At 35.2% G+C, this 144,179-nt stretch overlaps 1 protein-coding gene and 1 pseudogene across 2 annotated transcripts; both read right to left on the bottom strand.

Annotated features, from left to right (window-relative positions):
- Positions 1–34,833: 34,833 nt before the first annotated feature.
- On the bottom strand, positions 34,834–45,666 carry LOC110669439 (DNA replication licensing factor MCM5-like; annotated as a pseudogene).
- A 2,870-nt stretch (positions 45,667–48,536) lies between these two features.
- LOC110669436 (dicer-like protein 4) lies at positions 48,537–129,690 on the bottom strand. 2 transcript variants are annotated; one of them, XM_058139583.1, is made up of 25 exons: positions 129,262–129,683; positions 128,784–128,961; positions 122,382–122,492; positions 120,850–120,990; positions 120,652–120,724; positions 119,836–119,900; positions 117,720–117,863; positions 117,489–117,626; positions 115,286–115,424; positions 98,914–99,010; positions 93,312–93,504; positions 91,665–91,825; positions 91,344–91,550; positions 90,978–91,240; positions 90,615–90,889; positions 90,114–90,535; positions 89,811–89,911; positions 78,027–78,232; positions 77,668–77,877; positions 75,640–76,077; positions 75,223–75,495; positions 51,418–51,744; positions 49,842–50,130; positions 49,652–49,766; positions 48,537–49,113 (listed from the first exon to the last, which is right to left on the bottom strand). In XM_058139583.1, the coding sequence occupies exons 1-25, from the start codon at positions 129,417–129,419 to the stop codon at positions 48,966–48,968; spliced, it is 4,872 nt and encodes a 1,623-aa protein (XP_057995566.1). In that variant the 5' UTR covers positions 129,420–129,683; the 3' UTR covers positions 48,537–48,965. The 2 variants fall into 2 exon arrangements, with proteins under 2 accessions (XP_057995566.1, XP_057995567.1); XM_058139584.1 differs by lacking the exons at positions 48,537–49,113; positions 49,652–49,766; positions 49,842–50,130; positions 51,418–51,744 and adding an exon at positions 72,700–72,854 and having other exon boundaries at positions 129,262–129,690.
- Positions 129,691–144,179: the final 14,489 nt, after the last annotated feature.

Below are 144,179 nucleotides of genomic sequence, written 5' to 3'. Positions count from 1 at the left end.
TACTATATTTTAGGTTTTCGTCGGTTTAAGAATCATCTAAATTGGGGTTTTCTAGAAAAAGTTATGGCCATACAAAAATTACTATTTACGTTACTATTCATATTCTGGTAGATTTATCGACTCAACTTTACTTAGCAATTTGGTTAGGTTAAGTTAGTAATTAGGCTTCAAGTTATCCATAAGAAATGTTCTACTATGTTTTAGGTTTCTATCAGCTTAAGAATCACCTAAATCGGAGTTTTCTAGAGAGAGTTATAGCCTTGTAAAATTTACTATTCATATGGTCAATTTGCAGATTTCTAGATTTTGGCAGATTTGGTGACTCAATTTTCCTTAGCAATTTGATTGGGTTAAGTTCATAATTTGGCCTTAAGTTCTCCATATGAAATGTTCTACTATATTTTAAGTTTCCATTGGTTCAAGAATCACCTAAATTGGAGTTTTCTAGAGTGAGTTATGATAATTCAAAGTTTACTGTTCACGTGGTCTAACTCTGTCAGGTCCAGAATTTCACTTCCAGTTTCAAGGTTCATTTTGGGCAGTTTATGATCATTTTCTAGGTAGGGTATCTTCATGAAAATTCTAGCCTTATTTCTTAAGTTTCATTTCCAATTAGTTTCACAGCAATTGGAGTTGTGTAGCTCAAGTTATGAGCTGCCAAACACTGGACTTAGTGTGCACAATTTCTGCCCTATGGTTCAATTTTTACTTCCTTCAATTACTCCCACTAACCAACATCAATTCACATTTAACTCACCCCAAATGACCATAATTTAGCATTAATACATCCATAGCACTCATAGCACAAAAATCCCCAATTTTTCAAATCCATAGTTTGCACTTTTCCCTTAATCCATGCCATTCCATTAATTCCTTCCACCAACTAACATCAACCCACATTCAATTCATGCTAAGTAGTCATAATTTAACATTACGCACATCAATTTCATTCTCTAGCATCAAAGCCCTAATTTTCCCATGAACCCTAATCTTTCATAATTCAATTTATGCAAATTTCATGCAATCTCCTTACCCCAATCATGCATACTACTTCAACTAAGCTTGATTTCATCATCAATTACATTAAAATACATCAAACTCTAATTTTCCCCAAATTGGCCAAAACCTTAGTTTAGATTCCATGCATGATTCCTTTCAATTTCTGATGAAATTTCATCATAAGTTAACTTAATTCAAAGCTAGTATAACTAAATAAGCATGAAAGAACTCACCTCTTGATGATTTCTTTCCAACTCCCAATTTCTCCCAATTCTTGTTCTTCTTGTTTCAATCTTTCAATCAATGTTTACTTTGGTGTTTACTACAAGTTAGATGGGAAAACTCATGAAAGAAAAGTAAGGAATTGAGTTTGGAGAATGGGTGGCAATAGAGGAAGAAGGAAGAAGATGAAAGGAAGAGAGAGAGAGGGAGAGGGGAGGTGGGGCGGCACATAAGATGGGGGAGGAAGAGGGTTTTTTTTCTTTTTATACTTATCCGCAAATTTTGATTTTATTTAATTTATTTAATGCGTTGTCCAAAGTCCATTGGTCATAAAATTTTAATTGGGTCAAAATGGACTTAAAATTCTATGTTTTCGTTTCTTTTATTTTCTTTTCATTTTATACTTAAATTCTTTTCCTAAAAAAAATTATTCCATAATTCAATTCATTAATTTCATTTAATTAAATTAATATTTTAGTCAAAAGTCAACTCTTGAGGTGAATTGACCAAAATGCCCATCATCGAGTCATAATCCCTCTTTTTCAATATACCCGGCGAGTCCTTATATTTTTGGGTCAATTAAAATTTTATTGTGTCTATCTCAAGAAATTTTTATTCCTTTTTTGGTCCTCAAGGTATCTTTGAATAATACAAGTCACATACCAAAAATGGTACTATTCAGAGTTTGGAGGTTCGGGGTGTTACAATTCTCCCTTTCTTAAAAATAAAATTTCATCCTCGAAATTTACCTGATCTCAGTCTCTGAATAACTGTGGGTGTTGTCTCCTCATGTCCTCCTCACGTTCCCATGTAGCCTCCTGGCCTGAATGATGGTACCACAGTACTTTCACTAGAGGTATCTGCTTATTCCTCAGCTGCTTCACCTCATAAGCCAAGATCTTTATGGGCTCTTCGTCATATGTCAGGTCTAGATTCATCTCAATCTCCTCTACTGACAAAATGTGAGAGGGGTCTAATCTGTACCTCCTCAACATGGAGACATGGAAGACATTGTGAATCTTTTCCAACTCTGGAGGCAATGCAAGTCTATATCCCAATGGACCCACACTTTCCAGAACCTCATATGGCCCAATGAAGCGAGGACTCAGCTTCCTCTTCCTACCAAACCTCATGATCTTCTTCCAAGGAGAAACTTTAAGGAATACTTTTTCACCCACATTACACTGAATATCTCTTCTCTTCAAATCAATGTAGGACTTCTGTCTATCCGATGCAGCCTTGAGTCTGTCTCTAATGAGCTTAATCTTTTCTTCCGTCTGCTGCACTAGTTCTGGGCCAGTCAACTTCCTCTGGCCCACTTCATCCCAACACAAGGGAGTTCTACACTTTCTGCCATAAAGTGCTTCATGTGGATGCATTCCAATACTTGAATGATAACTGTTGTTGTAGGCAAATTCAATTAAAAGCAAGTGTGTGTCCCAACTTCCTTCAAACTCAATCACACAAGCCCAAAGCATATGCTCCAAAATCTGAATGATCCTTTTAGACTGGCCGTCTGTTTGTTGATGGAATGCTATACTGAAATTCAATCTAGTTCCTAGGGCTTTTTGGAGACTACCTAAGAATCTAAAAGTGAACCTAGGATCTCTGTCAGACACAATAGACACTGGCACTCCATGCAATCTCACCACATCATCAATGTACAGTTTGGCCAATCTTTCTAGGCTGTAATCCATCCTCACTGGCAAAAAGTGTGCAGACTTGGTTTATCTATCAACAATGACCCAAACTGCATCATGATTCTTTTGTGTACGGGGAAGTCCTATTACAAAATCCATAGTGATTCTTTCCCATTTCGAATGAGAAATCATACTTTACAAATCACCATTCACAAAGCATAATTGTTGTCAACATCAACACACAGTTTAGACCATGACACAACTTCATGATAAATATCGTGTTGTACATCATGACAAAGCAATCTCAACCTCACTAACCATTATTAATGAGGGAAGGGCTAGTTAGCTAATGACTACTCATATAGTCTCACCCTACTAACCGTTATTAATGGGGGACATAATCATATCAAATATCAAACCCCAAGTAGGCGTTACTGCTAGGGAGTTCCGAAGGGACTGTCATGCTAACTGTGGTTTCAAAACAATTTTCAAGATTTTCTAAATCAATAATCACATTTGCAAAATAATAAACATATTCAAATCATCATAAAACCCATAAAGGGGTGGCAACACACAAATTTCTCAACTGCAAGAGAAAATCCATGTCTCATTCAAAATCAAACTCATTCAAATCAAACTCATTCAAATAAACTCATTCAAATCAATTTACAAGGTTAAAACAAAGAAAAAAGGTTAGTTGTGCACAAACCTTTAATGAACTCCTTCATCTTTACTTACTTCTCCTTGTCCGTACCAACCTCTTTTTCTACTGAAAATATACAAGTAGAATGTTTCAATATTCATCTTAATTATTACCAAAAACTCATTTCATAAATGTCTAATGCCTTCCTAAGTTAGATTTGAAATTTCAAAGTGTTTTGAAATTTTGGACAGCTTGGTGCTCTACTTTTTGAACCCAATTTTTACCTAGTTTCAATCATAATTTGATAATGTGTTCTTCATAAAAAATGTTTGTCTAAATCTTAACTTTATTTTCCTTTTTTAATTGCCTAATTCAGAGTTGTGTAGTTCAAGTTATAACCAAAATAGTGATTACTGTTCATGTAGGTTAATTCTGAAAGATTTGGTTACTTATATTTGTCCAACAATTTGATTGAGTTGAGTTCATAATTTGGCCTTACATTCTTCATATGAAATGTTCTACTATATTTTAGGTTTCCGTCAGTTTAAGAATCATCTAAATTGGAGTTTTCTCGAGAAAGTTATAGCCATGCAAAATTACTGTTTACGTTACTATTCATGTTCTAGCAGATTTATCGACTCAACTTTGCTCAGCAATTTGGTTGGGTTAAGTTCGTAATTAGGCTTCAAGTTCTCCATACAAAATATTATACTATGTTTTAGGTTTCTATCAGTTTAAGAATCACCTAAATTGGAGTTTTCTAGATAGAGTTATAGCCTTGAAAAATTTACTGTTCATATGGTCAATTTGCAGATTTCTAGATTTTGGCAGATTTGGTGACTCAAATTTGCTTAGCAATTTGATTGGGTTAAGTTCATAATTTTGCCTTAAGTTCTGCATATGAAATGTTCTACTATGTTTTATGTTTCCATTGGTTCTAGAATCACCTAAATTGGAGTTTTTTAGAGTGAGTTATGACAATTCAAAGTTTACTGTTCACGTGGTCTAACTCTGTCAGGTCCAGAATTTCACTTCCAGTCTCAAGGTTCATTTAGGGAAGTTTATGATTATTTTTTGGGTAGGGTATCTTCATGAAAATTCTATCCCTATATCTTAAGTTTCATTTTCAATTGGTTTCACAGCAATTAGAATTGTATAGCTCAACTTATGAGTTGTCAAACACACTAGACTCAGTGTGCACAATTTCTGCCCTATTGTTCAATTTTTACTTCCTTCAATTACTCCCACTAACCAACATCAATTCACATTTAACTCACTCTAAATGACCATAATTTAGCATTAATACATCCATAGCACTCATAGCATGAAAATCCCCAATTTTTCAAATCCCTAGTTTGCACTTTTCCCTTAATCCATGCCATTTCATTAATTCCTTCCACCAACTAACATCAACCCACATTCAATTCATACTAAGTAGTCATAATTTAACATTATACACATCAATTTCATTTTCTAGCACTAAAGCCCTAATTCCTCATGAACCCTAATCTTTCATAATTCAATTTATGCAAATTTCATGCAATCTCCTTACCCCAATCATGCATACTACTTCAACTAAGCTTGATTTCATCATCAATTATATTAAAATACATCAAACCCTAATTTTCTCCAAATTGGCCAAAACCTTAGTTTAGATTCCATGCATAATTCCTTTCAATTTCTCATGAAATTTCATCATAAGTTAACTTAATTCAAAGCTAGTATAACTAATTAAGCATGAAAGAACTCACCTCTTGATGATTTCTTTCCAACTCCCAATTTCTCCCAATTCTTGTTCTTGTTTTTTCAATCTTTCAATCAATGTTTACTTTGGTGTTTACTACAAGTTAGATGGAAAAACTCATGAAAGAAAAGTAAGGAATTGAGTTTGGAGAATGGGTGGCAATAGAGGAAGAAGGAAGAAGATGAAAGGAAGAGAGAGAGAGGGAGAGGGGAGGTGGGGCGGCACATAAGATGGGGGAGGAAGAGGGTTTTTTTCTTTTTATACTTATCCACAAATTTTGATTTTATTTAATTCATTTAATGCGTTGTCCAAAGTCCATTGGTCATAAAATTTTAATTGGGTCAAAATGGAATTAAAATTCTAGATTTTTGTTTCTTTTATTTTCTTTTCACTTTATACTTGAATTCTTTTCCTAAAAAAAATTATTCCAAAATTCAATTCATTAATTTCATTTAATTAAATTAACATTTTAATCAAAAGTCAACTCTTGTGGTGAATTGACTAAAATGTCCCTCATCGGGTCATAATCCCTCTTTTTCAATATACCCAGTGAGTCCTTATATTTTTGAATCACTTGAATTTTTATTGTATCTATCTCAATAAATTTTCATTCCATTTTTGGTCCTCAAGGTGTCTTTGAATAGTACAAGTCACAAACCAAAAATGGTATTATTCAGAACTTGGAGGTTCGGGGTGTTACACAATTACTTGCCACTAGATAGATGATTTTTTTTTTCTAAGAGAGATTATTATTGTTTTAGAGTTTTGAATAAAAATATATTGCGCAAAATATTTTTAGGTTAATATAAAATATTCTAGACGAATATTCTATTGTGTTGCAAATTTATTTCTAATGGTTTTGATAATACGACATCTAATATATTGCTTCCACTTCTCAATTAAAACAAAATGCCAACCTGTTTTGTATGATAGATATTTTCATATTTAATGCTCATTTATGTGTTGAAGATGTACTTAGGAGTTTACAAACACTTCTTCAACCAATTAAAAATGATATGAATTTTTTATGGTTACATGCTAGTGTAATAAAGGGGCGTTTTTATTGAGAAAATAACATGTATCTTAAAAGATTTCCAAAAAGATGTCACCACGAGGTGAAATTCCTCTACAAAATGCTTAATCAAACATATAAATATAAATATTCACTTTGTGTGTTAGTTGAATCACGTTGTCTATCATTTTCATGTGATCCAAATAATAGAAATATTTGTTAAAAAAAAATGTGATGTTTTACAAGTTTTCAATAATGTAACTGAATTACTTTCACATGTTTATGATCACCAACTTAAATTAAATGTATTAATATTGTTGATTCTTTAAAGGATTATGTAAATGATTTTGATATGAAAGAATCTATGATAATTAAAAAAAAAAATAACTTAGCTATTTTAAAGATATTCTTTTAATTTACCTAGTTGCTAGGTTTCTTTTTATTAATCCTAACTACTAAAATAGATGATATTTGTGATTATCAGTTTAATATTATTAATGTATTGAAGTAAATGTTGATAATATAAAAAATCACAATTGAGGTAAGGCAAAATATTCTAATTATATATGAGTACTATTATGTAGCATGCTTAATCATTAGATCTACCTCAGTATAAATGTTCCAGCTCAAGCAATCAATCAAGCAAAAAGAGGGTCACTATGATTATGCAAAGGTATTAAAGAAAAGAGGTACAGATGGACTATTCGAAATTGATTTATATTTATCAATTAGCTTTAAATTTGATGACAACAATGATTATGAACAATGATTATGATGTTGCTATTTTAATTGGTGAAAACATCATCAATCAAAATCAAAGATGACTAAAGAATTATTAACATTTCTAATTCTTGAGTAAGTCTTTGGTGCTATGGGTGAATACTAAATGAATACCAATTTAGTATGAACCTTTGAATAACTAGAATTATAGGCTTAAATAGTCAATTGTATAAAAAAATAAAATTGATAGCACCAATGATAACTTAACAAGTCAAAAGACTTTAAGAATTAATGAAAAATAAATGTATTTAGGGCTTTTTTTTTTTGAGAGAAGAGAACAATAAGGTTTTTTTTTAAACCCAAAATGATAAGGAGACAATTTAATTATCACATAATTAAGTTCAAGTTCATTTTTTAAAAAACTTTTTCTTTTATGCAAAAAGTTAGTTGTATTTTTCTCTCTTTCTAATACTAACAAATGTTGTGTATTTTTTTTTTGTATTGTAATGATTTTTTTATATATATTATTTTTTTAACTTGTATATATATATATTTTCATTTTATAAGATAAGAAATGACATATTTTTTTGTGTTATAATATAATTTAACGACATACAATATTTAAGAATTAATAAAATTTATTGTTGAATTATTGTTTGTCCCTAATATTAAAGAGAAATTTTCCCTTTTTTTTTTTAAATGCTGGCAAGTTTAGCTAAAAGTGCCTCAAAGCAATACCATCACTGTCATGACTCAATTCCACGGGCTGGATCGGCATTAGGAATTGGGCTAGCATAAAGCCCTCGAGGCTCATAAAAGCCCTCGAGGCTCATAAAAGCCTCACTAATTTAAAACCTATAATCAAAACTAAAATCAAGGCCTAACATACAAACAAAATAAAATAAAATATTATAAATTTATTTGGGTTAATCAAACTCGATAACTATTAGAAATTCATTACTATGGGAGTCTAGCTCAATCCTGATACATAGTATGTACAAACCATTTAATATCATTAATAATACAATAATTTAATTAAAACAGTATCACAATGGAGTTCTAAGAATAAAACAAGTAATTAAATAAACTAATAAATAAATAAAGATTTCTATTTAATGCGACTGTGCCCTGCGGGAAAAGGAAAAGGTTATACTCTTAATAAAATTGCCTCTTCTGTAACTGGGGAAAAATTATTGAACAGGAGTAAGTGTTCAACTCAGAGAGTAAGATATTGATTTTAAATATAATTTCTATAACTATCTAAATTTAATGCATTCCTATGTATGAAATGCAATGCATTCTCATAGTTTAAACAATTCAACCAATATTTGCATAAAAGATAATTTAGAGCACGCACGCACCCATGTGTCACTTCAATACATATATGGGAGCTGATTGTCACACCTTACCCCTCTGTAAGGCATAACATGATCCCGTAGAATACCTAATGAACTACCGAACTTTACCTACCGATAACTCATTAAGTACCCTATAAGAGATTTTAAAACAATTTTCTTACTTTTTATAAGTGGTGAGCATTTTCTAATAGGTATCAAAACATTTAATTAGAGTTTGAAAACTAGTTAAAAATTTTATCCCATTTTATTTTTTCGCAAATTTTATAAAAATTTCGGCAGAGTGCCGTCTATATTTTGAGAAAACAGTTCTTCAAATACCTGTAAAAAGCACTTCCAAAGATTTATCTCAACAACTTCATCAATTTCAGAACCATCCCAACCAATTTCAACATCATTTCTCAATTTCCAAAATTCAACAATCATCAAAATACTACCAATTAATTTCATTCAAATTAAAATAAAATATTTCCATTCATATTTCATTAAAGATAAAATAATTTATATACATCATTCCAAAAATATACATTAGGAAAAATCCAAACTAAAATTTATTACAAGCTTTATACAATTGCTTATGACCATTTCCAACATTTACATACATTACATACATCAAAATAATATTTACAATCATGGTATAAAATATACCCGATAAACTTCAGGGAAGGTGGCTCCACAATCTTCAGCAGCTCACTCTGCTGCTCCTTTAGTCTCTATATCTCATGACAAAGAATAATACCATCATTGAGTATTAGGACTCAGTGGTGCACAACATACTAAAATAACATTTATGCAGCATTTGAATCATACTTATTTAAAAATTAAACTGAATATGAGAAATAAATACAAAACATGATTTATATGCATTTAATCCAAACAATTTTATTTCGAAAGTCTTAAAATAAATTTTATAAAAATACATAGTTATATCATGCCATTCGAAACAAATATCATCTCAATAGCCAGAGGTTAATGAGAAGTCACATCACAAGGCTAGCTAGCTCAAATATATGGGAACCCATTCTTTTTCTTCTTCTACTGGCACAAGCCTCAACACTTCAGCCAGAAAAGGAATCAAAATTCAAAATTGATTTCCCCCACTAGTCATGCTAGTGAGGTATTCAAATATATGGTCATGACACTGTGGTTTCAAAACTATCTTAATAATTTACTAAACATTTATTGCTATTTCAAATACAAACAAGTAACCTTTCAACAATTTAAATCAAAAGCATAATAAATATTTCTAGACAATGTTGTCACAATGTAATATTTCAATTTATTCAAAACAATGTGCAGAAGAAAATTTACAGAAATTCTATGATGTGCACAAACCTTATACGAGTCGCCTCTTGGCCTTGACTCGACACCTCGGGTTCTTTCTCGGTATTTCTTTCCACTGAAACACACAGTTTCACAGTGTTTCAGTATCACAATTTATCATAACTCCAAAAATAAATTTAAATCTACTTATACCTAGCTTTAATATGCTAAACTTGGCATTCTTTAAAATTTGTGTTTCGGGGTTACTATTCACTACATTATTCAAGTCAATTTGTTGACTTTCTAAGGCTTAATAGGTATGAAAATTCTAATTTCACTCACATACCATATTTTGGTTACCTAATTTGTTGGTTTTGGTTGTTTTCTCAAAACTTAAGTCTTTTAGGCAAAATTTCAAATTTTCAGTTTTGGTGTCTTATGTTGCAGTGTTCTATTGGTCATGTTGTTGTTAGAATTTGGCTAAATTTTCTTCACAGAAATTGTTCCTTATTGTCCTAAATTTATTCTCCTTTTTGAATCACTCCAATTGGAGTTTTGTAACTCAAGTTATAGCCATTTGAATCATGGCTGCCGGATTGGTCGAACCCAGATTTCTGGGCACCAAAACTGGTTCTGGCAGTTTTAAGTCACCAAATTTGGGTGGCTAAATGACTTGGTTAAGGGCATAATTTGGGTTTATGTTCTTCATGAAAGTTGTAGGGCTATATCTCAGATTTCTACTGGTAAAATTTCAGGTCATTTAGACCTGCCTAGCCCAAGTTATGGCTAAATGAACAAACACTGTTCATTTGGTCATTTTTGTACAGGTCAAATTGCCTAATCCGGATTTGGCCAATTTGTTCACTATGCTATGGTCACTTTCTGGGCATGATTCCTAAATTAAAAATGTGTCATTTTGTGTCTAGTTTCCTTTCCAATTGGCCTCACACCAATTGGGTTGGTAAATTTTTAGTTTTGGTCCCTGAAAGGGACCTTGGTCATGCTGCCTACAGCATGTCCCTAAGTAATCTGAATTTCCATTCAATTCCAACACTCCAACATACCACACTTGGTCACAAATGACTATTTTTCAGCTCAAACAAGGTCAAACACCTCATTTAACAAATTCTCACATTTTTCCCCCCAAAACCCTAGGTGTCAAACCCTAATTTTCATACACTTCAAATCTAATACATTCCAATCACCAATCCATAGCTTACATACATCATTCAACTTAAACAAACCTTCAAATACATCAAATTTACTCATTTTAAACCTTAACTTACTGCTGGCCTAATTTACATCTAGTCCTCCAACAATTATTTTTGTTTCATTTTAAGCATATTTCTAAGTTCATTAAGCTATATATACAATAATTAAACTAGAAATTTGAAATACTAACCTTATGCAGAATTTTCTTTCCCTTCAAACCTCTTCCTTTCTTCTTTCTTTCTTCTTGGACCTTCCTTTCTGGTTGCCCAAACAAATTTTAACCTTGGCAAAATAATTTTCTATGGTGAGATTTTGAAATTTGCAAGCTCAAAGATGAGCTTTAATGGTGGTTTTGTCGAGAGGGAGAGGTGAGAGACGGGAGACGGCAACTTTGTGAAGATGACACTTTTTGATTTTTTTTTTCTTTCTTTTATGTTTTTTTTTAACCTTATGGAAGACCAATAATTATCCAAAAATTAAATGTTTAATTATAATGTTTATTACATCATGCATGATGTCATTACTTTTCACTTTTCCTTTTTCTTTTTCTTTTTTTTTCTATTTATTTTTTCATTAGTTCTTTAATTTAATTTCTGACTCCAAAATTTTCTTTTCTTCGATTTTATTTGACAGTTAGGTCAGGAGTCAGCTTCAGGGGTCAATTGACCAAATTGCCCCTCGCTGGTTCGACCCAGTTTGCAAATAATTCAATATTTCTTCCGGATCCATGACCTAATTATTTGACCGGCTTAACATTTCTTTTTTGTGATTTTCTCTTTTCCACTGTGTTCGCAATAGTCCTAAGGACAGCGGCGTCACATTTTATGGTTTGAAATTTGAGTTTAAATCGACTTCGCAATCCTTCCCGAGAAGGTCACCCATCGCTGTGACTCTCGGCTCATTTAACTTCTTATGTTCTGCTTTCTTATTTATACTTAACTAATTGACAATTACTAATTATTTGTGTTTAGGGCTTATCTAGTTGTCTTAAGTGTGGTTCTAATCCCCTAAATTATCCGGACCGACACCGGTCACCGGAATAGTGAAATATACTAGGCTATACAAATAGGGGTGTTACAATTCTCCCCACCTTAAAATAAATTTCATCTCGAAATTTTACCTGGAATCAGTCTCTAAACAGCTGTGGGTGTTGTCTCCTTATGTCCTCCTCTAGTTTCCAAGTAGCTTCTTAGCCTGAATTTTGGTTCCACAGCACTTTTACTAACGGTATCTGCTTGTTCCATAGCTGCTTCACCTCATAAGCTAAAATCTCTATGGGCTCTTCTTCATATGTGAGGTCTGGATTCACTTCAATTTCTTCTACCGGTAGTACATGAGATGGGTTTGATCGATACCTCCTCAACATAGACACATGGAAGACATTATGTATCTTTTCTAACTCTGGACGTAGTGCCAAACGATATGCCAAAGGACCCACTCTTTCCAGAACCTCATATGGCCCAATGAAACGAGCACTCAGTTTTCCCTTTCTGCCGAATCTCATAATCCTCTTCCAAGGGGAAACTTTGAGGAATACTTTATCACCTACTGAACACTCGATATCCCTTCTTTTTAAATCAATGTACTTCTAACGGTCTGATGCAGTCTTAAGTCGATCTCTGATCAACCTGATCTTCTCCTCAGTTTGCTGAACAATTTCGGGGCCCAATCATCTTCCTTTCACCTACTTCATCCTAACACAGGGGAGTTCTGCACTTTCTGCCATACAAAGCTTCATATGGAGGCATCCCAATGCTTGATTGGTAGCTGTTGTTATAAGCAAACTCAATCAAAGGCAAGTGTGTGTCCCAACTGCCCTCAAACTCAATCACACAAGCCCGTAGCATGTCCTCCAAGATCTGAATTACCCTCTCAGACTAGCCATCTGTCTGTGGGTGGAATGCCGTACTAAAGTTCAATCTAATTTATAGGGCTCTTTGAAGACTACCCCAGAATCTAAAAGTGAACCTAAGATCTCTGTCTAATACAATGGATACTGGCACCCCATACAGTCTTACTATCTCATCTATGTACAACTTGGCCAATCTTTCTAAATTGTAGTCCATCCGAACTGGCAGAAAATGAGCAGACTTGGTTAGTCTGTCAACAATGACCCAAACTGCATCATGACTCTTCTGTATCCTCGGAAGTCCTATCACAAAATCCATCGTTCTTCTCTCCCATTTCCATTCTGGTACTGGTAGTTGATGTAACAAACTAGTGGATACTTGATGCTCTGCCTTCACTTGCTGACAAGTTAGGCATTTGGAAACAAATTCTGCCACATCTCTTTTCATACCCATCCACCAGTAATGCTCCTTTAGCCCTCTATACATTTTTGTGCCACCAGGGTGCATGGCAAAAGGAGACTCATGTGCTTCCTTCAAAATAATCTTCCTCAAATCAACATCATTAGGAATACACATTCTGCCCTAATGTAGTAATAGACCGTCATTTCTTATTGAGAATTCTGGTTTCTTTGTAACACCCTCCCGGTAGCAACTCCGTACATTCTACTGTTCCGGTGACCGGTGTCGGTCCGGACAGCTAGAACGTTCGGAAAAATATTTAAACTAAAGTGAGGGACCATAATTAACTCAAATATTAATAAGAAACATTTAGTAAAAATTTTAGAAATAAAATACAACCAAGTTAAACGAGCCGGTGCCCTAGCGAGGGGTAACCCAGAGGGAAGTTGCGGTTCTCGCAACTAGGAACACTAGACCCGGGTAAAAATTCATAAAATAATTTTTAGGACTCCAGAGAAGGGTCATTGAGGTTCCTATGGCATTAGAATGCCAAGAAAATATTTAGAAAAATTTTTCAATCGGTACAGACAATTTTGACCCGTTAAGCCAAACGGAGGGCATTTTGATCATTTCGCCTTCAGAGGTGATTTTTGGCCGACTTGTCCAGTTAAGTAAATAATTAATATGACATAAAATATGAAGAAACATTACCAAAAATTAAATTGAAATTGAGTAGTGATGAAAAGAAAAGAAAATGAGGAAAAAGGCTCATTTATGACATATGATGATGTCATTTAAAAAGCCACCACCAATCACATGTAAACAACCCTTTAATTAATCAATAAAAGAGACAAAGAAAGACCAAAAAATTCTGCTCTTCTTCTTCTTCATCCTAAAAAACGTGACCTCTCCCCATCTCCCTCCATTGATTTCCAATCCAAAGCTCCATTTCCCTCTCCATTTCACCCTAAAACCCTAGAGACCTTTCATAAAAATTTGTCCTTGCACCTTGCAAAACCTTTTGGCAGCCAAGAAAAAGAAAGAAAGTGAAGTTTGGGGCTTGAAAAAATCTGCCTACAAGAGGTTAGTGCACCTATCTACTTAAAACTCTTTAATTTCATGATTAGGGACTTGAATTTAGTAAGGAATTGTAACTAAAATGAATAAAAACTATGTGTATGTATGCCATAAATTTCGGCTGCCCTAAGGAAGGAACAAAGATGGAGTGTTTTTGATGGTTTTAATGGACTTAGAATGAATTAAAGATTATGCTTAAGGTGTCATATATAATGAATGAAAGTGTTTAACTAGGTGTATGGGTGAATTGAAATGGAAACTAGGGTTTTGAGAAGTGAAAATTTGACTTGGCTTAGGAAATTGTTAGAGAACATTTTAATGGTCAATTAGTGACCATTTTAGGTAAGTTGACTATAATTTGGACTGAAATATAGCATGGCAAAGTGAAGGAGTATGCTGCCTAGGGACAGCAGCAGGGTGACTGAAATTTCAGTCCACTTGGACTGCCATATCTTTGGCTGTGTTGGTCCAATTGGTGTTTGGCCAATTGGACATGAAACTAGGCTTATAATGGCACATTTTTTCTGAAGAAACCATGCCCAAAAGACCAAAGCAAGAGGACCAAAAGTTGGCCCCAATCCGGATACCCTGCAACAGCACCTGCAGAAATGACCAAATGAACAGTAACTGTTCATTTAGCCATAACTCACTGTAGATATGGTCAATTGACCTGAAATTTTTACAGCAACAAGATAAGACATAGACAAACAACTTTCATGAAGGAACCTACCCCAAATTATGGCCAGAACCCATCCAACAAAGTGATTCCAGTCACTGTTCATGTTACTGTAGATATGGTCAATTCTGCAGTTTGGCAATCCGGCCAGCTGTGGTTTTTGGACCATATCTAGAGCTAAAAAACTCCAAATGGAGTGATTCAAAAAAGGAAATTCAACTAGACAAAATAAGGAACAACTTTTATGTTTACCATTTCCTCAAATTCCCACTGGAACAGGGCTTAATGGAACAGTGAAGTTAGGCTTCAAAAACTGAAAATTCTGCCCTCTTGGTTTTAAGCATAGAAATGGTAATGGCAATCAATTCCAACAAGTTTTAAATACAAAATGTGGTATGTTTGGGGTGTTAAAACCAATACACCTATTTTCTATCCAAAAGTCAACATTTTTGTTGACCAATGAGGTGAATAGTGACACCAAAACTTGAAATTCAAAATTTGAATTAGAAATGCATCTAGGGGACTTTAAATTGCAATTGGCAATTGATACTAGCAAATGTAAAACTCAAAATGTGGGATCTTGGTGTAATTAGAATTAATATATCCATTAAGTATAAAAAAAGTCAACATTTTGGTTGACTAATAAGGTGAATAGTAATCAAAATGATTAGTGAATTAAGATGAAGACCTAGAACCAATTCTAAGCTTAAATGCTTAGGATTGTATGACAAATGTGGACTATGCATCCTAGTCAAAATTGTTAAAAAAGAAATTAAGGCCATAAATTTGAAATCCATGAAATATTCATGGATTACTTGAAACATGAACAATAAGTCACCTAATTGATATGAATAGATAGTTAGGGCTTATATGCCCATCACAAATGGAATTCATAAAATATTAGTAACTCAACTTGAAATATAAAATTTGTAATTACATAAGTAGATTCTTGAATGTATAAATGAGAAAGGAAAAATGTTTTGAATACAATGGTACATGTGAACCATTGTTTAGAATTGTGATCAATATGAATAACATAATGAATGAATAAATGAACCATATTAATGTATGAATGAGACATTAGTTCTCATTATTGTAGAGAGGAGAAATATTTTGAGTACAATGGTATAAAAGGATAATTGATGTGAATTGTGATCATATGAATGATCAAATGAATGTATGAATTATAATTGAAATTTATCATGAAATAATAATGTCATAAAATACAAAATATTAATATTTAATGATATTATGTGCCCTTGTATTGCCTAGACACGTGTGTCAGATTGGATAGATTGGCATGCCAATAGGGTATTGTTTTAGCAGTACTGCAAAAGGCTTTATGCCTGTATTCATGGCTTTATACCCGTATTCATGACTTTATGCCAACATTCATGGCTTTTACGCCCGTTTATGTGATATCATGGCTTTTTAGCCATTTTGACTTCATACATGGTTGACGTTTTGCGTCTCATGGTATGACGGCCCGAGGCACCGCGGTGTCCAGTGCCAACGACCCGTTATCCAGTCCAGTTGTCCAGTATAGGTTACTTGGGCAACCAAATGAATGAAAGTGGACAAAGTTAACGAAAAGAAAAAAAAAAGGGATATACAAATGCAAAACAAATAAGGCATATACATTAAATACACATTTATTTTCTACTATTTTCTTTTATTTTATTATTGCACCACTAAGCTTTATGCTTAGCGCGTCGCTTTTGCAACGCGTAGGTACTGAAGATTTGGACAGAGGGCCCAGTAAACCACAGATTGAGTAAGGCCGTTCACAGTTCTGCATAGTGTCCATGTCACCTCACAGGCTACAGTGCATTGGTAGGGCACTAGGTTTCATTTTGGTATTTTGTAACTAATGTTTATTTTCTTATATGTAATTGAACTTATGTAACATATTTTGATGTTTATGTAAATAATGAAAATTGTATTTTTGAATGGAAGAGTGAATGTCTATTTATGACTAGTACATGATTAACAAATGAGATGAATGATTGAGAAACGAATGGTTGAAAAATATTGAGATCTTGATATTGGAGTTTGAGAGTGATGGGATATGAATGTTAGAAGTGTTTTTCACAGGTTGCGAAGAACTATTTTCTCCATTTTTAGCCGGTACTTTGCCGGATTTTCTATAAAATTTTCGGAACCTCAAATAAATTATAATTTCGATAAAAGGCTTAAATAAATTATATTTCATAAATTATATTCATAAATATGACAAAAATTGATTAAGGTAAAATAGAGTGTGCCGATACACCGTGTGACATTGCTTACTCGGATGTACTGTACACGGGTAAAGGGTGTCACATTTAGTGGTATCAGAGCACGGTTTAGGCGTTTCTGGGCCTAGATTGAGTCCATACCATGCATTGCATTTGTAAGAGTCGAGGTGACACTAATGCAGATCTGTTTGTCTTTCTTATTTTGAATAGGATATGGACCCTACATCTCAGAGGGCAGTCGAGGAGGAAGTGGAGAGTCATGCTCCACCTGCAGCAGCTGAGACTGGGGGTAGGGGAGAACCTACTCCGCCAGCTCAAGCAGAGCAGCTCGTCACCTCCACAGGCCATGTTCCAAAGAAATGGCCGATTTCTTTAGACAAATGGCCTGGGTAATGCGATTACCACCACCACCACTCCACCAGTAAATCACATCCGGAAAGGCTAAGAAAGTTTGGAGCGGTGGACTTCTATGGTAAGAGAGAAGATGATTACATTGCGGTAGAGAATTTGTTGAATGCAGTGCAGAGTTCTAAAACAACTCCATTGCACCCCAGAGCAAAATTTAGAGGCTGCCATATCTCTGTTACAAGATGATGCATACGAGTGATGGGACACGGTGTCCAGTGAAGTACAGCAGGAAATAGTAACTTGGGATTTCTTCCTCTCTGAGTTCAAGAAGAAATATGTGGGTAGTGTATACCTGGAAGAGAGAAGAAGAGAATTCATTAACCTGAGGCAGAGACAGCTGTCAGTGGCTGAGTATGAGAAGGAATTTGTCCGACTGAGCCGCTATGGAAGGGAGATAGTCCCTAATGAGGCCGAGAGGTGTAAGAGATTTGAAGAGGGATTGAATGACAATATAAAGCTCATGATCACTGCCTTGGGAATCACTGACTTCACCAAGCTAGTGGAAGCTGCATTAAAAGTGGAGAAAGTGAGAATAAATGAACAAAATAGGAAAGATAGGCAGCGTAAGAGGGAATTTGGACCAGGACAGTCAAGTATACCAACTGATAGTAAGAAGTTTAAGGGTTCTAGTTTACAAGATCGCACACAGGCCACAGAGGCGATTGGAATCTCTATAGCTAGTTCCCTGCACAATAACAAGAGGATTAACCGTGCTCGAATGTATGCATTGTGGTAGAAGACACAGAGGGGAGTGTCGACTGTTAACTGGGGAGTGTTTCAAGTGTGGGGCTACGGATCATTTCATAAGAGATTGCCCTCAGAGGAGTGGTTCAATAGCTCCGGTACAAGTTGATAGAACTTTCCCTATAGTTCAAAGGGGTAAAAGATCGGCAGAGTAAAACGCATCGACATTTCACAGAAGATTGTTTCAGAGACAGCTTGAAAAGCCCAAGTCGTGGTGGTACCACAAATATATGCTATGGAAGCTCAGGAAGAGCCAAACCCAGACACTGATGAGGCGATACAAGGAAGTGAAGAAACAAGGAGGTAGCAACTCCCCGATTACTCAAGTCAAGTAAATTTCGAGGACGAAATTTAAATTAGAGGGGAAGAGTTGTAACACCCTCCCGGTAGCAACTCCGTACATTCTACTGTTCCGGTGACCGGTGTCGGTCCGGACAGCTAGAACATCCGGAAAAATATTTAAACTAAAGTGAGGGACCATAATTAACTCAAATATTAATAAGAAACATTTAGTAAAAATTTTAGAAATAAAATACAACCAAGTTAAACAAGCTGGTGCCCTAGCGAGGGGTAACCCAGAGGGAAGTTGCGGTTCTGGCAACTAGGAACCCTAGACCCGGGTAAAAATTCATAAAATAATTTTTGGGACTCCAGAGAAGGGTCATTGAGGTTCCTATGGCATTAGAATGCCAAGAAAATATTTAGAAAAATTTTTCAATCCAGATGCATAATTTTGACCCGTTAAGCCAAACAGAGGGCATTTTGGTCATTTCGCCTTCAGAGGTGATTTTTGGCCGACTTGTCCAGTTAAGTAAATAATTAATATGACATAAAATATGAAGAAACATTACCAAAAATTAAATTGAAATTGAGTAGTGATGAAAAGAAAAGAAAAGAAAATGAGGAAAAAGGCTCATTTATGACATATGATGATGTCATTTAAAAAGCCACCACCAATCACATGTAAACAACCCTTTAATTAATCAATAAAAGAGACAAAGAAAGACCAAAAAATTCTGCTCTTCTTCTTCTTCATCCTAAAAAACGTGACCTCTCCCCATCTCCCTCCATTGATTTCCAATCCAAAGCTCCATTTCCCTCTCCATTTCACCCTAAAACCCTAGAGACCTTTCATAAAAATTTGTCCTTGCACCTTGCAAAACCTTTTGGCAGCCAAGAAAAAGAAAGAAAGTGAAGTTTGGGGCTTGAAAAAAATCTGCCTACAAGAGGTTAGTGCACCTATCTACTTAAAACTCTTTAATTTCATGATTAGGGACTTGAATTTAGTAAGGAATTGTAACTAAAATGAATAAAAACTATGTGTATGTATGCCATAAATTTCGGCTGCCCTAAGGAAGGAACAAAGATGGAGTGTTTTTGATGGTTTTAATGGACTTAGAATGAATTAAAGATTATGCTTAAGGTGTCATATATAATGAATGAAAGTGTTTAACTAGGTGTATGGGTGAATTGAAATGGAAACTAGGGTTTTGAGAAGTGAAAATTTGACTTGGCTTAGGAAATTGTTAGAGAACATTTTAATGGTCAATTAGTGACCATTTTAGGTAAGTTGACCATAATTTGGACTGAAATATAGCATGGCAAAGTGAAGGAGTATGCTGCCTAGGGACAGCAGCAGGGTGACTGAAATTTCAGTCCACTTGGACTGCCATATCTTTGGCTGTGTTGGTCCAATTGGTGTTTGACCAATTGGACATGAAACTAGGCTTATAATGGCACATTTTTGCTGAAGAAACCATGCCCAAAAGACCAAAGCAAGAGGACCAAAAGTTGGCCCCAATCCGGATACCCTGCAACAGCACCTGCAGAAATGACCAAATGAACAGTAACTGTTCATTTAGCCATAACTCACTGTAGATATGGTCAATTGACCTGAAATTTTTACAGCAACAAGATAAGACATAGACAAACAACTTTCATGAAGGAACCTACCCCAAATTATGGCCAGAACCCATCCAACAAAGTGATTCCAGTCACTGTTCATGTTACTATAGATATGGTCAATTCTGCAGTTTGGCAATCCGGCCAGCTGTGGTTTTTGGACCATATCTGGAGCTACAAAACTCCAAATGGAGTGATTCAAAAAAGGAAATTCAACTAGACAAAATAAGGAACAACTTTTGTGTTTACCATTTCCTCAAATTCCCACTGCAACAGGGCTTAATGGAACAGTGAAGTTAGGCTTCAAAAACTGAAAATTCTGCCCTCTTGGTTTTAAGCATAGAAATGGTAATGGCAATCAATTCCAACAAGTTTTAAATACAAAATGTGGTATGTTTGGGGTGTTAAAACCAATACACCTATTTTCTATCCAAAAGTCAACATTTTTGTTGACCAATGAGGTGAATAGTGACACCAAAACTTGAAATTCAAAATTTGAATTAGAAATGCATCTAGGGGACTTTAAATTGCAATTGGCAATTGATACTAGCAAATGTAAAACTCAAAATGTGGGATCTTGGTGTAATTAGAATTAATATATCCATTAAGTATAAAAAAGTCAACATTTTGGTTGACTGGTAAGGTGAATAGTAATCAAAATGATTAGTGAATTAAGATGAAGACCTAGAACCAATTCTAAGCTTAAATGCTTAGGATTGTATGACAAATGTGGACTATGCATCCTAGTCAAAATTGTTAAAAAAGAAATTAAGGCCATAAATTTGAAATCCATGAAATATTCATGGATTACTTGAAACATGAATAATAAGTCACCTAATTGATGTGAATAGATAGTTGGGGCTTATATGCCCATCACAAATGGAATTCATAAAATATTAGTAACTCAACTTGAAATATAAAATTTGTAATTACATAAGTAGATTCTTGAATGTATAAATGAGAAAGGAAAAATGTTTTGAATACAATGGTACATGTGAACCATTGTTTAGAATTGTGATCAATATGAATAACATAATGAATGAATAAATGAACCATATTAATGTATGAATGAGACATTAGTTCTCATTATTGTAGAGAGGAGCAGTATTTTGAGTACAATGGTATAAAAGGATAATTGATGTGAATTGTGATCATATGAATGATCAAATGAATGTATGAATTATAATTGAAATTTATCATGAAATAATAATGTCATAAAACACAAAATATTAATATTTAATGATATTATGTGCCCTTGTATTGCCTAGACACGTGTGTCAGATTGGATAGATTGGCATGCCAATAGGGTATTATTTTAGCAGTACTGCGAAAGGCTTTATGCCTATATTCATGGCTTTATGCCAACATTCATGGCTTTTACGCCCGTTTATGTGATATCATGGCTTTTTAGCCATATTGACTGCATACATGGTTGACGTTTTGCGTCTCATGGTATGACGGCCCGAGGCACCGCGGTGTCCAGTGCCAACGACCCGTTATCCATCCGTTCAAAGATAGGTTACTTGGGCAACCAAATGAATGAAAGTGGACAAAGTTAACGAAAAGAAAAAAAAAAGGGATATACAAATGCAAAACAAACAAGGCATATACATTAAATACACATTTATTTTATGCTATTTTCTTTTATTTTATTATTGCACCACTAAGCTTTATGCTTAGCGCGTCGCAAACTGAAGATTTGGACAGAGGGCCCAGCAGACCACAGATTGAGTAAGGCCATTCACAGTTCTGCATAGTGTCCGTGTCACCTCACAGGCTACAGTGCATTGGTAGGACACTAGGTTTCATTTTGGTATTTTGTAACTAATGTTTATTTTCTTATATGTAATTGAACTTATGTAACATATTTTGATGTTCATGTAAATAATGAAAATTGTATTTGTGAATGGAAGAGTGAATGTCTATTTGTGACTTGTACATGATTAACAAATGAGATGAATGATTGAGAAACGAATGGTTGAAAAATATTGAGATCTTGATATTGGAGTTTGAGAGTGATGGGATATGAATGTTGGAAGTGTTTTTCACAGGTTCCGAAGAACTGTTTTCTCCATTTTTAGCCGGTACTTTGCCGGATTTTCTATAAAATTTTCGGAACCTCAAATAAATTATAATTTCGACAAAAGGCTTAAATAAATTATATTTCATAAATTATATTCATAAATATGACAAAAATTGATTAAGGTAAAATAGAGTGTGCCGATACACCGTGTGACATTGCTTACTCGGATGTACTGTACACAGGTAAAGGGTGTCACATTCTTGCCCTGTCTGACTTCTTCCAATAGCTTCTGATACCTTTCACCATTCTGAGCAGCCATTCTGATCTGATTAATCAACACTGGCTGTACATGCCATGGAACTGCTGTCTGCCCCTCATCATTAATCTCTAAGCTGGAATGTAATGATCTCAACTTAAGTACCATAGACAAAGAAGAAACTCTAAGACTTGCCATAGTCTTGCGACTTAAGGGGTCAGCCACCACATTAGCTTTCCCTGGCTGATAGTGTATTAGATAATTGTAGTCTTTTATCAACTCGAACCATCTCCTTTGTCTCAAATTCAACTCTTTCTGGGTGCCTAGATGCTTCAAACTCTTATGATCTGTATAGATGTAGCACTTCTCCCCATACAAATAGTGTCTCCAGATCTTAAGAGCAAATACAATAGCTACAAGCTCCAAATCATGTGTTGGATAATTCCTCTCATGCGGTTTCAGCTGGCGTGATGCATAGGCAATTAAATTTCGATCTTGCATCAATACACAACCTAACCCATTGTGAGAAGCATCACTATAAACTATATATTCTTTACCCGGAGTAGGTAAAGTCAGGACTGGAGCTTCAGTCAAACACCTCTTTAATTCATCAAAACTCTGCTGACATTTGTCCGTCCACTGAAATTTCACATCTTTTCAAAGTAGCTTAGTCAATGGAGATGCCAACGTAGAGAATCCCTTCAAAAATCGACGGTAGTATCCAGCTAAACCCAGAAAACTGCGAATCTCCGTGATATTTCTGGGTGGCCTCCAATTAAGGACAGCTTCAATCTTACTTGGATCTACCTTGATGCCCTCTACTGATACTACGTGCCCTAAGAAAGATATTTCTTTCAGCTGAAATTCACACTTCGATAATTTGGTATATAGTTGTTTCTCTCTCAAAGTCTGTAGTACAATCCACAGATGTCTATCATGGTCTTCTGCACTCCTCGAATAGACCAATATATCATCTATGAATACCACAATAAACTGATCGAGGTATGGTCTGAAGATAGTGTTCATCAGATCCATAAAAGCAGCCGGAGCATTAGTTAACCCGAATGGCATGACTAAGAACTCATAATGGCCATAACGGGTTCTGAAGGCAATTTTAGAAATACTCTGCTCTTGTACTTTCAGCTGATAATAACCTGATCTCAGGTCAATTTTGGAGAACATAACTGCACCCCTCAACTGATCAAACAAGTCATCAATGTGGGGCAATGGATATTTATTTTTTATTATCACCTTATTTAACGGGCGATAGTCAATGCATAACCGGATAGTGCCATATTTTTTCTTAACAAACAACACTGGTGCTCCACAAGGTGACACACTAGGGCGGATAAAGCCCTTGTTAAGCAACTCTTGCAACTGTACTTTCAACTCCTTCAATTCTGCAGGTGCCATTCGATATGGTGTTATGGAGATTGGGTCCACACTAGGCATAACATCAATCTCAAACTGCACCTCTCTTTCTGGAGGTAATCTTGGCTATTCATCAGGAAACACATCCGAAAAGTCACATACTGTAGAAATATCCCTTAGTGTTGGACTTCCCACTTGGGTGTCTATCACATGTGCCAAGTATGCTTCACACCCCTTTCTGATCATCCTTCTGGCTAGTGCAGCCGAAATGATGTTTGATGGCAGTAAATGCCTCTCCCCATGTATTACCACATCACCGTACAGAGGGAGACCAAAAGTGACTGTCTTTAGTCTACAGTCAATCATGGCGTGATGCCTAGCTAACCAATCCATGCCCAAGATGATATCATAATCTCTGAAGGGCATTTCAATCAAATTTGACAGAAAAACATGTCCTTGGATCACCAAAGGACAGTCTCTATAGATTCTGTTGACTTGAACCTATTGTCCTAATGGACTAGTTACTAGCACTTCAAAACTCTTTTGACACATGGAATAACAAGTGAACTGACTATGCTAGCACTAACATACGAGTGGGTTGAACCCGGATCAAACAACACAAATACTTCTTAATCAGAGATAGAGAATGTACCAACTACAACATCAGAAGTCTCAGCCTCTTCTCGCTGTCTCATCGTGTAAACCCGGGTTGAAGCACTTCTTTGTGCTGACTGACCAACAGTACCTTGACTGCCCGAAGCATTACCTCTACCTCTGCCTCTTCCTCTGCCAACCGGTTGTGAACCTCTGGGAGTAGGACTATGTATAGATCCTTTTGCAGTAGTAGGAGCTGGACCGAATCTAGGAGCACTAATACAGTCTTTAGCAAGATGGCCCTTGCCTCTACAGTTAAAACAGGCTCCTGTTGCCCAATAGCATTCTCCCCCATGAACCTTGCCACAAGTCTCACAAGGGCGGGGAGGTTGTGAACCCCTGCTCGACTGCTGACTAGACCTAGGGGGTCTCTATCCAGAGAATCTGCCCCATCCAAACCTTCCACCTCGACCTCGTCTAGGTCCACCAAATTTCTTCTTCTTTCCCGAGGTACCACTAGGACTTTGCTCTACTGACTTTTCCCCCTTGTCCTTCTCTCTAATTTTTCAGCTTTCTCTAATTTTTCTTTTGCTGGGGTCGCTTCTGATTCAATTCTTTCCAACTCAAGTGCTTCAGAAATGAGCTCTGAGAAATTACTGTGTCTGAATCCCACTACTTGCATCCAAAGGCTGGGGTTCAAACCCGTCTCAAATCTCTTGCACCTTTTCTTGCTGGTAGAAAGGAGACTCCCAGCATAGTGGCTTAAACGGGAGAACTCCCTCTCATATTCTGCCACAGTTTTGTTACCTTGCTTCAAACTCAGAAATTCTTGGAGTTTTTGATCCACATATGCATCTGGGACGTATTTCTATTTAAACTCTCTGATGAAGTCATCCCAAGTCAGTACTGGTGGTTCAGCCAAGCTGTGGGGGACAGTCTTCCACTAATCATACGCATCCCCTTGCAGTAGTGACACAGAGTATTCAAATTTCAACTCATCTGGGTAGTGCAGCTTCTTAAACACTCGGTCCATCCTCTCTAGCCACTGCTCTGCTTCAAAAGGGTCTACTGTACCCTTGAATTCCGTAGCCCCATACTTCAACAGCTTGTCATACTGTCTGGCTGGAGGCTGTGGTTGTATCACAGATGTCTGGGGTGGAGCTTGAGCAGGCATACCCCCAGCCATTTGTTAAAACATTACCGCCATCTGTTGTGCAAACTGTGCAGGAAACTGCGGTATTTGTGGCGTTGGTGCCACTGACCCACTAACATTCTGTAGAGCTGAGGCTTCCCCTTATGCCTCAGCTTCAACAGATTGCTCAACTAAGCGATCCCCTTCTTCCATCTGAAGCAGGATATCTCCTGAACAAATAACACAAGGAGATTTTCCTCCGTTAGTTCATATTTATGATGTAATGCACTATATGTAACAAATAAGGACATTGAGCAGTTGTACTTAGCAAAGAAAAGACACAAATTCATAAGTTAAAACATACTTTAAAAATTTGCTTTGATACCACTAAAACATGTTGCACCTTACCCCTCTGTAAGGCATAACATGATCCCGTAGAATACTTAATGAACCACCGAGCTTCACCTACCGATAACTCATTAAGTACCCTACAAGGGATTTTAAAACAATTTTCTTACTTTTTATAAGTGGTGAGCATTTTCTAATAGGTATCAAAACATTTAATTAGAGTTTGAAAAATAGTTAAGATTTTTATCCCATTTTATTTTTCTGCAAATTTTATAAAAATTTCGGCAGAGTGTCATCTGTATTTTGAGAAAACAGTTCTTCAAATACCTGTAATAAGTACTTCCAAAGATTTATCTCAACAACTTCATCAATTTCACAACCATCCCAACCAATTTCAACATCATTTCTTAATTTTCAAAATTCAACAATCATCAAAATACTACCAATTAATTTCATTTAAATTAAAATAAAATATTTTCATTCATATTTCATTAAAGATAAAACAATTTATATATATCATTCCAAAAATATACATTAGGAAAAATCCAAACTAAAATTTATTACAAGCTTTATACAATTGCTCATGACCATTTCCTACATTTACATACATTACATACATCAAAATAATTTTTACAATTAGGGTATAAAATATACCCGATAAACTTCAGGGAAGGTGGCTCCACAATCCTCAGCAGCTCACTCTGTTGCTCCTCTAGTCTCTATATCTGCGACAGCAATAACAGCCATCGCTGAGTACTAGGACTGAGTGGTGCATAATATACTAAAATAACATTTATGCAGCATTTAAATCATACTTATTTAAAAATTAAACTGAATATGAGAAATAAATACAAAACATGATTTATATGCATTCACTCCAAACAATTTTATTTCGAAAGTCTCAAAACAAATTTCATAAAAACACACAGTTATATCATGCCATTCGAAACAAATATCATCTCAATAGCCAGAAGCTAATGAGAAGTCACATCACAAGGCTAGCTAGCTCAAATATATGGGAACCCATTCTTTTTCTTCTTCTACTGGCACACACCTCAACACTTCAGCCAGAGAAGGAATCAAAACTCGAAACTAATTTCCCCCACTAGTCATGCTAGTGAGGTATTCAAATATATGGTCATGACACTGTGGTTTCAAAACTATCTTAACAATTTACTAAACATTTATTGCTATTTCAAACACAAACAAGTAACCTTTCAACAATTTAAATCAAAAGCATAATAAATATTTCTAGACAATGTTGTCAGAATGTAATATTTCAATTTATTCAAAACAATGTGCAGAAGAAAATTTACAGAAATTCTATGTTGTGCGCAAACCTTATACAAGTCGCCTCTTGGCCTTGACTCAACACTTCGGGTTCTTTCTCGGTATTCCTTTCCACTGAAACAAACAATTTCACAGTGTTTTAGTATCATAATTTATCATAACTCCAAAAATAAATTCAAATCTACTTATACCTAACTTTAATATGCTAAACTTGGCGTTTTTTAAAATTTGTGTTTCGGGGTTACTATTCACTACACTATTCAAGTCAATTTGTTGACTTTCTAAGGCTTAATAGGTATGGAAATTCTAATTTCACTCACATACCACATTTTGGTTACCTAATTTGTTGGTTTTGATTGCTTTCTCAAAACTTAAGTCTTTTAGGCAAAATTTCAAATTTTTAGTTTTGGTGTCTTATGTTGCACTGTTCCATTGGTCATGTTGCTGTTAGAATTTGGCTAAGTTTTCTTCATAGAATTTGTTCCTTATTGTCTTAAATTTATTCTCCTTTCTGAATCACTCCAATTGGAGTTTTGTAGCTCAAGTTATAGCCATTTGAATCATGGCTGCTGGATTGGTCTAACCCAGATTTCTGGGCACCAAAACTGGTTCTGGCAATTTTAAGTAACCAAATTTGGGTGGCTAAATGACTTGGTTAAGGGCATAATTTGGGTTTATATTCTTCATAAAAGTTGTAGGGCTATGTCTCAAATTTCTACTGGTGACATTTCAGGTCATTTAGACCTGCCTAGCCCATGTTATGGCCAAATGAACAAACACTGTTCATTTAGTCATTTTGTACAGGTCAGTTTGCCTAATCCGGATTTGGCCAATTTGTTCACTATGCTATGGTCACTTTCTGGGCATGATTCCAAATGAAAAATGTGCCATTTTGTGTCTAGTTTCCTTCCCAATTGGCCTTGCACCAATTGGGTTGGTAAATTTTTAGTTTTGGTCCCTGAAAGGGACCTTGGTCATGCTGCCTGCATCATGTCCCTAAGCAATCCGAATTTCTATTCAATTCCAACACTTCCAACATACCACACTTGGTCACAAATGACCATTTTTCAGCTGAAACAAGGTTAAACACCTCATTTAACAAATTCTTACATTTTTCCTCCCAAAACCCTAGGTGCCAAACCCTAATTTTCATACACTTTAAATCTAATATATTCCAATCACCAATCCATAGCTTACATACATCATTCAACTTAAACAAACCTTTAAATACATCAAATTTACTCATTTTAAACCTTAACTTACTGCTAGCCTAATTTACATCTAGTCCTCCAATAATTATTTTTGTTTTATTTTAAGCATATTTCTAAGTTCATTAAGCTATATATACAATAATTAAACTAAAAATTTGAAGTTTGAATTACTAACTTTATGCAGAATTTTCTTTCCCTTCAAACCTCTTTCTTTCTTCTTTCTTTCTTTTTGGACCTTCCTTTCTGGTTGCCCAAACAAATTTTAACCGTGGCAAAACAATTTTCTATGGTGAGATTTTGAAATTTGCAAGCTCAAAGATAAGCTTTAATGGTGGTTTTGTGGAGAGGGAGAGGTAAGAGATGGGAGACGGCAACTTTGTGAAGATGACACTTTTTGATATTTTTTTTCTTTCTTTTATGTTTTTTTTAACCTTATGGAAGACCAATAATTATCAAAAAATTAAATGTTTAATTATAATGTTTATTGCATCATGCATGATGTCATGCATGATGTCATCACTTTTCACTTTTCCTTTTTCTTTTTTTTTTCTATTTATTTTTCCATTAGTTCTTTAATTTAATTCTCAACTCCAAAATTTTCTTTTCTTCGATTTTTTTAACAGTTAGGTCGGGAGTCAGCTCCAGGGGTCAATTGACCAAATTGCCCCTCGCCAGTTCGACCTGGTTTGCAAATAATTCAATATTTCTTCTGGATCCATGACCTAATTATTTGATCGGCTTAACATTTCTTTTTTGTGATTTTCTCTTTTCCACTGTGTTCACAATAGTCCTAAAGATCACGGCATCACATTTTATTGTTCAAAATTTGAGTTTAGATCGACTTCGCAATCCTTCCCGAGAAGGTCACCCATCGCTGTGACTCTCGGCTCATTTAACTTCTTATGTTCTGTTTTTCTTATTTATACTTAACTAATTGACAATTACTAATTATTTGTGTTTAGGGCTTATCTAGTTGTCTTAAGTGTGGTTCTAATCCCCTAAAATATTCGGACCGACATCGATCAACGGAATAGTGAAATATACCAGGCTATACAAATAGGGGTGTTACATTGATCCCTTATACAGCTCTCTTAATCTAATACTTGCCAATGAGGTCAACTCAAGCCAGACTTTCGCTTAATAATCCAAGTGTAGGGGCCAGCGAGATTAACTCAAAGTCGTGCTCACTTCGACTTATCCATATATAAGGATCGAATCCCAATGAGTTAAGTTTTAGCCGCAACTATCCATCCTACCCATATCCATATCCACACCATACTCATGTCAACACACACACACAGAGCTCTAAGTTATCTTAAGGCAACCTTCACAAACAAATTCAATAACATATGCAACAAAGGAGCATGCCTAGCATTTAACTAATTTTGTAAATACATATAAGTAAATGCATGAGCATGCATTGAATATAAATTAATAATATTAAAATTACAAATAAAATTAATATCAAACTCATAGACTAATCGATTTGACTGTAACTGGTTCGGCAGAAAGGAGAAGAAAAGCTAGCCAGCACCGATTACCTAGGCAAACACATTGACCTCTATCAAAATTACTGATATAATTAATTAATTAATTAATTTAATCAAAGAAGCAAGAATAATTCCTAAGGTCTTGCCAAAATTTCAGTAGAGTATCTCCTATAACTGGACCTAAGCCCCCTGTAAGAAAAAATGAATTAACAATAACACACAGAGCCTCAGGCCCATAACAATAATTATAATGCCCATCTAAGGCCTACAAGAAACCTAATCTAAGTCCAAACATTCAAACTTTAGCTTGGGTCCCTAACTCCTCTCAGTCTAAACAAATATTTTCAGCACTTCAAAAATTATAAAAAAATTCTTAGAGGTCCTCCACATTGTCCTTGTATTGATTAAATTTATTTCACTTAATTTTAAAAAGTCAAGAATATTTTATAGATTTATCAGCTAGCGTAGCCAAGGTAAAAATTATACAACTTGAGTTCGAGACCACCTTTTATCGCAAGGGTTTTTGCGGTCGCCGAACGATTCCCACTCAAGTGAGAAGTGAGGAGTCGCTACTTTAATTTTAAGGAAAATTAAAGAAAACCATTTATTGTTTAAAAACATAATTTTACCACTTCTTAGATAGAGATTCTGGGTTCGGGATCCGTATACGTGTGGGGAAGGTGTTAGGCACCCCACATCATCCCTCAATAAGAATAAATGGATTTAAAGATGTACTCTTTATAACTTAAACTGATAATTTTGGGGTTTAAATTATAATGTTAGTTCCCAATTTACTATAGGAACATTTGATGTTTCACCATTCCGGTTGTCCCAGGAATATAAGTAGATGGAATGACCCTAGGGTGAATTGTGACTTTGACTTTTATGATTAAATTCCTCCCTCTACAAAATTAGGACTCTAATTTCAGAGAGGCATTATTTGGTTCCTAAAGATTCATGATGAGTGAGGAGGACTCTTAGCTCACTCATCATTCATCTCATCATTGGTGTCCAAACAATTGAGAGTGTTGTGTGTGAAGTGAATTTTTATAATTTAACCAATATGGGTATAGATTTTCATTCCTTTTAATTAGGACTCCAATTCAAAAGGAATATGTCGATTAAAGCCTAGAGAGTTTTCTTCATCAAAGAGGACTCTTAGTTAATGAATCAAAGTCCCATCATCGGCAATATCAATTGTAAAATCTTTACCTATATTGATTGACAAATTTGCAATTTAGAGATTATGAGTCGGATCGTGCAAGCTTAGGTTATCAAATTTGAGGAAGAACTCTCCCTCAATAAGAATACAATCCAAGGAAGGACTCTCCGTTGTGCTTCAAAATCAAATATTTATTAACATGCTAAATGGAAAAATTTCCTCTGAAATTTAAATGACATAAAAATGCTTTTCATAAATAGAAAAGGGGCTCCAAGGAAAGTACTATCTCCCGAACTCTCAATATATATAAAGAGATTGTGGTTTTTTGCAAAAGGCATAAAAAATTTGCTTTTTACAAAGGAGGTTCAAGGAAAGGACTCTCTTTCGAACCCTCATATTTTATAAAGAGACTGTGCAGCATTTCTTTCGGACTCTTATTATTTTCTAATCTATAAAATGACATAAATGCTATAAAAATGCACCATTCCCTAACTCTATATTGTCTATGACAACTATACGTGTTATTTCTGATCTCTCAGATTCGCTAACCATGCAATACCCGAACTCATTCTAATGCACCTTGTTTTTATTATTGCCAATCTCTTACAGTCACATCCGAACTCTCTTCACTCTATTTATTACATCTGAACTCTAACTACTACCTATCATTTCATCCGAACTCAGACTATTATTTCTAAACTATTTTGAAATGAGAAACATGCCTTTAATATAAAATAAAATGATAAAAATTATATTTTATAGTACTGCAAGAACACAATAGTGACATTTACAAAACAAGCATAAATCAATTCTAACCTTATTTCCCTAAAAGCTCAGCATGACTAAATATTTATAGAGCTTAAGTTCTAGCTTACATAACATTGCAGATGCGACTTAAACTATCCCCTTTAAAAGAAACATGTAGATGTCAAAAGTTGTACCTGCAAAGGGGCTCTAGCAATGATAGGGTAAGTGAGTTCTGACACATGAAGCTCAGAAATGGAGGCAAAGCACTATCAAATTGATTTTTAGAAGTGACGGGTTAGGGTATCTTTGGAGAAAGTGAATTGTCTAATGCTGATACTATAATGAGGATTCTTTAGAAGAACTTACGTTTCTAAAGCCTCCTCTTTATATTCTCTCAGCTCTTTTCGGGAAAAGGACCCCCTCAACAGTGAAAATTTTGGGTATTTATGAGGAACAGGGGCCTTAAAATGGAGCCAGGATTCAAAATGAAAAAGAGAAAGGGTTTGGATTTAAAAGGACAACATTCGAGGGCCAAGAATTAAAGTGACCAAGGATTTAAGGGCAGCGATCAATCCAGGACTTCTCTATCCTTTTCTTCTTTGATCCAATGGTTGGGAGTTATGCCTTACAAATCAAATTAAGGGTTGGGATAGGAAGGTACCAAATTTGCATTTATTACTTCAATCCGAGGGCCTGAGATTTATCCTTACAAATAAAATCAATGGTGGAGACTGGAGCGTATTAAAATGCTTTAACTACCTAGAATCAATGGCCCAGATTCATCCTTACAAGTAAGATTAATAGTGAAGATTGAATCGTACCTCCATCGCTTTAATTAACTCAAATCTGATGGTGAAAATTCGATCTTGCAAACCAAGGGCTAGGATTCAAAGTGATGTCTTTGAAATCCTCACACAACCTTTCTACCTCGATCTTAGCTTGACATTCTTTCGATTTGGTGGTTTTCGATCTCTTTATCAGGTCCCTCCATCTGAACTGATCTTCAGTCATCTGAAACATCCTCATTCGATCCCTCTTGATCTGTCCTATGTCACCCTTTATGAAGTCACTTTCTCTGATCTCTTAAAAACCTGCAGCCTCTCTACATCACCCTTTATTCAAATTCTTTCAATCCAATCTCTAGGGTTGCTCAAAAGCCCTTTATCCTATCTCCTTTATCTGACCTATCCTTATCTGGTCTTTTCCAGTGTGCATTGAATATTGAGAAAACATTAAATGCTTTTATTAACTAGGATATCACTTTAGGTCTTACAAGTATTAAATGCCCAGGGCTATATATATAGGTGGGGAGGTTGTCACTATCACATTTTGCATTTACGCATTCTCTCTCTTCTCTCAAATCTCCGGTGATTTTCTCCTAGTTCTTGATCTTGGGTGACATTTTTCATCAAAGGTATAGTATTTGATCTTTTTCCGTCGTACATTTTCTTTCTTCAACTGAAAATGAGCAGCACCGATGGTCAGAGAGCGGGGAGCCCGCTATCATTACACGTTTCATAGACCTCCGATGAGGGTGAAGAGGTCGATCTAAGTAGGCAACTTGAGATTGAAATAGCAGTCCCTTTGATCTCTTACGAGCCTACCTGGTTGAGCCAGGTACAAGCTCCAATCCCAAGGAAAGAAGCTCTCCCGATGAATGAGGTGGCATTAATTCTTAATCACTTTGAGCTGGCACAGATCAGTCAGGAGTACAATCTCCTGACCAATGCTTTCAAGCTCATTAGATGTTACAAGGATCTCCGAGCTGATCACTTTTTCAAGGAGGGAGATCAGATTATGGTTTATGAATAGCAGTTCAAAGTCGGGTTGCGATTTCCCTTGGATTAGTTTTATAAGGATGTTTTGGGATACCATCAAGTTTGCGTGGCTCAACTGCACCTGAACTCATGGCAAACTCTAGTGGCCTTTTGAGATTTATGCCAAGCTAAAGGCCTGGAGCCCATAGTGAAAGTCTTTGCCAAACTACATCAGCTCGCCCGATGAAAGAATGATGAATATTGGTTCTTCCAGGTGAAGCCGAACTGGGGACACTTCACCAATCTTCTTAGCAATCTCAACCATCAAAATATGAGGCTTATTGATGAATTTAAAGTGGACCTCAAAGTGCATTCCCCTGGCTTTCACATAGATTGCTCTATCAAAATCCTTTTTTACTAATTTTGGCCTATTCCTTTGTTTGGCCTTTTGTTTATTCTTCTTATCCCTTGACTTGGGTTTGGAATGGATTTCACCTATGTTCTTTGAGTTGGGCTTAGAGGGCTTCCTATGTAGTGGACTTTCTGAGGAGGGAGATCTCTAAAGCAGTTTAGGAGGCCATGGCTTCTAAGAGTCAATTCTCAGCTGCGAATGCCCAGAATATAAAATTAGAGCAACAAATGAAGTCTTTTGAGGAGATAAAAGCTCAGCTATGGAAGGAATTCTAAGATGCCTAGGCGAGTCGAGCTACCGACTTGGCTAAGTTTGCTAAGGAGATAAAAGCAAAGGAGAACAAAGCCTTAAAGAGGGAAGCCATTGCTTATGTGCAGGCCCATGGCGATCTCCTAGCTGAGCTCATTAAGTGCTATCTTGAAGAGGACTTCACCTGGCTCGAGAAGCTCGCTCCGAGTGTTGAGGCTGAGAGCGAGAGCGAAAGAGAGAGAGAGAAGATGTGGATAATGTAACTGATGAGCAGGCTGGGGCAGACTCCCCCGCGGAGTGATGTAATATCAAATGTTTAATAAAATAAAAGATTTCTTTAAGATTGGTCTTTCTCATTTTCTTATCGAGATTGGATAATCAGATGACTGGCATTACATTACAGGTTCAATTATATGCAATAAGCTTTAGAGATCGGACTAACAACATAGAAATTGGAAATAAAACATAATACCGAACTTCAATCGAGAACAAATTTGAATTTTAGTTAAGTATAAAAAAATTGAACTTTATTGAGATCGGATGGTTTAAAGACCAGACTATAGAACAAAATAAGAACAATTATTGAGATCGAGTTATTTACAGACAAAAATTGGACTTAAATCAGAAAATTAAACTTCAATTAAAACTAAAACAAAAATGAGCTTAGAGATTGGATAATCAACACAGATTATAATTTCCGTACAATGACACGACACTCTTGCTTGTATTCAATCTCATCCCTTTGATGCATAATTATAAGAGCTCTTCTCACCTGCCACATTTAAAGATAATATCAATGAAAATGCATGGGATCTCAAGGAGAGTGTGATTGAGGATGGTTACTAGCTTTGATATAGTCTGCCTAAATAATGAGGACTCTGAAGTCTGAAAAAATATCACGTATGCAATGCAAGTTCATTATATTTTGCTTTGAAAGCAATTCTTGTTCAATAATGACATAATATACTGTTTCAATACACGATTCATCTTGTTAAGATGAACAAAATAATAAGTGTGGCAACAAAAATGAATTGACAAATTTCTGAATCAAACCATCACTGTCATGGTGTTATACTCCAAGAATTTGCAATATTGTGTGGGTACTGCTATTCTTAAGCAAGCCCAACACCATCTGACATCTCAAGAAAGATGCAAGGGCCTTGAAATTTTAAATAAACACTTACAATTGATTCATTCATCCCCATTCTAGCAAGTTCATCAATCAGCTTTCTTTCTGATTAAGTGGCAAAAAATTATTAAAACCAAATTTTACATTATGCAAGAAGTTTAGGAAAAGCAGAACAAATTGTTGAAGGGTCCATAAAAGAAAGAAAGAAACAAATTGTTGAAGTTTAGGAATGAAAGCCACATTGTCTCCAACAAACCTTTATCTCAGGAGTAAGAGTCACTTGTTGGTTTATGCCAGACTGCTGCTTCAATAGTTGAAACCTTAAAAAGATTTACTGCTTCAACTACATCTGCCTCAGTAGCAACATGGGACCTAAATCACAGTTAATGACAGATAGACAAATCAACCACATGAAGACACTGAATATAAGAAAGGAAAATTGTACACACATCAATTAACCCAAGCATACAAACGCATGTATGTACATATTATGAATGCGTGCAAAGAAACAAATTTAACTTTGGTAACATAGGTGAAGGATACAAGTTAGCCATGGAGGTTTCATGGTACATGAGATCAACTGCTCATCAGTTGTCCCTTTTACATTTTTCTTTCTTTATTCTTTTTGTTTGGTAGGACTTGAAACTAAGGAATATTCAAGTGTTAGAATGCCCATATTTAAAAGAGATGGGATGAGTGAGAGACAGTGGAAAAAACCCATAGACCCCTTACCTTAAGGTTTTGGGTTTGGATGTGATGTCAAACACATGGTATTGCCTAAGGCCCATAGAATTCTCCCTAGGCACTTTGGGCTCCCAGATTTCTAACAAGACCTAGTCAACCTTTTAATGTCAACCAAAGTCAACGGCAAATATGGTTTCAACACCAATATCATTCAGGTCTCTCTATGACTGGCTGCGTATCCAGAGTTCATGATTTTTACATCGTTAGTTTTTTAGTGCAGATATTAACAACCTATCAGGGAAAATTTTTTAAATCCAGAGAGGAAACAAAATGAAGTTTAGACAATCCCTAGGCACTGAAAGATCAAATTATTCGTCTTTAGAAGAAATGCTCTGGCGTGATGAAACATACAATAATTTTATGTGAATGGATTGATAGGCTTCACTTGCTCTAAATAGGATTTACAGATCCAGGTCAATCAGTCATGTCATGTTGCATGACAAGAACTTGGTAATCAATCAATATGATACCACCATTTCTGTGACATACAGAATCGATGTAATAAGTTTTACTAAACATATCATCAATTCAATTTTCATATAATGCCTCATGATCCTCCAGGGAATCCAAAATTAGAATTCTATTTCTTGATGAGATCACCATTAAATTACATTTGAGACAAGTTTCCGAAAAGACAACCACACACAAGTAATTACAAAAGAAATCTTGCGTACACTGCACAAATGGGCCCCTAACGAATTGATGTAGTCAAGTCAAATTATTTTTGCTTTCTGTAAATAGTCACATGAATCAACAAATTTTTTATTCATATTCTAATTCAAATGATATCTTGTACCACATTCTAAGCAATAATTCAATGCTTCATGTTTCACAATGTAGAAAGAGATGATTCTTCTTAATTTCAATTAATCTGTACATGAGTATATATATACAATTGATTCCTATAATTGTGTTCTACTAATTAGAAAGAAATCCTAAATAAGAAATCCTAAATAGGAATATAGAATACAAAATATACAGAGAAATAATATAGTGATTGACTTTCCATAACACTCCCCCTCAAGTTGGAGCATAGATGTTAATCATGCCCAACTTGTTACAAATATAGTTAATCCTAGCTCCATTCAGAGCTTTTGTAAAAATATCTCCTAACTGCTCTCCAGTTTTGATGTGTCCTGTTGAGATGATCTGTTATTGAATCTTTTCATGAACAAAGTGACAATCAATTTCAATATGTTTGGTCTGCTCATGAAACACCGGATTAGAAGCAATATGGAGAGCAGCTTGATTATCACACCACAATTTCGCAGGCAGGGAGGTCTTAAAACCTGTCTCATCTTGTAATTGAAATATCCACATTACCTCACATACTGATTGTGTCATGGCTCTGTATTCGGATTCAGCACTAGATCGAGAGACTACACTATGCTTCTTACTCCTCCAAGACACCAAATTTCCTCTAACAAAAACGCAATATCCAGTAGTTGACCTCCTGTCAACCTTAGATGTAGCCCAGTCAGCATCTGAAAAACATTCAACATTCAAATGTCCATGATTACCATATAACAAACATTTTCCTGGAGCGCCCTTCAGATAACACAAGATTTGTCCCAAGGCTTCCCAATGAGCAACAGTTGGGGAAGACATAAACTGACTTACCACACTAACGGCATAAGCAATGTCAGGACGAGTGACTGTAAGGTAGTTCAATTTTCCTACCAATCTCCTGTATCTCTCTGGATCTTCAAACAACTCACTATCCCCTGCTAACAGTTGTAAATTTGGAGTCATTGATGCACTACAAGGTTTAGCACCTAAGTTTCCTATCACTGTTAATAAATCAAGGATATATTTTCTTTAAGACAAGAAAATACCCTTCTTACTTCTCATAACTTCAATACCCAAAAAATACTTTAACAATCCCAAGTCTTTGGTCTGAAACTGGATTTGGAGGAAGGTTTGAAGAGATGAAATACTTGCAAAGTCACTCCCAGTGATGACAATGTCATCCACATAGACTACCAGGAGAATTAGACCAGCCTCAGATTGCCTATAAAATACTGATTGATCACACTTACTCTTTTGCATACCAAATTCTTATACTGTTTCACTGAATCTCCCAAACCAGGCCCTAAGACTTTGTTTCAAGCCGTAAAGAGACTTCTGAAGCCTACAAACTTTACTCAACTCCCCGTGAGCAACAAACCCAGGTGGTTGCTCCATATACAACACCTCCTGAAGATCACCATGAAGGAAAGCATTCTTGATATTCAATTGGTGCAAGGGCCAATCATATGTAGCTGCTAAAAAGATAAACAAGCGAACAGAAATAAGTTTAGCTACAGGAGAAAAAGTGTCAGAGTAATCAACCACATATGTCTGAGCATATTCTTTTGCTACAAGGCATGCTTTTAACCTAGCCACAGAACCATCAGGATTTACCTTTACTGTAAATACCTATTTGCAACCAATAGCTTTCTTACCAGTGGGCAAAGGCAACAGTTCCCATGTACCATTAGCATCTAAAGCCTCCATTTCCTCTTTCATAGCAGCACACCAGCCAAGATGAGACAGTGCCTCACCAACAATATTAGGGATAGGAACAGAGTCTAAAGAAGTAACAAAATACCGAGAACAAGAAGACAATTGATTATAAGAAACAAAAGAAAAGATAGGGTAAGTACATGAACGTTTACCTTTACGAAGAGCAATGGGTAAGTCTAGATCAGAATCATGATCAGTATGAGGTACAGGATCTCCAACGAAGTAGCTAGTGGAGGATCTGAGTCAGGAATCTCTAATCTCCTGGAATAAACATGAACAACGAGAGGTCGAGTACGTTTAGAGACAGAAGGAACAAACTATGGGAGAGGACTAGACATTGGTTGGACAGTATATATTAAGAGATCATTCTCCTCCCCCTTACTCTCATACACAAATGATTGAGGAAAAAATGGAGTAGACTCAAAAAATGTAACATCTGCAGAAACAAGATAATGATTAAGAGTAGGAGAGAAACAGCAGTACCCTTTTTGCAGTCGAGAGTACCCAAGAAAAACACATTTGAAAGACTTTGGATCCAATTTAGTAACCTGTGGACGAACATCATGCACAAAACAGGTACAACAAAAAATACGGGTTTCAACAGGGAATAAAGATTTTGTAGGAAACAAAGCAGTATAAGGAATATCCCCATTAAGGACAGAAGACGGCATACGATTAATAAAAAAATATGCCGTAGAAATTGCATCCGCCCAAAAGTATTTAGAAACTTTCATATGAAAAAGAAGAGCACGAGTTACCTCAAGAAGATGCCGATTTTTTCTTTCGGCCACGCCATTTTGAGATGGGGTATCCACACAGAAAGACTGATGAAGAATGTCATTTTGTGTCATATAATACTGAAATTGTGCTGAAAAGTATTCTTTAGCATTGTCACTTCTTAATATGCGCACAAAAATATTAAATTGAGTTTTGATTTCATTACAAAAGACACAAAAGATAGAAAACAACTCAGAACGATTCTTCATTAAATATAACCAGGTAACACGAGAGTAATCATCAACAAAAGTAATAAAATAACGAAATCCAGTTTTAGAAGTAACAGAACAAGGATCCCAAACATCAGAATGAACTAACTCAAAAGGGAATGAAGCCCGTTTATTGACTCTAGACATAAAGGCAAGCGATGATGTTTTGCAAACTGACACGACTCACATTCTAATACTGATAAAAACTAAAACTGAGGACATAACTTCTTCATGGTAGACAAAGAAGGATGACCCAATCTACAATGAGCTTCAAGAGGTGTTAAGGTACTGAAGCAAACAAGCGACCGCGATACATGATTTTCCAGAATGTAGAGACCACCTGACTCACGTCCTCTACTAATAATCTGCTTCGTCATAAGATCCTGAAACAAACATTGGTCGGGAAAAAAGGAAACAGAACAATTTAAAGTACGAGTAAGTTTACTAACAGAAAGTAAATTAAAAGAGAATTTTAGTAGACACAAAACAGATGACAAAGAAATTGACGAAGTCGGGTTCACAGTTCCAGAACTCATGACACAAGAAGTAGAACCATCAGCTAAAATAACAGTAGAGGAAGTGAGATTAGACTGAAAAGCAGATAGAAGACTAGAATTATCTGTCATGTGATTTGTCGCACCAGAATCAATAACCCATTTGGATGAGGAAGACACAAGGCAAGTAGTGGATTTACCTGACTCAGCGATTGTAGTGACAGGGGAACTGGTAGGCTTTAGAGATATCTGATACTGGAAAAACTGTGCAAAATCCTCTACAGATACCAAAATAGTTTTCTCAGAGGAAGATACTGTAGAATCCTCTGCTGCCATATTTACCATCTGTGATCGCTGATTTTTCCTTTGAAGTTACGGACAATTATATTTTGTATAGCCAGGCTCATGGCAATAATAACAAATGACTCCTCTTGAGTCCTTATTAGAAGTAGCCTCTCCATTACGCTGATTACTTCTGTTGCCTGTAATTCCTCCTCTACTTCCTCTTCTATTACCCTGTTGTCCATTTGAATTACGGCTAATAAGAGCACTACTGGCAGGCTGTGAAGATTGGGTACTCTCTGTACGAAGAACCCGTGTGAACGTTTCATGCAAAGAGGAAATCTCAGAACTGGAGAGAATATGAGATTTAACAGTCTCATACTCTGAAGGAAGGCCTGCAAGAAAACTCATAACAGTCAGTTGCTCCCGTTGGGCCTGCTGAACTTTCACATCAGGATTAAAAGACAACAATACATTAAGTTCCTCATATACCCATTTAAAATCCATAAAATAAACCGTGAGAGACTTATCCTCTTTCTCAACACGGTAGAATGCCTTACAAACATCATAAATACGAGAGATATTCCCTTTACCAGAATACAGAAAATTTAAGTAATCCATCAATTCCTTAATAAATTCACAGTAATTAATTAAACTAATTACCTCACTGTGAATCGAGTTCCGAAGCTGCAAAAACAACCAAGCATCCTCCCTTAGCCAAGTTTGTCGAGTATCATCCGTAGGTGGATCTTTAATAAGGTGATCATCCTTATCAATGCTGCGCAAATAGACCCTAACAGTCTTACTCCACTCCAGATAATTCGAACCATTAAGTTTGTGTTCCGTGATCTTAGTCATCACCGGAATCACATCAGAAATAACATTCTTATTGTCTGCCATTTGTTAAGACAAAGAAAATTAACCGAAATGCTAATCCAAAGTGCTTACAGCAGCAAAATAACCCAAAATCACAAATCAAGCAAATACCGAAATATAATCTGAGAGTCAAACCTCAGAAGTCCTTTAATGGTATATTGGATTAGGCAACAACACACAATGGTGGAATGAGGGGGTTGAGGCGACGCCGGCGATGTTGATCGAAGTCGAAACGGCCAGTCGGCGGCCAAAGTCTCTCCTGAGCTAGGTGGTGAGAACAAATAATCACCCTAGATAGATGACCTGCTCTGATACCATGTAGAAAGAGATATTCTCCTTAATTTCAATTAATCTGTACATGGGTATATATATATACAATTGATTCCTATAATTGTGTTCTACTGATTAGGAAGAAATCCTAAATAAGAAATCCTAAATAGGAATACAGAATATACAGAGAAATAATATAGTGATTGACTTTCCATAACACACAGCAATACTTACAGTTTCAATTTAGCAAAAGCCTCACTCAAACCTTATGATAGCTTCGAGTTGCCTCACAGTAATGGGTACTGCAGCAGCCTCCCCTGTTTCATTTGCCTGCTTCCTCATGTCCTAAGCAAATCAGGATTGATGGCTAGTATTAATTGATATATCATTAACAAACAATATTATCAAACACACATGATCATGTTAATATATGGTCTACAAAAGATTTCCAAAAGAATCCAACAAAATTTGCAATGTCAAGTTATACAGATAGATTTAAGACCATCGAAGGAGCAAACTGGGATTGCAATAACTAGATTAAGTAGGAATCCAATGTGTTGAGTTATACTTGTCTGAATCTGACATATTCATTTTGCAGTCTATTGGATGCAAATTCTGAGAGACGGGGATGCCATTCAGTTCGACAATATTGCATATACCTGCAACAGTGACAACCCATAGTATTTATTACCTCATAAATATTTGACAAAGAAGAATTGATGAAAGTGTAAGTTGAGTTCCTTCACAATGTACATACCTCTTTAGCCAATTCTCTTCTTTAGAAAGTCCACTGTCAGCTGACGCTGTATCTGCAGATGCATGAACCTTTATTATATAGCTAGCTATGATCTGCAACAGGAAAATTTTGATTCAAGCCATTGAACAGGCCAACGGGCATTTGCAAATAAACTAACGAATGAAATATGTATTGTTCTTTGGTTTATATGGAATAAAATTGAGGCTTTTTGATAATGTAAAAGCTTTTTTTTTTTTTTGAGTTTGCACAAAACGAAGCAGTAACAGTAACTCTTTAGATAAGCCAGATAATTGCAAATTACCTTATCACGACTGTAGTCTCTTCTGTCTTTCACAATGAAGTCAAATCGAGAAAGAATTGTTGTCTGTAAATCAATATTTTCCTGTGCAGTCTGAAAGATGAACAATTTTTGTTAGTTGCTTAGTAGGAATTATGATTATGCATTAAAAAAATGATATAAGCAGCAGAAGATATAGCTGCCAACCTTAAGATCATCATAGCGTCCTGATAGAGGGTTGGCAGCTGCAAGCACAGACGTCCTAGAGTTGAGAACAGTTGTTATTCCTGCTTTTGCAATGAATATTGTTTGCTGCCCCATAGCTTCATGAATAGCAATCCTGAGCCAAATAATTGCAAACTCTTATCAATGCATGAATATGAAATATGGAAAAGCGAGGCCTTACCTAATTCTAGTTCAATGACCTATCTTCTGGCCTCATTTTGTCAAACTCATCTATACAGACAACACCTCCATCTGCCAAAACCATAGCCCCTCCTTCAAGATAGAATTCACGCTGAATAACACAGATTTATGATTTGAAGTGAGACAAATTTCATGTGAAGGTGGATGATAAATATTATTACCAATTATTTTCCTCAAAAGCAATAGATGAAACTAAAACACTTGTTTACATGCCAGAGAATATCAAAACATTACCGAGCTGCTATCTCGTATCACAGAAGCTGTAAGACCAGCAGCTGATGACTCTTTTCCAGAGGTGTAAACAGCTATTGGAGCTGTCTTCTCAACAAACTTGAGAAACTTTACAAGCAATGTAATTATAAAATCAGCATCTACTCTGGTGTTCGGATAATAAAGAAATTAACATGAAATATCTTTTGAAGTTTTTTTTACCAAGCATAGACAAAATGCAAAATATATGTTGATTGTAAAGAAATCCTTCAAACAGAAAGATACATGTATGACAACCAAAAAAAAAAAAAAAAACACACCAAGCATTGCCCTTTAATTTCTAGACCTCTCAACCCATAAAAAAACCATAAATATGAAACTTACCTGTGATTTAGCAGTGGATGGATCGCCCAAAAGCAACACATTGACATCACCTCTTAGCTTCACTCCATCAGGTAAATTCTGTGCTTACAAAGAAAATTGGTAATGACATCAATAAGGTCCATAATTATTAAAGGATCAAATTTCAAGATTTACCTTTCTCGATCCCCCAAACAAAAGACAAGCCACTGCCTTCTTTACATTTTCTTCTCCAAATATAGATGGAGCAATTTTGGAGCATATGGCTTCATATGCATCTGCTCGTGATGCAAATTTTTTGAATTCTTCTATATGTGTAAAGTACCTTTCCATAAGTAACTTGTTCAAGAAAACAAATGAACAAAATTTACAAGGTAATTCAACTTCTTGTTTCACCCTTCAATAAGGGAGCAACCAAAGATATAAACTACTATATATTATAACCTCTGGCTGAACCGTAAAATTTCTATATATCTATTCATGAAGGCAACATGTAGCAATATTACAATAATGATTAAAAATGATTACTGATCAACTGCTGCAATTCATCCACTCACATTGACAAAGTAGATTCTATAATATGTCAAATGGATTTAATGTTTTCATCATGTTTCCATAATTTTACCTCTTCTTGTGTGAAAGCTGCATGCCCCTGAGAATTAGCCTCATTTACTTCTTCTATTCCCACAACTCTTATATAAGGCTGTCTAACTGCAACTGCTCCTCTATGGCTGCACAGAAGCAAGTACTTAAAGATAAATCCTACTAATCATGGAAGAATAGAATCAATAGACAAGAATCTGGAGATGCAGAACATTCAAGCAAAGGCACAATGACTCCTACGAGGTTGATGAATTGGCTCCTTGAAAGATGCTGTAAATTCCTTTGATGGTCAATCTTGTGCCAGGCACAATCCTTTGAACAAGATGGCGATCCACTGATAGAAGCATGTTTCTAGGAAGCTCTCTGGTAGGGACATCCTTAAAATAAATAAATAAATAGAGGCAAATATGTAAAGCTTTTAACTCAACAGCGCCATTCAGTCGAGAGTATAATCATTACCTCAGGATTTTCCTGGAGTTTTCAGGGTTTGTTGATCAACATACTTGCTCTTACCAGGAACCACCATCCAAGGATCAATGGGACATGGTTCTTCACCTGGCTACACAAGTTGCAATCAAAAAATCAAATTCAGGTTAAAAAAAGAAGGAAATTCCACATAATTACGGCAATAGAATATATATCCATATATCTTATCTATCTATATAAATATAAAAAAATAATAAATATTATAAAGTTGAGCTTTAAAAAGATCATTAATGCAATATTACCAAGTCGAAGCCCTTTTTTTTTGGCCAAGTGGCTCCTTATATGGAGAGAACAAGTTTTTTCATTCCCATTTTGGGCTCTCTCTCTCCATCATTTCTCTGCTACGGTTTCAATTGTGGCTTTTTCTTTTACATTTTGTTTTCCTTCAGTTTCAACCATTTATCTTCTCTTCCTTTAAGCATAAAATCTCTCAGCCCTCCAACTGTCACATGTTACAACTTGTGTTTTGATTTTAGGGACTTGTAAACTACTGTTTTAGTTTAAGGGGCCTATGAAATGAGAGATATTTATAGAGATTGAGTACTAAAAATTTCATATATGCCACTTGTTTGAAATAAACCTGAGGAACATGGTCACATGAACGAGGCACTATTGCTCCTCCAAGGCCTGGGCGGCAAGGAACTTCCTTAGTGCTTTGGCAGTTCTTACATACTAGACTCACATAAGTTGCCTTTGCCTTGACTCTTGAAGCTGCTATGGTGATCCCAGCTATCTTAACCAGCTTTGAGATATACTGAGCCCGCACATTAACTGAAATATAACCATATCCCACTACACCCAGAAGAACAAAACCAACATATATTAAAACGAAATCCCAAATTGGGACGCATTGAAACAGGATCCTCCTTTGAACTCAATAAGATCTGCACTTCCCGAATCCCCGGCTCCTTCATTTCCCCACTCTCTGCCTGCTTCTTCAGCGTCAAACTCTGCAGAAACTCCACCATTGCCGTCTCAAACTACACGCAGAAAACCAATAATAAGATGTGGCATATGCATACACATATAAATATCAAACATTTGTATCAACAGATCCCCCGATTATGCGTACCAAGGGAAGGTAGTCAACGGGGAGGAGATAGGGGAGCTCGACATAGAAGGCAAGGAGCGTTAGTAGTATGCCTAGAGAATATATATATATATATATATATACACAGCTTGTACATCTTTTGTTAATAAAAGATATTTTCACTTTAAATAAATATATATTTATATGTAATAAAAAAGTACTATTGATATTTTATTAGAAATTCTATTATTAAGTTATTAAGAATATAAATGATAGTATTTTTAGTATAAAGTATCATAAATAGGTTTACAATCGAAATACTTCATAATAAAAACATGACTTATCTAGAAAGATCGTATTCTTATTTATTCCCAAGTTATTTATATGAGATATAAATAAGATCGAATGGTGAGTCTCATGCTATATAATAAATATGATAGACACTTATACATGATAAGTAAACCGAACCAGTGGCACTTATGACAAGCACATGGAATTTACTCTTGTCAATATATTGTCATAAATCATATCAGTGCATATAATCTTTAGACCTGAGATAGCACAATTATCTTGTATATAAGTGGTTTGAGTCTAATACTACTTTCATACTTGTACTGTGTATGGATATATAGACATGTGTTGGCTCCTACTAGTTATATATGGAGGTAAGTGTTGATCAAGATGGAATCTGATCCTCTAAATGAATAGGGATAAAATCCTATATTCATTTAATTGTTATTGATGTTTCAAGTTCCTAACTAGGACAGATAGATTTAATCAGAAAATAGTTTCTGATGAAAAAATCTTTTTAATCAAGAATGAGAATTAAAAGAGAACATAATATTCATAGCAAATGGGATTTGACATAAGTCATGACTCTAGCTTAAGTTAGAATTTTGTAACAAAGAGATTCTAGTGCATGGTAACATATGATTATATGTTCATTTAAAGTAAACTTTATTACTAATTGGGTGACCATGGCATGCTATGCTAGGTGTTAATCATGGTCTATGAGGTGCATAAAATGATTTAGAGAAATCATTTATGGTAAAAAAGAGTTCTGATGATATTTAAGAGTTGATATTATGTCTCATTATCAATTAGTGATGAGTCTAGTAAGTCACACACATAAATAAGTAATCATCAAATTAAATATGATTTAATTAATTAATTAAAAAATTTAATTGATTAATTAAATAAATTTCCTGTGAAGGACTTGAAACCAAATCTCGACATTGTTTCTAGATTTTTTTTCCGCTCTTCTAAACTGTCTACTGTCCCTCACTCTCTCTGTGAAGGGGATGAGAGACGAGGAAGGATTTTGAGGCTTCACAAGGATTTGGGTGGAAATTTTGGCGGGAAGGAGTGCATGCCCTTGGCCTAGTGTGTATGATGAATTATTATTTAATTTTTATATTTTAATAAAATTAATTAATTATTTATATATTTTAAAAAATATGTTTTTGAGTAATTATACTTTACTTTAATTAAATCATTTAGTCCCTCTATGAATTTTTCTATCAGTCAATTATCAAACCACTTGAGTAATTTCTAAAAATATTAAAACTTGATAATAAGAAAAGGATTTAATTAGAAAAAGAGTTTTCAAAAAATTATTACTAAATAACAATGATATTCAAATTAATTATGCTTACTAGGCAATGGGTTTTTCTCTTTTTTAAACAAAGCAACATTATATTAATGAGTGACGAATTATTAAAAGAATAAAACTCAATTCACCCTTATACTTAGTGGAAAGATTTAACTTAGTTATTTTTAACTTTTAATCTAATTCAATTTTAAATTTTAATTTATGTCAAATTTAGTTCAAAATTAAAGAATATACAATTCCCCGCCACTTGATGCATAAGTTGTTTTTTTTTTAATATTTTTAATGTTAATTAGTTAGTTAATTATTTTTTAATTTTTTTAAACATAATAAATTATTTTTTAATGTTAATTCAGTAATTATAATTAGTTGATTTAATTATATTCTATTTTTTAATATTAATTAATAATATTGAAATATAAAAATAATATTTTAATTTAAATAATTAAATTTTATCAGCATCATAATTTTTAATCTTAATTAATTAAAAGAAAATAAAAACTATATATTTTTACTATTTTTCAATTTAATTAATTATAATTATTATAATTTTTATATATGAAAATATAAAAATAATTTTTTTCTCATTTTATTTAAATTAATAACATTTAATAATAAAATAATTTTTTTATATTTTTAAATTAATTAATTATAAAATATAAAAATAATATTTTAATTTTAAAAAATAAAAAAAATTATATATTTAATAAATAGTGCATATAACACAAAGAGATTAGGTTAAATTATATATAAATCAAAACTTCTAAATTAAATTAAATTAAAAGTTAAAAAATGAGCTAAATTAAATTTTCTTAAAAAGTATGAGATTCAAATTAAACTTCATTCCAATTATGAAATAATACATGTATTTGAAATAATAATATACTTCTAGGCATAAACGAATAAGCTCAAACTTAATTAACAAACATATTAATGAATCAAGCTTCATTTCGAACTCATTAATATATATAAAAGTATACTCATACTTCTTTATATTATAAATAAATTTAAAATAAATCAAGTTTAAATTTAATATATTTTAAACGAGTCAAACTCGGGGCATTAAATTAAAACTCAAATCTAGCTCTACGCTGATTACAACAATTAACAAAGTAAATTCTAAACCAGTATTTGTATTACTTTCTTTTAGTGGGATTCTTAAAATTATGCATATTTTTTATTTTAATATCTAATGATTTACAATTTGTTTTTTTTTTCCCAACAATTCAAACAAAATTATTCTTACAAGTAACGGAACCAAATCAAATCAACCCGTCCAATTCAATTTAACAATGAATAATCCTTGGAAGAACAAACTCCAACAAACTAGATGACTGAGAAGAGATCTTGAATTATAGAACTAGTGAAAGCTCTACTGCACATCCATAGCTGGTCACATCCTCAGTACAAGAATCATCTATGATCAAAGGGATAAATGCTCCCTCTTCATCAATATTACACATGCACATTTTTAGCTCCCTCTTCAGCACATTTTTTTTTCCTGATACACAAACAAACTCTCGAGTCATTCACAAGCATATTTTTTTTCCTGATACACATAAACAATCTCTCGAGTCATTGATCCTTCTCTATTGATCTCATGGACTATATGTAATAAAGGGTTTGCCCTAGATATGATAGTGGGTTTTACATCTACACGGTGGTGAACTTAGCTTCATGGAATGTATTAAACTAACAACAATCATATACCACTAGCATATAGTTTATCCTCTCAGATTTGCAGGGGAAAAAATCTCACATCAGAGCCATTTCGCTTTAAAGTATGTGCCTGTTATGTGTTAAGTACCAAAGTGCCCCTTCTGCAGCATGCTCAGCGGCAGCTTTCTTTTTCATCTGGGGAGCCCCATGACACTCTAGAATCGTATTTGGTGCTTCTGTTTTGACCACCACTTTGTAAGTGAAACTGCAAATTCAGCATTTGAGACATATCCTGATTAGTATAAGAGAGAGAGAGAGAGAGAGTTCATCAATGACAATTGCACACCCGTAAAGACAAGCAAGACTGAGGGCCTGCAGAACTGAATGAATTTACTAAATGGAGGATTCCACCACTTTTAATAGAAGGCTAATGGCATGTCGAAGTGTTTATGTATGTGAGAAAGGAAAGAGAGGAGCGAAACCTACATCCATTTTGAAGCTTCAAAATAGCGCATGCAATTGTTCAGATTTTAGCTACCACTTTCCATGAAATGAAGAGGAAGGATGGGTTATCAAACAGGTCTCATTTTACCTAATGTTATGTACATTCTTTGGTGACAATGTTGCAGCTCCAAACATAAAAAACAGATACACAAGCTATCTCATTAAACAGAACCATTTGAACATAAGAAGACTCAAGTCTCAAATCTAATTTAATTAATCAGTGCAAGTTAGAAGTTCATAATGAATACAGTCCTTAACATAAATAGGTCACCATTCACCAAAATAGATCAGAAACTTACTACTTCAAGTGGCTTGGTCCTTCCTCAAAGCAGCATTCAAACGAAGGTGGTTTCCAACAGTTAGCAGCACATATTTCATGCAAACGTGATTTTGCTGATCTGACATGTGATCCATCTGGAAAAATTAATCAAATGTGAGATTATCTTTCCACACAATTTCACACCCGCAAGTATTACAACCATGACAAACCTTTGGCCAGTGAATCCGTGTCAGATCTAGAATATGCAACGGTTTCACTAGGCTGCCCTCCAACAGCTAAGTGAGATGCAGGCTGTTTACTTGCACTCATGGAATAAATTTTGGGGTTAAAGTTGCTGCCAACAGGCTCTTGGACCTTCAAGTTTTCAAGCGTAGTGGTGGCACAAGAAGCAGCAATATCTATAGGGGTTTCATCATATCCAATCAATTTGGCTTCCATCTTTTGGCTAGACCTTAAAACTTCCTCCAAATAGTTAGACTTGCGACTGTATCCTCGATCCTGCATCAGAAGTCAATAAGATCAAAAAGGGTAAATTGGTATGTGCAAAGCCAAGTTAATGGTAAAAACAGCTATGGATGCATGTGCAGGTATATTAAGTGTAACTTTTCTTTTTCCATGTAATATTCTCCAAGGGTGTTTAGCATAACTCAGATATAGTTTCAAGCCTTCCAGACAAGCTAAATAATTAGTTGATATGGGCTTCACATCAGAATTCAAACACTCCGACAACCAAATGACCAATTAAACTGCTTCTAGAATAAAAGATCGTATCATTGGTTGAGACACACATATATATATATATATCATGGTTTTCAAACCTGACTCGATCATTGCACAATATTAAGGGTTTAAAATTCAACCGAGGTCGAACTAGGGTTTAACCATTATATTATTAAATAAATATTATGTAATTAATATTTTTTTAATAAATTAATAATAATGTATTAAGTTATATCTAAAATAATAATTTTATTAAATTTTATAAGTAAATTATCAAATAATATTAAAAATAAAAATAAATTAATTTTCATAATTACTTAAAACATTTTATTAAAATTAAAAACAAATTTTATTCATCATTAAAAAACAATAAAAATAATTTTGATGTATTATATATAGATATAATAATTCAATTTATGGAAAATAATTTTAAAAGGTATTATATAATAAAATAATTACCACACACACAGATATATATATATATATATATATATATATATATATATATATATATATATATATACACACACGCAAGCCAACCTTCTCAGCTCAAATGGTCATGAGCTGAGGATACAAGTTCTCGGGTGTAGGATTTGAACACTGTTTAGCCTTGAATTTCGTTTTCTTTTTTATGAAGATTGAACCGGTTTACCCCCTTTGAATCAGACCAGGTTACTGGCTACCCAGCTGGTTCAAAGAGGACCTCAGTTCTCTTCTGAAAAGGGTTTTCAACATAAACCGGACTGGCCACTAGTCTGGTTCCGGTTTTGATAACTATGATGTATACACATGCATGCAAATTTATCTAATCACCAAAACTTTAATCTTGAAGGATAATCAACTAACAGAATGAAAAAAAATGGCAAGCTATTTTCCATGAATATAAGAATAAATAACTGTGTTCATGGTTTTGAAATTATGCAGATTATGTTATGAGGTCCCAGAAAATGGGCACAAGACATTAAGCCCATTCATATATTAGAGTGCTGGACTAAAGTTAACAATTCACAAGACGCATGCAAGTTTCATAGAGGAAAAACATTTAATAGATCCACAAGTTTCTACCTTCAACTTCACAAAAATTTGCTCTGAAGCAATTCTAATAGCCTCTTTTTTGTTTGAGTTGGTTGCAGAAGTAGCAAGACGTACATCTTTCCCATCTATTTTTGCTTCAACCAAAAAACTTTTACCCTTCTTTGATGTTGGAAACTGCAAATCCCAATTATGAGATTGACAAAGTTCTTGTAGTTCTCTAAAAGGATTCAACCGCACATTGGAAGAATTCAAAACAGGAGCCAAGAATGATAGCATTAACTTCCAGATGGAGTTCAGATTGAACCCTGTGTCTACAAGAATGGCACCCAGACAAGACTCCACCAAGTCACCAAGCACCTGATTCAACAAATGTGACTAGATATAGTTCAAAACTCTCTTTGAATTACAACATCACATCGATAAAAGATGCATCATAAATTGCTCCAGTGTTTTGGCAAGCATGATGATTTCATACTAATAACTGTCCATATGTTTGTTCATGTGCACAAGTCACTATCTGAATGAAGCAAAGTGGAATCTGTATTTGCGACCAGCAATACAATCACAAAGAAATAGATAATATGGACAAGTAAACCTTCCATACACATCACATAATTTTATGACTATATTAAGGTTCACAAAACCTTAGGATTTCGGCGTTTAGAAGCTGGAATCAGACATGGATGAATATGAACTTATTAAAGAAGCAAAAAACGCATAGCATATTCATCTGGAGTCTCTTTTTTTTTTTTTCCCTTTAATGTGGAACTTGAAGAAGAAACTGCAGCTAAACCACAATATATACAATTTGACTTCAAATCTGGAGTCAAAGCACCCCACTACAAAAGAGAGTGATTGTGATTGAAATTATAGCCCCATTTTATCTCAATGCGCTAAAACTTTTGCAAATACCAACTACATTGAAGATAAGTTCATTACCTTGGCCTCTAACACAAGACAATTAGAAGATAAAATCTTTTTCCCTTTATGTAGCCAAGAATGAGAAAACCAAAGAAACAAAGGCCAGTTCACTTGTGGAAAATTGGAGTAGTTTTCTGTTTACTAAGAAAACTAGAAAAAAGAGTTTTGTGTTTACATGTGTTAGTTTTCCAAACGAAAAATTGGAAAACCAGTTTTCTAATTTTTCAAAATTTAACTAGGATTTGGAAAATTTTCACCGTTTTCCTTTATAACAAAAGTAAAACAATGAATTTTTTAAAACAAAAATTATACTATAACTTTTTTTATAACTAAAATTGAATAATTTTTAGAAAATTATTTATTTACAATGATAAAAAAATTAATCATATTATTATGAAATAAATGAATCACATTAAAAAATTTTAAAAATAAAAATGTTTTTAAAATATAAATGAATCACAGTAAAAAATTTTAAAAATAAAAATTTTTTAAATATATTTGATAATGATTTTTTTTAATTATGAAAGATATGAATAAATTCTTTATTTTTTTTGAATTAGAAAATTGTTTTATATTATTTGCAGGTGCACAAATTTTTCATGTTTTTCCTTATTTTCCACATAAAATGAAAAATGGAGTTTTCCTATAAAATGGAAAATGGGAAACCAAAAAATATTTTCCAAAAGTCAAAAAACCCAAAGTATCTTCATATTCACATCAATAAAATGAATATTAAGAACAATGTGAATGGTTTTTCACTTCTTTAAAAGTCATACTATATGTATTTCCTTGTAGTTCATTTTAGCCATCAAGACACGATATATTATTAGTTAAGCACGTCACACTACCTCTTTTGATGGGTGTACTTGAGCCCAATGTAGATCCCAATGGACCAGATTAAGTCTCCATCTTATTTAGAAACTAATTATTAAATTGTGCCTTTATGATGTGAGGCATATCAGGGTTTCCAAGGGAAGGAAAATAAACCCTAACCACTGCCCCAAACCCCTAAATTAAAAAGTTGTGGATTTGTAGTTCTTTGGCCTATAATAAATCAATCATTTGGATAAAGGACGCAAATACAAAATAATACTAGATATCTCCAAGATTCCTAAAGCATATGAATTTAATAAGCACGTACACATACCAAGTAGGGAAAACAAGTTTGTTTGCTAATTTATTCCTACAATTCTATGTTGCATAAGAGTTACAAATAGACATAAGTATCCTAGTTAATTAGGGGATAAGGTCTGTTAGAAACACGGATTTAATCGTGGTCATAGTTATGGCCAATCTCCAAATAATTACGAACAAGAATGCATCATATACATAGGCAAAACGCTCATCATATATCTCAACAAGAAAAGACTCAAAAGTTTTTATTGAGTACCCAAGCAACATAATTGTGTATTTTCCCAAGAAATTTCACAAGTCTCCTTAATTTGATAGTAATGCTTTCAAATTTATCTAGCATCCTTCTAGAATGTAACACAACATTCTAGAACACTATCTTCATTTACAAAACAATCCACGCATATATTGTCATTCCTTCACCAAGGACTTTAAAATTGCACAAAAAGACACTATTTCCTATCCAACCACTTCCTCCAAAAAAAGGAATGAGCAAATCCCCAAATCATAGGCCCAACAGCAAAGATCAATAAACAAGCAAACACACATACTGAACTAGGCTTGAAACTGAGCTCCCTGTCACCAAGATGGCTTAAACCATTTTTTTTGGTTTGCCAATGCTTATATGCCCTTTAATTTTTTCATACATTGCCGATGGGTGACTTATTCACACAAGCCATATATTCCGACACACCTTTCAAGTGCAATTAGGTTTGGCTTAGACTTCACAAGTCCAATTGTTACTTGGCATTGCATGGGGTGGCCTATCTAACTAGGGTTTGGTTCCTTTTGTCTCTACCCTCAAGGTCTAGCTCGTTGTGCTAGCCCATAGATCCACCTAGAGTCCAACGTGATTAGTTCAGCTTACGGGCCTAGCTCACAGGGGCTTAGCCCATCATACTTCAGAGTCCCAGATTTATGGTTATTAGGCCTCATTGCTCTAATACCATGTTCAAAATCATGGGCCTAAGTGTGTGGATCAATAAATAGGCAGGCATCTCAACAAGGGACAACAATAAGGGCCAACTTCAAGTTTATTATTGAAGGCAAAAAGATAAGGGACATCCTAACTAGATTGGTACAATTAGAAGGGTTGAGAATGATCAACAACAATCCCAATCAAGTAGTTAGAAGAGATAAGTTTCCTGTTATTTAAGGAGACTAAGAAGAGATAACTGCAACAACAGAGGCTATTTGTAGATAACAGCGGAACTGAGAGTCATCATAGGGTATTTAAGATTTTGTATTCTGGCATACTTGCCTAGGAGCAATGATTGTGGTCCTACTATTTTCATTTTCATTTCCTTTATTCAGTTTTATCTTTTTTTCTAGATTCTTATTTTCAATTCATGTGAACTTGTTTCTTATTGAAATAAAGGAATTTATTAACTCTTTTCCATCTATCTTTTCCATCTATTGTGTCTTGTAAGTTCCTAACTATATCAATTTGGTCTAACTTGATATTTCTCCATTTACTGTGGATACCAACAACCAAAATGAAGTCACGAGTAAACCAAATAGAGAGGAATTTAGCTAATGTCAAAGAAATTCTTCAACAATTAGAAGGAGATAGGGAGCATACAGATAAACGAATCAATGGTCTCCAAGAAGAATTCTCACAAACACGACAATGCCTAAATAAATTGGATACCATTAAAGGATTACTAACCTCAATGGTAAAGGGAAAATCAACTTTTGTCTGATATAGGCCTCGCCACCACACCACTTTTCACACTCCATGGTGGCTCTTCCACATCTAATCCACCACCACAAGCCCAACATCTTGAAACAAAACAATTACTTGCAAAGCAGATTGAGCTACCCAATTTCATTGGCCATGATCCAATCAATTGGCTAGCTCGTGCAGATCAATACTATGCCATTCACCAAACCCAAGAGTCCGCCAAACCCAAATGTCCTCGCAAAGCCCATTCAAATCGGAATTTGCACTCAAGACACCATTGATATCTTTCACACCATGACCATTGTTTGGGAGATAGAACGAGAATGGCAATTTTTATCAATACAACAAGGATGGTTAAAAACGACAAGGCAAGTTTCTAGCAAATGGTCTTTAGGACATGGATTGGGCCCATGTGCACATGCAACTTCTATTTGCAAACCACACTTTCAACAACCCAAACCATTGTTATCAATTACACGACTACCAGATATCCACCAAGCCCATGACAAACAACAAAATACTACCCAAAAACTTAATAACCCATCTTCTCTGTTGGAATCCTACCATATTGTAAATCCCAAAATTAAAGGGATTATATTATATTGTATTCCTTATTTCCTTCTTGTAGTTATTTTCTTCCTTTTTTATTAGTTTCCGAGAATATCTAGATTTCTTTTGTATCTAGGACTGTTGTATATAAATAAGAAGAGAGTACAAGGCAAATGCATACTGAAATAAAAAAATTCTTCTCCCCAAGAACCATTCACAACATGTTATTAGAGCACAATCACGTTTTAGTGGCGTAATTTTTTTAAAGGAACTAGGGTTTCTAAGTGGGTAAGCTTCTAGTATCATATAAAAGGAGATTGAGTTGTCACCACTTATCCTAGGAGGAAGCCCACTTTCCGATCGGTTGATCACCAAAGACTTGTCACCGTCCGGCGAAGCGTGTGGCCGCACGTGCCGATACAAGATCTCACTAGTTTCCACGCGCTAGTGCGTGAGCCCTCTTCTCGTGTTCACTCTTGACCATTGTTATGAAAAGTCAATCACTATATTATTTCTTTGTATATTCTGTATTCTGTATTCCTATTTAGGATTTCTTATTTAGGATTTCTTCCTAATTAGTAGAACACAATTATAGGAATCAATTGTATATATATACCCATGTACAGATTAATTGAAATTAAGAAAAATCATCTCTTTCTACATGGTATCAGAGCAAGTCATCTATCTAGGGTGACTATTTGTTCTCACCACCCAGCTCAGGAGAGACCTTGGCCGCAGACCGGCCGTTTCGACTCCGATCAACATCATCGGTGTCGCCTCAACCCTCTTATTCCACCACTGTGTGCTGTTGCCTGATCCAGTATACCATTAAAGGACTTCTGAGGTTTGGCTCTCAGATCCTATTTCGGTATTTGCTTGATTTGTGATTTTTGGGTTATTTTGCTGCTATAAGCACTTTGGATTAGCGTTTCGGTTGGTTTTCTTTGTCTCAACAAATGGCAAAGAATAAGAATATTATTTCTGATGTGATTCCGGTGACGACTAAGATCATGGAACACAAACTTAATGGTTCAAATTACCTGGAGTGGAGTAAGGCTGTTAGGGTCTATTTGCGTAGCATTGATAAGGATGATCACCTTACTAAAGATCTACCTACGGATGATACACGACAAACTTGGCTAAGGGAGGATGCTCGATTGTTTTTGCAGCTTCGGAACTCGATTCACAGTGAGGTAATTAGTTTAATTAATCACTGTGAATTTGTTAAGGAATTGATGGATTACTTAGATTTTCTGTATTCTGGTAAATGGCATATCTCCTGTATTTATGATGTTTGTAAGGCATTCTACCATGTTGAGAAAGAGGATAAGTCTCTCACGGCTTATTTTATGGATTTTAAACACATATATGAGGAACTTAATATATTGTTGCCTTTTAATCCTGATGTGAAAGTTCAGCAGGCCCAACGGGAGCAACTGGCTGTTATGAGTTTTCTTGCAGGCCTTCCTTCAGAGTATGAGACTGCTAAATCTCATATTTTCTCCAGTTCTGAGATTTCCTCTTTGCATGAAACGTTCACACGGGTCCTTCGTACAGAGAGTACCCAATCTTCACAGCCTGCCAATAGTGCCCTTATTAGCCGTAATCCAAATGGACAACAGAGTAATAGAAGAGGAAGTAGATGAGGAATTACAGGAAACAGAAGCAATCAGCGTAATGAAGAGACTAGTTCTAATCAGGACTCAAGATGAGTCATTTGTTATTATTGTCACGAGCCTGGCCATACAAAATATAATTGTCTGCAACTTAAGAGGAAAAATCAGCGATCATAGATGGCAAATATGGCAGCAGAGGATTCTACAGTATCTTCCTCTGAGAAAACTATTTTGGTATCTGCAGAGGATTTTGCACAGTTTTCCAGTATCAGGCATCTCTAAAGCCTACTAGTTCCCCTGTCACTGCGTTCGCTGAGTCAGGTAAATCCACTACATGCCTTGTGTCTTCCTCATCCAAATGGATTATTGATTCAGGTGCGACAGATCACATGAGAGGTAATTCTAGTCTTTTATCTGCTTTTCAGTCTAATCTCACTTCCTCTACTGTTACTTTAGCTGATGGTTCTACTTCTTGTGTCATGGGTTCTGGAACTGCGAACCCGACTTCATCAATTTCTTTATCATCTGTTTTGTGTCTACCAAAATTCTATTTTAATATACTTTCTGTTAGCAAACTTACTCGGACCTTAAATTGTTCTGTTTCCTTTTTTCCTTACCAGTGTTTGTTTCAGGATCTTACGACGAAGCAGATTATTGGTAGAGAATGTGAGTCAGGTGGTCTCTACATTCTGGAAAATCATGTACCGCGGTCACTTGTTTGCTCCAGTACCTTAACACCTCTTGAAGCTCATTGTAGATTGGGTCATCCTTCTTTGTTTACCATGAAAAAGCTATGTCCTCAGTTTCAGTCTTTATCAGTATTAAAATGTGAGTCGTGTCAGTTTGCAAAACATCATCGTTTGCCTTCTGTGTCTAGAGTCAATAAACGGGCTTCATCCCCTTTTGAGCTAGTTCATTCTGATGTTTGGGGTCCTTATTCTGTTACTTCTAAAACTGGATTTCGTTATTTTGTTACTTTTGTTGATGATTACTCTCGTGTTACCTAGTTATATTTAATGAAGAATCGTTCTGAGTTGTTTTCTATCTTTTGTGCCTTTTGTAATAAAATCAAAACTCAATTTAATATTTTTGTGCGCATATTAAGAAGTGACAATGCTAAAGAATATTTTTCAGCACAATTTCAGTCTTATATGACACAAAATGGCATTCTTTATCAATCTTCCTGTGTGGATACCCTATCCCAAAATGGCATGGCCAAAAGAAAAAAATCGACATCTTCTTGAGGTAACTCGTGCTCTTCTTTTTCAGATGAAAGTTCCTAAACACTTTTGGGCGGATGCAGTTTCTACGGCATGTTTTTTGATCAATCGTATGCCGTCTTTCGTCCTTAATGGGGATATTCCTTATACTGTTTTGTTTCCTACAAAATCTTTGTTCCCTATTGAACCCCGTATTTTTTATTGTACCTGTTTTGTGCGTGATGTTCGTCCACAGGTTACTAAATTGGATCCAAAGTCTCTCAAATGTGTCTTCCTTGGGTACTCCCGGCTGCAAAAAGGGTACCACTGTTTCTCTCCTACTCTTAATCGTTATCTTGTTTCTGTAGATGTCACATTTTTTTAGTCCACTCCATTTTTTACTCAATCATCTGTGTATGAAAGTCAGGGGAAGGAGGATAATCTCTTAATATATACTGTCCAACCAATGTCTAGTCCTATCCCACAGCCTGTTTCTTCTGTCTCTAGACCTACTCGACCTCCCGTTGTTCATGTTTATTCCAGGAGATTGGAGATTCCTGACTCAGATCCTCCACCAGCTACTTCGTTGGGAGATCCTGTACCTCATACTGATCATGATTCTGATTTAGACTTACCCATTGCTCTTCGTAAAGGTAAACGTTCATGTACTTACCCTATCTCTTCTTTTGTTTCTTATAATCAATTATCTTCTTGTTCTCGGTGTTTTGTTACTTCTTTAGACTCTGTTCCTATCCCTAATACTGTTGGTGAGGCACTATCTCATCCTGGCTGGTGTGCTGCTATGAAAGAGGAAATGGAGGCTTTAGATGCTAATGGTACATAGGAATTGTTGCCTTTGCCCACTGGTAAGAAAGCTATTGGTTGCAAATGGGTATTTACAGTAAAGGTAAATCCTGATGGTTCTGTGGCTAGGTTAAAAGCACACCTTGTAGCAAAAGGATATGCTCAGACATATGGGGTTGATTACTCTAACACTTTTTTTCCTGTAGCTAAACTTACTTCTGTTCGCTTGTTTATCTCTTTAGCAGCTACATATGATTGGCCCCTGCACCAATTGGATATCAAGAATGCTTTCCTTCATAGTGATCTTCAGGAGGAGGTGTATATGGAGCAACCACCTGGGTTTGTTACTCAGGGGGAATTGGGTAAAGTTTGTAGGCTTCGAAAGTCTCTTTATGGCTTAAAACAAAGTCCTAAGACCTGATTTGGGAGATTCAGTGAAGCAGTACAGGAATTTGGTATGCAAAAGTGTGTGTGATCACTCAGTATTTTATAGGCAATCTGAGGCTGGTCTAATTTTCCTGGTAGTCTATGTGGATGACATCACTGGGAGTGACTATGCAGGTATTTCATCTCTTAAAACCTTCCTCCAAACCCAGTTTCGGACCAAAGACTTAGAATTGTTAAAATATTTCTTGGATATTGAAGTTATGAGAAGTAAGAAGGGTATTTTCTTGTCTCAAAGAAAATATGTCCTCGATTTATTGACAGAGACAGGAAAATTAGATGCTAAGCCTTGTAGTGCACCAATGACTCCAAATTTACAACTATTAGCAGGGGAGAGTGAGTTGTTTGAAGATCCAGAGAGATACAGAAGATTGGTAGGAAAATTGAACTACCTTACAATCACTCGTCCTAACATTGCTTATGCCATTAGTGTAGTAAGTCAGTTTATGTCTTCCCCAACTGTTGCTCATTGGGAAGCCTTGGGACAAATCTTGTGTTATCTGAAGGGCGCTCCAGGAAGAGGTTTGTTATATGGTAATCATGGGCATTTGAATGTTGAATGTTTTTCAGATGCTGACTGGGCTGGATCTAAGGTTGACAAGAGGTCAACTACTGGATATTGCGTTTTTGTTGGAGGAAATTTGGTGTCTTGGAGAAGCAAGAAGCAGAGTGTAGTTTCTCGATCTAGTGCTGAATCCGAATACAGAGCCATGGCACAATCAGTATATGAGGTAATGTGGATACTTCAATTACTAGATGAGACAAGTTTTAAGACCTCCATGCCTGTGAAATTGTGGTGTGATAATCAAGCTGCTCTCCATATTGCTTCTAATCCGGTGTTTCATGAGCGGACCAAACATATTGAGATTGATTGTCACTTTGTTCGTGAAAAGATTCAACAACAGATCATCTCAAAAGGCCACTTCAAAACTGGAGAGCAGTTAGGAGATATTTTCACAAAAGCTCTAAATGGAGCTAGGATTGACTACATTTGTAATAAGTTGGGCATGATTAACATCTATGCTCCAACTTGAGGGTGAGTGTTATGGAAAGTCAATCACTATATTATTTTTTTGTATATTCTGTATTCCTATTTAGGATTTCTTATTTAGGATTTCTTCCTAATTAGTAGAACACAATTATAGGAATCAATTGTATATATATACCCATGTACAGATTAATTGAAATTAAGGAGAATCATCTCTTTCTACAACCATCGCGCCTCTGCCTAACCAATTCCTCTCGTCTGGTTTGCACCTTCATACCTGATCTTATTTGTTTAAGCCTATACTACTGCGTTCTTTCTTCTGGTATTGTTAGTCTACTGTTCCTTTTTTAAATGGTTTGAGGAAAAAAAAGGAAATTTCAAAAACTAAAATGGGTATTGTGACTGACAATCCTTCTTTACAAATCAGTCCTATAAAGCTTGACGGCACTATCTTGCATGGTCAAGATCTTGTTTGTTGTTCACACTGCAAGGATATGTCATCGAGGATAAATCAAAGCCAGAAGCTGAGAGTACCACTTACAGTCAATGGGAATCGGAGAATTCTCTTATGATGTCTTAGCTTGTAAATTCAATGCAACCTCAGATAGCCCGTGGATATTTTCTATTGAACAATGCAGCAGCTATTTGGAATGCAGCCCCCAAACTTATTTTTAGATGGGCTATGATGCATAGATCTATGAGCTTCGAAACAAAGTTCATAGTACAAAACAAGGAGAGATGACCATTGCTAAGTACTTTGCTAAACTAAGTAGTTTGTGGCAGGAACTAGACTATTACCAAGACTTTCAAGTCACCTGTACTGCTGATGCAGTTAAATTCCAAAAATTGATTGAGAAAGAACGGATTTATGACTTCCTTGTGTTATGACTAAGCAGTTAGTGAATGATATAAATAGCCCTTTGCATTGTAATTGATAAGCATTCATCAAATCAATAATCTAACAATTATTTTCTCTCTCTAATTCTTCTCTATCCCTATCTCTTCTTCTAATTCTAGTGTTATGATGTTCTAAGATTCTGCTATGCAACAAATTGGTATCAGAGCTATTAGATAAGTAGGCAACATTTATGGCAGATTACTCTTCCCAAACACCAGGTCCCTCCTGCTCTACTCGCTTCCTCTCTTTTCCCTCTAATTCTCCTTCTGCTATGAGATTTCTACCATCTCTTTATTCTTCTTCTTCTTCTCCTTCTTCCTTTCCCTAATTCTTCTTCTTTTTTCCATGAAAATTCTTCCCTTCTTCCTCTATTTCTTGTTCCTTCTTCTCTAAAATTCTTCTCATTTTTCCCTCTATTTCTTCTTCCTTCTTTCTTCTTCCCATCGCTTCTTTTCTTTAATGTACAAACCCTAGAATTAGGGTTTTGCTGGGAATTTGTATTTTTTTTTTTAATTTCTTGAAACCTTCTTTCTTCCTCAAAATTTTTGCTTTCCGAGAATCATCTCTATTCTTTCGTGATTTTCCTTGTTTCTTGAAGTTCTTAAACTCCATATTATACTAAAACCCTGTTCTTGAATTTCTTAGGTTTTATTGCATTACTGCCGCAATAAAGACTAGTCTATGGGGTCTGTGGTGGTTAGTTTCGAGTTGGTTAGGGCTATTGAATTGGAAGAATTAGGGTTATGCAGGAGAATGTGAATGGGAAATTTAATTCAATGGAGGAAAGATTTAATGTGCTGGAAGGGAAACTGGAATGATTCTCTGCTGACAACAATGCATTCACGGACGATTTGAGATCTTTAATGAGTACATTCGTAAAGGAGAAAGGGAAGAAGGTCTTTACTAAGGATAAATCGGATCGAGCCTCTATTGATAACAATGCATTGAGGGAGGATTTGAGATCTTTCATGAATAAATTTGTAAAGGAAAAAGGCAAGGAGGTCTCTACTGAGGATGTTGGAGTTAGGTGAGCTGAAAGTAATGGTTTGCTAATATTTCCAAAGGATACGGCTAATCCACAAATGAAAGATCAAAGCAATATTGATAATATTGCTACTATTGAAGAATTTCTGGGTACAAAATCCAAAACCCTTGGAGCTGATCCAGACATGATAGGGTCACCAAGGAAAATTTCAGCAAAAATAGTGGAAGAAACAGAAAATTTCATAAGGATTATTGTGGAATGTTTTCTCAAATCCAAGAAGCAATTGACATTGATTATGAGATTAAAGATGCTGATAAACAGTATTTTGAAGAAGAAATTCAGAATCTCTTGAGCATTGTGTTGTGAAAAAAGTCCAAAATTTATGTAATGGCCTTTAGCATATGTTAACTAGCCAAGATGAGGTTCTTGTTGCTGGAGTTCGAGAAATGAAGCAGGATGCTATTGAATTGCCTTTTTCAACACAGGAAAACCTTGTTGGAGAATGCAATTTCTTGGAGCAATGGAGATGAATTGATCTTACCAATTCAAGAGGATCATGATTATAAGTTTTTTTTTTCTTTTGTATTCCTAATTTCCAGGGAAGACAAATGAGAGAAATCAAGAAGGTTGAAGAAAAAATTAATTTTAAAGGGAGCTGCCTCCGTAATTCTTAAGGAATATGAATTTGAAAGATAGATTTGAATATTACAATTCATTACAGGACTTAGTAGTAGCAGCTCGTCTATAATTGCAATATGTTTTTGCTGATTGTTGTTCCTTTCTTCATTCTTGAGGACAAAAATGATTTCAAAAGGTGGAAAATGTTATGACTAAGCAGTTAATGAATGATATAAATAGCCCTTTGCATTGTAATTGATAGGCATTCATCAAATCAATAATGCAATAATTATTTTCTCTCTCTAATTCTTCTTTCTTTCTCTATCTCTACTTCTAATTCTGGTGTTAGGGTGTTATGAGATTTTCCTATGCAACACCTTGCTAGGATAGACATAGAGTATGACCACATTCGGGTCCAAGTGCTTGGTAAGAATCCCATGTCTTCCCTAAGGAAAACTTTTTCATATATACAGCAGGAGGAAAGCAGAAAAAGTGTCATGATCCACTCTTTACCTACTAATAAGGTAGGGCTAATAGTTGCTTTCTCCTAAGAACAGTCACATGTCCCTCTTAATAGTCCATCAGTCAAGAATCATTAACACTGTGATTACCATGGAAAATCAAGGCATACAAAGGAACATTGCTGGAAGCTACATGGTCACCCATCCAAAGGGCGTGGAGGAAAACAAATAAGCTCAGCAAGACCACAAGCAATTGTTTCTGAGACAGTGGATTTTTCTGAAACTAATGCTCCTACAGCCACCACTGGTATTCTCTCCAATGAAGAAGCACAGTCTCTGAGGCGTTTGCAGTCACAATTGGAATCTCAAACTGCCACAGTTGCCTCTTCTAATTTTGATAAATCAAATAATATTTTTCTTGCTAATCTTGAAAAATCTCTTTGGGTTAAAGATTCTGGAGCAAAAAAGCATATGACAAGCTCTTCAAATAAATTTACAACCTATTCCCCATGTTCAAGAAAAGAATAAGTCCACATAGCAGACAGATCCTAAGCCAATATCTTTGGAACAGATTTTGTTGAATGCACTCATACTATAAATCTTACTTCAATTTTATATGTGCCCAGTTTTTCTATTAACCTTTTATCTGTTAGCTCCATTATTAAAACTCTTAATTGCAAAATTGAATTTTTTTCCTACCTATTATGTTTCAGGAACTGAAAGCAAGGAGGATGATTGGCAGTGCTAGATTACAAGATGGCTGGTATTTACTAGATGACAGTAATGATTTCTCAAACCCCAAAGCTTTGGTAGGAAATTCAATAAGAGCTGATCAGGAGATCATTTAATGGCATAGGAGATTAGGACTCCTTTTTCAACCTTAGCAAGGTTATATCCCATTTTTTTTAGACAATGCAAATCAAAATTGTTAGTTTGTGATGCTTGTAATTTTGCCAAATATACAAGACGTTCTTATCTTTCAATAAATAATAAAGCTTTGGTTACTTTTATGACTATCAATTTTAATGTATGGGGTGCTGCTCAAACATTCTCTTTATCTGGTTAGAGATGATTTGTCACTTTTATTGACTATTCACTAGTTTGACTTGGGTTTACTTGATGATATCTAAACATGAAGTTTTTTCTTGTTTTCAGTAATTTCATAAAATAATTTGCACCCAGTTTAATGCACAAGTCAAAATTCTAAAAACTGACAATAGAACAGAGTATATGAATAAAGTTTTTCAGTCTTATTTAGAGTCTCATGGAATCCTACATCAAACTAGTTGTGTGAATACAAGTGCACAAAATAGAGTATCTGAAAGGAAAAATAGGCGTTTACTTAAAAGTGACTCGATTACTCATGTTCACGATGAACCTTCCCACATCATATTAGGGGATGTTCTTTCTGCAGCATATCTTATTAATTGAATGCCCCTTCACACATTAAACTTTAAAAGTCCTCTAAAAGTTTTTAAGGGTAAGAATTCATACACTATTCCTCCAAAGGTTTTTGGGTGTGTTTGCTTTGTTCATAAATCAAAGGTTAGGAAACTAGAACTTAGGGCCCAAAAATGTGTGTTTGTGGGTTATTCTAGCATTCAAAAAGGTTACAAATATTATCCTCCTCCCTCTACGAAATATTTTGCGAGTATGGATGTTACCTTTAGGGAATATGAACCTTACTTCCAGCCACCTGTTCAGGGAGAGCATAATAAGGAAGAGGCGTCTATTTTACCTTTCCAGAGAGAGATTTTTTTGAACCCAATCATAGCATTGAGGAGAAGGACCAACCTTCACCATTAGCTCCTCAACCCCAACCTCAAACCACAGGGAGGTTAAATAGATTGGATTTAAGAACCTACACTTATCGGAATAAGAGAGATACAGACATTGAGTATGATATGACTGATAAGTTAGAACTTCTGAATTCAACTCCTAAACATTTTGAGCTTTAAGAGGAAAAGCCTATAGATTGAACGAGGCACTATATGGCTTGAAGCAGCCACCAAAAGTATGGCTTGACAGATTTAGTAAGGCCATGATTTAATCTGCTCTATGTTTCACAGTGAACACCCACTTGCACCCAACTGATTTTTTTCCCAGTGGAAGAGTAACAAGTTCCCATGTCTCATTCTTTGCCAGAGCTTTCATCTCCTCCACCATGGTTGCCTTCCATTTTGGATCAAGACATGCTTTCTTCCAATCCTGTGAGATAGAAACAGACAATAGAAAGGTTCTATAGGATTGAGACAAAGAATCATAAGAAATGAAGTTATAGATGAGATATTTAGTACAGGTTCTAACACATTTTCTAAGAGCAATAGGAATATCAAGATCATTATCAGAAGAAGAAAAAGTAGATTGAGAATTAAAATTAGACTCTTCAGGAACCAAATGAGACTCATCACATACCTCAGGATGTTCAGGAATTAAATCCAGAGATTTCGATTGATCAGCAATCTCCTACTCAACGGCTATATTTGTCTTGTTCCGCTGAGTATAAATTCTCAAATCTGATCTATTTAGTCTCTCTCGAGATTTAGGTGACTCCCCCTGAGTATCATTATTAGGAATAGGCTTTAAACCCAGATTTTCCCTTTAAAGTTGAAAGTTGGGAGAAGACAAAGAAGAAGGGAAAGAAACCTCTTCTTCCTTCCTATGCTCCCCCTGAAGAGGTAGATGAAAATAAGATTCAGATTCCCTAAAGGTAACATCCATGCTCATAAATATTTCCGTGTAGGAGGGTGGTAACACCTATAACCCATCTGAGTACTGGAATAACCAACAAAAACACACTTGAGGGCCCGAGGTTCTAACTTCCCCCTATTAGGCTGATGAACAAAACAAACACAACCAAAGACCTTTGGAGGAACAATATATGAATTTTTACCTTGCAAAACCTCTAAAGGAATATTAAACTCTAAAGTCCGAAGTGGCATCTTGTTAATAAGATATACAGCAGAAAGAATAGCATCCCCCAGTAAGGTTTGGCAATATTCATTGTAAACATAAGAGATCTAGCAATCTCAAGTAAGTGTCTATTTTTTCTCTCAACACTCAATTTTGAGCACTAGTGTTAACACAACTAGTCTAATGCAAAATTCCATGTGACTTCAAATATTTCTGAAAAATTTCATTCATATACTCTGTGCCATCATCAGTTCTTAGTATTTTAATATGAGCATCAAACTGGGTGCTAATCATTTTTTGAAAATTGCTGAAAACATTTCATTTTTCCCTTTCATCAGATATACCCAAGTTAACCTACTGCAACAATCAATAAAGTTCACAAACCATCTATAACCCGATAAAGAAACATTTTGAGTAGGCTCTAACACATCAAAATGGATAGTCATAAAAGGAGTTGAAGCCTTATTATTTATTGCAGAATAAGATTGTCTAGTATGTTTGGCAAACTCACAAGCATCACATACTAACAATTCAGTTTTGCATTGCTTAAACAAAAGAGGATAAAGTTTCTCTAAAATAGTAAATGAAGGATGTCCAAGTCTCCTATGCCACTAGATAATTTCTTCCTCAGCACCCATAGACTATCACAACATGGCCTAATCAACACAATCATTCAATAAATATAGTCCATTTTGCAATCTACCACTGCCAATCGTTCTTCCTGTTATCAATTCCTGAAATACACAGTGAGTAGGAAAAAATTCAATTTTGCAATTGAGAGCTTTTGTGATAGAACTGACAGACAGAAGATTAATTGGAAAGTTAAGCACATATAAGATAGAATTAAGACTTATAGTAGGAGTGCATTTAATAGAACCTGTTTCAGAAATATTAGATAAGGATCCATTCGCAGTACGGACATTTTCTTTGCCTGAACATGGAGAATAAGATATGAATTTATTTGAAAAGCCTGTCATATATTTGTTTGCTCCAGAATCTATAACGCAAAATGAATTATTATGATTGGCAAGCAAAGCATTACCTGAGTTGACGAAGTTAGAAGAGGCAACTGTAGTGGATTGTGATTCAAGCTGTGACAGGAATCGCCTTAGAGTCTGTACCTCTTCATTGGAAAACATCCCAGTGATAGCAGTATCTTCAGAAACACTCACAGCCTCAGATACTTTTGTTTGTGGTCTAGCAGAGCCCATCATTTTTCCTCCACGCCCTTTAGTTGGGCGGCCATGCAACTTTCAACATTGTTCTTTGGTGTGCCGGGATTTCCCACAGTAGTCACAATGCAAGTGATCCTTATCTGATGGACCATGTGACTGTTCTCATAAGGAGTTAACAGTCAGCCCAGCCTTATCAATGGCTGTAAAATTGATCATGACACTCATTCTACTCTGCTCCTGCTGAACATAAGAATATGTCTGCCTTAAGGTGGACAAAGGATCCTTACCAAGTACTTGGACCCAAATCTGATCATACTCCACATTTAGCCTAGCAAGAAAATCATATATGTGCTCCTTCTCAATCAATTTCTGGAACTTAATTGAATCAGTCGGACATGAAGCCTGAAAGCCCTGATAGAAATCCAACTCTTACCATAGACCACTCAATTCCGCATAATACTGAGCAACAATCAACTCACCTTATTTCATTCCATGAACCTTGTCCCTAAGCTCATAAACTTGTGCATCATTCCCAACTTGAGAATAAGTCTAAGAAACAGTACTCCAAATGGTAGCTGCACTATCCAATAGTAAATACCCATGAGCTATATGAGGTTGCATAGAATTGATGAGCCATGACATAATAAGAGAGTTCTCCGACTCCCACTGATTGTAGGTAGAACTAGCACTTTCTGACTTTTTCTTATCTCCAGTGATATACCCCTGCAGTCCTCTAGCCTGAATGAACAGTAGACAGGATCTAGACCATGCCAAATAATTAGTTCTATCCAACTTTACAGGACTAATTTGTAAAGAGGAATTATCATCGATAAATCCAGCCTTTGTTTCAGAGACTTCCTTCTTTCTATTAGTCATTTTTTAATTAAAGGAATAGGTACCGAAGCAGAAAGCAAGAAAGTGGGCAATGGAAGGTACCAAAAAAATAAATGTGCAAACCAGGTGTGGAAACACGTTGGTCAGAGGCTGGCCAAACAGGGAAAGTCGTCAACAAGAGGCACGGCCAGAGAAATCACCAGAAAAAGGATGCCCACGCTAGCGCGTGAAGAATGACACGAGGCTTCTGGAGGCGCGTGAGCTCACACGCTTTACCGAACGACGGCAAGACTTCGGGCATAGGCCGATCGGCTGGTGTCCTTCCTCCTCAGGTGGGTGGTCACTGTCACCTCCCTTCCTAGAATGACATAGAAACTTAACCCACAAAAATACTACCCAGAACTACGCTGTTCACGTCCAAAAATTTTGGCACAGCTCTAATATCATGTATAAGACAGAGAATTTAAAGAATTTCTTTTATATTTCTTCATACAAAAATGATTTACAATAATTCTAATTTATATTCAAAGGCTATGACTAAATAGGAAACTAATAAATACAATGATTTCTAATTATATTCTAATTTATAGCTAATTTACACTAATTAAGAGATTTACACTAATTAATGGATTCTAACAATGGGTCTTTAAGTGTCTCTTATGTGACTTCCAAAGAACAAGTGGCTGATATGTTTACTAAAGGTTTAAACAGCAAGATATTTCACACTCTAGTTTGCAAGTTAAGCATGTATAACATACATGAACCAACTTGAGGAGGAGTGTTGGAATCCTACCAGATTGTAAATCCCTAAATTAAAGGGATTATATTGTATTGTATTTCTTCTTTCCTTCTTGTAGTTATTTTCTTCCTTTCTTATTAGTTTCTTAGAATATCTAGATTTCCTTTGTACCTAGGATTTTTATATATAAATAGGAAGACTGTACAAGGCGAATACATACTGAAATAAAAAATTCTTCTCTCCAAGAAGCATTCACAACATTTTCAATTAACTTCTTCCAAACCACAACAACCAAGCCTTTGCACCAGAGGAACTTGTCAATAGTCACATCAAGAATTTTTAGATCTAAGAGCCAAAAGGACTCTGTTACAAGTGCAAATTACCCTACAATCCACTTCATGAATGTCCAAACAAAACTTTACGTGCTTTGATGTTGGGAGATGATGAACCAGTTGACTGGGAGTATGGGATTCTAGAAACAAAGGATCCTGTTGTTGAAATCACTAATGAAGCCCATTTCACCAAGCTTGAACTTCCATTCTATTCCTTGAGGGGTATTTCCAACCCCAAAACCATGAAATTAAAGGGGAATATCCATGGTGTCTCTCTGTGATAATCATAATTAGCAGTGGTGCAAGTCATAATTTTGTTTCTGCTGACTTGGTTAATGAATTACAATTGCAGGTGGAGAACACAAAAACATTTTGGGTTTGCCTTGGAGATGGCAACTATGCATCCTCTACTGGGCGCTGCCGAAAAATCATATTAGAAATCAATACTGGGTATTTCCTCTAGGTGGCGTTGATATCATCTTAGCAATGGCCTAGCTAAAAACTTTGGGTGATGTCCGTGGTAATTGGGCTAAGTTGACCATGTCTTTTCAACAATACGGTGCTCCTGTTACATTTATGGGTTTTCCATCTTTGACTAAGGCCATGGTTTTGGTTTCCTCCTTGCAAAAAATACAAGATGTAATGTCCTATGCCTTATTGTGGGAGTATCGTCCATGGACACATTGATAGGAGAAGACATCCAATCTCATTGACATATATTTTGCTATTTTTGGGATGCCACTACACTTTTACCGAGCAGGTCCACTGACCATATGATTCCTCTCCATCTTGACACTTCACCTATTAGTGTGCATACATATAGATATGGCCATTCACAAAAAGATGAAACAGAACAGCTAGTTACAGAAATGTTGGCAATGAGAATCATACAACCTAGTGTTAGTCCCTTCTCAAGCCTAGTTCTGTTGGAAAGAAAAGAAGAAGAAAAAAAGGGACAATACTTCGAGGTTCTGTATTGATTACAGAGCACTCAATAAAGAAACAGTTCTTGATAAATACCCAATTCCAGTCATTCATGAAATGTTGGATGAGCTATGTGGTGCCATTTATTTTTCTAAACTTGACCTCAAGCCCAGATATCACCAAATTTGTGTTTCACCCGCCGACGTTCCAAAAACAACTTTCAAGACACTCAAGACCCTATGAGTTCTTGGTTACGTCGTTTGGTTTAACCAACGCACCGGCTACCTTTCAAGCCACGATGAATGATTTATTCTACCACATCTTCATCGTTTTATTCTTTTTTTTTTTTCTATCATATTTGGGTTTATAGCAAATCATGGGTGGAGCATTTACAATACTCGGAAATAATGTTGCATCTGTTATAAACTAATAGCTTCATGGTGCACAACAAGAAAAGCAGTTTGGGCTGCACCACAATTGAATATTTGGGGCACATAATCTCAGCCTATGGCATACAGATGGACCCAACAAAAAAAAGTGTAGTGCTTAAATTGCCTCAACAAGAGTAATTAAAGGTTATTCGTGGCTTTCTAGGACTAATGAGTTACTACCACAAATTTATCAAATATGTGGATCCATCACACACCTTCTCACAGAGTTACTCAAAAAACAAAATCAGGGGGAACCGGTGTGGACTCCATAGGCCCAACAAGCATTTGACAACCTAAAGGTTGCTCTCACTTCCTCCCCTGTCCTCACATTGCCAAATTTCAATAAACCTTTTGTTTTGGAGTGCAGCGCCTTTGGCTTTAGCGCTGGACAACACTAATGCAAGAACACCATCCCATTGCATACTTTAGCAAAGCATTATCCCCAAGGACACTCTAAATATGCATACAAGAAGGAGCTGATGGCATTGGTACTTACTATTCAACAATGGCAACCATATCTGATTGGTTGATCCTTTACTGTGTTAACAAACCATAGAAGTCTCCACTACCTATTACAACAAGTGATCACTCCAGTCCAACAACAGCGGATTGCTAAGTTCTCGACCCCAATGGCTTAAATTAGATGAATTAGACAGCCATTCAACAAGACATCCACATTGACAGAAGATTTACACTGACCTTCGCAACGATCCATCCTCTCATGGTCAATTCACATTGATTCAAAATCATCTATTTTATAAAGGTAAGTTGGTTATCCCTGAAACTTCTATTTAGATTTCTAAACTCATTGCTGAATTCCACTCAACACCATCGAGGAATCACTTTAGAGCATTTTGGACCTACAGGCATCTAGCAACAAATCATATTGGAGAGGGATGATGAAGTCCGTACAAAATTTTGTAGCAACCTACTTAATTTGTTAAAAAAACAAATACGAAGCCCTTTCACCCGCTGGATTATTACACTACCTATATTGGAGATGATCTAGAAGGACATCTCAATGGGCTTCATCACAAGGCTTCCAAAATTGCAGGGTATGAATTGTACTTTAGCCATCATTTATTGACTATCCAAATATGCACATTTTTGGGGCTTAAAGCACCCGTATACTACCAAAATGGTTGTTAAATTATTCATTCGTGATGTGAAATTGCACAGGAACCCTCGTTCAATCGTAAGTAACAAAGATTCTTTATTTCTTAGCAATTTTTAGGGAGAATTTTTTTGTTTGTAGGGCACAAAACTTAAGATGAGCACAACATACCACCATGAAACTGATGGACAAACAGCGATTTTTAACAAAACATTGGAAACATACCTACATTGCTTTGCTTCTGAACAACCTAAACAATGGCACAAATGGTTGCCTTGGGCAGAATTTTGGTACAATACAAGCCATCATACAACAACAAGTATGACCCCATTTCAGGCGGTATATGGCAGGCAACCACATGCTCTTCGCAAATTCTTACTTGGATAAATGAAGGTAGGCAAGGTGGCAAGAGCATTGGCGGACAGCGACAAAATATTAAAGCAATTAAAATTCAATTTGCAACGTGCTCAACAACAGATGACACATGTTGCTAACAAACATTGTTAATATGTGAATTGTGAAGTAGGTGACCTTGCATTTCTAAAGCTACACCTCATAGACAGCTTTCCTTCCGCTCCAAAGTCCATCCGAAACTTTTCACCCGCTATTATGGTCCTTACAAGGTAATTCATAGAGTTGAATATGTCGGCTACCGATTGCAGCTATCAGTGGACTGTCGCATTCACCCCATATTCCATGTTTCACTCCTGAAACGTTTAAAAGAGGATCAAGTCACTATTCATGACTTACAAATTAACTTGGATAGAGAAACAACTATGATTGAACCCGAAAACCTCTTTACAACGTTGTTGTGTCACCCTCAATGGACAGGAAAAAGAATAATTACTAGTACAATGGAAGGGTGGTCTTCATGAGGATGCCACATGGATAGATCATGTAGATTTTCAAAATCAATTTCCTCAGTACAACATTGAGAAGAAGGCTAATTTTCATCGGGCTGGCCATGCTATGCATAAAGAATTCAAGATGACAGCTCAACAAGGGACAACAATAAGGGTCAACTTCAGGTTTATTACAAAAGGCAGAAGGATAAGGGACATCCTAACCAGATTGGTACAAATATAAGGGCTGAGGATGATCAAGAACAGTCCCAATCAAGTAGTTAGAAGAGATAAGTTTCTTGTTGTTCAGGAGACTAAGAAGAGACAAGATAAGCGCAACAGCAAAGGTTACTTATAGATAACAGAGGAATTGAGTCATCATCGGGTATTTGGGATTTTGTATTCTAGCATACTTCCCTGGGAGCAATGACTGTGGTCTTGCTATTTTCATTTTCATTTCCTTTATTTAGTTTTATCTTTCTTTCAAGATTCTCAATTTCAATTCCTATGAACTTGTTTCTTATTGAAATAAAGGAACTTATTCAATCTTTACGATCTCGTCTTGTAAGATTCTAACTCTATCACATCAATATTGAACTGAACACTCAATCACCAAAATAGCCTACTCCATTTTTGGTTTAGTTCACAAACACTTGTATGCCCTTTAATTTTATTGTACACTGCCAATGTGTGACATGTTCCCACATGCCATATATTCCAACAATTGAGAAGACATGTTTCCAACATAGGATGATCTACTAACAAGTGATTATCTCTCGTCAAATCAATACAACATGAAAGCATGGTTTCAAATTATAGGTTTTTTGGGCTGCCATAACCGTTACACCCGTTAAATTACAGGTTTTAAAAATTGTAGCTGCCACGGTTGCTACGACCGTTACGTAACTGTTACCAACCATTACATAATGCCATTACTTGACCTACTTTGCATTTCCACCTCTGTTTCACATCTGCTTCACCTCCATGGCTGGCTCCATTCATGTGAAAGTGAAACTGATCTGCTCCACAGATTCTTTCTTTTTAACTTATTCAATTATTATATTAAATGGCATATATTCTCTCTTTTTCTCTCTTTATTTTCAGTTTTCACTAGGCATTCAATAGCCATTTGCTGTCACTCAAAGTCTTCAACTTTCTCTCAAATCTCAAGTCTCAGCCATTTTCTCTCAATTCTCAAACTCAACACTGTCTCTCCCTCTCTCTCTCTCTCTCTCCACATCCACAACCAAATCTACTGAAGTGAAGGCCTTCAACTTCAATCCTCTACAAAGTTTTGAGTTCAAGAGTATCAAAAGTGAATTATTATTTATTTTCTCTAATTCTTAAAACTTTTTCTAATCATTTTTAGGCAAATAAATAAATAATTAGAAAATAATATTAAAGAATTTAATAAATATATTTATGTGAAAATTAGTTCCTACTACATAAAAATAATGGATATATTAATAATATCAAAGAATTTAATGGATATATTAATGATGTATAAAAATAATGAACTTAATATCTTTATTTGATATATTTACACTTATTATGTAGTTGTATATTTTAGTTTTAACTATATCTTTGAATAGGTATGCATTTTATGAAATTTGCAAATTTTTTAAAAAAATGTGTACCAACAGGTCGTTACAGTTACGTTACGGCCATTACAGGCCCATTTCCATTACTCACAACCGCAACCGCGATTTTAAACCATGCACGAAACCATAAAATGAAAAAAAAAGGAAAAAAATCTCCACAATGATAAATTAAAAAAAAATAAAATATATATATATATATATATATATATATATATATATATATATATATATATATATATTATTGAAATGTGAACCTGCATTTTCTAGGAATAAGATCAACGTGTTTAGATAGATCCTATTTTCCAGGTATTATATGATGATGATTGATGGAAGTGAAGCAAAAGTCTAATTGTCATGATTTGATCAGCATGAACTTTCTTTCCTCAAGTTACAATTTTCCTCTATCAAGTTCATTGTTCCTATGATTTTAACAATTAGGTCTAAAAATTATGAATGGGAATAACATATATAAATTCCTTAGGAGGGTGAGGTAAAAACATGTTCTTTCATATCAACATTTAAAACCTTGTAAGAAGCAACTTAAGGCACCTAAACAAACCACTCAGAATAAACTAATACAGATTAATTCATCAAGAAAAACAAAAAGGATGATAAAATAATGTTTCCAATACCTTGGGACATTTTGGACCTTCAAGCAAACCCCTTCCTGATGCTGGTGTTTTAACACTATCCACATAATTTTTTATTGCCTCTGAAAGGTTGCTGGAATCACATAAAAGAAACTTGTGGAGAGATCGATCAATTGCAACATTGGCAAAGGCTCTGTTGTTCACCAATGCTGATCTCAGATCTGTCAAGTGACCAGGCTTCAACTTGGGATAAACAGAAAACAGATATGATGTGATTAAGTAATCCAAGACAGCATCCCCAAGAAACTCGAGTCTCTGTTTGAAACCGTCAAAGCATTAGAAAGGAACAGTATCAGAATAGAAATTGTCCCAAAGCTGGTTAGGTGATATATATATATATATAATGGAGAGAGGATCGCTTGCTGCTTAATGCCTAGCTAGAAAAGAATGAGCACCAACCTGATAGCAGCCTCCTCCATGCTTGTTGTAGGAAGGATGCACAAATGCTTGTAGAAGCAGACCTTTATGCAGAAATCGATGACCCAACAATTTTTCAAGGTCAACAATGTCTATGGAAGGAGCAAGTGGCATGAAGCTTCTACTTGCTAGGCAGACCTTGATAACTTCTGAAGCTTCAAAGTCGACTCTGATGCCCAGCCATTTAAGAAATGCAGTTGCTGCTTTGAAGCCACTATCAACAATAAATGCTCCAACAAGAGCCTCAACAACGTCAGCAATTGTTTTCCTATGTAACCAATGGTGACCTTTACTACATCTGACCCCATTAGCATTTTGAGAATGAATATTTCCTTCAGATTCCTTGGTACAAATTATATGGCAAGGACGACCCAAAGCAAAGAATTGGCAGGGGTCAAAAGGTTGATCACGTATATATACCTGAAAAGAAACAGGAACCACTTATGTAGTGAAATGAAATGGAAAACGTGGACGTAGGCACATTGCCAATTGCCAAACCATGAAAAATTTAGAGTCTTGTTTTTCTGAGTTTGCTATTCTAATCTCTATGTGCACGCATGTATCTTGTGGGTTATTCTAATCTCTGTATTACTGCTGAACTGATGCAGGAATTGTTTCCCACAGTGGGAATCCCAATTCCTACCTAGTATTCACTGATGATATCTCTTTCTTTTTTCCAAGGATAGAAAATTTTCAGAAACTATTTCACTCTTACTACAAACTTTTGATAGAGCTTTAGGCCCAAAGACAAATAAGCAACTTCATAGGCATCTGTTTAGATTCAAATGTTGTGTAGTTTCAATTCTTTAACAACACGTGTGGTTGAGGATTGATAACCCATAAAGTATTTAGGGTTCATCAAGGGTTATATGGGCCTATGGCTTCTTGTGATGTAGGTGGTTCCCATAATCAATAAGAGATAGATGGGCAAAACAGTGTATTGTTTTCTCTTGGGTGGGCTACACTTAACAAGCTTGCCTAGTTAACACCCTCTATAATATTTTTCATTGTTTAAATGAGAATTAGAGTTGATATTAAAATTGCAAAATTGAAGAATTTTCTTTTATACAGCTCTAAGGAAAATAGAAAAGGTTATCTAGTTCATTGGGAAATAACATGTAAGCCCAAGTCTCAAAGGGATTTAGGTTTCAAAGAACTGTAATCAAGAAAATTTGCTCTTATTAAGAAATGGTTATGGCATTTTCCTTGGGAACCTAGTTCACTTTGTCATATTGCAATAAAGAGTAAACATGGCTTGCAACAAAATGTGTAGGATGCTTGGATAAATGCTAACGTCACACATGAAAGTCCTTGGAAGTTCATGTCAGAAGTATCTAATTATTTTCCCTTTCATCAAAAATAAAATTGGAGATGGATCTTCTATTTACTTTTGGAAAGATGTCTCTAAAAGAGATGCTTCATTTTTAGCTTGTGTATATATATTTTATGCACTTCAAAATGTACCAATTCATAATTTCTTTACTTCTTATGGACACTTCATCCTTGAAATCACCCCTTTTCAAAAATCAAACAAAAAGAAAGTCGATTAATTTTTTTCTTGTTACAGGACCACCTTGCTTCTTTTCACCCTCTACCATTTTAGAATTTGAATAGTAGAATTCAGAATTTAGAAAGTTGATTGTAAATCTGTCTACACTCATTTATTGTCATTGCTTTTCCTTTGCAAACCGCACTTGGAAGGCTAAAGTTTCATTTGAATAAGGGTTTTATCAGTTTTATGCTATAGTCTAGCTCTATAGTTGGTGTGGGATAAAATAGTTTTGCACACTTCATCATGGATATCTTTATCTGAAACTCCAGAAGATTGGAGAGTGTCACTTCATCGGTTTTATGCTTTTATTATGGTTTCTTCAGCTTGTAATCTTCATTTTATAATTGTCTTCTTTATTAATATCTTATATCAATTATAAAAAGTGCAAAGTATAAAACCACATCATAGTTAAATAATTATTTGGAAAATACATATTATTTTAAAACATTTAATCATACCTGCAAATTTTTTCTTCTTGCCAGCTTTAACAAATTGGAATTATTTACAGCATTAGAACGCTTCCTAGTAAGCTCCCCTTCATCAAGGGTATCATGCAAAAGAAAAAGATGTCGACCAACTGCAAATTTGAGAAAAGCATCACCCAAAACTTCAAGTCTTTCAAGAGATAGACGCTCCTGACACTTCTCTGTAGTGAGTGCTTCTAATACCTGATATGAAGTACAGCTATTAGTGCCAAGAAAAAGTCTGTGCAAGAGAATCACCAGCACAATTTGACTAGTGCAATGGCCAATTTAATTTAATTCATTGCTTTTGAAAACAAATAGTTAAATTAACAGCTTCTGTAGTATGGCCTTACTCTAAAGGCAGTCACTTTAGCTCCCTCTGAGAATGAACCTGATAATAAGCTCTTCAATTCAATGGCTACAAGCAAGTTTTCCAGACGATGCATAATTGATGGTAATAGAGAAACTGAACTCCCAATATCTTTAGAGAAGCCTATTATCTTCAACTCACAAAGCTCAGCAGGCACATCAATGAAGTATTCATCGAGCTCTTGTGTTTCTGCTCTTAAAATAATTAAATTTATAAGCAAGGATCCAAAGGATGAGTGCAGTTCATTATTGTTAGGTCCAAGTAAATAACTGAAACAGACAGCCTAAATCCCAAGAATGAGAACTATATCATCTAGATGTTCCAATTCACATCATCCAGAACAATTATCTTTTCCTCACTTTTCCCAAGGCTGCTTAAGCATTTTTTATAATAATTATATATTTTTTTCTAGGTTGTTATGGAAAGTCAATCACTATGTTATGGAAAGTCAATCACTATATTATTTCTCTGTATATTCTGTATTCTGTATTCCTATTTAGGATTTCTTATTTATGATTTTTTCCTAATTAGTAGAACATAATTATAGGAATCAATTGTATATATATACCCATGTACAGATTAATTGAAATCAATGAGAATCATCTCTTTCTACATGGTATCAGAGCGTTTCGGTTAGTTTTCTTTGTCTCAACAAATGGCAGACAATAAGAATATTATTTCTGATGTGATTCTGGTGATGACTAAGATCACGGAACACAAACTTAATGGTTCGAATTATCTGGAGTGAAGTAAGATTGTTAGGGTCTATTTGCGTAGCATTGATAAGGATGATCACCTTACTAAAGATCCACCCACTGATGATACACGACAAACTTGGCTAAGGGAGGATGCTCGGTTGTTTTTGCAGCTTCGGAACTCGATTCATAGTGAGGTAATTAGTTTAATTAATCACTGTGAATTTGTTAAGGAATTGATGGATTACTTAGATTTTCTGTATTCTGGTAAAGGGAATATCTCCCGTATTTATGATGTTTGTAAGGCATTCTACCGTGCTGAGAAAGAGGATAAGTCTCTCACGGCTTATTTTATGGATTTTAAACGGGTATATGAGAAACTTAATGTATTGTTGCCTTTTAGTCCTGATGTAAAAGTTCAAGAGGCCCAGGAGCAAGCTGTTATGAGTTTTCTTGCGTGCCTTCCTTGAGTATGAGACTGCTAAATCTCAGATTCTCTCCAGTTCTGAGATTTCCTCTTTGCATGAAACGTTCACACGGGTCCTTCGTACAGAGAGTACTCAATCTTCACAGCCTGCCAGTAGTGCTCTTATTAGCCGTAATCCAAATGGACAACAGGGTAATAGAAGAGGAAGTAGAGGAGGAATTACAGGCAACAGAAGTAATCAGCGTAATGGAGAGGCTAGTTCTAATCAGGACTCAAGAGGAGTCATTTGTTATTATTGCCATGAGCCTGGCCATACAAAATATAATTGTCCGCAACTTCAGAGGAAAAATCAGCGATCACAGATGGTAAATATGACAGCAGAGAATTCTACAGTATCTTCCTCTGAGAAAACTATTTTGGTATCTGCAGAGGATTTTGCACAATTTTTCCAGTATCAGGCATCTCTAAAGCCTACCAGTTCCACATCGCGATCGCTGAGTCAGGTAAATCCACTACATGCCTTGTGTCTTCTTCATCCAATTGGGTTATTGATTCTGGTGCAACAGATCACATGACAGATAATTCTAGTCTTCTATCTGCTTTTCAGTCTAATCTCACTTCCTCTCTTACTTTAGGCGATGGTTCTACTTCTTGTGTCATGGGTTCAAGCTGCGAACCCAACCGTCACAATTTCTTTGTCTTCTGTTTTGTGTCTACCAAAATTCTCTTTTAATCTACTTTCTGTTAGTAAACTTACTCGTACCTTAAATTGTTCTGTTTCCTTTTTTCCTGATCAGTGTTTGTTTCAGGATCTTACGACGAAGCAGATTATTGGTAGAGGACGCGAGTCAGGCGGTCTCTACATTCTGGAAAATCATGTACTGCGGTCGCTCGTTTGCTCCAGTACCTTAACACCTCTTGAAGCTCATTGTAGATTGGGTCATCCTTCTTTGTCTACCATGAAGAAGCTGTGTCCTCAATTTCAGTCTTTATCAGTACTAGAATGTGAGTCGTGTCAGTTTGCAAAACATCATCGTTTGCCTTCTGTGACTAGAGTCAATAAACGGGCTTCATCCCCTTTTGAGTTAGTTCATTCTGATATTTGGGGTCCTTGTTCTATTACATCTAAAACTGGATTTCGTTATTCTGTTACTTTTGTTGATGATTACTCTCGTGTTACCTGGTTATATTTAATGAAGAATCGTTCTGAGTTGTTTTCTATCTTTTGTGCCTTTTGTAATGAAATCAAAACTCAATTTAATATTTTTGTGCGCATATTAAGAAGTGATAATGCTAAAGAATACTTTTCAGCACAATTTCAGTCTTATATGACACAAAATGGCATTCTTCATCAGTCTTCCTGTGCGGATACCCCATCCCAAAATAGCGTGGCCGAAAGGAAAAATCGTCATCTTCTTGAGGTAACTTGTGCTCTTCTTTTTCAGATGAAAGTACCTAAACACTTTTGGACGGATGCAGTTTCTACGGCATGTTTTTTGATCAATCGCATGCCGTCTTCTGTCCTTAATGGGGATATTCTTATACTACTTTATTTCCTACAAAATCTTTGTTCCCTATTGAACCCCGTATTTTTTGTTGTACCTGTTTTGTGCGTGATGTTCATCCACAGGTTACTAAATTGGATCCAAAATCTCTCAAATGTGTCTTCCTTGGGTACTCCCGGCTCCAAAAAGGGTACTGTTGTTTCTCTCCTACTCTTAATCGATATCTTGTTTCTGCAGATGTCATATTTTTTGAGTCCACTCCATTTTTTCCTCCATCATCTGTGTATGAGAGTCAGGGGGAGGAGGATGATCTCTTAATATATACTGTCCAACCAATGTCTAGTCCTCTCCCACAGCCTGTTCCTTCTGTCTCTAGACCTACTCGACCTCCCGTTGTTCATGTTTATTCCAGGAGATTGGAGATTCCTGACTCAGATCCTCCACCAGCTACTTCGTTGGGCGATCCTGTCCCTCATACTGATCATGATTCTGATCTAGACTTACCCATTGCTCTTCGTAAAGGTAAACGTTCATGTACTTACCCTATCTCTTCTTTTGTTTCTTATAATCAATTGTCTTCTTGTTCTCGGTGTTTTGTTACTTCTTTAGACTCTGTTCCTATCCCTAATACTGTTAATGAGGCACTGTCTCATCCTGGTTAGTGTGATGCTATGAAAGAGGAAATGGAGGCTTTAGATGCTAATGGTACATGGGAACTATTGCCTTTGCCCACTGGTAAGAAAGCTATTGGATGCAAATGGGTATTTACAGTAAAGGTAAATCCTGATGGTTCTGTGGCTAGGTTAAAAGCACGCCTTGTAGCAAAAGGATATGCTCAGACATATGGGGTTGATTACTCTGATACTTTTTCTCCTGTAGCTAAACTTACTTCTATTCGCTTGTTTATCTCTTTAGCAGCTACATATGATTGGCCCCTGCATCAATTGGATATCAAGAATGCTTTTCTTCATGGTGATCTTCAGGAGGAGGTGTATATGGAGCAACCACCTGGGTTTGTTGCTCAGGGGGAGTTGGGTAAAGTTTGTAGGCTTCGGAAGTCTCTTTATGGCTTAAAACAAAGTCCTAGGGCATGGTTTGGGAGATTCAGTGAAGAAGTACAGGAATTTGGTATGCAAAAGAGTAAGTGTGACCATTCAGTATTTTATAGGCAATCTGAGGCTGGCCTAATTCTCTTGGTAGTCTATGTGGATGACATTGTCATCACTGGGAGTGACTCTGCAGGTATTTCATCTCTTAAAACCTTCCTCCAAACTCAGTTTCAGACCAAAGACTTAGGATTGTTAAAGTATTTCTTGGGTATCGAAGTTATAAGAAGTAAGAAGGGTATTTTCTTGTCTCAAAGAAAATATGTCCTCGATCTATTGACAGAGACAGGAAAATTAGGTGCTAAGCCTTGTAGCGCACCAATGACTCCAACTTTACAACTATTAGCAGGGGATAGTGAGTTGTTTGAAGATCCAGAGAGATACAGGAGATTGGTAGGAAAATTGAACTACCTTACAGTCACTCGTCCTGACATTGCTTATGCCGTTAGTGTGGTAAGTCAGTTTATGTCTTCCCCAACTGTTGCTCATTGGGAAGCCTTGGAACAAATCTTGTGTTATCTGAAGGGCGCTCCAGGAAGAGGTTTGCTATGTGGCAATTATGGGCATTTGAATGTTGAATGTTTTTCAGATACCGACTGGGCTGGATCTAAGGTTGACAGGAGGTCAACTACTGGATATTGCGTTTTTATTGGAGGAAATTTGGTGTCTTGGAGAAGCAAGAAGCAGAGTGTAGTTTCTCGATCTAGTGCTGAATCCGAATACAGAGCCATGGCACAATCAGTATGTGAGGTAATGTGGATACTTCAATTACTAGATGAGACAGGTTTTAAGACCTCCACTGCGAAATTGTGGTGTGATAATCAAGCTGCTCTTCATATTGCTTCTAATCCGGTGTTTCATGAGCGGACCAAACATATTGAGATTGATTGTCACTTTATTCGTGAAAAGATTCAACAACAGATCATCTCAACAAGACACATCAAAACTGGAAAGCAGTTAGGAGATATTTTCACAAAAGCTCTGAATGGAGCTAGGATTGACTACATTTGTAACAAGTTGGGCATGATTAACATCTATGCTCCAACTTGAGGGGGAGTGTTATAGAAAGTCAATCACTATGTTATGAAAAGTCAATCACTATATTATTTCTCTGTATATTCTGTATTCTGTATTCCTATTTAGGATTTCTTATTTATGATTTTTTCCTAATTAGTAGAACACAATTATAGGAATCAATTGTATATATATACCCATGTACAGATTAATTGAAATCAATGAGAATCATCTCTTTCTACATAGGTCATCAGCAGTACAATCACTAGTAATGCATATTATACACTTGTGATTCTCCCCAAATACTTTCAGAATGTTTCCTGCTTTCCACCAATTTCAAAATCCCAAAGAAATCAATTAACTGCAAGTGCAAGTCCTCCCACTTCACAGATAGATGACTAATAACTCAATTAAAATCATGCAATTGAAGAACAAGGAGATCAGCACTACAAAATCAAGTTTACTGTGTTCTCTTTAATTGTGACTGCATAAAAACACAAGTGTCCGTTTGGTTTGCATTAAGTTCTAGACAAAAAAAAAAAAAAAAAGAATAAGAAGAAAGGAAGAAAGGAGGAAAGAACATAAAGGCTATAAGGGCTATATCTTTCATTCATATCACTTGTTTACATAATATATAAGTGTTGGAATCACGTTATTTATGTGTATATTCCTACATTTTAGAGCTGTATTACTGAATTATAGGGTTTTTTATTCTTTCCTATTTATATTAGTCTTCCTTTCTATATGGGATTCCCTTTCCTTGTATATTTAGGATACCTTCTTTAGGATAATTCTTCTGTATATAAATACAACCTATGTATACAGATTGAATATAGTGAAATAAATAATTTGTCTCCCAAAAATAATTATTTCAACATGGTAACAGAGCCCTGCCATTCATTTTTGGCGTGAGGTTACTTGCAAACAGAGTTAGGGTTGCTAGGGTTAAGCCTCTAGACAACAACTCAGAGGGAGTTAGTCTACAATGCCAGTCCCAGAGGGAAGAAAAGTTGCCGATCAGCCTCTCCCCAGAATTTTTTCTGCTGTCCGGCGCCATTGTGATCACACGCACCACTTCAAGCTTCGCCGCCAATCCCACGAGCCAATACGTGGAGCTGTTTTTGAGTGTTTTTTTTCTGACCGATCCTTCTTCCAGTAGTCTTCCCACAATGTTACGCTACTGCCCAACTGATCTTCCCATCTGCTTTGCACTTTTGGTTCCTGGACCTTTTTTTGTTTCTTCCGCAATCTGCTACTGCAAGTGCTACTGTTACTACACTTTTTTGCTTTTTTGTTCAAAGTTTTTTTTTTTCCTTGCAACCTTGCTGTTGGTTTGATATTAAAAATGGCTGAAGGAAAAGGGAAAATTTCAGAGACTAAGATACTATGACTGAAAATCCTTCTTTATAAATCAGTCCCATAAAGCCAGATGGTACTAATTATCTTGCATGGTTAAGATCTTGTTTGTTATTTATGCAGGCTAGAGGACTACAAGGATATGTCACTGAAGATGAAACAAAACCGGCAACTAAGAGTACCACTTATAGTCAATGGGAATCGGAGAATTCCCTTGTGATGTCTTAACTTATTAATTCGATGCAACCTCAGACAGCCCGTGAATATTTGCTGTTGAACAGTGCAACAATTATTTGGAAGGCAGTTTCCCAAACTTACTCTCAGATGGGCAATGATGCACAAATCTATGAGAAACAAGATGAATTGACTATTGCTCAGTACTTTGCCAAATTGAGTGGTTTATGGCAAGAGCTAGACTACTATCAAGATTTTCAGGCTACATGTACTGCTGATGCTATCAAGTTCCAGAAACTGATTGAAAATGAGATTATTTATGACTTTTTTGCTTGGTTGAAATAGAGAATGATCATATTCAAGTCCAAGTACTTGTTAAGGATCTCATGCCTTCCCTAAGGCAAACCTATTATTATGTAAAATAGGAAGAGAGTCGTAGAAGCGTCACGATACATTCTATATCTACTAACAAGGCTGAGTTAGTAGCTGCTTCTTCCTGAGAACAGTCACATAACTCCAATAATGGTCCATCAGACAAGGATCATTTACACTGTAACAAATGTGGGAAATCCAGGCATAAAAAGGAGTATTGCTGGAAACTCCATGGCCATCCAAATAAAAGACGTGGTGGTAAACGAATGGGATTAGCAAGACCTCAAGCAAATACATCTGAGACAGTGGATTGTTCTAAAGAAACAAATACCACTGGGATCCTCTCCAATGAAGAAGTGCAGTCCCTAAGGTGTTTGCTGTAATAGCTAGAATCTCAAACTACCACAGTTGCCTCTTCTAATTTTGTTAAATCAGGCAATGCTCTTCTAGCCAATCTTGAAAAATCTTTTTGGGTTATAGATTCTGGAGCAAATAGGCACATGACAGGCTCTTCAAATAAGTTTACAACCTATTCTCCATGTTCAGAAAAAGAAAAAGTCCGCATAGCGGATGGATCCTTAGCCAATATCTCTAGAACAGGTTCAATTGAATGCACTCCCACTATAAAACTAACTTCAGTTTTACATGTGCCTAACTTTCTTATTAACCTTTTATCTGTTAGTTCTATTACCAAAGCTCCTAATTGCAAAAATGAAATTTTCCCTATCCATTGCATATTTCATAAACTAAAAATAGGAAGAACGATTAGCAGTTGTAGAGTACAAGATGGCTTGTATCTACTGGATGACAATAACAATCTCTTCAATCCTAATACGAACCAAGCTTTGTTAGGACATTTTACGAGTGCTAAGCAAGAGCTCATTCATTGACATTGGAGATTAGAATATCCTTCTTTTTCTACTTCAGCGAGATTATATCCCATTTTGTTTAGACAATGCAAACCATATTTACTACTTTGTGATGCTTGTGAACTTGTCAAACACACAAGACATTCTTATCATTCAATAAATAATAAAATTTTGATTTCTTTTATGACTATTCACTCCAATGTGTAGGGATCCACTCAAACAGTCTCTTTATCTGGTTATAGAAAGTTTGTTATCTTCATTGATTATTGCACTAGGATAACTTGGGTTTATTTGATGAGAGCAAGAAGTGAAGTATTTTCTTGGTTTTAATAGTTTCACAAAATGATTTATACTTAGTTTGATGCTCAAGTGAGAATTCCAAGAATTGATAATGGTATAGAATATATAAATGGAATGTTTCAGTCTTACTTAAATTCATATGGGATTTTACATCAGACTAGTGTTAATACTAGTGCACAAAATTGGATGTCTGAGAGGAAAAATAAACATTTACTTAAAGTAGCTTAGTCTCTTATGTTCATTATGAATCTTCCTACATCTTACTAGGGGGATGTTGTTCTTTTTGCAGCATATCTTATCAATGGAATGCCTCTTCATACCATGAACTTTAAGAGTCCTTCAAAAGCTCTTTAAGGTAAGAATTCTTATACAGTTCCTCCAAAACTCTGTGGTTGTGTTTGGTTTGTTCATAAGTCTCACGTTGAGAAATTAGAATCCAAAGCTCTAAAATGTGTGTTTATGAGTTATTCTGGAACTCAAAAGAGATATAAGTGTTATCATCCTCCATCAAGGAAATACTTTGTGAGCATGGATGTCATCTTTATGGAATCTAAACCTTATTTCCAGCCACCTCTTCAGGGGAAGAATAAAAAGGAAGAGGTTATTTTCCCTACACCTTTTAGGGGGAGATTCCTAGACTTGAACCAAAATCTAAGTAGTGAGAAAAACCAACCAATTGCTCCTCAAATAGTTGCCTCTCAATCTAGAGAAAGATTGAATAGGGTAGATTTAAGAACCTACACTTATCGTGAAAAGACTAATACAATCATTGAGCATCAAAACCCCTGGATTCTACTCTTGAACATCCTAGCCCTAAGGAGTTATCCAGTGAGTCTTCTTCTAATTCTCAGTCCAATTCTGATTCTTCTATTAATGATCTTGATCTTCCTATTACTCTTAAAAACAAAGTCAAAACCTATACTAAACATCCTATATCTCATTGTCTCCTATGATTCTTTGTACCCTATGTATAGAGCCTTTGTATTGTTTGTTTCTTTTGTTTTATCCCACAAGATTGGAAGAAAGCATATCTTAATCCTAAATGGGGGGCAGCTATAGTAGAGGAGATGACGACTTTGGCAAAAAATGAAACATGGGATCTTGTTACTTTTCCAGTGGGAAAGAGACCAGTTGGATGCAAGCGGGTGTTCACTGTAAAGCATAGAGCTGATGGTTCCATTAAAAAATACAAAGCAAGATTAGTATCAAAACGCTTCACTCAGAGATATGGGGTGGACTATCAGGAGACTTTTGCTCATGTTGCAAAAATGAATAATATCAGAATCTTGTTGTCATGTGCAGCAAATCTTAAATGGAATCTACAGCAATTTGATGTCAAAAATGCTTTTTTGCATGGTGACTTAAAGGAGGAGGTGTAAATGGGAATTCTTTTGGAATTCTATAATGAAAAAACTAAAGGGAAAACCTGCAAATTGAAGAAAGCATTATATGGTCTGAAGCAATCACCTAGAGCATGGTTTGACAGGTTTTGCAAGGCCATGATTTCCTTTGGATACCATCAAAGCAATGCTGATCATACCCTATTTATAAAACATTGAAGAGGTATGATTATATTGCTTATCATTTATGTTAATGACATAGTTGTAATAGGAGATGACCAGGAAGAAATAGCCAATCTAAAAGAACTCTTGGCTCGTGAATTTGAGATTAAAGACTTAGGTAAATCAAAGTACTTCCTTGGAATAGAAGTGGCCAGATTAAACAAAGGAATCTTCATTTCTCAAAGGAAGTATATATTGGATCTTCTAGAAGAAACTAGCATGTTAGGCTGTAAACCTGCTGAATCTCCTATTGAAACTATCACAGACTACAAGCAGGAGTTGGAAAATCAGTTGACTGAGGGAGATATCAGAGGTTAATAGGGAGATTGATTTATCTTTCCCGTACTAAACCAGATATATCCTATCCAGTGAGTTTGGTAAGTCAATACATGCATTATCATAAGAATCTCATTTAGAGGTTGTCTTTCGTATCTTGAGGTATTTGAAATCTTGAGGTATCTTGAGGTAATACAAAGCAATAGTCATCTCACCTTATTTCATACGATGAACCTTGTTTCTAAGCTCATAAGCCTATACATCATTCCCAACTTGAGAATAGGCCTGGGAAACAGCACTCCAAATGATAGCTGCACTATCCAGCAATAAATATCCACGAGCAATATTTGGTTGCATGGATTTAATGAGCCATAACATGATAAGAGAGCTTTCTAACGCCCACTGACTGTAGGTAGAACTCGAAGTTTCTGGTTTCTTCTTGTCTCCTGTAAGATACTCCTATAGTCCTCTAGCTTGGATGAACAAAAGACAAGACCTTGACCAAGCAAGATAGTTGGCTCCATCAAGCTTCATGGGACTAATTTGCAGAGAGGGATTGTCAAAATTAACTTCTGAATCTACAGTCTTTCCATCAACCATATTTTAAAAAAGGAACAAGAAAAACACACTGACAGTGATAAAATAGTTTTAACAGTAGAATCCACACAAGAACAATACCAAAAAAGGTTGAACCAATGAACGAAAAACAAACCAGCAAGGAGTAAAAGGTTGATCAGGGTCGCTACACACAGGCGAGGCTGCCGGAAGAAGTTTCAACCGAAAAAGGTCACTGGAAAGTGCCCCACGTGTCAGCGCATGAGAGAGACACTGGAAACAAATAGGGCGTGTGTAGTCATGCACGTGGCCGGACGACAACGCTTCCTCCGAGAAAGAGCCGATTGGCAAGAGGGCTGCAGTTTGAGGTGGGTGGTAACCCTCAACTCCTATCTTAGGTGACGCTCCAAGTATTACCCTTGGTGAAACCTAGATTTGTTACTATTTAGGAAGATTCACGCCAAAAAAATTGGCTTGGCTCTAATACCATGTTAAAAAGAAGTAAATTTGGAAAAAATTCTTTTTCCTTATGTGTTTAAACATATACAAGGTTTCCTATTTATATAGGGTGAGTTACAAACATAAAAGGAAGCTAAATAAAGACCTAGCTTATTACAGGGATTCTAATTACATAGGTTTGCTATAATTACTGATACACCTAATAATTACAAGGATTCTAACATTTATAATATCCTTGTTAAAAAATTAATTAAATAAGGTAACACGCACATGTTATTAATAAATTCTTCTTATAAATTCCTGCAATTTTTATAGTTAATTATTTTAGAAATTGGAAAAAATTCAAAATTAGCAATTACTTATTTTTAATTTAAAAAATATTTTTTAATTATTTATTCCACATGGCAAGCTCTGATTGGTAAATATTTTACATTTTATCACATTATTTTACTTCTTTTTCTGCTTTAATATTTATTTATTTATTTTTCTTTAAAGTATATTCTATGTGGCATGGCCTTGTCATTCAAAATTTATTTTGCTTAACTAATAAAATTTTATTTTTACAATTTTTGTCAGTATTTTTTTAATTTAATTTCCTTGTGGATGATTATCAATGGTCAAAAAAATTTCTTATTTTTATTTTATTATATATTTATTTTTATATTTTAAATTCCATGTGGTATGTAGTCATTGGTTTGACTTCATAGTTCATAGTTTGATATGATTTCCATGCAAATGGGAATCTAATTCCATAAGGGGGAGGGGGGAATGGTTGATTCCTCACTTATTTGGGGGAATCACATTTCAATCCTTATTTACATGAGCCAAAGACTAGGAATCAGAATCACCCATTCAAAATCCAGTTCATGCTCTATTTTTTTACTAATAAAATGGAGCCTAAATTTTTCTTCCATTTTCTCTCAATTTGGTTGAAGAGCAACTTCTCATTCACCAAAAAGGTAATTTCAGTGTGCAACTGTGCAAACAACATATTTCTTCTCCATACAACTAGAAGAATGAGCAAGATTGTCACTTAATGAGCAAGGAAATAACTTCTGGTATCATTAATCAGGAAAAGAGAAGTTTCAAAAAATTACCAGAATCCTCTTGCCTTCGGTTGTGTAGCAAGTTGTGCAAACAAAAGAGCGGTTTTGCTTGAAGAAGAGGTTGTTCAGGATATTTAAGTTGAATGCCAAACCTAATATCAATAGTATAGTCAATCTCCCACGATAAAATGAAAATAAAATACTGTGTAGTTTGTAAGACACTTAAAATTCTTTAACATGTGAATAGTCCTAAAAGCAGAAAGTAGGGAGAAGACAGCATACAACAATTCAGGGGAGAAGCTAAATGGATTATATGACCATGACACTAAAGTTTCAAGAAACCAAGTTACCTACGTTTGAATTAGGTGCTCCAAATGACTTGGAGTGCTTGAACCTTTGTGTGGGCTGAAACCATTTTTTCCATGAAAAATGTTAGACACAAAGTAGAACTGTTTCTTGTGTGCGATGTAAACTAAACTATTCTCAATATCCCTCATACTTCTGCAACCATTGGCAAGTTGCAAATGAGCAACTGAAGGAAAATTTTCTTTTTGCACGCTTCTGAAAACAGGAGACAATAAACATCTTCTTATAACTTCCCAATCAACTGTCACTCCACTTCCACAACCACGCAGAATGACAGGAAGCAACAGGTAGAAAGTATGGCTTGATTTACAAAAGGAATCCTTCCCCAAGGGAACAAATTCTGAAATGAGTTCTTTTCGGTCAAGGATGACCTTTAGAAACATTTCTTGAAAATTCATTGCCATGGTGATCTGTCCACATATAATCAGTGAAAATCAGTGAAATCCTGGAAGTTAAGCATTACGAATTCACTAAAATATTAAAATTTACCTCATCTGTATTAAATTTCATGACTCCTGATAGGACAAGCTTTGTTGTCACAATTCTACCACGAGCCAGATGAAGATCGAGTTGCATTTGCTCAGCCTCTTGAGGTAGAGGTGCCTTAATAAAAAGACCAAACTTCTCATAGGTCCTGTCCTTAGGAAAAGGACAAAATTCAATATAGTAAGAATGTAGATGGATCCAGTTCTCTGAGGCAGTCCATGATTCCTTCAACAAAGCAGGAACTAGCATCTCATGCAGTTCACCTCGGGAACCCTCATCTGCCAACAAAAAAATATATATATATCAAACAGGCAGTCAAAGAGAAAGGGACTAGAAGATTTCAATAGTGAGTTAATACATTTCAACCTTCACAGTTGTCAGAATCAGATGACAGCAACACTGACTCTTCATCCGCATCTTCTTGATGTGGCAAAAGAAAATTGTTCAATGCACCCAGTTGATGCAATTGTTCAATGGCTAGCAGACAAGCATCTTTTTTAGCAGCTTCTTGCGAAGGTTGTGGTGTGCCAACAATTTGATGTACTGGAGCATTTGAGGGTAAAATTATGTGGCAGATAGTCCCTCCTAAATCATCGAAATAAAAAAATTTTGGCATGGGATCAAAATACCTGGAAAAACAAATAAATAATCTCAAATACATATTTATTTTAAAATAATCAAAATTTCCAGCATAAAAATGATTTCAAATCAAAAGTTAGAACCACGTCATACTCATCATGTGGAAGTTTTGAGCAGTAACGATGCAGTAATGAGATGCTATATGCAGAACTGACAGAAGCACCACTTATATCTACTTTATATACTTTTTCCTCAAGACCAACGAATGTCTCATTAGATGTTCTCGAAGCAATTTCCCTATTCATTTGATCTTCATTGTATTTAAAACTTTCTATCAAGTCTAGCTCCTTCTGTTTGCCTCTGCAATTAGGAACAATTATCTGGTTTAGAAGAGGGGGAAAAAAGAGCAGCAACACAACCGTGCACGCACGCGCGCACACACACTCACATATATATACTACTGTAGAAAATCACCTGTCCACCAAAAATGCATATTCAGACTGAGGCATACGTGCACGTCCTCTAGATTGTATAAAGCTGGCAACAGTTTCTGGAAGATCAAATCGAATAACAAGGCAGCATGTCTGAATATCAAGTCCTTCTTCACCCACTTTAGTTGCAATCAATAAATTCAACTGCCAAATCAAATGCCACAGGAATTAATTACTGGCCTCAGTTTATAGAAGCCAGTATTAATGCATGCCACATATTTCAATTACATGGACCAAACACCACCAACCAATTCGGCATCTCTCTAACACCTTAAACAATCAGGGTTTCTGCATTTCACTACTAACAAAATTTTGCAGCTTATAAAGATTTTGATTGTTATCTTCATCAGATTTTTATGCAATTATTGCTTGTATAGTATTTTCACAAGCACACAGCGACAGCTTAGAGTTCCAAAATTTCAAATCCAAGCAGCAGCAAGATAAGTATGATGTGAAACTTAACTGACCAAAGCATTTCCAATATTTCCCCCTTTTTTGTTCCTTTTATTTAATGGACAGGTAAGTACAATAATGTACTCTACTTATTCCTCTTCCTTGATAAGCAGCTTCAACCTTGATAAAAAAACTTTACCCTAATGGCAATCTTATTTCTTACTTACAAGTAAAAAAAAATTCAAAAAAAAATAGAATTTAAATTCCATAAAGCGAACTAAAATTGTAATATTTGGATGACACTTGTGATAAAAAAAAAAGGAGATTTATCAAATTTTATTGGATTATTTCAACTTTCAAATGGTAATATGTGCTGTTCAGGAAATTGTGTACATAGTAACACCCCAAGGCTTAGAATCACACATTGTTGGGATATGAGGAAAGTAAGCCATTTGTAAGGCCCAAATACCAAGCTACAATGTAACCCAAGCGGGAGGAACATAAGCCATTTACACAGCCCAAATCCAACTTGAACCTTTTGAGCTAAGTGGTTTAAGCCCATCTTCAATGTTATAAGTACAAGCAAGGGTAGGTTGCAAGGATCAGACTATAAAAGGCTTAGAATCCCACATTGATGGGATAGGTGGAAGGTAAACCATTAATAAGGCCCAAGCCCCTAACTACCAAAATAACTGTTAAAATAATCACTGTAGTTATGCCTTAGATTAGGAAACTACACTAGATTAGGAAATGACATTTTAATTACAAATATTTGTTATGTGCTTAAATAGTGCCTGTAAATAGGTTTTCCTATTTAGCTTTTCTAGTAAATAGTTTTTAAACCCCAAAGGCTTGAAGGAATAATCAACCTTATTTTCTCAAACACTTATTCTTTATTCTTCTAGTTCTTCAATAACCAAGGTTGAACTTATAGGACCTAAGGATTTAGCACTTTTCCTTATAAGGGATAGAAAACCGATAGACACACATCACATATCCAAATACTCTTAGAAATGTGTTAAAGTGGATGCTTCACACATCTTGAAGTGCCCATCTAACATGGTGTGCAAACATGACTTGCAATCACCCAACATAAAATATCTAATAAAGCTTGGAAACTTATCATGAAATCAGGCCTAATTCTGTTTTCAAATGAGACACGCTATCCCAATTTGCTTAAGATGCCACCATACAGAAATGATCAATGCTAGCAGCTTACTAGTAGATGAAACATTACCTTTCCAGTTCGGAACTTCTCGAGAATGTTGTTCATAGTCTTTCGAGACACACTCCTCAGTCCAGAGTGGACCCCAACAAGAAAATCACACTTCCAAGAGGTTAAAAACTTAAGATTTTGCAATATGTATGAAAGGGATCTTGCAGTGACAATCCTGTTTACAAAAATTATACACTTCATATTTGGTTGCAACCTGTAAAGGTAAACATGAAAATTGTCAAAGAACTGCCGATCAAAGGCCAATGATCATCAGCAACAAACACCATTGTAGAAGAATCAAATGTCCCATGATCATAGAGAATGATAACAATGGAATAAAGTGAAGAATTATGAAGTGAGATTCCAGTGTTAACCACAATTGCCATCATAAAAAAACCTATCATTAGATAACCACAATTATACACTTCGGACTCAAGAAGCTCATTTTTGAATTTCACTTGCTTTACTCCTTTGAACTCCCACCACTTTGTTTGAGCTATAATATTTCTTCTAGCCTTACTGGAATTGTTCCTAAACTTAACATCCAAGACCACTAACCGATGTTGACTTGTGCCTCTCTCGGAATAACCTTGCAATCCTTGCATAGAGCTCTATTTGTCTTCCTAGTTAAGAGGAAGTCAATTTGGCTTCTATGTTGCCCACTTTTGAAAGTCACTAAATGTGACTCCATTTTTATAAAGTAGGTATTTGCTAGCATTAGGTCATACGCCATAGCAAAATCCAGGATGCATTTTTCCTCCTCATTTTGGCTACCAAAATGAAAACCTCCATGAACATTCTTATAACCTTATTTATCACTTCCTACATGTCCATTCAAATCTTCACCGATGAAAACATTCAGTTCATTTGGTATGCTTTGCATTAGATCATCAATATCTTTCCAAAACCTTTGTTTACTCTCACTGTCTAGTCCTATTTGTGGAGCATAAGCACTAACTACAATTATTATTTCTCCTTCTAATACTAGTTTTACTAGTATAATTCTATCTCCTACTCTTTTTATAGCTAGAACAGCATCTTCCAAATAGAAAAAAAAAGAAAGCTTTGAGAATCAGCGCAACCCAACGGCGCACTTCCACCCCTCACTATACACCACCATCCGACCATCAAACCCAAGCAATGCCGCTGCCAATCCACTAGTGACATCCAAGTGACCCTTCCAGAGCCTTACCAATCACCAGCAACTTCCCGAAAAAGAAGATTTGTTAGAGTCAGGTCTTAACCTAAATCTAGACATGCAAGTTTTCAAGATTTTTTTTGGCATCTGACCCTCCCTAACCCTTCTCCAATCGCCGATCTGCCCACCTCTATTGTTAGAACAGCTGTTCGAATTCCAAACTGTAAAAATCCGTTGGGTCAATTTTCTTCAATGAGGTATGCTTCCTTAATTTGAAATCATAATGTAGATTGAAAGATTACAAGATGATATTAATGATTCTGAGGTACAAGATGAGTTATGGAATGCAATTCAAAGAATATAAGATGAAATTGATGATTATTATGAACAACTTGATGAAGTGTGTTATTTGATTGATTTTTATGGAGGTCCTAACTATGCTCCTTGTGGTTTATTTGATGAGTATCGAGATATTCAACTAATCTTACAATATAGGGAGAAAGCACTTGAAGAATGTAAAAAATGAGTATTATGATCAATAGACTCATCAACAAGTTAAGGATAAAGAACTTGAAGAATTTAAAGCATGAAAATAACCACATCTGCTCCAATTGAGAGAACAAGTGGATACAGTAAAACGTATTGAAAATATAAAAGCAAAAGGTCTTGAAAAAGCAAGCCAACAACAAAAGAAACTTGAATTTAAAAAACAACTTGAGGTTGAAGATGAAATTAAAAAGGAGCAACATGAAGAACCTAAGATCGAAGAATCTAAGATCGAAAAATTAGAAGATTTGAGTCTTAAACATACACTTGTTGAAGAGCCTATTCTAGAGCAAGAAGTTAATGAAAATGCAAAAGCAAAGCTTGAGGAGGACAAATTGCAGAACAAAGAATATCACTTTATGGAAATTCAATGGAGATTGAAGAAATCAAGTTATTCCTATTGATTTGAAGAACTTTTCAACTATTAACCTGTTTGATTTTGTTTGTCCAAATCCTTAGTGATGCAAAGGAAATCATCAAGTGCTTGATTACAAGCTTCTTGCTACCATACAGGAATAAAGAGTTGATTGTTCTCCTAATGCAGTTTCTGATTCACTCGCACTTCAAGACTCGAGAACGAGTTTTTCCAGCCACGAGAGAATAATGCAGAATAGAAAGATGATATCCCTAATACAATTTAGCAATTATATTCCACATAAAATTAGGAAATTTAAGAGTTTTATTCTTTAGAAATTTTATTTTTATTAAGTTTATTATTTAAAAATTTTATTATTTCCTAGTTTAGTATGGTTTAATTTAGTATTCTTAATTAGAATTAAATTAAGGTTCTAAAATACTAATGTGATTGGATTCCAAATTCTATAAATATGATCTAGGATTTCTATTGTTGTTAGACAATCTTAGTTACAACAATTTTTATGAGATCAATAATATCTTGAGAAATAGTTTTCTCTTCAAGGAATGATCCTTGATTTCTCCTAACTCCCTATTCTTCTTTATTTGTTCTACATAAGTTAGGTAGAGTTTGTAGGCTTCGTAAATCCTTCTATGGCTTGAAAAAGAGCACCCATGCTTGCTTTGGAGATTCAATGAGGTAGTTCAAGAGTTTGGCATGCAAAAGGGGGATAAATTTCAACAACTGTCCCTAAACTTATATAGTTGTAACACTATAATCTTTTAACTTTAAAATGTAATATAAAACCCCATAAACTTTCAAATTTTGCACAGTAAAATCCCTCTAACTTTTAATTACTGATTTTTCAGTTAAAAACTAATGTGAATAGCTCCCGCATGGCATTTAGTCAACATTTCTCTCTCTTCTCTTATGCAAAGTATAAAATTATTCTCTTTACGCATGAAAAATTATTCTGTCGATAGAGAGAAAAAGGATTCAATTTACATATAGCTTGAGAGAGAAAAGAAAAATACTGACTAAGCTCCATGCTGGAACTGTCCAGGTCAGCGTCTAACTGAAAAACTGGTAATTTGAGATTAAAGGGATTTTACTGTGCAAAATTTAAAAGTTGATGGAGTTTTATGTTACATTTTTAAGTTAAGGGACTAATGTTACAACTATATAAGTTCAGGGACAATTTTCAAAATTTATCCTGCAAAAGGGTTATTTGATTACTCTATAGTTATAAACTTTTTGAGGCCAGTCTAACCTTACTAGTAGTATGCATGGTTTCAAATCACAATCGTGGTCACATTACCAGGTAATGGAAACAGGCCTATAACGGCCATAACGTAACGGTAACGACCTAGAGCTATGCAAATATTTTTGAAAAATTTACAAAGGTGATAAAATGATTATATATTAATAGATACAAGTAAAACTAAGATACACAACTATATAATAAGCACAAATACATCAAATAAAGACATTAAATGACAGGATCAAGAAAAAGAGTACCAAAACACTATGTGCATGTCAAAAAATAGCATAGGAATCTTCAAAGTAACAAATGTTACCATTTTTTAACGGTCGGTAACAACTATTATCGTTACATAACGACCGTAATGACTGTTATACCTGCAAGTACATATTTGCCTATAAATAATGCAGTCACGTGTAACGGCCTTCTTTAAAACCTATAAATAACAACCGTTACATTACGTAACGGCCATTATTTGAAGCCATGATAGTATGTTAATGATATTGTCATTACTAGGAGTGTGCATTATTTAGTTGTAATCGAATAACCAAACCAAACCGATAAAATTCAATTATTTTGATAAGAGCAAATTCGAATCTGTTCGGTTTTCGGTTAGTAATTCTAAAAGTTATTAGTTCAGTTACCTTTGATTTGGTAATTGAAATAACTGAATTTCTATTAATTAATATAATAATTATAATTTTGTTAATAATATGTTATTTATAATGATATTTAACTTGTAAATATTCTTTTATTAATATTAAATCATATTTATTATTTTTTTTAAATAAAAGGATTACAAATATATTTTTATTAATATTTAATTAATAATAAAAATTTATTTTTTATTTTTTTGTTAATTCGATTATAACTAATAATCGATCAAATATTTTCGATTCAATTCAGTTTAGTTAATTTTTTGAGTCAGTTAACAATTTGGTTAGTTGGAAATTCAGTTCGGTAAACCGAATGCTCACCCCTAGTCGTTATTAGAAGAGACATCACAAGCATTTCATCTCTCAAATTCTTTCTTTAAACAGGGTTTCAAACAAAAGAATTAGTTGAAGTAGTTCCTGGGCATTGAAGTAATAAGGTGTAAGAACATAATTTTTTACTATGTTCTTGATTTGCTGACATAAATAGGGAAACTAGATGCTAACCTTGCAATGCAACAATGACCCCTAATCTACAACTTCCTATAGAGGATGATGAGTTGTTTGAGAATATGGAGATGTACAAGAGATTAACTAGCATATTGAATTATCTTCGTGATGCATGCTCTGTTAGTATAGTGAGTCAGTTTATGCATTCTCCTCCAGTCATTCATTCAATAGCTGTGGAATAGATTTTATGTTATTTTGTATTCTCCTCCAATCATTCATTCAGCAGCTGTCGAACAAATTTTATGTTATTTGAAGAAGGCTCCAGATCATGACATATTGTATAGAAATCATGGACACTCTAATATTGAATGTTTTTTTCAGATGCTGATTAGGCGGATTCCAAATTTGATAAGAGATTTGTGCAGGTTATTTAATTTTTGTTGCAGGAAACTTGGCATCATGGAAAAGCAAGAAACAAAATAGTCCCTTGATCTACGGTTGAATCAGAATATATTGTTATAGCACAATCTCTGTGTGAGGTTATGTGGTTACATCAGTTATGTGATGAAGTTGGTCTTACAACTTCACTATCTGCTATTGTGGTGTGACAATCAAACTGCTCCCCATATTATTTTTAATTGTGTGTTTCATAAATGAACCAAACATATTGAGATTAGTCGTCACTTCTCTCACGAAAAGATTCAATAGAAGGTCAACTCAATAGGATAAGTCAAGACCAGAGAACAGTTGGGAGATATCTTTACAAAAACTAGAAAAAGAGCTCAAGTTGACAACATTTATAACAAGTAAGGCATAATTAACATCTATGCTCCAGCTTGATAGGAAGTTATAGAATAGGAAAGTTAACTATTGCATATTCCGATTTAATATAGTGTATATTCTTATTTAGTTAGCATAATCACAGGGATTTAAATTCCTATTTAGTGAACATGATTATAGGATCAAGTGTATATAAATGTATATTCAATTGTTTTGAAAAATAAGAAGAAATTACACTCTTCTACACAGACTTACAATTGTACAAAAATGTAATGTAATTAGTACACCAAATGAAAATATACAAGTGTAGCAAACATTGTTGTCATGCGAACAAGAAGACAAATCTGAAAAAAGAACAACTCAACATTGATTTTATAAAAGCCCCTCAAAGAATGTTTCACAAAATTCAATGGAAAAAAGCATTAAAATTAATAACCAACCTGAAGTTGCAAAGGATTCCAATAAGGCGTAAAAGCTTTCTTGAGAAAAATGGCTCATTCAGAACCTCAACAAGTGAGATATCAGATTCCACACCATCTAAAACAACAGTTAAAACAACGTCTGAACAAAATTGCAATAAAATCAATGCTTAATTTTCATATAAACTTTTGATTTGAACACCATATTTAAGCGCAAAAAATAAATAAATAAACAAATAAAATAATCCAAAACACAATTTCTTAAGATCCAGCAAGAGAGAGAAAAAAAAAAGTGCCTAACATAATCTGGAGAACCAAATTTTATCACACATGCCCCAACATATTACAACAAAAACCAGACCAAGTTGGAGAGTCTGAACACCTGAAAATAGAATGGAGTAGCATTAGTTTTAGCTTGCTTTAGACATGCTACCTTTTCACATCCAAATCTCATCTAACCAACCACAATAATTCCTAGTGTCATCCCACCTTTGCAAATGTATTAGTAACTATTAATTCTTGGTCAAGAAATCATTGTTGAAGCTATTAAGATAATGAAACTAGGACAAAGCTAAGCTAGAGCACATCTTAGTGACAAAGTTCCTAGTAATCAACCATATTTTTATCTGTCGAATGCAATGTGCACGAGAGAGAGAGAGAGAGAGAGAGAGAGAGAGAGAGAGAGAGAGAAAAGTAAACACAATCAACTACCCCTGAGAGATAAAAGCAAACATGCATGCCTACATTGATGCCTCTTTACATTTCAATGCAATGTGCCTAGAGTCGTATATGCAAAGCTCAGGTCATAACCATAGTTGTCAAATCGAGATTCAAATTGAGAATCGAAATCTTTATTTTGTGAATCAAGAATCCAATCGAACCATAAGATTCAATAAAAATTTTTAAAATTAATTAAAAATGATATATGTTAAAAAAAAAGTAAAAAAAAAATGTAGCACAATGATATATTTTGATAAATATAGAATTATCATTTAACTAATGAGAATGATGCTTTATAATAGAACAATATATTCTTATTATGTTATGTGGTTTTATGTTATAAATCGTGAACTCTTAAATTGTATACAATGATTATCATTGTTCATGTGTTAAAACTCCCATTTAAATTTGGTCAAATAATAAAATAATAAAAAATGAGAGTGCGTTAAATTAGAACATCATAATATAGTAATATAAAATGTCATAATTTGACAACTATAATTAGAGAAGTAAATTAACAAAAAGAAGAAAAAAAGAAAAAGAAAGAAGAGGGAGAGGGAAGTTGCGTTCTAGGTAGATTGGTCCTTTTGTTGTTATTAATGTTTTTAATCATTGTGCAGTTGAAATTCAAAGTGTAGCAACATTCAAAATGTTCGAGGTGAATGGGCAAAGGTTAAAGCCTTATTATGAGAGCTTTCAAGATCATATTATTGAAGATATGGATTTAGAAGACCCTAAGTATGAAGAATGAAGAAAGGCTTGAAGTCAAGCAAACGACTTTACATAAATATGCTGCTCGGGAGGCAACCCAAGGATATTCAATAATCAAATTTGCTTTCTTTATCCTCGCTACTGTTATTTTTTGTTTCTATTTTCCTCGCCCTTACATTGAGGACAATGCAAGTTTTAAGTGTGGGGAAGGGATTAGTATCTTTTCCATGTGTTTATATGTGTGTCAATGTCTTTTTGCGTTTTCTTTTTCAAATTTTTTGTGTCTACATGTTATGTCTTTTGTGTGTTTTAAGTGCTTTCCAAGATTAATGAGATTAGGTATGTTTTGAGTATAAATTGATCTAGCTTGATGAGAGCATGGATAAAATGAATGAGTTGAATTGCAACTTAGGCTTTCTTCATGTGGTAATTGAATTGAAAGGTTGAATATTCTAATATGGAAGATCAATATACCTTTTGTGAACTTTTGAGCCTATGATTCAAATATCAATATCAATATCAATCTATTTCTTTGTTGTGTGCGGTATTCATTCATGAATATTGTATCTCTAGAACTTGCTTTTAATCTTATTGTGATTACATTGATAGATGCATGCATTTAAGTGATGAATGCAAATTAGGTGTAACCACTTTAGCTTAAATAGCTAACCTATTGACAACTAAGTGCTATCCTCTAAGTGAGCCAATTTTGAGCCTACATTATTCCTATTCCTTGTAATTGAGCCACATTATAAGCTTTAGCATGGAAAACAATATTTCTACCCTAACCGTAGGATTAGTAGAGCATTTGAAACTTTTTTAATAGATTTTGGTTGGAATGCTTATAAGAGTGGTAATGAATTGGGATGTGAGTTTGAAAGTATACAGTTGATGTTTCATTAACTCAAAAGCAAAGTGAAAAGTAGGAATGAAAAGCAACAAATTCAAAAAAAAAAAAAGTAATTTGCACTCATTCCTACGCTTTCATTCCTATAATGAAAGAACATCAATTGTTATAATTTTTGTTGTTGAAAAAGTGTGAACAGGAGAGTTGAAACTGGAAAAGACCTTATTTTGTAATTTGATGATTTTGGTTGGCATATGTTTTATGTTGTGAACTCATGAGTTTTAGATGCTCTACTAGTTTTTTTAGTTCTTTAACTTATATATCCGTTGTTCCATGCCTTTACCCTTGTCCCATTACAACCCTGATAAAGGCCTTCTGATTTATGTTATGCATATGATCTAAAAAGTGGAGATGAGATAAACAAGCAAGCTTATGGCAGGTCATGTTTATGGATTGAATTTTGGGAGCAAACACTTTATCCCAAACGCATGAGAGATGGAGTGATTCTTGTGCCTATGTGAGGATCCACCATGTTGGTATATTTAGCTTTTTGATGAGATTGCCATGTTAAGTGAAATTCTAATGTATGTGAAGAGATTTTTTTCAAGATATCTATTACTCTTATAGAGCTTGGTTATGTTTATGCTTATGATATGTGATGCAGAATATAATCCTAAAGATTTTAAGAGTACCTACTTTAGGAAAAAAATATAGAAAACAAGAACTTTTAGAGATTTTTTTTGATTGTGTATCCCAAATTAGATTAGGGTTTCTAATTAAATTGGGATTCTTCAATTCCTAAATAGTTTGGGATTCTCAATTCCTAATTAAGGCCATTCAAACACTATATATAGGCATAGAGATTCTCATTATTTTTTAAGTTTTGTTATGAAAATTTTTTAAGATCAATAATATTTTAGAGAATTAGTACTCTATTCCAAGGATTGGTCCTTGTTTTATTCTTTGTTCTTAGTTGTTCTACATCAATTTGGGCATCAGAGCCCAAAATCAATCAAATTTCTTTAGCTTCTGCAAACTTTCAAGCCTTCAAACTTGTGTTCTTGCCTTCTAATATCTCACCCTTCCACTATATCGTCCCAAATTTCCTTCTACCTTCCTTAAATTTCTGCCTTTAGTTTATTGATTATTCAAAAAAATAAAAAGAAAAACCTCATGAAACAAAAACCCAAAAAACCATCGTCATCACTGCCATGTCATCAAAAGTGCCACATCATCACTACCATCTCATCAACACATCACTACCACGTCAATCATCACTGCCACATCATCAAAAGCGCCACGTCATCACTACCAACTCATCAACATGACATAGCCACACCAGCCATCAATGCCACATCATCAAAAAATTAGAAGTGTCCTACAGAATAAATTTTAATAACTGTCCTTAAACTTATATAGTTGTAACACTACAGTCCTTCAATTTAAAAATGTAACATAGAACCCCCTCAACTTTCAAATTTTGCACAGTAAAATCTCTCTAGCCTCCAATAACCAGTTTTTCAGTTAGACACTGATCTGGACAGTTCCAACATAGAGCTTAGTCAATATTTCTCTTTTCTCTCTCAAGCCATGTGTAAATTGAATCATTTTTCTTTCTATAGACAGAATAATTTTCCACACGTAAAGAGAAAAATTTTACGCTTTGCACAATAAATGAGAGAGAAATGTTGACTACACGCCACACGGGAGCTATTCACATCAGTTTCTAACTGAAAAATTAGTAATTAAAAGTCAGAGGGATTTTACTGTGCAAAATTTAAAAATTTAGGGGGTTTTATGTTATATTTTAAAGTTAAAGGACTGTAGTGTTACAACTATATAAGTTCAGGGATAATTGTTAAAATTTATCCGTGTCCTACCTAACTAATTTTGACACTCTTAAGTCCAATTTTGGCATCCATTTTTGCAGAAAATGACTCCAAAAGGCTAAATTTTGTATTCTCAGTGAGGTACGCTTATGTACTTGAAACTTTATTATTATTAATAAATTGGGTAGTTTGGTAAGGTGTTTTAGATCTAAGAAGCTTCATAAATTCACCTTACCCATTTAACATTAGCCCTAAACTATTTCATTCCTTTTATTCTATCTCTCTAATTGTAAGCCATGCATACATCCAATACAATCACCCATAACTTTGACACAATCATTAAAATTGGATTTATATTCTTATTGATGTGTGTTTGCATTAAATTTGTTATTTGCATTAATTTTAGTAATTTTACACTGCTTAGCATCCATTATGACTAAAGATAAGCACCATGTTGCTGCCTCACACCCACCCCATAATTCCACATTACATGATCAACCTGAATTGGGTAGTTTTGTAAGGTGTTTTAGATCTACGAAGCTTCATAAATTCACCTTACCCATTTAACATTAGCCCTAAACTATTTCATTCCTTTAATTCTATCTCTCTAATTGTAAGCCATGCATACATCCAATACAATCACCCATAACTTTGACACAATCATTAAAATTGGATTTATATTCTTATTGATGTGTGTTTGTATTAAATTTGTTATTTGCATTAATTTTAGTAATTCTACTCTGCTTAGCATCCATTATGACTAAAGATAAGCACCATGCCGCTGCCTCACACCCACCCCATAATTCCACATTACATGATCAACCTGAATTTGTTGAGTTAAAAAGACAAGTGGAACAAATTGAACATCGAAAAGCTATGGGCAAACAAACTCTAATGGAAGAAGAGTCTGTTAAGCAACACCTAGGGTCACCTCATTCTATTTAGTCTGCACCCGTTGCAATTTATACACCAGGCACACAGAATGTATCTCATAGGGGTAGTAATGTAGCAAGAAAACAAGTGAGATTTAATCCTGTTGGTAATATGCCTTTGCACTTTGAAGAAAGGACACATATTGATTATGATGAGCATGTTCTTGATACACCACCAAACACTCATTTTAGACAAGATCCTCGTTTTGAGCATTATGATCCTTATGGTAGGGCCTTTGATAGGAACTATAGGTAACCTAATCCTTATCGTAGACTCTTTAATAGAGACCATAGACAACCTCCTAGATATGCTAATAATGAACATGTTGATATCACTAGGAAGGTCAAACTAAATGCTCCTGAATATGATGGAAAATTGGACACTAATGCTTTCATTGATTGGTTAGATGGGATAGAGGAGTATTATGATTTTTATCACATGTTTGATTTGGAGCGTGTTTGTTTTGCCAAAATAAAATTGACTGGAGCTACTAGAAAATATTGGCAAAGTGTTCAACACAATATGAAGCGCTTGAAAGAGCCGCCTATTACTCAATGGGCTATCATGAAAAGTAAGTTGAAGAAGAAGTATGTGCCTAGTTATTATAAGGACAATATAGTACATGAGATGATAAATCTTAAGGAATCAACCTCTAGTGCAACTGAATACAAGGAAAAATTTTGAGGAAATTTTGCTTAGATATGATTTATTTTGTGATTCAGTCGAGAACTCTTTCCCTGTACTTCATCGGTTTATTAATAGATTGAGACTTGACATTCAAAAGGAACTCAAATTGCATTCTCCTGAAACAATAGAGGAAGCATATCACAAAGCTCTTGAGATTAAGAGTTATTACCACTTCCCAACCTTCCGTAGGTTTGCTTCACAGTTGGTTAGATCATATAAATCTAAATCTTCTCCACAAATAGCTCCCGCATGACGCTTAATCAACATTTCTCTCTCATCTCTTATGCAAAGTATAAAATTATTCTCTTTACGCATGAAAAATTATTCTGTCTATAGAGAGAAAAAAGATTCAATTTACACATGACTTGAGAGAGAAAAGAGAAATACTGACTACGCTCCATGTTGGAACTGTCCAGGTCAGCGTCTAACTGAAAAAATGATAATTGGAGGTTAGAGGGATTTTACTGTGCAAAATTTGAAAGTTGATGGGGTTTTATATTACATTTTTAAGTTGAAAGACTGTAATATTACAACTAGATAAGTTTAGGGATAATTGTCAAAATTTATCCATTGTTGATGATGATTGGAAATGCACTAACATCTTTCATACTTTTGTGAAAAGTGGAGGGGTAAATTTTAATCACTATCCCTGAATTTATATGGTTATAACACTACAGTTCTTAAACTTTAAAACGTAACATAAAACCCTCTAAACTTTCAAATTTTGCACAGTAAAATCCCTCTAACTTTCAATTGCTGATTTTTCAGTTGAAAACTGATGTGAATAGCTCCCGCATGGCTCTTAGTCAACATTTCTCTCTCTTATCTTATTCAAATTGTAAAATTATTCTCTCTACACCTGAAAATTCATTTTGTCTACAGTGAGAAAAAGGATTCAATTTACACATAACTTGAGAGAGAAAAAAGAAATACTGATTAAGCTCTACGCTAGAACTATTCAGGTCAGCGTCTAACTGAAAAACCGACAATTAGAGGTTAGAGGAATTTTACTGTGCAAAATTTGAAAGTTGACGGATTTTATGTTACATTTTTAAGTTAAAGGACTATAATGTTATACTAGATAAGTTCAGGGACGGTTGTGAAAATTTATCCAAAAGTGGAGATAGGTCATGCAAGTTGATAATTGATGGGGGGAGTACCATGAATGTCGTAGCTAAAAAAGCCATTAATGGACTTAGCCTTAAGGTAGAGCTACATCCTAAACCTTTTAGGGTTGCTTGGGTAAATTACACAACTTTGCCCGTCACTGAAAGATGCCTTGTTCCCATCCAAATGGGTCATTATAAAAATGAAATTTATTGTGATATTTTACCTATGGATGTTGCTCATATTCTTTTAGATCAACCTTGGCTTTATGATCATGATGTACTTAACCATGGTAAGGACAACACCTATGTGTTCAAGTTAAATGAAAAGAAAATCATTTTGACACCTGCCAAACCTTCCCAAGAACTCGTCTTCAAAGCCAAAGCCTAAGTGTTCGCTTAAGGTTCAAAAGAAAATTACTATTTTGAATCAGGTGGCTTTTGAAAAAGTAGGGAGGGAAAGAGGTCTCTCATGATTCTAGACTTGACCCCTCCTCTGAGGTAAAACACTTGTTAGAAGAGTTTTCTGACATTATGCCTAATGAGTTGCCTTGTGAGTTACCACCAATGAGACACATTCAACATACTATTGACTTAGTTCTTGAATCTTAGTTACCTAATTTATGGAGCGAGTTGAGTTAAATAGGCAAGTTGAAAAACTCTTGACAAAGAGATTTATTACGCATAGTCTTAACCATGTGCTGTTCCTGCACTCTTTGACACCTAAGAAAGATGGTTCCTAGAGAATGTGTGTGGATGATAGAGCCATAAACGAGATCACTATTAAATATATGTTTCCAATTCCAAGACTTGAGGATATGTTGGACTCATCTGCAGGATCTTGTGCATTTTCTAAAATTGACTTGCGTAGGGGATATCATCAAATCAGGATTAGACCAGGTGATGAATGAAAAAATGCTTTTAAAACCCAAGAAGATTGTATGAATGGTTAGTGATACCTTTTGGATTATCTAATGCACTTAATACTTTTATGCGTGTTATAACCATTTTTTACAACCTTTCATTGGTAGGTTTTAATAGTTTATTTTCATGATATTTTGATCTATAACAAATTCAAAGAAGAGCATTTGGATCATGTTCGACACGTTTTTGTGACTCTTAAGGAGGCAAAATTGTATGTTAACCTCAAGAAGTGTTCTTTTATGCAATCTAAAGTACTTGTCTTAGGTTTTATTGTGTCTACGAAAGGTATAGCAGCTAATCCTGAATAGGTAAGAATCATTAAAGAGTGGCCTACACCTAAAACAATTTCTGAGGTACGCAATTTTCATGGGTTGGCTACTTTCTATAGAAGGTTCATTAGGGGATTTTGTTCAATTATGGCTCCTATTACTAATTGTCTTAATAAAGGTGAGTTTAATTAGACTAAAGCTACTGCTAAAGCTTTTGATGAAATCAAGTTGAAAATAACTAAAGCACCTGTTTTAGGGCATCCTAATTTTGATAAAGTTTTTGAAGTTGCTTGTGATGCTTCAAGTGTTGGCATTGGAGGTGTCTTGAGTGAAGAAGGTCATCCCATATCATTCTTTAGTGAAAAACTCAATGAGGCTAAACAATGGTATTCCACTTATGATAGGGAGTTTTATGCTATAGTCTAGTCTCTTCGTCACTGGCAATATTATTTATTGCCACAAGAGTTTATTTTGTTTTCTAAACACCAACCATTGCCATATTTGAACTCACAAAAGAAATTGAATTCGAGGCATCTTAGGTGGGTTGAGTTTCTTAATGAGTATTCCTTTGTTCTTAAGCATCGCTCCAATGTTGAGAATAAAGCAGCTATACACTTAGTCGTATAGCAACTGTTCATCATGAAATAAGTTCATGTCATTGGATTTGATCAAATGAAAAGTGATTATGATACTTGTCCTAATTTTGGTATTATTTTTCAAGAAGTGAATACAGGTAATGGTCATAATTTGTTGATTTTGTTATTCATGATGGTTATTTATTCAAGGCTACTAAATTGTGCATTCCTCGTACTTCACTTAGAGAATTTTTAGTATAGGAACTGCATGCAGGTGGATTAGCAAGACATTTTGGAAAAGATAAGACCATTGCTCTTATTGAGGATAGGTTCTATCAGCCTTCATTGAAGAGATATATTGCTAAGATTGTCTCACAGTGTCGTACTTGTCAGTTAGCTGGCTAAGAAACATTACATTGGTTTGTACGCTCCTCTTCCTATTTCACATACCCCTTGGAAAGATGTGAGTATGGATTTTATTCTTGGGTTACCTAAAACAGCTCAAGGGGATGACTCTATTTTAGTTGTAGTAGATGGGTTTTCTAAAATGGCATAGTTCACTCCATGTAATAAGGCATATGATGCTTCACATGTAGCTGCATTGTTCCCTAGGGAAGTTGTCAAATTACATGGTTGGCCCTCTTCTATAGTGTTTGATAGTGATGTCAAGTTTGTTAGTTACTTTTGGAAGACATTTGGGAAGTTATTTGGCACTACATTGAAATTTTCTTCAGCTTTTCACCCTCAAACAAATGGTCAAGCTGAAATTGTAAATCATAGCTTAGGTGATTTTCTTAGGTGTCTTGTAGGAAAAAATCAAGGTAATTGGGATTTGATTCTTTCTATTACAAAGTTTGCCTATAACAATTCAATAAATCGTTCCACAGGTAAAAGCGCTTTTGAGATTGCTCATGGCCATTCTCCCCGTACTTCAGTTGACCTTATTCCTCTTCCTCCTGATATTCATGTTTCACAACCTGCTAAATCTTTTGCTCAACATATTCATGATTTCCATGCTGAGATTAAGCAAAAGATTGCTTTAAGTAATGAAAATTACAAACTTGCTGCTACTGTGCATCGTAGGAATAAAGAATTCAATGTTGGTGATTATATCATGGTTTATATTCACCCTGAAAGATATCCAAAAAAAATGGATAAATTTTGCTGTCACTTAACATATATGATTGTAACACTACAGTCTTTCAGCTTTAAAATGTAACATAAAACCCCCTAAACTGTCAAATTTTGCACAGTAAAATCCCTCTGACTGTCAATTATTGATTTTTCAGCTAGAAACTAATGTGAATAGCTCCCACATGGTGTTTTGTCAACATTTCTCTCTCCTCTCTTATGCAAAGTATAAAATTATTCTTTTTACACATGAAAAATTATTCTGTTTATAGAGAAAAAAAAATGATTCAATTTACACATGGCTTGAAAGAGAAAAGAGAAATACTAAGCTCTATGCTGAAATTGTCCTGGTCAGCGTCTAACTGAAAAACCGATAATTAGAGGTTAGAGGGATTTTACTATGCAAAATGCGAAAGTTGATGAGGTTTTATGTTATATTTTCAAGTTGAGGAACTATAATGTTATAACTAGATAAGTTCAGGGACGGTTGTTAAAATTTATCCCAAAAAAATTCTGTAAAGAAACTTCATGCTCGAGCCATTGGCCCTTTCTCTATTTTGCAAAAACTTAGATCTAATACATATTTATTTGACTTACCTAATGATATGAATATTAGTCCTGTTTTCCATGTGGAGGACTCGTCACCTTATCGAGGCACCATTGAGCCTTCGACTTTGTGTTGTAGTATTTCTACAAGTCGGCTTGTGCCAAAGTCGTCATCACTTCCTCAGTCTAGAGATATCATTGACATTGTGCTTGATGATGAGTTTGTTACTTCCTCACAATGTGGATTTCATAGATTTCTTGTCAAGTGGCGAGGCCGTCCTGATTTTGATGCTACTTGGATCACACAAGAGGAGTCCCAGACTTTAGATCTTTCTCTCTTGGATGCTTATTTGCAAGTCAACTCTACGAAATCGAGTTCTTTTCAACCAAGGGGAAATAATGCAGAATATATTCCTAAAGATTTTAGAAGTACCTCAACTCAACTCAACTCAACTAAGCCTTTATCCCAAAAATTTGGGGTCGGCTATATGGATTCGCTTTTTCCACTCTGAACGATTTTGGGTTAAATCCTCAGAAATGTGTAATGCTTCTAAGTCATGCTGTACTACTCTCCTCCAAGTCAATTTAGGTCTACCCCTTTTTTTCTTTCTATCCTCTAGCCTAATGTGCTCTACTTGTCTAACTGGAGCCTCCGTATGTCTACGCTTCACATGACCAAACCACCTCAATCTCCCTTCTCAACTTATCTTCAATTGGCACCACTCCTACCTTTTCTCTAATACTTTCATTACGGACTTTATCTAGTCTAGTATGACCACTCATCCACCTTAACATTCTCATCTCTGCAACTCTTATCTTAGATGCATACGACTATTTCAGTGCCCAACACTCACTACCATATAGCATAGCTCGTATGGTCATGCGGTAAAATTTTCCTTTTAATTTATTGGGAATCTTACGATCACATAAAACTCCCGTTGCACGTCTCCACTTCAACCATCCGGCTTTAATCCTATGACTAACATCCTCCTCACATCCCCCATCTACTTGAAGGACTGAGCCTAGATATTTAAAGTGATTACTTTGGGACAGTGCCACTCCATTCAAACTAACTCCTTCCCTATCACCAGTTTGGCCTTCACTGAACTTGCAATGCATGTATTCTGTCTTCGTTCTACTTAACTTAAAACCCTTTGACTCTAGAGTACTTCTCCAAAGTTCTAGCTTCCTATTGACTCCTTCTCGTGTCTCATCTATCAGAACAATATCATCCGCAAACATCATGCACCAAGGAATACTCTCTTGTATATGTTTCGTCAATTCATCTAAAACTAATGTAAAAAGGTAAGGGCTTATGGCTGATCCTTGGTGTAATCCACTCGAGATCGGAACTTTTAGAGATATTTTATAATTATGTATCCCTGATTAGATTAGGGTTCCTAATTAAATTGGGATTCATTAATTCCTAAATAGTTTGGGATCTTCAATTCCTAATTAGGATTATTCAAACACTATATATAGGCAAATAGAGGTGTTGATTATTTTTCAAGCTTTGTTATGCTAATTTTATAAGAGCAATAATATTTTAGAGAACTAGTTTGTTTTGATTAAGGAAGACCAAAAGCTAAGTGTGGAAGAATTTGATAGTTGCTTAAAATGTCATATCTTTATCATTGCATACTTGGTCTTTTGAGTTTGTTTCTTATTTAATTAGTATGTTAATGCTTGTTATGATGTTATTAGGTGTTTACAAAAGCATGGAAGAGCTTATGGAGCATAAAGAGGTGAATTAAGCACAAAAAGAAACAAAACACACATCAAGCTTTTTAAGGCATAAGGAGGGGTGATTTTCATGAGGACTTAGCCGATGACAAAACGAGCTTAGAGGTGTCTTATTAATGGTATTTGGAGGCTAATGATGAAAAACGAACAGATTCGGACATCAACTCATAGTTAGCTTCTTTGAATAGCCTTAATGAAGCTTGCATGTGATCTACTATTTAGAGTTTAAATTTGACCTTGTGAACTTAAATAGACCTTAATTAACATATTTTGAGGTATTATGTGAAAATAAGTGCAATTGGGCCAGATTACATTAAGGATCGCATGTTGAGTGTGTTTTGGCTCTTTATGTTAAGTTTTGTGGGACCATGAATTAAAACCTTAATTGATAGGTTTAATTATTTTATTTGAGGCCCAAAATAAATAAAGTAGAGGTGTGTGGATCCTCAAGGTCGTGCAAGTGGCAAATTTGTATAAGGAGAGTTATTTTTAATTTGTTTTCCTAGTTTAACTAGGATTCTTGAGAGATAATTAAGTCATAATACAACTAAGACTTTCAAATCAGATCTAGAGTCTTAGTTAACCTTCTTTTTTTTTCTATAAAAAGGGTCCATACAAATCTAAGGCTAATAAAATTCCCTTATACTCTTTATGGCCTAATTCCCTCTTTGTCCATTCAAAGGTATTGATTGCTTGATCTAGTTGCCGTTATAATTTCTTCTTCTTATTTGGCTTGTGAAGCACTTCTACATCCCTTTGAAGTGTGTGGCATCATCATCAACATCAGACTCAAGTTGTTCGAATTCCATTCATAAAGGGCAGTATGTTCTTCTTTGCTTTTGTTATCTTGATTGTGTTTTCTTTTGTTGTCGTGAGTGAGTAATTTCCTTGTTCAGTAGAGAGGATTGTTGAACCATGGAATAATTATCATGAGACTATTTTGAGCTATCTATTAAATCAGTATTTTCTTCACTTGAAAATCTATATTTCTCTTGTGATTCATAAAAAAAATGGCATGTTTAATTATTTAGGAAGCCTACTACTTAATTATTCATGTATGTCTAATGCTAGTGTAGTTGATTAAGTCCATAATTGCTTGATTAACTTTACATCAATAGCAAAGGTGATATCGTGTAAATTCATCATATTACTTAGAGATTCATGGCCTAGGTTAAATGATTATGCCGCTTGTTGTGCAATCGCTATCTAGAATTTGTGATATTTTCATAGTATGTTAAAGCTGCCATTAAGCTAAATCTCACGCTTGACTAAGGTTACTCAATTGGTAAGGGGTTAATTAGACATTGGCTTTGATTAATCTAATAAGTAAAGAGAAGTAAGGAAATTGATGCCTGTTTGGTTTCTACAGCCAATTTGTTTAAGTGAATGAATTATTGTATTAATGTCAATGATTAATAGTTAATTTTTATGGTGGACACATATCTCTCTACTGAGCCTTTTACCATATTGTGTTGTTGTCCTTAGTTACATTCTTGTCAATTTGCATACTTTTAGCTTTTAGTTTAATTTGCTTAATTTGGCTTCCTTAGAATTAATAAAATTCAAAACCCCCTACTTTCTTTACTATTAGTGTGTGTGTGAGTACTTGAGTTTACCTTGCTAATTAGTTAATCATTCTCTATGGGATCGACCTCTACTTGCTCTAGCTACAAGTTAGTTAGTCTAATAGAGTATTTTATTTAATTGGTGCATTTAGCACGCATCAAAGGGTGTTTGATTTGATTACATACTTTTAACTTTTAACTTTTAACTTTTAACTTTTAACTTAAAATGTATTTATTAACCTATAAGTCAATTTTAAAATAAATAATTAACTGTTTGGTATAACTACTTAAAATTAACATTTAAATAGTTTAAATATTTTGTTAAACGATGTTCAAAAGTAACTCAATTTGTTAAAATAATCAAAGAAGATATATAATTGATTGTTGTGGTTGTTAAGAAGAGGATAATGTTGATATTTTTAAAAATTATTAAGATAATATAGTCTTTTATTTTGTCAAATAGTAACTTTACGATAAGTAGATAATCATAAGAAAGGGATAACTTACTCATGTTTGCTGATTTATTTTAAGTAGTTTTTTTTTTAACTTATAAGTCAAACTAAAAACTAATATATTATGACTTTCTACTTATAAATTGGCTTGACTAACTTATAAGCCAAACTAAACATCCTCATAGTCGCATGACATTGGATTTTGCATAAAAAAGCTTAGATATAAAATGCTCCAAAATGTGTCTAAAACAAGTTGACCCACCCAACTCAATTAAATATGGAATGACTCATTCAATTTAACAAATTAATGGGTTAACCTATTTATAAATAGCTGTTATAACCCACATAAATCCACCTAGTATAGAAATATATATTTTTAACCATCTAATAATCAATAAAAAAAAAAACTTGTAATTATCTAATTAAAATGAAAAGGTAGTAAAATAAAATAAAATAAAATAAAAGACAGATTGTAAAAATCTAATTTTCTTCTCATATCATCGATTTGAAAAAAAAAATATTATTATTATTATTATTATTATTATTATTATTATTATTATTATTATTATTATTATAGTAAATGGTAATGGATTTTTATCGCCTTCTATACCTGTTAACTATGTTTTCTATCATTGAGTTTTGGACCTAAGAGTGTTAATATCAAATTGATAGAGTACACGCTAAACCGGGCTTACTATAACCAAATTGGCCTAAGCCATTTAGGTTTAGTTTGCCAACACTTATATTCTCTTTAATTTTCTTGTACACAGTGTTGATGTGGGACTCATTCCTACAAGTGATATTCCAACACTCCCCCTCAATTGGCAACTAAAACATCCGATTAGCACTTGAAACCTGACAATGAAATGCAGCGACAACAATAGGAAATTGAACTGAAACTGAAACCAGGCCCTAAACTACTCTAATACCATGTTGAATTTTGGACCTAATAGTGTGAATATCAAACTGGTAAGTTACACGCTAAACTGGGCTTGAAACTGAGCTTCCCATCACCAAAATGACCTAAGCCATTTCAGTTTAGTTTGCCAACACTTATGTTCCCTTTAATTTTCTTGTACACTACTGATGTGGGACTTTTCCCACAAGTGATATTCCAACATCTCTTAATAGTTATTTTAAATAACTTTAGTATTTTTTTTTAATGGGAACATGTTATATTAATGCTCCATGAAATTGATGATTAAGTTCTAAACCTTACTTTTAAATTGTCACTTCTTTATTTGCTTCATATTAATCAGGTTAATTAAGTTTGCTCATGTTAATATTAAACATGTCTGTAGTTATAACCTCTTATAAGAAAAGGTTTATATTGTGTCATGTTAAAATTTTGCATAGCCTGTTTATTTAAACAGGCTAATTGTGTTGTCTTCAGGTTGACAGAATCTGTCAAACACACACAAGTGACACAATATGACAGTGTGACACAATTACTAGCCTTATTAGGAACTTAGGGTTATACAGAAAATTTCAAGAGGATAATACAGAAAATTTCCAGAAGGTGAAATCCTGGCACAATAGCTAGTAGCAGCAAGAACTTTGTTGTTTAGTGGTTGTTCAATAAAGTATCAACGTCTAAGCAGACAATATTTGGTTATGACATACTCATGGAAGAGATTTTTGCCAGGCTTAAGAATATGTTTCAGAATATCAGAGACACCGCGGCACGATATCCAGAAGATAATTGTATAATCAGCTTGCTGCCAGAAAGAGTAAGTGGATTTGTCCATCGGAAACAACAGTCAAAGAGAAGGGAGAGGAACTGAGGAAGAGGTGCTGATATGATCAATTACGGTTATTATCAATAATGCATATTTATAACGAAGTATTCAAGTATTACAAGGACTCATGCGTATGGATAGACCACATATATCTGTACATACACAAAGGCTGCCTAGTACAATTACTAAAGTGTTCTATCAGGCCAATCCTATATCATCAATCAATTTCAAGCCCAAAGGAACTTTCACATAATAGGGAATTTTAGAGAAATATAATGCTCTCACATACATGCTTGAACTCTTAGACTAAGTAATGCTTCAACTCTATTGCTCCTACACAACCAGCCATACAACTGGTCATACTGCATATTTAAGCAAAATCTTAAATTTGGCCTTATGTTGTGAGAAAGGACTATATGATGAATTTATTACACCCTTCTATGGTCTACCAGCAGTTTATTTGGTAATAGGAACAACCCTTGACTATTCGCTAAACTTGAAATCAACCACCAAGCTTTCAAGAGTCGAGACATTGATATTCTCAATAACAGAGATATTGTTGGTCATGATGACCAGAAGATGACAGTGAATGCAACAAAAAATTTTCTACTCAAACCTGTTGTGCAAACAGCAGCCAAGAAATTTGCAGCCTGAGCTAGGTATCTATCACAAAAAGAGTCATTACTGATATTTCCTTCCTCTTCAATCAGTGCATTCCATTCAGAGGGATCACCACTCAAAAGAATTTGACAAGCCTTCAAAAAATAGCAAAGGGAAAAACTAGAAAGGTTATATTAAAATGTACCAAAAGCATGCCATCGAAGAACAGAACAGAAACTAAAATTTAGGCAAAAGAAACACATTACAATAGATCGATGCAAGAGACATCCCAAATTCTTAACCAAACTAATTCTGATTTCTCTTCACATTTTTCATTCAGTTTTTAACCAACTGAAGACTAACAGCGAAGAGAACAGTCATGTTCTATAGATCACTATCTTCGTGTTGGAAGAGCATTAAATTATAGGGTTCTAAGAATGTTCCAAACTAGGTTGAGCCCACTGACACAAAACATAGGCAAGGACATCACTAATTCACATCTACCAAGCATCCAGATATGAAATGAAAACCAGAAATTAGACCAGATAATTCACTGTTGTCATGTAGGCAAGCTCCAAATATTTCTGCATCTGTGACCAAAGTTACAAATTTTCAAATTAGTTTTCATTCTTATAAATCAAAATCTTCCTGAAAACCTGACTGTTCCACTGTCACAGTTTTGACTGACAGAAACATATTCATTCATAGTCAACGAATTGTCAAATAAAAGCCTTCTCTTTGGCAGCCCAATTAAAAGAAAGGGCAGCAAAAGGAAAAAGGCTGAGGGCAGGGAGGGATTTGATGGTACAGGGACAACCATCCTTCATACATTGTCATTTTGGAAATATAATACCTCCAAGATACATGATGCAGGACCAAGCATTGAGTTCTAAGAAATTCAAAACCATTCTTCATGTAGCAGTATTTAAAAATAGGTCAATTTATGTCTTTTTAGTTATGTTGTTTTCAATTGCTGAGATCAGACAATTTCAAAGGCTACAACATTATTTTGTCACAGTTTTTGAGGATATAAAAGGGGATCTCAATTAGACATAGTGGCGGATCTTGAAAATTTTTTTGGGTCAACATATGAAATATAAATATTATTAAAACAATTAATTAAAAGTCATTTATCAATTTATAACACACATATTTATACCATTTTGTCTTGATAAAATTCTTTATTGAAAAAGTTACATTAAAATTTTAAAAGCAAATAAACTTTTAAATGCACAACATGCTTTTTCATCTCAATTAATATTAAATTTTATCAATAAGAGGTTTAATAATTAAATTTATGAGGGGTTATATATATATATATATATAACATTAAATTTTATCAACAAGAGGGATTCAATAATTAAATTTATAAGGGCTCAACATACACACACACACACACAGACACACACACACACACACACACACATATAGGTACAAAGAATATTTAAAAAAAAAAAAAAAAGAGCAGTCAATTAACCCCTCATTTTATACATTAGATTCGCCAATCGCCACTGATTAGACAGTAGATTTACTATGTTATAAAGCAACTTTTATTTTATTTTTATTTTCTGGCTGTGCAACAAGAAATCAGCACATATGTTTAGCTTTTCACATCTTGTTCACTCCTAATTAAATTCTCTTATTCTGTAGACAACCCAAGTAAGATCAAAGCTATTTAGCTACATCATAACAGAGAAGTTACATGAATTTAATCTGAAAAACGCTAACCTCACCAATGTGTTGCCAACTTTCCTAAAGCCCTAGTGCAAAAAATACCATATTTTGCGCGGTTTATGAATATATCACTCAACCAAGAAAAGATTTAGTTATAAAACCCTTCTCTTTCCCACAAACTAGCTGCAATATCAACACTGATAATCTCCCAACAAAATCATTCAAGCATACACTAATCAGCTACCCCTTTAACACCTATAAATCACTGTGTTTGCATGTGCACACCCAATGTGAGTGTTTGCTTAACTGCAAGAATTTTAAGTTATTAGGTGTAATCTGAAAATGATGAATTATCAGGTATAAGAAACTATTTGAAATAGGAGTATTGAAATAACTCTGCATGATATCAACAATCATTATTGCTGAAATCACAGCATATCTCAACTGTAAGAAATTTATATTAGTACAGAAGAAGCTAAAGTTCTGTACTAAGGACTAAAAATGACAAATAACAAATAGAAGGATCAGATGCTACAAGCACTGACCTGTAATGCTCCCCAAAGGCCAAGATTTTCCAAACAAAATACCACATTATCATGCATTCTACTGAGCACCTTTTTTGTATTTCGAAGACCCTGAACACTTTGACATTCATCAACCTTCTTGTGAAGTTCTGATATGCACTGTCCTTACAAGTTACAACAGTGAAACAGCCAGTAAACTAAGGATGAATGGAAGCAAAATTATTCATAAAAACACAAATAAAAGCAACATACAGTGTGTTTTATCTCCTCCAGTTTACTACAATAAGTCATATAGTAACTTGATGTGCCATTTGCAACAGGACCATACTCATAAATTTTAACTACAGGAGATGCTACACAATGTTCCAACTCTTCCTTGTCTTCAACTGAATAAACCTGAAAAATGGGATTGAAACATTTTAGAGATCAGCTATTAATACTGTGGAACAACAAGATCAGCATGCCAAATGTAAACCAAGCATACATTTGCATGCAAAGGAAAATTGGATTTTACTTTTCTCATTTCATTCACTATGATATCTGTACAGAGCTTTGGAGGCAGTGGAATAACAGGAGCTCATGAAAAGAGATTCAATATTGAATTACACTTTCACAATAGTTAATAAAGCAGATTGTATGCAAATCCTGAGAATGCTCGACATGTTCATCTCCCTTAACTGCATTCACCATGAGTTTTTCAAAGATGCAAAACAAACTTATCTAATGGCTCAGTTATTAGAAAAGGGTGGATGCTTAAGCAGGGCATGTCCATAAAAAAGGAATATTTACTTATTTAGAGCAGAAATTATTTACGTACATTTTTTCCATTGATTGGAGAAACTCTGACATACTCCAAGGTGTCACAATTTAGGATCAGGACACTATTTTGAGTATGCACGTGAATGAGAGAAAGAGAATTAGCCACAATTGATTCAAATACAAAATAAGGTGGCAAAAGGATTTTTCAAATATAAACAAATAGTTAGCAGCACAAAATTGTTCAGTCATGCAAGGTCTTTGTTAAAACTATTCCACCAAGGACATGTATGTGACTATCACACATGTTTGTTGCATGCTACATGCTTTTTTTTCCCACAAGCAAAAAATTTTAATGAGGAAAAAAAAAAGGAGAGTACACCATGAAGGACAAGGAACCAATCCTCTTATAAAAATCAATAAACTACAAAACATATACCAGCTAAAACATTAATGCCCTCCAATCAAGCTGGATAACACTCAAAGAAAACCGAAAACCCTAAAGTTCTGGACACATAAGCTCAATTAGAAGCCAAAAGCAACACCTTGTCCCCCAGCAAACCGAACAACATACTTGATTGTCAATATTCAAAAATTGTCAAAAATATATACATTTCTCTTCATCCAAAGGCTCCATAACAAAACAAAAAAAGCACAATTCCAAAGAACATTGGCATCTGTCTTACCACCAAAATCTTTCCACTTCCAACCAACAAAAGTACCTAAAGATTCTAGACACGCCAAATGATCCTCAAAGATGCTAAAAGGACAACTTCAAATTGCCCAAGCTACCCCACAATGTAGAAACAAGTGAGGATGAGATTCACCATGCTTTTATCACGTAACATACTAATCAGGAGAGATGAAGACTTATTACACCTTCTTTTCTTAAAAAGCCCTTATCTCAAATGGTGCTTACGCTTCCCATACTTTATTGGATGAGTAGAACGGGTGGTCTTGAGAAGAACAAACAAGGAGGGAATGGAGGAATTTAAAAGAGCATTTCTAGAGAAGTCCAAAGACCACGTCCACCTTTCTACTCGAGGAAGAAACTGAATTGAATCCAACAAAACAAACAGCAAAGATGGTACTTGGTGCAAATAATTTTTTACAACAGATGTACTAACATCGCAATAAAGAGTAGGGTTGACCAGTTGAGCATATTTCCAACTTGACTGATCCAGTTTAATTTGCACGAGTTATTTCCCACTAAGCCATGGCTGGCCCTCAATTTGAGGTGATAAAAGATTGGAAACATTTGGACAAGCCAACTTGTGGGCCAACAGAACCACAACTCCACAAGCTGATAATGGATCAAAGTTGACTCAAAACTTGAAAATTTGCTCTGACATACAAATACATGTAGAACACTCTGAATTTGATTCAGCAAACCTCAACATGGACAAAAACATCTTTATTGGCAGAATATAGGTACTTCCATTGCTTCACTTCTCTCTCTAGGCAACATGAAACATTTTTGAGGATAGAATTCATCTTACAAAGAATACAGCTGGTAAAAAGTGGATTTGCACAACGACTAAATTGAAGAAATGGAGAACAACCAATGCATAAACCCAATTAGCATGTCAACCAGGCATTTTCCATAACCTACCTTAGCATCAAGTAAATTTTCAAGACTATTGATGCTTCTTGGTAAATTTGCCTGACTAGAAGCACCTGAAATAGAGGCAAAACAGTGGAAATTAAGAAATAGTTTTCAAATCTAAGAATGAAGTTCAAGGAATCACCAATTTTGGTAGTTTGTCATTCCAAAGCTTGAGGTCATGTTCTCTCCAACTAGGGAAAAATGACACAATCAAGGAAAAGGAAATTTGAAAACAAGTCTATTGATTACTAGTCTTAAATATTTGTTGTTTCTTCAATTTAGTCTTCAAAATGATGCACTAGTATTGTTTATTACTACTTTACTAGCATTTTCTTGATAAAATAAAAAAATAAAAAATAAAACAAAATTGATTGATGACGAAGAATTACAAAGTGAAGGATGAGATATCCTCCTTTCTATAGGTAAAAGGCACGTGGGAGAAAGAGGGGGAGAATTAAATACATTTATTGCAATAATAATCTTCATCATGATGCATTCAGCTACATACCCCCTTTCAATGTCAGAGAATTCCATAAAGAAGTCTAGAAGACAATTTCGTATCATAATTACTGCAAAATCAAAGCTTGAATCTTGAAATTCTAGGCATTAACCAAATCAGTGCAAAAACAGTGCAGATGCCAAACCTATGAGCCTTTTTCCTTCAACAAAATCTCTAAATTTGGCATCCACCAAACTTTCCTCAAAACCATACCTTGAAGCAGTTCAATGAAGAATATCTACATAATAGGTAAGTTTCATATAGGAACAATAGAACTGGAACACCCATTGACCATGATAAAAGATCTAGGTTATTTGAGCTACCTTGCCCCACAACAGGAGATGCAGTCATGCCAAATATACGGGGAAGTTTTCCATCATTAGCCTTGTAGAATACCTACAGAATTGTAAAGATAATAAATCAGGACAATTAAAAACAAGAGTTTCATAATTCATATGCATGTGCTTCTGTGGATTTTGTGCACTAGTATAATAAAATACAAAATTCAACTAGCCCTTTACTCTCATGATTTCTGCGTAAGGATGATTGCTTTTGACTTGGGCATGATGACACTCATCAAATATCAAAAGGGAAATTAACTCCATCTTGATGAAGCTGTGACTTAACGTATGCAGTAGTATCTGAGGAGTCATTACAAGGACCTGCACAAAATATTCAACAATGCATATCATCCAAGGGTGATTACTACTAGCAGAAGAAACACCCATTCAGTGGCTTATAACAATTTTTTGCTTCTTTACTTTTAACATTCTTTTCCATTTTCGGTTTTCATTTCCTTTAGAGAACAAGAACATGTCACTTTCCTTTAATTTCCATTTATTTTATTAATAACTTAGATTGTCTTCAGCAAGAGATTAATAAAATGATTATGAAATGTTAAATGAGTAAGAATAATAATAATTATTATTGTTATTTAAATATAGTGGTGATGGAGGTGCACATAGTGAATGTGCCAATGATGGTGATATGGATCTGGCAGCAGCAACAGCAACAACAATGCTGATGCTGATGGTGGCAGCAAACAGAGGGAAAAAAGGACATAGCAGTGGTTGTGATGGTGGCATTGTGGTTGCAGCATTTTCTATAGTGGCTATAGTGGTGGTGTCAACCTTGTTTATAGCAGTGCTTCTGATGGTGATGTTGGCACTGATCTGGTGGTGCTAATAGCAGTGGTTTGGTTATATAATAGTACCAACTGCCAAGAGGTGATGTCAGTGGTTATGTTGCTTCTCAAGGTGGTAGGGTCTGTGGTGGCAGTAAAAGTTGATGCCAACAGCAGTAGTGGTTTGACTTGTTTTTGCCATGGTGATACTGGCAGTGTGGAGAGGAGGGGGGGGGGGGTGGGTGGGTGGGGTGGGTTGGGGGAGAGGGGAGGATGGGGTGTTTGGTGGGAGGGGGGGAATAAGCAGATGTGCCTTTCAATTGAAAAACAACTAGAGATTTAAAAGAGACAATGGTAAAATGCAAATTTCCAACAACATTGTATTAGATATTGGAAAATAACATTTTTCCAGTTTTCCATTTGACAAATTATTACATCTGAATTCTGAACTATAAAACTCCATTCTCTTTTTGGTGAAAAAAAATCCAAAAACAACCCCAATTTCCATAAAACTGCACATCCCAAAAGTCCATTAAATTAGATATTGGAAAATAAGATTCTACAGTTTCCCATTTGACAAATTATTGCATCTGAACAATGAAACTCCATTCCTTTTTCTTTTTTGGTGAAAACACTTTCCAAAAAGGATTTTCTTTAACTGCATATCCCAAAGGTCCTAGCTAAAGAAGAAAAATTTTTTTCATTATATAGTTACATCTTTTCCTTCAAATTAAAATGTCATATATCCTTCATATTAACTTTTGTCACATTTCAAACTTTGATCTTGTGAAAGCAAATGCTTAAGAACAACAAAATGTGTAATTTATTATCAGAAAAATGAAAAAGAAACGATTTATATTTACAAAAAAAATTCCAGGTCTAACCTTTATGGAGAAATTAATGATGAAATTCAGTAAGTAGTATAACTACCTCATATTGTTCAATCTCTTTTTCCCAATCATAGTGATTCTTCAAGTGCTTGGAGCTCCCATAGAAGATCCCAACCTTGAAATCGGTAGATTCTTCTATAACCTTGGCTTGCTACAAGATAATACTTTCTTGATTCAGACCGGGCATATTTCAAAGGCTAATTTTTAATACTTAGCCTTGAGATATTTGAAGCCAAGTTACTAAATTTGGAATAAAAAGCGGATACCAATCTACAAAAAGTTATAATTAAACTTGCACGAGCCTTGTGCATCAGCCAAATCATATTGATAGAAAAAATAACACTGACAGTATTAAGAAATATCATGCCTGAGAACTCTAAGAGCAGGACAATTAAGATAGAATAGACAAACAAATGACTACTAACACTTAATCATAGGAAATTATATTGTTGTGGATAAGTCATTTCAAAGTCATGATAACCCAATTGAAAGCACTGTCTAGTGTCAAAAGGGAGCAAATGTAACCACATTATGCAATGTCTAGTGGTAAAGGCCTGATTATCATCCTTTCTAATGCATTCCCTCAAGCTCCTTTATCTTCAGAATAAAAGCAAATCTTCATGCTCGAATTCTTTTATTTTTCTTTATCTTTTAAAGTGCTCCACTTCTATTATATTGTTGAGCCATCTTTGTACTTCTTAAAAATTCTAGTCTTTGGAAGTCACTTATGTTCTAAGAGATAATAAACCCCCATCCCAGTCTCTACTATTAAAGAACAACTCACTTTTCATCCAACTTGGAAATTGTGTAGTTTACCTAGACATGATCTCTTAAGATAGTATGATGCAGGTTTAGAAAAAATATTGAACAGGACCAGTCTAGTATAGATTCAATTCATAAACTTCAAAACTCATGGCCCCACTAAACACCCTAAATTAATCTAGAATGATCATGAAAACTTTCTTCCAGAAACTAAATCAACACTAAAGTTTGATAGGGGCGAGAAAATAAAAATTAACCCAGCATTGCTTCTCTTTTATGTCTATTAGTTCATTCATTATTCCATTTACACAATATTCAAACCTTAGACCCGCCTAATGTGCACTCCATCTCTTTACTACTAAAGCCAAGGCCCATAGGCTGATACAAGAAAAACAGCAACAATAGTAAAACGCAGCGTAGGGATTAAGTGGTGGGCAAAAGAAATAACAGAACAGTTGAGATTGTTAAGCTGAGCTGTTGTATACAGACACGTGGCAAGTATAGCGAAGATCCGGCGGATGATCAGGCGAGCCTCATGGAAGAATCTGAGAATTAGTTAGATAAATAAGATGTAATTGGTGAGATGTACTCATTCTGATTCTAATGAAAAGTGTGATTCTTCTTCTTTTTCTCTGCTCTTAATCTGTCGATCTCTTTCTTCAGTAAAATTCTTCTATCAGTGGTATCAGAGCTCATCGTTCCTTGGCTATGGCAGAGGGAACCCGTTCCCAGGAATTAGAGAGAAGAGTGATGGCTTTAATGCAAGAGTTTGAAGCAAGGCAGGAAAATTTAAGAAAAGAGGCTGAGCAACGCAATCAAAAGGCAATGGATGATATTAAGGCCTTGCTGGCTGGTCTTAGTTTGCAGAATATGGAGTTGGCAAGTGGAAAAGGATCAGATGGAAGCGCTAGCAGTCAAAATGTGTCTAGCCATAAGATTAGACAATCTTGGGGAAATTCTACTAAATTGGAGTTTCCTCGGTTCAGTGGCGAAGGACTGGAGGGATGGCTACTAAGGGTGGATTATTTCTTTGAGGTTGCAAATGTTGCCGCAGATGATAGGGTTAAGATGGCTGCTCTGCATTTAGAAGGTAAAGCCCTTCAATGGCATCAAGGGTTCATTAAGGTGAGAGGATCTATAGCTTACCTTGATTGGAGTGCCTATGTGGGAGCTATAACTGCCAGATTTGGTAGTAATGCATTTGAGGATCCATTAGCAGATTTGAGGAACCTTAAACAGGTTAGTTCTCTACAAGATTATCTTGATGCTTTTGATGAGATATATCCTAAAGCTGGCATCCGGGAAGACCAAGCGTTGAGTTTTTTTCTTTCGGGCCTGGTAGATGAACTACAAATGCCAGTAAGAATGTTTAAACCTTCTACTTTGGCTGAGGCCTATTCATTAGCAAGATTGCAAGAGATCACAGTAGCTGCCATTCAAAATAAACCTAAACCTTCAGTTAAACCTGCCAGCTACAATTACCTACCTCTTTCTCGTTTTACCACCCAAATCCAAACCCATAAACCCACAATAACAACAACTTCTAGTTCTAGAGAACAATCAGGACTGTTACCACTACCTTCCTTACATAAACCACTTGCACTGCCAAAAACTCAAAAATTACTGATAAAGACATGGATGAAAGAAGGGCAAAGGGGTTGTGCTTTTGGTGTGAGGAAAAATATACACTGCTCATAAATGTAAGAAAAACAAGCATATGTGATGCAATTAATTACAGAAGAGAATGAAGAAGATGAGGAAAATGAGGATAAGGGAGTTGAGGGTGAAATGGCATCAGATATGCAATTATCTCTCAATGCCATGTGGGGAACACAGGGAACTCAGATTATGAGAATAAAAGGGGAGTGTGGGAAAAGAATGTTGCATGTTCTAGTGGATACAGGAAGTACTCATAACTTTTTGAGTACGAAAATGGCTTCTAAGCTTAAGTGTGAATTGCAAAAAGCTGCTGGAATATCAGTTGAAGTAGCTAATGGGCAACAACTTCAATGTGAGGGCTTCTGTAAGAATTTTACATGGAGCATGCAGGGTTTAGAATTTCATGCAGAAGTATATGTTCTTGCTTTGGATAACTATGACCTAATCTTGGGGGCTCAGTGGCTTTCCACTTTAGGGGAGATATTATGGAATTTTCAGACTATGATGATGACTTTTAAAAGGGAATCTATGCTTTGTGTGTTGCAGGGAGAAACTAAAAAGAAACTTTCAAAAGAGCTTAATAGCTTGATGACTTGCCTTAATGATGATGGATTATTTCACGTGGACGGACGTGAAGCTACTGCTTATCTGTATTCAGTAGCAAGACAGCAGGAGCAAGTCGAGTTAGAGCAGCAACAGAAATCTTGGCCTGATTTAAATAATCTCTTATTGACTTATAATGATTTGTTTCAGGAGCCAAAGACCTTGCCCCCAAAACGTGTTCATGATCACAGAATTGTTCTCAAAGCAGGATCTTCACCAATTAACATCAGACCATATAAATATGCAGCTGAACAGAAAGATGCAATTGAAGACATGATTGCAGAGATGTTAAAAGCTGGGGTGATAAGGAACAGTACTAGCCCTTATGCAAGTCCAGTTGTGCTTGTAAAGAAAAAAAACAACACCTGGAGATTATGTGTTGATTATAGAGCACTTAACCATGCTACTGTGAAAGACAAATTTCCTATACCTGTGATAGAAGAGTTGCTTGATGAACTGGGGCATGCCACTATATTTTCTAAAATCGACTTGCGTTCTGGATATTGGCAAATCAGGATGCATGAGGAAGATATTCCTAAGACAGCTTTCAAGACGCACGAGGGACATTATGAATTCCTAGTTATGCCTTTTGGCTTAACTAATGCCCCTGCAACCTTCCAAAGTCTCATGAATTCAGTTTTTAAGCGATTTTTGAGGAAATTTGTTTTAGTTTTTTTTGATGATATTCTAATATATAGTGAGAACAAAGAGCAGCACCTCCTTCATTTGCAACAATTCCTGCAAGCTATGAGGGATCACCAATTCTTAGCCAGAAGAAGTAAGTGTTTTTTTGGCTTTCTATCAGTGGAGTATTTGGGACATGTTATCTCAGCAAAAGGGGTTCAAACTGATCCATCTAAAATTGAAGTGGTGAGACAATGGCCTAGACCTACCACTCCAAAGCAATTAAGGAGCTTTTAGGGCTCACGAGGTATTACAGACGCGTTTTGTCAAAGGCTATGGAGTTCTTGCTAGGCCTTTAACTGAATTACTCAAGACGAATGGGTTCCATTGGTCAAACGAAGCTCAACAGGCATTTGAATCTCTAAAATTAGTAACCACGCTCCTGTTCTCACATTACCAGATTTCTCTCAAGAGTTTGTCATTGAAACAGATGCTTCAAAAAATGGTATTGGTGCCGTATTAATGCAATCTGGACATCCTGTAGCTTTTATCAGTAAGGCTTTATCCCTCAAGCATCAATCTCTTTATACATATTAGAGAACTACTTGCAATCTTATTTGCTGTCAAAAAATGGAATCATTACTTGCAAACAAAGCATTTTACTATCTTAACTGACCATCACAGCCTAAAATACCTTTTGGATCAAAAACTTACAACCCCTATTCAGCAAGCTTGGATGGCGAGGCTTATGCATTTTGATTATTATATCAAATATAAGAAGGGTTCTGACAATGCAGTAGCTGATGCTTTGTCAAGATCACCACTACTGGAATTGAATGTCTTGTCTTGTAAATTGCTTCCTTCATTATTATATGGGCAGATTGTAGAAACTTGGGTTAGTGATTCTAACTGCCAACATCTTATAAATGATAAGAAACTTGATTCTACTTCTCATCCATCTTTTCAGTGGCATAATCAACAATTGAGGAGAAAAGGGAAATTAGTGGTGGGTCATAATCCTGAATTGAAGCAACAATTATTGGCTGTATTCCATGCTTACACTCTTGGAGGGCACTGGTGTAATCGCTACTTTAAAAAAATATCTTCTCTTGTTTATTGGCACAGGTTACATCGAGATGTGAGACAATATGTTAGGGATTGTTTTGTCTGTCGGAGATACAAACCGAGTTGATCGCGACACTGAGTTTACTCTGCCTTGCCATTCCTACCACATTATTCTCTGATGTAACCATGGATTTTATTGAATGCCTTCCTCGATCTCGTGGTATGATAGTCATTATGGTCATAGTAGATAGATTATCCAAATTCACCCACTTTATTGGCCTCCATCACCCTTTTACTGCTAAGACAGTTGCTATGGCTTTCCTAGATTCTGTATTCAAGATGCACAGACTGCCTCCAACAATTGTGAGTGACAGGTATTCAATTTTTTTGAGTGCATTTTGGAAGGAATTATTTGCTCTTCAAGGGGTTCAATTAAAACTATCCACTGCATATCATCCACAAACAGATGGGCAGTCTGAAGTAGTAAATAGATGCCTTCAGAGTTACCTTAGGTGTATGATAGGAGTTTTGCCACACTCATGGGCTCAATGGTTACCCTTGGCTCAATGTTGGTACAATACCTCACCTCACTCCACTATTCGTATGTCTCCATTTGAGGCCCTTTATAGGATTCCACCTCCTATACAGTTACCTTATTTTTTCAGGTGATTCAAAAATTACTGCAGTAGACATTTTTTTAAGGGATTGAGAAAATGCTTTATCCATTCTCAAGTTTCTTTTGGATAAAGCTAGGCATCTAATGAAAACTCAAACTGATAAGGGTCGAGTAGGTAGAGAATTTGCAGTGAGAGATTTGGTATTCCTTAAATTGCAGCCTTACAGATAGCTTTCTATTCAGAAGGGACATCATAAATTCCAACCAAAGTATTTTGGGCCATTCCAGATCACTGATCGCATTGGTGCAGTTGCCTACCGTCTCAATCTTCCTTCTGATGCCCAGATCCACAATGTCTTCCATGTTTCTCAACTTAAACGTGCATCGGCACCTGTGACTGCTAGTCCTACCTTACCACCTGTGTCTCACATCCAAGATGCTTATCCACAAGCTATTTTGGATCGTCGCATGGTGAAGAGGCATAATGCAGCTGCCACTCAACTCTTAATCCATTGGCGAGGTCTTTCCCCTGCTGATGCTTCGTGGGAATATGCTGATGAGTTACAGGCAAGGTTTCCTACATTCCTTGAGGACAAGGAATCTGATGGGAGGGGTAGTTGATACAAGAAAAACAGCAACAATAGTAAAACGCAGCGTAGGGATTAAGTGGTGGGCAAAAGAAATAACAGAACAGTTGAGATTGTTAAGCTGAGCTGTTGTATACAGACACGTGGCAAGTATAGCGAAGATCCGGCGGATGATCAGGCGAGCCTCATGGAAGAATCTGAGAATTAGTTAGATAAATAAGATGTAATTGGTGAGATGTACTCATTCTGATTCTAATGAAAAGTGTGATTCTTCTTCTTTTTCTCTGCTCTTAATCTGTCGATCTCTTTCTTCAGTAAAATTCTTCTATCATAGGCATAGTACTCCTAATGGAAGCAAAACATATACATCAAGCAGATAAAGTAGAACAATAGGCATAGTACCCCTAATGGATGCAAAGCATATCAAAACATCAAGCAGATAAAGTAGATCATTCTATCAGAACTTGAGCATCATCTAAAGTTGAATATCAAATTAGATAAAACCCACAAGTCAAACGAATCCCACCTGCTGAATGAGGGCAACCGTAGGCGCAAGAAAAACACAGACATTCTTCTGAGGTTTCCTTATCAAGTGACCCAACTCGTAAATAAGCAATACAGCAATGTGGGTCTTGCCACATCCTGTCCCCAAATACACAATTATGTTCTCCTCCATAGCTTTCTTGCATAGTTCCAACTGATACCTAAAAGACAAACAATAATAGCACATTTTGATTTAAAGATACCAAAAACAAAAGAGAAAAAAAAAAAAAAAACTCTGTTCTTTGCCAATAAAGATAAAAATAGTATCTTTAAAATGATAAATTTTCCTAATTAGAGAACAAAATAAAAAGCTCACTTACATTTCCCCATTTCAAACCAACAAAAAGAAAAGTCAGAAAATTTAATCACCCCATCTTCATGCACAAAAACTTTATTAAATTAACACAAGAAAATAGCCAAAACCCATTAAAGAAAAGCAGAAAAACTAGACAATGAAATACTTTCTAGCTATCTTTCTGGGATCTTTCTGAGGCTTTTGAGGTACGGAGGAGGAATCAGCTCCATGATCAGTAATCGGCCAGATAGCACAGGTGTTGGTGCTATCAGAGGAGGAGGAGGAGGGACCATCAGCTTCGCAGGTGCCTTCACAGTCAGGCATGTGGACAAAGTGTACGTGAAGGATTGAGAAGAGTGAGTGAAGCGATGAGTGAAGAGGTTCTTGGGGTTTGGTTTTGCTTGTGTTTTCTTCAGGCGGTCTCGTTGAGTTATTACAAAGGATGAGAAGACAGCGTGTAGAAGAATGAAATGAAGATTTGCGAGTGATGTTTGGTATAAAATCTTTGGCTGGATTCCCAAGCAAACGCTCCTTTTATGCAGAGGCCGATGTTTGCGCACATAATGACTTAACACTCGTCAACTATCGTGTTTTTTTCCCCCTCCAGTCGATACTTAGTCAAGCCTATTTCACATTAAGTTTTTATTTTTTTTATGGACATTTCAAATTAAGTTTTATGTAAAAGAAATCACATTTTAAAAAATATATATTATCTAAAAAAATGACATTAAAAATTTTTTTTATTTTATTATAATTAAAATATATTAAATTTAATTTTTAATATATTTAAAAATATTTATTTCAATAATAACTCTAATAATAATGTAATAAGTTAGCCATAAAATTTTATTAATACAATGTTGATTATATTTTAATATTAAAAGAATAAAATTTAATTACATAATTTAAAATTTTCAAAAATATAATATTTTAATGGGGTTCATTTAGACTTCAATCAACACAATATTGTTGATGGTAGGAATATTCTTAATATGGGAGGACCCATGGGTTCCTAATCTTAGAACATTTAAACTTGAACGTCCTCCACATTATCCTTTTGATGTTAATATAGTAGCAAATCTTATAGACCATTGGAACTTTTGTTGGAATCACTGCTTGGTGTTTTCTTTGTTTTCCTTTACTAAGGCAAAAGCCATTATGTCTATCCATGTGGCTTCGAAAGGCATAGAAAATTTTATACTCTGGCATTTTCATAAAACAAGAGAGTATTTGATTCATTATGGGTTTAGATTTTTAATTAATAAGGCTCAATTAGAGAGGCAACTTCTCCAATCCAATCTCTCTTTTTATTCCAACAAGTGTTTGGTCGACCTTATGATCTCTCTCAATTCAGCCAAAAATCAAAGTTTTTCTTTGAAAAGCAATTTTAAATATGTTAAGGACAATTTGGTGCATCGAGGTGTTATACAAAATCCATCTTGTCCTATCTATGATGAGGAAATAGAATCGATTGAGCATGTTTTGTTTTAGTGTAATCATGGTCGAGCTTTTTGGTTCTTGTGCCTCTTGTCATGCCACAAGGGTTCCCTACTTATAAACGTATAGCACTTGCTCGGTTTCTACCCTTAAACCGAACTAAGTCAGCCTTCCCAACTAATTAAAAGCTTTGGCAAACCTCTACTCACAAACACAATACACAAGAGTAGAGAATTGCACAAAGAGGAAGTACACCATTTACAAAGAATAGCTTTACAATTAGTTTATTATAAAAAGAGCTCTTAAGGACTCACTTTCACATTAGCGTTCTAAGTTCTAGCCTTCCCTTGTTTATAGGCAATCAACCTCCTTAACATGTGGTGAGGAATAGTATTCCACGTCCTCTAATGTGTGGTGGAGAAGCCTTGTAGGGAAGCTTCTTCGTAACTTCCTTATTAGTTGTCTAGAATATTCTATACATCTCCAGCAATTACTTAAGCATATAGCTCGCTAAGAAAGAATCTAGAGACATCCAGCACTTGTGTAGGCGACTAGTACCTCATAGGCAATTTTAGAATTCTCCAACAATCTTGCCAACCCAAGGGAAGCTTCATACCACCTTCCAATAACTCCTTCTAACCAACTCTAGCATCTGCATGCTCCAGCACACCAGCATGGCCCAAAACTCTCCCCACAATTCTAAAATGTTCCAACAGCCTTGTTTCTATGTTTTGGCCAGTAAAAATTTTCCCCAGGTGTTAAACACATCTGGACATTTCTCCAACATTCTAGGAAATTCTAATAAGGCACTATTAAATTATTTCACTTGCCTTAGCCTTCCTTTCACACCCAACTCTTGGGGATTGATAATCTCTCCCACCAAAGCCATTGACACCCTCGTTAAGTTTTTTAGCTTTGTAAGCCTTGATTGCTTCCGTAAATAGCCAAAAATCTATCTCCTTTTCCTAGCTAACTTCACTATCTGGCAGTCCTTTCCTTTTGATAAGGAATTTAGTATGGTTAGGAATCCATTGTTGATAAATAAGTCTATCTGCCAAAATTTCTTCTACCTCTCAATCATGGTTGGCGGGGCTCTATATGTTTGGCCTCTACTAGGATCTTCCTTGTCCTCATGATAAGGCTTGAGAAAGCTTACATGGAATACATGATGAACCTTCAATTGTGGCAGTAATTCAACTTGATAAGAAACTTTTCCTACCTTCTTAGTGATCGAAAATGGCCCCTCGTATCTTCAAACCAACCCCTTGTACACTTATCTATAAAGCTTGATTTGCTAGGGTGGTAGATTCACCATGATAAAATCACCAACTTGAAATTCCAAAGGCCTTCTTTTCTTGTGAGCCCACTTTTTCATCTTCTTGGAAGCCTTATCCGGGTATACTTTAGCAATATTGAGTTATTCTTACCAACCTTTTGCCTATTTGTATGATGAAGGACTCACCCTTATGTAACCCATAATAATAGCATGTGGTGCTAGGGTATATTGGCCAGTAGCCATCTCAAAGAGACTGTGCTACGCAGAGTCACTCCTTTGTAGATTATACAAAAATTGTGCAACATCTAGCAGCTTAGCCTAATCAGTTTGATTGGCACTTACAAAGTGTCTAAGATAGAGCTCTAATAACGCATTCACCTATTTGATCTACCCATTCATTTAGGGATGGAAGAAGGTAGAGAAGTGGAGATCCATGCCTATCATCTTAAACAGCTCTCTCCAAAACTTCCCCATAAACCTTGGGTCTCAGTCACTTATGATGAATCTAGGATGGCCCCAATACTTCACAACGTGCTTGAAGAACAAGCTAGAAGCCTCTTCAGCTGTGCAATCTCGTAGGGTGGGAATGAAGATCCCATACTTCGACAAGTGATCAACCACCACCATAATGGAACCACACCCCTCAAATTTTGGCAAAGTAGAAATGAAATCCATGGTAACACTATCCCATGCACGTTCAAGAGTAGGCAACGGCTCAAGTAATCTAACAGGCAGTCTTTGCTCTAACTTGTCTTGTTGGCAAACAAGACAAGTTTTCACATAGTCCTCAATGTCATCCTCCATTCTTGGCCAATAATAGGATCTTTTAATCAAGGTTATTATTCTTTAAAGTCCTCAATGACTAGCTCACATGGAATTATGGCATTCCTTCATTAACTCTCTCCTCAAATTGCCCCCATCAAGAAATGAGAAGTTGATTTGCCAATAGTGTAATCAGCCCATCTTATTCCTAAAATCTCCTTATCTTTCCTTCTTTTGCTAATACTAATAGGTTCTTTTCCTTCTTTTGCTAACCCTATCTAGCAGGTCACTAGCCACACTACTAATGGAGACAAACTCAGCCTTTCTACTTAGTGCATCAGCCACCATGTTGGCTTTCCTCAATTTGTACTCCAGCACGTAGTCAAATTCTGCTAAAAAATCTTGCCATCTAGCTTGCTTAGGAGTGAGCTTCTTTTGCTATTGGAAATAGCTGGTAGCAACATTGTCAGTCTTATTCGCAAATCGACTTCTAAGCAAGTAATGCCTCTATACCAGTAGGCAAGTCATCTCTATATTGTGCACTAGATATCGCCTCCATATCATTCAACTTGTGGCTTTCATAGGCGATGGGGTGATTTTTCTACATTGACACACCCCCAATAGCAAACTTTAATGCATCTATGTGTATCTCGAATGGCTTGGAATAATTAAGCAGTGCCAGCATAGGTTCCTCCACAGCAGCTTGCTTAAGATCTTCACATGCTTCCTAGTATTGCTCATCCCACGCCCAAGGGATGTTTTTCTTAAGCAAGTCAATCAAGGGTGCTGCCCTCTTAGAATACTCTAGAATAAATCTCTTATAGTAGTTCACCAAGCTAAGAAAAGATCACAAACCAGAAACCATAGTAGGAGGCTCCCATTCAAGGATAGCCTTCACCTTAGCTGAATCCATATGATTTTTCCTCTAATAATTATATACCCTAAGAACATCACCTACTGTTGCACAAATGAGCATTTTTTTTCTTTCTTACATACAATTCATTCTCCTGCAGAACTTAGAACACTTATCGCAAATGCTAGACATGATTTTCTAAGGTCTCACTATAGACCATAATGTAATCAAGATAGACTACCATGAACTTATCTAAGAAAGGATGGAAGATATTGTTCATCAATGTATATAATGTGGCAAGAGCATTAGTGAGGTCGAATGGCATTACCAAGAATTCATATGAGCTATGTCGAATCACATAAGTAGTTTTAGCTTCATTCCTTCAACTATACAGACTTGCCAATGGCCCCATTGTAAATCAAGCTTAGAAAACCATTGAGCTTTTCCCAATTTATTTAACAAATCATCCACTAATGGAATAAGGTATTTATTCTTTATAGTCACCTTATTTTGAGCTTGATAATCAATACACATCCTAAAGCTGCCATTGTGCTTTTTTTCAAAGAGCATGGGGCACCATAAGGTGCCTTGGAGGGTTAGATGCACCCCACTTCTAGTAGCTCCCTTAATTGCTTGTGCAATTCTTCAAGTTAAGGGGGGTGTTATCCAATAAGGTACCATGGTTGGAGGTAAGCACCAAGCTCCAGCTCAATTTCATAATTAACTTCCCTTCTATATGGAAGTTTCTTAGACATTTCGGGTGGCTTCACACCAACAATTTCATCTAAAATAACAAGAACTTCCATAAGAATGTCAAGAAGATTAGAAAAGTTACCTTCCCCCTTGTAGGTCATAAGGTAGGTGTTTTCCCCTCTTTTCACTCTTTTGGAGACTTACATTACCGAAAGAACCTTTGCACCAACCAGTACGCACTCGATAACCACCTTAAAATCTTTGCAATAGCTTCTAAATTGCATGTACCCATCCTCCATAAATAGGAAAGGCAGCGTTAGTGGTATGCCCTAAAGCATATCATTGTATTGTATCTTGTAGACATTAATTTCCCATTAATGGTAGATATTACTTTCTTTTAAATTTGAATGGTTTGAATTTAATTGAAAATGTCTTGTAACAACTTGTTAGATATTCTATTCTTAAGTGGTTAATAATATGAGTGATAGAATATTCTAGTACAAGTGTTATAAATTCAGTTCACAGTCTAGAATACCTCATTGGGCATATTAGAAAGGATTTTCACTTATGTTTGTTTCCATGGATTAGTATGAGATACAAATAGGATGGAATGGTAAGTTTCATGCCATATAACAAACATAGTGTACACTTATAAGATAAGTAGGCTAATCTAGTGACATAAGATGACTTTCACATGGAGTTTACTCTTGTCAATACATAGTCATCTAGATCATAATAGTGCATATAATCTCTTGACCTGAGATAACACAGTTATCTTTAGTTTGAGTTTGATACTGCTTTCATGCTTGTAGTATGTATGAGTATATGGGCATGTGTTGGCTCTGACTAGTTATATACGAAAATAGGTGTTAGTCAAAATGAGATCCGTTACTCTAAGTAAATAAGAATAAAATCCTATGTCTATTTAATTATTCTTAATGAATTCAAGTTCTTGGCCAGGACAGATAGACTTAGTCAGAAAATAGTTTCTGACTGAAAAGTCTTATTAATTAAGAATTAGAATTAAAAAAGGATGTACTATGCTAAGCAAAAGAGTTAGACATGAACCATAACTCTAGCTGGGATTGGGATTTTGTAACAGGGAGATTTTAGTGCATGGTATGTACGATAAAGGTTCATGAATTAAGGGGATAATTCATAATTAAGTGGGTAATCATGGTACATTATGTTAAATGTCAACCATGATTTATGAGAACTTAAATGAAAAGGGAATTTTATTTTAAGTTTGGAATGGTTTCAATAATATTAAGGGGTTAATATTATTCTCATTACCAATTAGTAATAAATCTGTAAGTCACACACATAATAGCATTATGATCAAAGCCAAATTAGTTTGATTAATTAATTAAATAGTTTAATTAATTAATTAAATTCATAAATTTAGTTCGCAATTACATTGCAAAGTCCCTAGCATGACTTGAAAATAAATTTATTTATAAAAGTATTCAAGTTAATATTTAAAGTGTTTAAATATAAACTTGAATAACCAAGCTTATGAAAGAAAATTAATTTGATTAATTTGAAATTAATCTTGATCAAAATTTGACAAGTTTGACTTGGTCAAATTTTGACAATTTTGGTAATTTTAACTTAGTCAGATAAGGAGGGAAAATTGATTAATTAGTTTTATGAAAATTAATTAATCAAGATTTAATTTCTTAATTAAAATTAAAGTTGACAAGTGCACGAATTAGAAGTTGAAAACTCATTTAATGGTTAAATGAAAACTAGACACTTGTAAACTTACTCTTTAATTAAGAAAATTAAAAGGAATAAAAGGAGAAAAGAAAGGATAATTATTATCTTCTTCTTCTCCTTGTTGCCGTCCCATTCTCTCTCTCTCCAAACAAAATTGTTTCCTTCTTTCTAGCTAGAAATTCAAGAGAATCAAGTGTTGAACTCTTGAATTAAGCTTTGAGAAATAGTTTCTCATCACTTCCATCAAGTGAAACCTAGAAGAAAATCAACTCTTTGCTTCTCTTATCTTGGTCGAATCTAAAGGAAGAGGAAAGGAGGGTTTTGTTTCATCAATGGTTCCTTTGATCAAGGTGCTTGTCTGGACAAGCTAAAGGGCTAACATTTGATAGTCTTCACTCTCCAGATTGGTGGTAGTTTCAATTAGGCTTGTTAGCAATTGAGAAATATGGTTTTATGACTAAATCTAAGTGTTTTGCAATAGTATAAAGAGTTTATGTATTGCATAAACCTAGGGTTATAAAATTTTAAAATTGCTAACTTTGTGCTCTAAGGCATGTTAAGGTGCATTTTCTTTCAGGTTGAACTCTTTCCATGAAGTCCAAGCCAATCACTACCTGGTAGTCTTTCAATGGCATCACATTCAAATCAATTGTGAACTCTAGCAGCCAATTTGAATTGGGATGCCATGTGCAATACCAAGCAATGGCTTTACTGGTTGGTCCACCTCTTTCATCCAACCTGAATCTTTGTTAAACTTTTAACAGTTTCCTCATTAAGCACCAGGTTTTGATTAGCTCCACAATCCAACAATGCCTTGGTGCTAATCCCATTCACCTTGGTGCCAATCCCATTTACTTTGGCAGTCACATATGTGAGTGTCTTTCCTGTGTAGAGCTTAGGGCCAACCTTGGCCTAAATAGTGTCCCTTATAGACTCTCCTTATGCCATGGCCTACACCGAATTAATAATGCACAATAAACCCAATTGTGCACCTTCTCCTCGTTGGGGTGTCCTTTCATAAGAGGAAATAATGGCATTTAGCTTACCACGATTGGGACACTCATGGGCAAATTGTGGTCCACCACATAGGAAGTACTCCCTCTTCACCTTAGGCTGCCCCTTACGGTTTTCCCTTCTATTTGGATGACTTAACTGCCTTGTGAGGCTTGTCTCCCCCGCCTTTATTAGAATTGCCTTTCTTCTTGGCCTTTTCCTTCTTAGAACAATCCTTGGAGAATTCCACCAATGATTCAGCTTATAACATCCTGAGAATTTCAAGCTCTCAATAGTGTTATTTCTGGTATGTGAATAGTATTATTCAAAGCCAGCTCAAGGACTAAAAATGATATGGAAATTAATTAAGATAAGCAGAATAAAAACCGAAGTGACCATCGGGTTATGGACTTAATTGGTATTATTAAAAAAGATGGACTATAATCTGATGAAAGACATTTTGGTCAATTCACTTGAGGAGTTGACTTTTAACTGAAATGTCAATTAAATTAAGTGAGATTGATATGTTTGAATGGGACTTAATTAACCAAAAGGAGTATAAAATAATTAGAATATTATAACTAGAAATTAGAAATTAATAATTAGAATATTGTAAAATTAATAATTATAATTATAATTATAATTAAATTTATTTAGATATTTATGCACATAAGACAAACTTATTAATTTAAATGCCAACACATTAGAATACCTCATCATCATCTCATCTTCATCTTCATCTTTATCTTCTTCTTTTTCCCTTATTTTGCTGTCCCCTACTCTCTCTCTATCCTCCATGAAAGCTTCATTCCAAGCTCTAAAACCCATGAATTTCCCCATAATTTTCATAGGAAATTAAGAGAAAATCAGGCATCAAGCCTTTATTTGAAGAAAGCAAGCAAAAATTCAAAGAAAGTTGGAAGATTGGTGAAAAGGACTTATTGACCAATTGAGGTAAGTTGTGATTTGAGCTTAGTTAGTTATAGATTTATAGAATTCAAGTTTGATTTTGGGGATTTCTAAGAAAATTGATTGGAACCATGGATGTTATTGAAGGAGGAAAATTTGATTGGGAGACCAAGAAAGAGAATCGAAGTCTTTGGTGAATTTAAGGTGGATTGAGATTGCTTAGGACTTATAATCAAGGTTAGTGCTAAGAAATTCCTTAAATTTTCAAAGTTTTGCTACTTGAGTTAGGGTTTTCATTATATGAAGCATATTTAATGCTATTATGGTTATATTATGATTATTAGATGTGTATTTATTGAGAAACATTAATGATAGGGTAAAGAGATTAAATGAATTGATAAGTGTGCATTAAGTGTGAATCTGGATAGCTTGAGTCTAGTGGGATTAAATGCTCATAAATTGAGCTATATAACTCTAATTGATATAAAACCAATAGCAAATTAAAGAGAAGACAATATACTTGTCGCAAGGGATTTTGAGGTCGCTTGAACGAACCCTCACCGAAGTGGGAAAGAGTGAGGAGTCGCCACCTTAGTTTTGAGGGAAACTAAAGAAAACCGTTTGAGAAGATGGATTGAAATGAAACCACTTCAAGACAGAGATTCTAGGTTCGGGGTCCGTAAACGGGTGGGGAAGGTGCTAGGCACCCCACCTCGTCCCTCAATAAGGGTAAGTAGATTTAACTTCACGTTCTTCATAAATTAGTTAGGAGGGCTTGGATGGAAATGTTAATCCTTTTGACAAAAGGAAATTTTAATTTTTCACTAAATTCGGATCACCCAGATACATAAGTAAATGAGACAACCTTAGTGAGTTGCTGTTGTATGTTAATTTTATTTGAAAGGGATATTTTATTAAAATTCAATTTAAAAATCGGAAAAGAACTCTTCTCCGAACTCTTTAATATTTATTAAAATTTTGAGTTGAGATCGGATAAGAACTCTCCTCCGATCTCTATTAAATATTTATTAAAATTTTGAGTTGAGACCGGATAAGAACTCTCCTCCAATCTCTATTAAATATTTATTAAAATTTTGAGTTGAGACCGGATAAGAACTCTCCTCCGATCTCTTTAATACTTTGATGGGGATCGGATAAGGACTTTTCCGACCTCCTAAAATTTTACATATCGTGGGAGCCTAAGGTTAAGGGTTTCGGCATTTGAAGATTCCGAGGACCAGAAAGAAGGTTCTTTTTAACCCTTTGACAACTCAGGATTAGACAGGGGACATTAAACCGAACTCTACAGACCTCCTATGTGGTTGCCATGCCAATACCTTTCAACGGGCAATACTCGATCTATTTTCTTTATTTAACTGAGATTCGGTTTTATTTCGCCTTATGGCGTTTAACCCAATCACATTTCGTACTAGCCTAGTAGTTCAACTTATCCATTTCCCTGACTTATTACTCAGAAATTTTATTATTTTAAAGGAACGCTTAAGAAACAGTTGTTCACAGTTTATCCAACTACTTGCATGTTGCTCGGGGCTAGAACTCTTGCATTTAGAGGTAACAAGGGATGACAAAAGAACGAACTGATCAACTCAAGAATGAACTCGGGAGTAACTTTCTTCGTGAAATGTAAACTTGGTAAAAATTATAAACGTAAAAGAAATAAAAGTACGTGAAATGAAAAGAACACTCGATAAAGCTACGATATAAACACTTACCTATAGGGAGCTAAATCTATTGAACCGACAACGAAATCACCAGACGTGATAGGTCGGCGAGCTGATGGCCCGATGACTAAAGTTCACCGTGAAATGAAGGACACTTTGCTAAAATGGAGTAAAAATAAAGATGACAAAGATAGACAGCGAGAGTATTACAGGATAATGAACGGCCTGAAAATGGAGTTTCAGTATTCAAAAATCCCCTTTTGCAAGAAAATACTTTAGAAAACTAGTTTCAAAAGTCTTTCCACTAGCAGAGTAACAAGCTGAATTAATTTTCAGAGTTCTTCCATTATAATTACCACCTCTTCAATATTTTTCGTCCGTCCCCTTGAACAGTTTTCATGCAGGTATTTATAGGAACCGGGTGCTCTTTATGAAGGGTCAAGATCTATTTTGAGGGAGATGGAGGGTCAAGATTTCAAAGGACATGATCGGATGCTCGAGAATTAAAGAGAATCAAAATGAATGGCCGAGATCATTCTCAGGATACTTGTCCTTTTCTTCTTCTAATCTGACGGCCCGAAACTTCGTTGACCTGGGCGATCCAAGGGCTGGGAATAAAAGGCGCCGGTCATGTCGTCTTCTCCCTTTATCTAAAGGCTCTGGACTCGTCCTTACAAGTGAGATCAACGGTGGAGATTGGGATATACAGGACTATCCTGACATACCCTGGCACTTGTCAGCATTGTGGGCGATTCTCAGGCGTGCGGTAGGGATTTCGTCTACAACGCTTTAACTACCTTGGTTCTGATTCTGACAACAGTTATTGGGATTTGTCTTATTCTCTTTGCCTTCCGACCTCTCTTCTCTTTTTTTGATCTTCTTAACACGCTCCTTTTTCGATCTTTCGTACCGGTCTCCCCTCTTTTCGATCTCTATCGTTCCGATCCTTTCCTTAGTCAGGGCTGATCCGGTCAAAGCATTAATTTCCGCCGATTCTCGAAGCGTTTTCCCCTCGGTTCTCGAAGCGCCCGCTTCGTTTTCTGCTTAGCAATAAATGCCTGACTTTCCCCTATATATACCCCTGACAGAAGAAGCCTTCCCCATTCGATTTTCCTCTTTCCCTTCTCCCTTTCCTGTTTTAGCTGCTCCGGCGAAAGTTCCAGCTACAACTGTGGCTTTTGATCCCTTTCCGATGGACTTCTTTATTCCCCGACTGAAAATTTACGATCCCGGTGACCGAATGGTCGTGATAACCTTATCTGATGATGGTGAGAGAATTGCTAAAGTTTTGCCGACCCTTGGCGGTTGCTCTTCCAAATTTATTCAGCTTTTCATCACATTGAGTGTTCCGACAGCGGCTTTCCTCCACATTGGGTGTTCCGACAGCGGCTTAGTTCGCTGTCGGTTACATCCTTTGGATCAGTCACAGTGTTGGCTGTGACATAGACCCTCTTTGATCAGCCACAATGTTGACTGTGAAATAGACCCCCTTTAGATAGGATGTTCTGCAGATCTTTAGAGGTCGACCTTTTGATGTAATCAGATTTTTAATGTAAACCGATCTTTGAGATCGCCCAAATGATGTAATCTGATCTTTTGGAAATAAAAATCTTATTTTGTCAATTATCATTTTATTGATTATTTTCCGATCTTTGATGTGTTCGTCCGATCTGGTTCCTAACTGAATGACTCTTAACTGATCCTTTATTCAAAATATTCATCTTAATATGCCGATCTTCAGTTAATCGATCTCTTTATGTAATTTGGAATGTTCGAGAGACGTGTCAGAACAGCTGGCGAATCCCGTTAACCGATGCATTACCTGGGACATCGTAAGCATTAAATGCTCGGACGAGTATAAATAGGGGTGGGGGTTAGCCAGTTTCTTACTTATGCCATTTTCTGTCTCTCGCAAGCAATTCCAAAACTATCCCGATTTTCAAGCTCTTCCGACTCCGTTCAAGCTCCGGTAAGGGTTTTAATCCTTCTTTTAGCTTTAAGTTCTTTGTTTTCCTTAAAAATGAGCGGCGCTGAAGGTCAGAGAGCGGCAAGCCCACCTTCCGTCCATGTTTCATGGTCGTCTGATGAAGCGGAGGTGGTCGGACCAAACACGCAACCTGAACCTCCTAGGGCCTCAGTTCCAGCTCGGGGGGGAGCAGAATCTTCAAGGCAAGTACATTCTTCATGGAGGGAAAGTCTTCCTATGGACGAGCTGCCGTCGATCCTTCAAGAAACTGACCTACAATAGTTTAGCCAAGAATACAACATTCGGCCTGATTCGTACGAGCTGATTAAGTGCCATGGCGATCTTCGTGCCGATCACTTCTTCGAAGAGAATGATATGATCATGGTCTACGAAGAACAATTAAAAGCCGGTCTGCGATTCCCTTTAGACGATTTCTTCAAAGAGGTCTTAAAATTTCACCAAGTGTGCATCGCCCAAGTTCACCCGAACTCGTGGCGGATCCTGGTGGCTTTCAGGGGGCTCTGCCGTGCCAAGGGTGTAACACCCCCGTTGTATAGCCTGGTATATTTCACTGTTCCGGTGACCGGTGTCGGTCCGGACAATTAATGGGATTAGGGCCACACTTAAGACAATTTGAGAAGCCATAAACATAAATAATTAGTAATGTTTAATTAGTTAACTACAAATAAGAAAAACAGAACATAAGAGGTTAAATGAGCCGAGAGTCACAAATGATGAGTGACCTCCTGAACGCATCGCTGAAGTCATTTTAAACTCAAATTTCAACCGTAAAAAGTGACGCCATGTCCTTAGGACCCTTATGGACACTGATGGAAAAGAGAAAATCACGAAAAAGAACTGTTAAGTCGGTCAAATAATTAGGTCGTGAGTCGAAAGAAATATTGGATTATTTGCAAGCGGGATGAGCAGCGAGGCGATTTGGTCAATTGACCCCGAGGTGACTCGACCTAATCACAAATAAAATCGGAGAAAAGAAAATTTCAGAATCGAGAATTAAATTAAAGAACTAATAGAAAAATAAATAAATAAAAAAGAAAGAAGATGGAAAAGTCAAAGTGATGACATCATGCATGATGTCATAAAGGCTTAATTGATTTATTTTATTAATTTGGGAATTTTGGTCTTCCTAAGACATAAAAGAAAAGAAAAGAAAAGAAAAAAAAATATAATAAAGTCATCTTCTTCATCAAAAACGTGATTCTCTCTCCCTCACCCTCTCCCTCACCCAAAACCTCCATTAAAGCTCATTTTGAGCTTGATCAAATCCCTAATTCCACCATAGAAAAATTAGCCACCATAGTTAAAGCTTATCTAGGCAACTTGAGAAGAGGATTGAGCAAGAAAGAAAGAAGGAAAATTTGAAGGAAAGGAGGAAGAAAATTGCTACACAAAGGTTAGTATGCTAAACTCTTCATTTATCCATTCAAATGCACATGTGATGGTTGAAAGTGAGCTTAGAACTTGATTAAATGAAACAAACATGGGAGAATGACCATTGCTGAAATTTGGCCTGGTTGGGAGAAGTATGGTTTGCATGAATATGATGCAATTGAATGAGTTTAGAAACTTTACATAGTTAAATGATTAACATTTAAACCATTAAAACTAGTTAAAGGCATGAAAATGATGAGTTAGGGTTTTCAATGATAGGGTTTATGAACCAAAAATTGGAGAAATACATAAATGGCATGTTTAACCTATAGTGAAATGAAATAATGGTCAATTATGACCAAATAAGTTGTGTGGGAATTGTTGGAATAAAAATCAAATTCGTAGGTCAATGGTCATGCTGCTGGTAGCATGACCAAACCCACTTTGAAGGACCAAAACTCAAATTTTACAAGTCCAATTGATATGCCACCAATTGGAGATGAAAATAGACATAAAAGAGCACAATTTTCATTAAGGAACCATGGCCAAAAACTGACCAAAACTTGGTGAAACAATTGACCAAAGTGGATTGATTGCAGGCTGCCACTGCACTAAACTGACCAAATGAACAGTAAGTCATAACGCGAGCTAGGTAGGTCAAATTGACCTGAAATTTTACCAGAAATTAGATATGATATAGACCTAAAACTTTCATGAAGAACACCAACCCAAATTAGGCCATTAACCCTTTCAAAATCATTGAGCAAAATTAAATTCTTGTCTTGAGATTCTGCAGAATTTTCATTGAGCAGCAATGTTTGGATGGCTATAACTCTCTCTAGAAAACTTGGATTTAGGCGATTCTTGAACCGATGGAAACCTAAGACATAGTACAACATTTCATATGAAGAAAGTGAGACCAAATTATGAACTTAACTTAGTCAAATTATTAACCAAAGTTTGACCAAAAATCTGCCAGCACTAAAATCTCAGTATGAACAGTACATGTGAACAGTAAACTTATTTTGGCCATAACTTGAGCTAAAAAACTCCGATTGGGGTGATCCAAAAATGAGAATACACTTAAGACAATAAGGAACATTTTCTATGGAGGAAGTTTTGTCAAATTCCAACAATATATCGACCAATGGAACAGTACAACTTCGGAGAACCAAAACCGAAAATTGGCAATTTTGCCAAAATGACCTAAGCTTTAAACAAATGACCAAAACCAACAAGTTTGGTGACCAAAATGTGGTATGTGGGTGAAGTTGGAGTTCCCATACCCATTAAGCCTTAGAAAGTCAATAATTTGACTTGAATAGTGCAGTGAATAGTAACCCGAAACACAAAATTTCGAGAACGTCGAATTTAACACGTTAGAGCTAGGTAAATGTGAAGT

The sequence above is a fragment of the Hevea brasiliensis genome, chromosome 17, assembly GCF_030052815.1.
Source record: "Hevea brasiliensis isolate MT/VB/25A 57/8 chromosome 17, ASM3005281v1, whole genome shotgun sequence".
Classification (NCBI taxonomy): Eukaryota; Viridiplantae; Streptophyta; class Magnoliopsida; order Malpighiales; family Euphorbiaceae; genus Hevea; species Hevea brasiliensis.
The sequence above is the reverse complement of the archived record's forward strand: the minus strand, read 5'-3'. Positions and strand labels throughout refer to the sequence as shown.

Excerpts from the sequence above, each read along its gene's own strand:
- LOC110669436 (XM_058139583.1), bottom strand. The coding sequence starts at position 129,419 with ATGCCTGACTGTGAAGGCACCTGCGAAGCTGATGGTCCCTCCTCCTCC. Across the intron at positions 122,493-128,783 it reads CGGTTGCCCTCATTCAGCAG|CAAGCCAAGGTTATAGAAGA; the intron begins GTGGGATTCGTT and ends ATTATCTTGTAG. Across the intron at positions 76,078-77,667 it reads CAAGAAGAAAAAATTTGCAG|GTATATATACGTGATCAACC; the intron begins GTATGATTAAAT and ends GTTTCTTTTCAG.